This window comes from Phyllostomus hastatus, unplaced genomic scaffold (assembly GCF_019186645.2).
Source record: "Phyllostomus hastatus isolate PE091 unplaced genomic scaffold, TTU_PhHast_1.1 phas_scaffold_182, whole genome shotgun sequence".
NCBI lineage: Eukaryota > Metazoa > Chordata > Mammalia > Chiroptera > Phyllostomidae > Phyllostomus > Phyllostomus hastatus.
This window is the reverse complement of record NW_025334013.1, coordinates 15,345,002-15,484,985: the sequence shown is the minus strand read 5'-3', so window position 1 is coordinate 15,484,985 and position 139,984 is coordinate 15,345,002. Positions and strand designations below refer to the sequence as shown.

The 139,984-nt window shown below is 57.9% G+C and overlaps 1 protein-coding gene across 1 annotated transcript; it reads left to right on the top strand.

Moving 5' to 3' along the window:
• Nucleotides 1-78,084: 78,084 nt before the first annotated feature.
• On the top strand, nt 78,085-139,733 carry RUNX3 (RUNX family transcription factor 3). Its single transcript, XM_045859891.1, has 6 exons — nt 78,085-78,531; nt 112,143-112,420; nt 114,267-114,423; nt 121,950-122,054; nt 132,018-132,176; nt 136,791-139,733. Exons 1-6 carry the CDS (start codon nt 78,474-78,476, stop codon nt 137,333-137,335), a joined length of 1,302 nt encoding a protein of 433 aa, XP_045715847.1. The 5' UTR covers nt 78,085-78,473; the 3' UTR covers nt 137,336-139,733.
• Nucleotides 139,734-139,984: the final 251 nt, after the last annotated feature.

Genomic DNA, 139,984 nt, shown 5'->3' with positions numbered 1-139,984 from the left:
CTTGGGCAAGATGCTTCCCCACTCTGAATCTGTTCCCTCATCTTTAAAATGGAACTAATGTCCTCAGGTTTTGAGGGTTTAGTAAATTAAAACTGGGCCAGAGAAGGGGGAGCAGGGGACGGCCTCCCCGAGAAGGACGCAGCCTGGTCTCCCTGCCCAGCCTCTGTTCACCCCCCTCTTTGCCCCCCCACCCCACCCTGCTAGCCTGGAGGTTGGGGCTGCGGCTCTGACACGCCTCTGACTTCTCTGCCTTGGCCTCAAACCTCATCCTACCTCACCAGGGGACTGTGGTTGCTTCGGGGCCTTCATGTCCAGAGAATGCTGCTCTGCAGAGACAAAAGGCCGTGGGCACTCCCCGAAGTACAGCGCAAGGTTTCAAGTGGGTTCTTGCCCTCAGTCAGAGGCATTTCCTATGCACACGTGCTGGGGCGTCCTCACTTGGAATCACACACCTGCCTCCTGGGAAGGCCACTTGGATTCTGGTCTCCAAGTTCCCTGCAGCCAGGGTCATCGCCCCTGCTTCACTCCCACCTTGCCCGATCACCCCAAATCCAGAGCCTGAGCCCTTGCAAAGCCCCTTCGTCCACACCACTTTTTCTCACCAGCTCCTTCCTCTCACTGAGCTGGCCTCGGAGGTTCTAGACTGCAGGTAGGACCCCTCTTGCAGATGAGAAAACCAAGCAGGGCCAGGGCTAGTGTGGGGCAGGTGAGGGGCCCCTGACGTAAAGTTCTGGGAAGCTGCCTTTGTCTGGTGCCCACCTGGCGCTGGCAGGGGCCTGAGAGTGAGCGTCCCTGTGGCCCTGGCTCGGCTGGCCCCGCTCCTGGCCCTGAAACCAAGGCTGCAGGGGCTGCAGGCCCCACCCAGGTCTCTTTGGTGGGCCGGGGGGGGGGGAGTGCAGAAAATGACCCTGGAAGAGGGAAGGTGGGGTCTGTGGGTCTGAGTGGGGCTGGGGCTCGGTGGGATATGGGGCCTGGGAGTGCACAGGGCTCTGCAGCTCTGCCCAGCGGGAAGGCCCTCGACTGCAGCTGCAGCACGAGGCCCACCGTGTGCACGTGCAAATGCGAGTGCATGGATGGGCATGCAATTCTAGTGAGTAACTTCCCAAAGGAGGGGGCTGCCCTAGATGGGGGAACCAGTGTCCTGAGGGGTCCCGATGTCCTAGGAGCCGTGAGAGCAGAAGGCCCCCCAGGCGCAGGCCTCTTTAGCCAAATGGGCAGCACTTAAAAAAACAGTGCAGACCCTGAGATCCAGCCCCCTGATTTCTAGAAATAACAAGAACAGCGGCTGGCATTTCCAGGCCGTCTTAAATGCTTTGTGTGTGTGTTAACTCACCACATGCTGAAAAGGGCCCTCTGAGGTACGTGCACTGTCATCATCCCCGTTTTCCAGATGAGGAAACCGAGCCGCAGACACTGACCTGTCCAAGGCCATTTAGCCGCTAAGTGGCAGAGCCGGCTCCTGTGACTGCGGTCTTCACCGCCAGGACTTCCGCCTCTGCCTTCGGAAACAGCCTGAGGGTAGCGAGATGGGTAGCGAGATGGGTAGTGAGCTGTGCTGGGGAATTCACGGGGGCTTTGCTGGTAAGAGCAGCACAACCAGAAGTGAGGCTCGTCGCCACCCAGCTACAGGAGCGGGCACTCCCTGGAACAACCCAGCAGTCCCCACCCCCCCACGCCCACAGCGAGACGACGAGGTCAGGCAATGCTATGGGGTGCTTTGCCTTGAGGGCACACAGGGTCGGGTGGAAGCAAGGCCTGCCTGAGTGTGGTTGCTAGGGTGACGATATGGGTGTGGTCATTTACAGTTTTAATTTGAATGTTCCACCTACAATGTCATATGGTGTGCTTCAGTGTGATACTGTTATGTGACAGAATTACATGCTTGTGATTTTGTAATATAAGATTTTGTCATAAAAAGGGGGTGTTTTGTGCTGGACCTTGTATATTAATTAACTGAGAGACGTGATTTTCCACTGTGTGCCTGGGACCATTTTTATACAAGAAAAAACAAAACTACTCATGTGTCCTTAAGTTTTGAAAGGACTGGAAGGTTCCAGACCGAATGGCTGCCTGTGACTAGGTGGCTTCTCAGAGGAAGGGGGGATGGGGTGGAGGACCAGCTTGGCTAGGAGTAGGAAACGGCCACGACCAACACGTGTTATTTTCGTAATTACACAGGAAACTCACTTTTGAAAGGAAAAGCTATTCAAGAACCTTCAAAAGGTGTCTTCAGGGCCCCTGCCTGTTTGGCTCCCAGAACCCCCCGGGGAGGCACCTGCCCCAGCAGCTTGGCCGACTCAGGGCTCTCCCCACCCAGAGGGAGAGGCCTAAGTGTCACAGGGAAAAACCTGTTTTGTTTTGTTTTCTCGGCCGCTCCACCCACCAGCAGCTGAGGGGCTGGGGTTGTGGTGCCCCATCTTCCGTAGTTGGTGGGGCAGTGGACCAGTGGCCAGGACTTCACTTGGGGGGCCCTCTGCTCCCCTCCTCCTGCCCAAGCAGACCACTGTGTGAGTTTTGGACTATTGCTTTTCTCTGGCCTCAGTTTTTCACCTGCAGAATGGGAATAACACCCTTCCCAAGCTTCGGCTGAGGATGAAAGGCACTCAAGAACTGTCAAGAAAAGTAAGATTTGTGGGATAACTGTAGTGTTTCTTCACTATTAACCTTTTGGACCAAAGGGATTTGAATTCTGTTCCACCACTGACCCGCTATGGACATGGGGGTGAATATCTCTGGCCTTAATTTCTTCATCAGTAAAATCGAAATAAAAGAAAATCACTCACAGAGTTGCCACAGGAATTCAGTGAGCTAATTCGGGAAGCATTCAACAGGGTCTCTGGCACCTGGGCTCCCTAAATGGATGCCACGGTGAGGAGAAGGCGCAGGGACATGCCCGGGTGCTGGGGCTCGGAGGCCTGAGTGGGGGCAGTGGGCGAGCGAGGGGAGCAAAAGCTCAGGAGAAGGGGTGCTCGGGAAGTGGGGCCTTCTTTCTGCCGTGACTTCGAGAAGGGGAACCGGGGCTGGGGTTTGGCAGGGGGAGTGTGGCCACCATGGTGAGTCCCGCAGGCCGGCCTCGGGGCTGCTCTCCCACCACACGCTGGCCAGCGCGCTGGGGAATGGAGAAGTAAGAGCCATCTTCCGGGGAGGGCCAGACAGGCAAGCCGAGGGTGGAAAAAACCCTTTGGTCAGGGGAGCCCAGGGGTGGGAAGCGCTGGCCCCAGGCCTGGTCACCTGTATCCCTACAGCCCCGGGCCCCAGGCTCTCCTGGCTTGGGTCTATCGGGTCAACCGAAGCCAGGTTAACCTTCCCGAGGCCCAGCCCGACCAGCCGCTCGGCTGCCCTGGCCTTTTGATGGCTCGCTCATGTCCGCAGAGGGAAGCCTCACACAGCTCCTCACCCTGACCTTCCCGGCCTGCCTCAGTCTGACCTCAGGCTTCACGGTGTGGTCTGAGGGGCGCCATAGGGCTCGGCCTCACCCCAGGGTTCTCCCGGGCTGCTGGTGGGGCCGCCCTCCCCTCCCCAGCCTTGCCCCAGGTCCTCCCCACGGACTCTCCCCTGGGCTGGGTCTCCTGTGGCTCCTGTGACAAGATCAGCACACTCCCTGGTGTGAGAGCAGTTGACACGGCACGGCCACTTGGGACACGGGACCCCGCAGCCGTGGCCCTGGAGGGGTGCTGCTCAGAGGTCCTCCGGGAGGTCCCGCTGTGGGGAGCATGGCGCCCGAGGGCCCAGTGGCCACCTTTCAGGACCCAGCACCATGTTCGCACCCAGGCCGACTTCCCCCAGGCCCCTCCCACCCAAACCCTGAGCAGGACGCAGGTGTGGGGCCTGACTCCTGGTCTGGCGGCCCTTCCTGCCTACCCTGCTTGCTCCCTGTCCCTCTCATCCTTCCCACGCAGTCCCCTCCCGTCTGATTCTACCACGGTGGCTGCCTAGCAGAGGGCCATTTTACAGACGGGTAAGCTGAGGCTTAGAAGTGGGAAGTGACCTACCCGAAGTCTCACACCAATTACGGCCAGAGCCGGTTCCAGCACCGAGACTCCCCTTCCCTCCAGCACTTCCACTGCCTCAGCCCCTGGATCCAGCACCCCGAGGTCGAATGCCGGGGCGGCCTTCCCCGCTGGAAGCGGCTGACTCTGGTGGCGTTTGGCCCAGAAGAGCGTCGTACCTGGATGCACAGCGGCGGTGGGGGACTTGGGCCCCGCTGCCCTTCCAGGGTCCTGCCAGGAGCCGGGCAGGGTGCTCTCCAGGGAGCGTGGGGGCAGGATCTGCAGCCTGGCTTTTAAAGCAACACAACATCATTAAATCTGTGATGGAGCCCAGGCCCTAATGGCTCAGCCACGACTCTCTGTCGCCATTCCCCACTTCTGGGGAGGGTGGGTCAGAGGCTGGGGGACGACGGCTGGGGGTGGAAGCACTCTGGGGACCCTGATCTTGGACTTGGCAAAGAGGCTTCTTGTGAGGGACCCTATCTGACCAGCTCTGACTTTCGCTATTGAGGCATGAAGTTTTGACAGGGTGAGGCCCTTGTAGAGCCCCCTCTGTCATCTACCGGGGGCCACTGAGGCCCAGAGGGGTGACGGGACTTGCTCAACACCCGAAGCTGAACCAGTGCTGGAACTTTCCTGCCTGCCTTTTCCTTTGCAGAAATGCCTCCCCCAGCCCCGCCTCCCACGCCCTCTCAGCATCTGATTTTCTCCCAGACCCCCCCGCCCCCCCGCACCTGGGCACACCGTGTTCAGCGCCCCGAAGGAAGCAAGCTTGTTGCTTCTCCCGGGAAGAACACGACCTAGGAGACTCGCTCCTGCTGGTGCGGCTCTGCCTGTCTCAATTCCTCATTTCAGCGGGGTTTCTCTTTATCGCCAAAGCACACACCCGATCACATAGAACAATATCATTTTCGCCTCTGCTCTCTGGACAGACTGCAAGCCGGTCACTGACCTCTGCCTTCGAGGCCCGCACACTTCTTTGTCCCCGCTCCCTGCAGCCACTGTGCCCTGATCTGCGTGCTCCAAGCCCCAGCCCTCCCGGCTCAGTCCCGCCAGTGCGGGCCCCTTCCCACTGCAGGGCTCTAGCTGGTCCCTTGGCTGCCGCCCTCCGGTCCCTGCGCCTTACCAGTGGATTTCCACTCCTCCTGCCACCACCCCCCACCCCTCAGTTCCAGGGCCTTGCCCTTGGGAAAGTCTTCCCAAACCTGGATGGGGTGAGGTCCTGGCAGATGCACTCCTGCCGCTGAATCCTGCCTATTTTATTGTAATGATATGCGTGTTTCATATGCCTCCCTCTCCCCTGGTCTAGAGCAGGCTCCCAGGGTGGGGACCTAGCCCATGATGAGGAAGGAAGGAATGAAAGAAGGGAGGGAGGAAGGAAGGAGAAAAGAAAGAAAAGGAAAGGAAAGGAGAAAGGAAAGGTCAAAGTGGAGAGTCAGGAAATAAGAACATAGAAATAGCTCTGACCGGTGTGGCTCAGCTGGCTGAGCGTTGTCTCACAAAGCGAAAGGTCACCGGTTCGATTCCCCATCAGAACACATGCCTGGGTTGTAGGCTCAGTCCCAGGTTGTGGAGTGTGAGAGAGGCAACTGACTGATGTTTCTCCTACACATCGTTTCTCTCCCTCGCTCTCTCCTTTCCCCTCTCTCTAAAAACAAACAAATTAAATCTTAAAAATTAAATAAATAAAAACAGACAGTCAAGCTCACAGAGAAGAATAACCCCATAAGGGCAAGATAATTGCTCAAGCTGAGTTCCAAATTTGACTTTGAGCTTCCCAGCAGCCAAGGCAAAAAAGGAAGATATGGTCAGTTACATCAGTGTTGGTGTCAAAGGAGGAAGCCCACCAGTTCCTCAGGGGAAATCCAGCTCTCTGTGGGAAGGGGTGCTCAGTGATGGGGTGCCTGGCATCCTCAGTGTCCCTCCGTGTGTGCACTAATGAATTTCCCAAGGCAGCTTCTCATGCCACTTGCAGGCAAAAGCCGAGGGGGGCACATTGAGAAGCAGCCAGGAGACGGAGTTTCTGCTGAGAGCTAGCTGATGGGCCAAGGCTCTCAGAAGATTCTAGGCTGTGCTCTAAGCAGATGCCTTGCCAATCGTGCTCTGGCCTGGGACAGAGGCCGTCCTGGCGGCGGGCGGAGAGTGTGGAGGTGGAGGGTGGGTCTGGAGAAAGCCTCACAGGCACCCCTATTCCAGCTCCGTCGTTTTCCACCTGTTGCCTCACCTCGCTGATACCACGGTTCCTTTCTTCTTTGTAAACCGGGGACTGTCATAGTGCAGGGTTGGATAGGGCGGTGCACACCAAGGGGCTGACACAGCGGTGTCCACAGTACTTGGCGTCGTTGTCACCAGGAGTGTCAGAGCCAAAACCAGAAGGTTTCCATACAAGAGCCCGACTTAGTGATGGGGGTGTACGCGTGTGGAATAAACAGCCTGGGAGTTCGTTTCCTATGGCGGGATCGGAGGCATCTCGTCTCTTCCGCATCTCCTGTGCACCTGGCCCTGCACTTGGTTTCCTGGGAAGGGAGTAAACTGAGGCACAGGGGCACAGCCCGGGCCTGTGTGTGTTGGGGGAGACAGGATACACCCACCTAGGAAGAGAAATATCCCGGGTCCTTGGGCCGAGTGCCCAGGCTCAGTGATCACGGGAGGGCCATGAGCTGTTCTGGGGAGACAGGGACTGGGCAGGGGGCCAGGAAGGGGCCCCAGTGGCAGACTAGCGCAGAGGGAAGGAGCTGGGTCCCAGGAGGAGGGGAGGAGGGCATTCCAGGTGCAGGGTGTGTTCAAGGGACAGCCGAGTGACAATCATTGCTGTGTGGGACCCCGTAGGGGCTGAGTTCTGTCACACATGCCTGTGGTCTCAACACGTGGAGTCCCCACGGCAGTCCTATGGAGCCAGCATTCCGATTTCCACTTTACGTGTGAGGAAACTGAGGCATGGGGGGGCTAGGAAACACGCCCAAGGTGACAGGCTAGTGTCTTTGTCTACTCAGGCTGACTGGCTCAACCAACAACAGAAATCTGTTTCTTGAAATTCTGGAGGCCACAGTCCACAATCCAAGTGCTGGCCAGTTGGACTTCGTTCTCAGGTCCCTTCTCCCGGCTTGAAGGCAGCTCCGTCTCGTGCGCACCCTTCTCTGTGCACGCACACACACACACACACACACAGACACACACACACACAGACACACACACACACACACACACACACACACACACACACACAGAAGGGGTGCTCTCGTTTCTTCTCATAAGGGCACTAATCTCACTGACTCAGGACCCCAGCCTTATGGCCTCATTTAACCTTAGAGGCCCCGTCTCCAAACAGAGCCATGCCGGGCATTAGGGCTTCAACGCATGAATGGGGGAGGCGGGCACAAACGTTTGGTCCATAAGAGCTAGGAAGGGGCCCAGTTGAGATTTGAACCCAGACCATCAGTCCACAGTCCTGGCCCTGAAGTGCCCCTGTCAGAGGGGGAGGGGAACGGCTGGGGTTCAGGGGCTACAGGTGAGGCCCAGTCAGAGACAAGGAGAATGCAGGGCAGGCAGTGGCAGCAGCGGCCACGCAGAGGTAGGAGTGGAGGAGGGAATTTTGCAGGGAAGGTCAGGGATCAATGGAGTGTGGGGCAAGCTGGTCTGAGCAGGGTGAGGGACTCATTAGCAGGAGGCCCAGCTGGCTGGCTGCTCCAGACCGTGAACTTGGCAAAGGGCAGCCGCCCAGGGGCAGAGGGTGGCCTGTCCATGCAGAAGGGGATCCCCAGGGGGCCCTAGCCAGATCAATGAGGGTAGCCGGGTCGATGAGAGCTCAGCAGGCCCTGGGGGCGAGACCTTGACCCCCGCAGACAGGACACAACGGCAGTGCTCCCACAGTGTGAGGCCGCATGCGGAGCACTTCCCTGCCGCCAGCGCTTACTGAGGCACTTGGTCCAGCCCGCTGCCTTAGGCATCGCTCACCACCACCCTGCAAAGCTGTTCTTGCTATCCCCATTTTACAGGTGAAGAAACTGAGGCTCGGAGAAGACGAAGGAACTTGCCCCTTGGGCAGTGATGCAAAATCCAGACAGCCTGACTGCAAATCCCAGACTCACGCTAATGTGTTTTTCCAGAATTGTCCCTTCTGGGTTTGGTCCTGGGTGCTTCCTCACTAGCTTGGTGGGCAGACTGGCAGGTGGTCTATTGCCTGAGCGAGCAGCAGGTGGAGGTGGGTGAGCAGGGGCAGGAGAGCAGAACAGAGTTCCCCAGAGCAGCTGAGCACACAGGCTGAGCCTCAGCGAGGAGGCCGGGGCAGAGGAGCCAGGGCCACTGTCGTGCGGGCATCTGCACCAGCTGCCATCGCCCATCCCAGTGACAGAGCCAGCAGGGTCAGTAAGGGACAATGACACAATGATGTATTATTCAGCGTTACCTCTGCCCCCATGGCTTTGCCCCTTCAGGGCACTGAAACCTGGAGCCCCACGTTGGAGGGGACAGGCACCAGGACAGGTAGGTTGCTGTGTGCCAGGGCAGTGCCAGGCACAAAGGATCCAGTAGCGAGTCCAGCTCGGGCAGTCCCCACTTGCATGGGCTCACGGCCGGTCAGGGAAGTTCGACACTCATCACTTAATCACACACCACAAAACTGGCCCCAGGCCCTCGGACTCCGGACCTCACAGAAGGTCACACGGGCGTATATGGAGGGCTGTTTGTCCCAGCAATGGCAGACGCCTGGAACTGACTGAAATGTCCACCGAAAGGGGAATGGTGAGTGTGTTACAGTACAGCCACGGGATGGGGTAATATTCAGAGGCTGAACAGATTCCAGTAACATCAGGAGGCGCTGATCTGGAGAAATCACCAAGACGGCTGCTAAACAGAAAAGGTAATTACAGAGCAACTCAGAGAGCACGGTTCTGCTTTACAGAAAACGCATGTGCATGTTTGAGTGAGCGAGCACCTTCTGCACAGCGTTGCCTCCGTCGCCTGTGGGAGCGAACACGAAAGGTACGCGCCACATTCAGGGGCTTGACCTCCTCATTGGTGTGCTGAAGAAAAAAGCTGTGTCAGGTGGATGATTTCGCTTTTCTCTTCTGTTTCGTTTTGTTTAGAGTGTAAAATCCGCAAGAGCTAAAAACTATGGTGATGGCTCTATAGACAACGACGTGGAAAGACACGCCGCTAGAAGAAGAAAGGCGTGTCAGAGAAGCGTGTGCGGCACGGTCCTCCGAGCATAACGTAGACCCTGCGTGTGCAGATGTAAGCAATGTCTGCGTAGGCCCTTTAAATGCACAGAGAGGCTCTGTAGACGCCAAGCAGTTAGCAGGGCTGCCCTCTGAGGAGGGGCTAGCAACTATAGGGAGGGGATGGAAGGGGCTGTGACTCTTAATTCCCAGGGCTTGGGGTGCCTTCAGGACGTAGAGACCCCAAGAAAGGGTGGCCAAATGGGCAGTGAGCGAGGAGTGGATGGTCATGGTGGTGATGGGGGAGGGGGGCTGGGAGCTGCCTGTTTATATTTGAACTTCACATCTTGCGTCCTTCTGCCTCCCCTCCAGAGGCCTCCAGGATTTAGGGGCAGGGAAGGGGGGTAGGGTGGAGGAATTATGTGTATGTGGTGGGTTTGTGGGGGGGACGCAGTGTGAGGCTTCTGCAGGGGGCTGTCCCTGCCTGTCCCTGAGGTTGCTGGGTAACCACGGGACCCCCTCCCCCAGGGAGTCTACCTACCCCCCATTTCCTCCTCTCCCAGCCTTTTCTGGTGATGAGGGTCTGGTGCCAGGGCAAGCAGGGCCCTGGGGCACTGGCTCCTGCCCCAGGACTGACCACAGCGGCCGCACGCAGCCCGAGGCCTCCAGGAGGCTGACCTTTCCAGAGCCCTGCTAAGGCATTAGCGTTCACACAGGGGCTGGGCCTGGCCCCGAGCCGACCCGGTCACTCCAGCGTCCCCGGGGCCTCCTGACTGCCCCTAAACCCACTGAATAAATGAATAATAGAAGCAAGATGAGTAATAGCTCCGCTGGTGGCCTGGGGAATTGGAAGCAAACAGAACCCTGAGAGGCTCTTTGGGCTGACAGCCCCGCTCTGCAGGGCAGGATGGATGCTGGGATGTGAGGGAGCAGGGGGCACCCACAAGCCCGGCTCCAGGAGGGGGAGTCCTGGTCCGAGCAGGGCAAGGGAGGTCCGGGAGGGCTGGCGGGGCGGGTGGAGCGATGAGAGTGCACACTCCACTGTCCTGCCGCACGGCCAGCCAGGGCTGCCACTGAGCTAGGACAGTGTCCCCGCAGGGAGGACGGGCGGTGTCCAGGACTAATAAGGGGACCTGGCACGGCTGCTGGGCTATGCCTGGGAGGGTTGATAGTTCTACAGCAAGTGGGTTCTAATCCCAGCCCCTCTACTTTCTACTCAGCTGACCCTGGGTAAGTTACTTAATCCTTCTGAGCCTCAGTTTCCATCAGCTATACAATGGGGATAATCACAGGACCTACCTTACAGGCTTGCTTGGGATTAAATGAGGTGATGTACTTACGTGCTTAGTGCAACGCCTGACGTGTATTAAGGGTTGAACACACAGCAGCACGTCCCCATCCCCCAGCCCCTCTCTCACGTTAGTGTTACGGGCTCAGGCTCTCAGACATGCACGGCCACACTGGGGCACACCGGGCACAGGCGGGGCCGACAGGGATTCGTGCCAGGAAGGGGCCGGCTGGGATCTCTGACAGTGTCCTCTGAAGAGCCGGTGCCCAGGAAATGCTGTCTTCCCAGGATGCCCACGCTGCTGTGAGTTTGGGCTTGGACTCCACCAGTCTCACCTCTGACGGATCCGCAGAAAGCAGCTGGATGTGGGGTGAGGACCAGCTCTGCTCTGGGCTGAGGCTGTGGGTTCGAGGCTCCTGCTCCAGGCCTGCGGTTGGGGGTGGGGGTGGGAGTGGGGCTCAGAGGCCACCTTCCGGAAGAATCTTCGGGGCTGCGGCCTGGCTGAGACGCCGCTGCTGCTCTCAGGGTCCCCTGGCCCGGCCAAGGGGGTGGGAGCCAACCTTCTCCAGAGAAGGCCCTAGGTTGCCTCTTTGGGGACAATCTTGAAAAACAGAAAGTAGAAGAAAAAAAAGCCTCCACACTGACTTTCAGTGAACAAAGGGGCCTGTTAGTGGAGGGGAAGAGTCTTTGCTGAGGCTGAGGTCTGAGAAGAAAAGAACTTCCTCCGGAGCCTGGGACCTGGACCCCCCAGGGAGCCTTTGGGCCATGCCGCTCGCTTTCCCGAGCTTTAGCGTCTCCACTTGTGAAATGAGCCTCGTGAAGAAACTGACCTCCCCAAAGAGAAAGCTCTTAGGAATACATAAGCCTCAGTTTCCTCATCTGTAAAATGGGCTGTTGTGAGACAGCGCATGAATGCATGTAGCACAGGGCCCAGCCTTCGGGACCAGACCAGTCTGAGCCCTGATCCTTTTTCCTTATAACAGGGCTGAGGCAGAGGTGGCGGGGGCTGCTCCCAACCCCATCCCCCCGTTTTACAGAAGGAAATGAGGTTCAGAGATCACCCAGCAAGACAGTGGCACAGCTGAGATGGGTGGACGAACCACCGCCATCTGCCTCCCTCCAGCCGGGCCCTACCCCCACCCTCACCCTCACCTTCCTGGGACTGCTGTCATCAGAGTAAGGCTTACATTGCACCGAGCAGTGGCCTGGGACACCTGGGAACCCGCTCATACTCTCCCGACCACTGTCACCCCCACTGGCTCTCAGCTCCACTGGACCTGCGGTCTGGACCAGCCCAAGTCCCATGGCTGGTGGCTGAGACCCCAAAGCCCCAGTCAGCTGTATTGATGGAGGGCCTCGTGGTGGGACCCCTGCACGGGCAGGGCTCTGACATGGGGGAGGGGCCAGCCCTCCAGGAAAGGACTTAGTCTCTGCGCAGCCCCACAGCCCCGCGAAGGGCGGGCAGGGGCGGGGCCTTTGGAAGAATGAGGGGAGGCAACAGGGCCCACACTCTGCACTTACTTAATCCTCACAGTTCTTGGAGTAGGTGCTGCCACGTTCCGTCTTTACAGGTGAGGAAACTGAGGCACGGACTGAGTCCCCTGCCCAAAGTTACCCTGAGAGACAAGGGCAGAGTCAGCATTTGAACCCAGGCCGGCAGGCTCCAGAGCCAGAGCTTTTGTGCCACTTTAAGGGGAAACAAGGGCCCGTTAAAAGCCTGTTCTTGGCGGGCAGAGGTGGTTCCTTGACGGAGAGAATCAGGCGTCACTGGAGGCCGATGTGAATTAGTGCCCACCAAGAGGCCTGTTGCTGCAGCCGGGGGCCTGAGCTGAGCCCCTCGGATCCCACACTGGGCATAATGGGGTGGTCAGACAGCTGGGCTTTGGGCTGGACTATGCTAGGGTCAAAGTGGGAAGAACATGACCAGCGCACGCTTGTGGAGCCAGCGCTGCGTGATGGCACTGTCTGCATTGGCCAGAGCGGCGAATTGAGAGGACTAGAGTCACTGCTCTCAAAATGGAACAGGCAGAGCAAGGAGAGGGGGGCTGGCTAAGGCCACACGGCCGCTTGATGAGAGATCCAGACACAAATTCTGATCACTTCCTGTTCTAAAATTGTGGACAGATGATGCCTTTCCAGTGGTTCCAGGGCCAAAACTCCAACAGACCTGTTCAGGGGGAGGGGGGTTGCTGACTAGCAGCCAGAGACCTGCTGGCTGATGGACCCCGCCTACCCTAGGCCTGATGGACTTGACCCTCCTCTCCATCGTTTCCCCATTCCTCCCTCCTCCCCCTCCCTCGCTCCTTCCCTACCTCCCCTCTCCCCTCTTCCCCTTTCTCCTTCCTTCCTTCCTTCCTCCCTCCCTCCCTTCCTTCCTTCCTTCTCTCTCTCCCTTCCTCTCTCTCTCTCTGACCACCACCACAATCAAGTACGGGGCATTTCCATCACCCCAAAGTTGCCTCACACCCTTTGTAGTCGGTCAGTCCCTTACCCCCCACCCCACCCCGCCCCGCCTGCTCTCTGACCATTGGCCATCATTGATCTGCTTCCTGTCACTATACCTTCGTTTTTTCTAGAATTTCGTATATGCTGAATCATACACTATGGACTCCTTTGTGCCGGGCTTTTTCATGTAGCATAATGTGTTGTTTAGGTCTACACTTTGAGTTTAATTTTATATATGGTGCGAGGTAAGGTTCACAGTTTTCGTCGTTCTGTTGTTGCTTTGCATAGGGAGTGAAAACCACAGAGGGTTTTCCCTCGGCCTGGAAACATAGTGGAGTTTGCCCCCTTGGATCCTGAAGATGGTGTGGACTGGCGGCTCCTTTTTTTCTTCCATTCTCTGCCTTTTTGAATGTAGCTTTTATAACCGGCATCTTATGCCCGCCCACCTTCGCATTTTGGAAATAGGGAGCTTGTTTTCTAGCTCTCTGGATCCTCAGAGGGAGAGGAATTTTGCCCCGGGATGGAGCGCATCCCAAGTCCTACCCACACCTGGGAGTTTGCAGGTGTGGTTAAGTTAAGGATCTCGTGCTGGGGAGACTCTCCCGGAGGAGCCTTCAAGAGGGACACAGGAGGAGTGGAAATGAGAGGACGCGGTGGTGCAGTGACAGCTGGAGAAATGGGAGCGATGCTCTGAGCAGGTGGGGGGAGGGGGCACACGCCAGGCAGCACAGGCGGCTGCAGAATCTCAAAAAGGCGAGGGAGTAGGTTCTCCCTCCGAGCTTCTAGAAAGGAGTGCGGCCCTGCCCCCGTCTCGCCTTTAGCCCGGTGACCCTGATTCCAGGCTTCTGACCTTCAGAACTGTAAGAGGAAAAAACGTGTGCTGGTTAAAACCACTGCATTCATGGTTGTTATATCAGCAACAGGTACCTAATACGCCAACACCATTTGCAAGAATAAAGGACCTGTCTTTTTAGATTCCATGACTTACTGTAAAGCTGTAGTGATGGAATGAACGTAATTCAACTGATAACGCATCTCCTGATACACGAGATGCAGCACAGGCAGAAATCAGCATTGACAGAGTGACCTGTTAGAAAAGGTAAAATGAGATCCTTACCTCACGCCAAGCATAAACATAAATTTCAGGTGCCTTAACGCCTTCACTGCAAAAGAACCAAATTTGAAATTTTTAGAAGACAGTGACTATTCATGACATTGGGGTAGACATTTTTATAACAACACACAAAAGCTCAAATCAGAAAATAAAAGAGTAGTTAAGACTTACATGTCCGTGTGGAGCATACACTATGCATCAAGCAGCATCCGCTCCACACTGCCACAGAGCCGGCCCTCTGACCGCATCGTGCTCTGGACTCAAGTCTCTGCTGGACCCCGGGTACCTCCTGAGCACAATGGTACCCAGTCCACGACCTGTCGTTCAGGGCCCTGCAATGCAGCAAAAGTTCCCACCATTTCCCCAAATGCACTGCCTGCCACACCCCCTGACTGCTTTTTGCTGGATCTAAACACACGACATCCTCATTCATATCTCTGAGCCTTTGTGCATGCTCTTCCTTCTGCCTGGAGTGCATTTTCTTTTATTTTTCATCATTTGGACAACTCCTATACATCCTTCAATACCCAGCTCAAGCCTCATGCCACAGTGCAGTGTCCTCGGCTTGCTGAGGAGGAGACTGTTGCTTGTGTGACAACACTGTCACCAGCACTTCCCTCTCCTCCCATTATTAAGGAGGTCCCTAAGCAGGGGCGGGCGTGCTGCAGATCACCATAGTTGAGAATGTTGGTTCTGGAGACGGTCCTGGGGAGGAATCCCAGATCTGCCTTTTACTTGCTGTGTGATCCTGGGCAATAGTCTTCAAGCTTCTGAGTCTTGGTTTCTGTGGAATGAGGCAGTAAGACCTACCTCTCAGGGCTGTTGAGACTACATGAGATGACATACGTGATGTACTTGTGCCTTCATCTGCACTGACCCAAAAGTGGACCCTAAAGCTAGAATGTGAATTGTGGGTAGTCCATTCGCGCTGTGACCCCCGGGAGCTCCTGCAGCTCTGGCCGTGGCTAAGGCCTGGCCTGGCCCGTCTGGTTATTGACCCTGCTGATGGACAGAGTCCTGATCTGAATACAGATTGACCTCTGTCCTTGTCACAGACTAACCCCTGAATCAAACCATGCACAAGCTCCTGACATGGCCACAGACTGACTTCTGATCCCAGCCACAGAATGACCCCAGCTGTAGACTGACCCCTGATCTGACCACAAACCTCAGACCCAGGCTGACCCCTGACCCCAACCACAGGCTGACCTCTGGTTCCTGGACAGTGGCTGGTCAGGTTCAGCTTAGTCACTGATGTCCCCTTAGCCTGTCTCCCTGCCAGTGTGTTAAGGCACAGCCCCCTCTCAGTAGGGAAGCTCCTCCCCTCTCCTGGGAGACACTGGGGGAGGCAGCGAGGAGCCCTATTAGCTGGGTCTTTCTGATCACTAGTCCCGCTGTGGCTGACCACAGCCACCAGCTCGGGCCCTGCACCCTTCGGGCTGCGATTCAGCACCTCTCCTCGGTTGATCAGCCCTTCTGGAGGCTGCATCCTGCCCTGGTTCTCAGGGCCCCTGCTCCCTGAGGGTGCCAGATGTGATGTATCCCTTTCAACCAGAGAGCTTCTAACGAGCCCTCGTATGGGAGGCAGAAGACCAGGGTCTGTGTCCCAGCTCTGCACTGACTCACCATGTGACTTTGGGCATGACCTTGCCAGGCCTCAGTGTCTCTACCTGCGCTGCCGCTTCTCTGCTAGACTTGGAGAGTGCTCCCTAGCCTGGGGGAATCTACGTAATAGGAAGAGGAGCGGTTTATAACTCAAGATTGACGAGAAGAACTGATGAGCCAATTGCCTCTGAGCCTTTGCACTCTCTGTTCCCTCTGCCTGGAACACTCTTCCCTCAGACCCGCACATGGCTCGCTTCTTCCTGTCTCCCAGCTCTCCGCTCAGATGCCATCTCAGGAGGACCTTGTCTGGCCATGCAGAGTAACGTTCCACTCCCTTCACCACACGCTCTCCACCCTCCTTTCTTCCTTTACTTGTCTCCAGGAGTTATTGCCACCTGGCACGTGATATATTTGCATTATTTATTTAGCTCATTATCTACCTCCCTTGCCCAGCGTACACATTTAGTGAGGGAAGGATTTTTTTTTTCTGTTTTGTTCACCGTAGTGACCTCTGCACCTAAAACATAGGAACAAAAGAGATGCTTGCCAAACATTTAAGCGAATGAACAAATGAATGACCCATGAAAAGTGTTCAAACCACCACACCCAGCACTGAAGACTTAATTGATGGCATTTGCTGTTGCAGTGACGGTCATCCCCATCAACGGGCTGAGAGCCCCGCCTCCTCATAGGAGCCTTCTAAGTCAGTCCAGTCCGAGCTGACCGCAGTCCCTCAGAGCCATAGTGGTCATCGCATGGGGCGGGCAGTTGAACAAGGCCTAGAGAGGGAATCTGCCAGTTTGGGGTTCAACTCCCAGGCCCTCTGCTTCCCAGCTGTCGCTTGGAGCACAGTCATGTCCCGCCTCTGAACCTCAGCTTCCTACCGGTCAGTGGGGAGAACACGAATACCTCCCTGTAGGATGACAGGGGGCACCCACAGTGCTGAGCACGCTGCTGGGGGCACAGGGAGGCCCTTCCGTTGGCTGGGATCCTCCAATGCCAGCACACAAGCTCTCTGTTTTGTTTCAGGGGCTACCCTGCCCCATCCTTTGCACTGCACATCCCTGGAAGGACTGGAACCTGATCCTCTCCGCCCCCAGTCTTCCCAACAGCCCCAGGCCAGGCCTAGCCTAGTAGGGTGGAGGCACAACTGAAGTCGTGCCTGCGAGCCTGGGTGTCTGCCGGCTACAGCCACCAGGGGGCAACCCGGCTATGTGCACAAAGGGCTGCCCCTGGTTGGTAACAGCATCTTTTATTCCAGACAGACAAGGGAGCCTGGTCCATATTCCAGCCTGTCAGCTACTTCTACCATCCTGCTGGCGGAGAGAGCCCGGGAGACCGGGATCCCGAGCCTGGCTCCGCCACTCACTTGCGTGAGACCTTGGGCAGGAATCTCCCCGTCTCTGAACCTCAGCTTCCTCAGCTCTTGAATTAAGAACACCGGCCAGGGTGTCCTATCACATGGCGAGACCCAGGGTTTGTCTCAATGTATTTTAAATCAATAACTGTGTTCGTGCCTGCCACAAAGCGTTTCCTCCATTCCCTCCGAAGTCCTTCTTCCTGGCTGTTAGAGGAAAGTATGACCTTATTACGCGTGCTGTCCTCTGTTGGCTGGAAGAGGAACTACAGTTTCAGCGAGGGCCCTCACACACAGCTCAGGAGAGGGAGAAGCAGGAGACAGGAAAGGGTTTGGAAGCCAGAGTGACCAACTGATTCCCTTGCCCAGCACTGATTGGGCTCCACCGCCGCCCAGGCCTGCGGCCAGGCCCTGGGAACGCAGCAGTGAAAAGGATGCAGCTCATGCCTTCAAAGAGATCACAGTCGTTGGCCGCGCCCGCGCAGCTGCGGTTTGCTCCGGCCCGCCCCACACTTCTCCAACCCGACAGGGTGTGTGGTGGTTAAAGGCATGGACCCTGGTGCGAGGATGCCTGGGTTTGAACCTTGACCTTGACGTTTACTAGGTGTCTGACCTTGGATGAGTTATTTGAATTTTTCTGTGCCTTTGTTTCCCCAACTATAAAACATGGATAGTAATGCTACCCACCTCATAAGGCTGCTGCAAAGATGGAATTTGTTTATAAATCTAAAGGACTTGGAACAGTGCTCAGTCAGTGCTGGAGAGGTGTCCGCTAAATAATAGTAAACACACCTTTGTGGGAAGACAGAAGGAACAACACAGGCATTTCCCAGTCTTGGTGGGATGAGAGTTAGGTTCACCGGCCTCCAAGAGTGCCTTCTCTGAGGGTCAAGTCAGCTGCGTTCACCATGCAGGACGCACTTCAGTTCCGGGTGCCCCCACCCACCTCAGAGCTCAGAGCCGGGTTTTCACCCCACCCGTGGGCTGCATCACCCCGGGGTCCTGGATGAGGCCTGAGCTGGGTGTCCTGACCCTCCCCAACAGACCCTGACTACCGGGGGGTGGTGGAAGCCCAGCCCAGCCTTTAAGGCAGATCCCGTGCGGATCTTTGGCAGCACCGAAGGTGACCGTGGTTCTGCTGGTGGTGCTGTTGGTGGTGGTGGTGCTGGTGGTGCTGGCGGTGGTGGTACCACTAAGGGTGGTACGGCTGGTGCCGCTGGTGGTAGGACTAGTGGTGGTGAGGCTGGTGGTGGTGACGGTGGAAGAGGTGACGGTGGTACTGGTGGTGGGGGTGCTGACGGTGGTGCTGGTGATGGTGGTGGGAACTCTTGGTGGTGGTAGGAGCTTCACCGGCCTCCTCTGTCCTGAACGAGCCCACTCTCCTCGGGCCCAGTCACCCTCAAGGATGGGGGATGGGATAGACACTCCCTCTGAACTTCCCAGGGACTACTTCTGAGCCAGAAGGAGATGGTTATAACACCACTTAGCTGCCTCATCTGCCCTACACGTGCCGTGAGACCTCTTGTCTCCCTGAGCCTCGGTTTCTTCGTCTGTAAGGCGGGCAAGGGGGCAAAGCACTTGGTCCTGCACTTTTACATGTCGCTTTGGAGGTTCGATGAAATCTGCACGCAGCCCTCAGGAACTGTGAGCACACACACACGCACATGTATGACCACAAGTCTATGTGGGACCTGGGGAGGTTCAGCTCTTCCGCACATCCACGGACCCCAGTTCTGCCCCCAAGATGGGCTAACCTCTAACTCCTCTGCCAGCTCTGCCATGAGGGACCCCCTTGTCTGAGGTCCTCTCTCTCCTGAAGCCCAGGCTGGGCCTGAGTGGCTGGTGCCAGGTGGCTCGGGGAGCCCTGGTGTGTGAGGCCTCCCCTGGTCTGGTCCAGCCTCTCCCCCCTCAGGCCCCATCACGAAGGCTGCCTGGGCTCCGGCCTCCTAGGAGGGCCCTCTTGGCCTCCAGGAAAGGTGGAGCTGGTGGGTAGAAGCCACACACTAAGGGGTGGGTAGCAGTGGCGATAAGATCTCTGGCTACTGACGTGGGTGAGGTGAGTTCTTCACACCTGGCCTCTCTGGGAGCATGGCTTCCAGTGACTCAGTGGAATCAGAGAAAGAGATTTGACACCTGTTACCCGAGAAGGTGGGAAAGAGAAGCCCTCCCCCCAGGAGGCTTCCCCGGGGCCCAGACCCCCCTCCCTGTACTGGGAGCCTTGGGTGGCCGTTGGCACAGAGCAGGAAGCCGTGAGATTGGGGTTCCAGTGCAAACCAACTCAGTCAAGACGCTGTTTGTCTCAGCAGTTATGGTCTACAAGGCGTCCCGCGGGCCTCATTTTAGGCGAGCCCCACAACCACCGTGGGTGCTAAGGGTTGGTCTCTTGTTGCAGGAAAAGGCTCAGAAAAAGCTGGTTGACTTGACTAAGGTCCCACAGCAAGGAAGGAGCTGAGTGAGACCTTGAACTTAGTGCTGGCTCCCAATCCACTGTTCTTTCCAGAGCCCGAGACGCCCCTGCTGGGTGAGGCCCCCGTGGCTGCTGACTCGGGCAGCCTTCCCGCTCCAGCCTCCGTCTCTTCGGCGTCAAAGGACATCGGACTCGAGGGGCTCTCGGGGACTTTCCAGCTCTGAACTTTTCGGATGTCACTTTTCATTGTCCCTCTTAGGTAGCAGGTGGGGGCTCATCACCCCACTGGACAGATGGGGAACAGGTCCAGACAGGGAAGCGACTTGCCGAGGTCTCCGTGCACGGAAGTGGCGGAGCCGGTGGGAGAACCTGGGTCTGCAGACCGCCCCTCAGAGTCGGGGGGCCCAGCCCGAGCCGGGTTTCTAAGAATAAATGCTGCTCCCGGAGCAGACCAAAGCACAGGGACTTTCAGGCCCAGCTGTTTCCCAAGTGTGAGCTCAGGCAGGCCCGGCCTGGCGCGGGGGTGGGAAGGGGCCGACCGCTTCCTGCTCGGGCCGGCGCGGTCCCCGCGAGGTGGCCATCAGAGGCCGACCACTTCCCGGTCTGGGCCGCCTTCCCCTTTCTGCACCGCCGGGCGGCTGGGCTGGGCTCTCCTTTCGTGCTGTGGCCTGGACGACGTCTGGCCTCTTTTCATTTCCCCCGCTCACTGCCACCCTCTCCACAGCCACCAACGGTCGGTCGGAAGCGGCTCCGAGCTGCCTTCCCAGTCCCCGGTCCACAGCGGAGCCTCTCCCTGCCCGGAGGCCTCTGTCCCAGAGGCTGGAGGGAGCATCTGCCCCGCAGGCCTCCTGCGAGTTGGGCGCCTGCGGATGCAGAGCACGCTCACGGAGGGCCTGGAACGAGGCATCCATATTCCCAACGAGGCTCAGAGAGGTCGCCTTGACCCGGGGTCACACAGCCAGTGATCGGAACTCAGATGTGTGTGACTCCAAAACTGCATCCTTCGCACATTTAATGTTCCCAGGGCCCCCGGAGGAAGTCCGAGCCAGAGGAGGCTCGGACGGACGTGAGAGGCTTTGGAAGGGTCCCGCCAGACCCCGAGCTCTCCAAGGGCCGCGGTGGCGTCTGCACCCCCTCTCTATTGGGTCCCAGCCCCCGGCTCCTGGCCGCTCCCGCCCAGCCTCACAGACATGGAGAAGCCCAGGGCTTGCTGACGCAGACCCGGGGGGAACATGGCCCTCGTCCCTCGAGAGAGAGACCATCCTCCTTATATGGGCATGGGGCTTGAAAATTTAATGTAATTTAATTATTTTTTTGCAGTACTACAGTTGTATTTTCGGTAAGTAGATTGTGTGCCCCATCCATATGGACATGCTGGCACTTTAAGTTGATACTGAAAATATACATTTTGCCCCAAATTTATCTGAATTCCAAGGAAGAGTAATTTTTTTCAAACACTGGCCTATGAAAAATTAGGTTTTCTTAATGTGCAATCCTTTTACAAATCATTGCATATAAATTATTTTTTTCCTTGCATTTTTTAAATTGTTGTTCTAGTGCTTGAACATTTTACAGGCACCTCAAATCCCACGCAGGAGATCACAACGTCCCCCAGTCCTCTGGCAGGGAAGAAGCCGGAGGCCCACAGGATCTCTGCACATGAAGGAGGCAGCAGAATGTGGAGCCAGACAGGCGCAGGTTCAAATCCTAGCTCTGCCAAGCCTACCATGGCCTTGGGAGAATGACTTCATTGCCTCAATTTCCTCGCCTGTGAAATGGGGATAAACCAGCAGGACCTGCCTTAACTGGCCTCCATCAACCGAGCTTTTGGGTTTACATCTCCCTTCTTTTCAAAGGCAGACCAGAATGTGCCACCGCATCCTGAATGTTCCAGGCTGGCCGGCTACCACTGGGGCTGTTAAGTCACTCCTGCTGGCTCGGTGAGGTCTGTCCCCAAACCTGCAGAGCCCATGATAATTCCTGAACCAACGGGACCCGAAGGAGAGCAGGACAGACAGTTGCCGTGTCCCTGCAAACTAAGAAAGGGCTTTGGAAAGATCCAATACAAGAAAAAAAATGCTGTTGAACTTGACGTGAGCAAGACACTGTAGAAGACAACGGATGGGGAAACCATGGTTAGAATTCACCCAAAATTTATATTGAATTCGGTGTAGGTTACAACTTGCATAAATTGTTAAAAACTGAGAAGGATTCTCTCCACAGACCACTTCCCACGCATCTGCAGAGTCTCACTCCGCCCTAAAGCAACCCAGATGGGAGCCATAAACATAGCTGCGCAGGTTTGCTCCATGCAAGACATACAAGGTAAATCTTTGGCCAGAGGCCTGGGCCCCAGAGAGCCTTGGCTCTGCATCAAAAGATCATCTAATAAATGTACATGCGCAAGGATTACGTTCAATAAGTGCTTATTTTATGTATCATGAGATGTCCTGCTTTAAATATTTCTTCTATTAACAAACCACCTGTCTTGCTCTCATTGGATGAGAGATTTCGTCTATTAATAGTACTTACCTCACAGGGCAGATGTAAGGACTGAAGAGGTACCGTATGCAAAGCGTTTGGTGTGCTGTCTGGTACACAGCAAATATTAGCTATTTTAATTATCTTCAAGCCCAGCTGCCCCACCCCCACCCCGAGGATGAGAATACTGAGGGGTAGAGGGCGGGTAACTCGCATGGCGTCTCCAAGTGAGTGGGTTGCAGATGGAGGCCTGGGAAAGGGATCCCTGAATCCAAGCCTGATGCCTGCATCCTGCAGGGCCTCTCCCTGGTCCTGAATGTTAGAAGGACCGTGCTTCCTAGAGGAGCAGGGGCATGCAGGCGGCAGGCAGGAGGGTCCCTGGCAGCAGGGGGCCCGCAGCATCCCTCACGATCACACTCCCCCCCCAGGCCTCCCACCACCCACCCCGCTCAGGGGAGATACCGATGTCTCTCTTTAGTTAAATGTAAGGAGTTCAGTCTCAGTGGCCCCTCTGTATTCACAGGGTCCATGTATTTTTATGCCCCAGAGTTTCATTCCCGTCATTGATTATTTGTTTCCACGTTCGGCTCCTGCAGCAGCCTCGGAGTCCCCAGAGAGCAGACACCAGGCCTGACTCACCTCTTGCCCCAAGCCCAGCCCTGGGACTGGCACAGAGTATGAGCATCACGCATGTTTGTCGGACAGATGAGCACACTGAGCGAACGTGGATAACGGGGTGCCCTGGACTCCCCACCGTCTCCACACTAGACTTCCTGGCTGGGGCTGCCATGGAGACAGGTCTGCGAGCCTCGGCCTGGCCCGGTGCCCAGGCCTCTCTTGCTCCTTTCCCCTGCTCCCTCCCTCCGTCCCTCCAGCCCCTAGCCTCCTCTTTCTAGGGAGCCCGGGAGGTGGTGTCAGTGGGGCAGAACAGACTCTGGGAAAGCCGGCTGGCCCTGCGGTGAAGCCCCGCCGTCCTGGGATGGATGGGGTGTGGTGTGGAGTTTTGTCTCTGAGTCACCTCCGTGGTGTGGTGGGCTGACTCAGAAGGAGAGAGAGAAGGAGAACTTTGTCGATCCTCCGGGTTTCCATGGGTCCTGAGCCTGGTCAGGGAGGGGCTGGGCGTGGTGGGAGGAGGGGAGAGGCCACCACAAGGAAGGTGTTAAGACCACACGTAGGGGACATTGAGTCAGATCTCAGATATCCCGGGGCACTGAAGCCCCATGCTTCCTTCGCAGGGACAAAGAAGCTGGAGAGGCAGCTGGGTGTGGTGGAGGGAGGAGTCCCACCCCGTCCTTACATCCTCCCCTCCCTGAACCTCAAACTCCTCACCTGAGAGTCCAAACGGGGGAGTTAGTCCCAATTGTCCTCTGGCCCACACCTAGCTGGAGTGCCAGGGCTTTGCCCAAAAGCCACTGGGGCCTGGAGCTGCCATTGTTTGCACACCTACTGTGTGCCAGGGACTGGCAAGATGGTCTTGCTGCATTGTCCAATTCAGTGATTCCCTGTGATAGCCTTCCAGAGCCTCCTTCTGCAGACGAGGAAGCTGAGGCTGGGGGAGATGATAACTCGCCTCCGGTTGTACTCTGAGTTAAAGGGGTAGCTGGGCCCCCTGGCTCAGCCTGGCCCCAGAGTCCTCATCCTTGAGCACTAGCCCACAAAACTCCTGTGTCTCCCCTCCCCACTTGTGTACCAAGAAGCTCGAAGTGATGTCTTCTGACTCTGAACGAGAACTTGGGAGGCCAGTCAGGGCCTCCGGTCCTTGCCCCTCTTGGGTCTAGACCCCACTGGAGGGCCTGTCCTGTACTGCAGCCACCCCAGACCACCCCTCCCCCAAACCCCCTGAGTTTCAAGCCAGCTGGACAGCTCTGCAGTGGGCATCTGTTTTTCCTTTTATTGTTTTTCTTTTCTTCCAGCTTCTTGTAGTAAATTTAGAGAACATAGATACACACAGAAAAGAAAAAAAAATCGTTCCTTATCCTTGTTCATGGATATGAATGTCTGGGTGCATTCGGTTCCGTTGTCTGTTTTATGCACCCCCCACCCCAGTTTTATTTTTATGAAACAGGATTGTTTGTGGACACACGTGTGTTTCCTGAGCCCCCACTGGGGGTCTGGGCCGTGCTTGGTCCTCCTGGCCCACGGGCCCCTCTGCTTGGCTCTCCACCCGGTCCCGCGGGGCCGGGCAGCGCTCCAGAGGCAGTGCCCATGTGGGAGAAGGTGGGCTTCAGGGCTTGAGGTTTGCAGCTGAGCCCCGGCTGTGTGGCCATAGCTGACATCACGTGACATCTCTGAGCCTTGACTTCCCCATCTGTAGAGTGAGAGTCACGGCACCTGTCAGGGGACGGTGTGGGGACCTGCACCGGCAAACCCACGGGAAGGGGTGCAGGGTGCCCCACGGAGATGCTGTCGCGCTCCCGAGGGTGGTGGGGCCTGGAGCCCGGGCGGCTCCGCCCCTGGTGTGCTCAGGCTGCTCAGCTGGATCCGGGTCGTGGAAGACGCCCACTGATAGTTTGGTGATTAGAATCTTGCCTGTTCGGCTTGAGGTCAGGGCCTGGAAAACCTTTCCCCGCCCTGTGGTGTTTCCAGAAAACACCGAATCTGGCCTCCGTTGTAGTCATCTTCCTTCCCGCGGGTTGCCAGTGTGGGTGTGATTCTCAACCGAAAAACCAAAGCCGACTTCACAGCTGAAGACCACCAGTCAGTCTCCCTCTGGGTGACAACCCCTCTGCGTCCCACCCCAGCTCCCCCTTCCTCGGAGCTGGTGAGGGGAGGTTAGCAGCGCTGGAGAGAGGAGGGGGCAAGCAGAGGACAGGCATGGAGCATGCGCACAGGGGTGCCACGCCAGGATTCCGGGGGGGCTCACGGCTACTGGCAGGTGCTCAGTAAATTCTTGCCACACAAACACATGAATGCAAGAGCAGAATCTGGGGGAAAGACGTCTTCAGCTTTTCTGTCCAAATTTCAAACCCCAGAGCTCACCAAAGCCAAGGGCCGCCTGAAGGACCCAGCGGATAAGTGAGGTACCAACCCCCCTGGCTGATAGCTGCTGCGAAGAGAAGCACGTTGTCCTTGCCACCACCCACTTCCCTCCCTTTGGCCCCCTGCCATTCCTCCCGTTGCAGAGCCACCCGCTGGGAGAGCCCTGGGGATGGGGGAGGCCGAGTGTCTGCTGTCACAGGTGAGAGCGCCGAGGCCTAGAAGAGGGCTGCCCCGGGCCAGGTATCTCCACTCCGCACGTCCTACTGCTCTTTGCAGCTGCCGATCCCCACCCGCCTCTGCCAGGAGCCCCCGAGCCATGGCGTGGGTCTCACCATGTGAACAGGCCCGCAGCTGGGCCTCAGGGCCAGGCTCCCCAGCGTTCAAGTTCTCAGACTCCTCTGAGCCCCGGTGTTCTCACCTGTGCAGGGGGAGAGCAAGAGTCCCTGCTCCTGGCTGGGTGAGGGCTGGACGCGGGAGAGGGCAGGGGAAGAAGCCCCGTGGGACTGGGGGGGACGACACCAATGCCCCAGATGGCCCTGCTTCTCCTCACTCCCCCAGGGAGCCAGGCCACCCTCCTGCCACCCTCTTAGCGTCCTGCCTGTGGTTTCCCTCCTCTCGGTGCTCCTCAAGCCCCCAGCGGCTGCCTCCTGAAAGGCCTGTGGGGCCACCGGAAGAGTGATGGTCAGCGGTGGGCATCCTCGGGGGTGCCTAGAGCATTTGATGTCAAGAGAGAACCCTTGCTCCTGGGGTCAGTTGCAGCGCCCTCACTCGTGTGGCCGCCCTGGTCCTCTGCACACTTCCCACGTAAGGGGCTGCCAGCGCGGCCTCTTCTGTGGTCACCTGTCCTTTACCCCTCTGCTCTCTGCTGGCACTGCTGCACCCCTGATCACCACGTTGCCCCATTGGTGTGCCTGCTGCAGCTGCTGTGGCCCTGGCCCTCTGCTGGCGCAGCTGCCCCCATGGTCAGGGAGCTGTCCCCAACCCCACTGTCTCAGCTGCCGGACCCAGGTCCGAGGCCACAACTTTCTGCATTGGTGGCCGTGCTGGAGGCCCCACCAGCCACCACCAGACTGCCACTCCTTCAGCTGGCCAGCCCAGCCTCCCTTCCAGGCCCATCACTCAGGGGACTGTGGCTCCCCCAGACCCCAGAGACCCAAGACTAGGCACTCACCTCTTCCCTGGAGCCTCTCTCATCCCAGCCCCGCCCTGTGGCCAGCACCGTCCACCCTCACCCTTGTGATCTCCGGACCCCCCGGATGCAGCTGAGCGCTCCTTCCTCACGGGACCTCAGCCACTGCCAGGGTGGTGGAGAGCGGTGGGGACACAGGACACACCCCTCCCTCTCATTCCATGATGCTCCACAGCCATAAGCAAATAGCCCAGGACTCCCACGTCCATGGAGGGGTGGCTACCTGCTGTCCTGTGAAAATGGGTCCTCTACATGGCCCCTCTGAGACCCTCCTGTCACCCCCAAATCCTTACAGGTCTGAGCAGCAGGCCTAAGGCCCTGCTCTTCCCAGAGGTCACCCAAGGGCTCTGGGATTAGGAGACAGAAGGTCTTGGAAAACTTGCGTGGTGACCACTGTGCCTTCTCCCAGCCTCTAGATGCCTTGGTGACACTTATCCAGTCCAAAACCTTGAGGACCCACTGTGTGCCAGGTACTATGCTTGCCCTGGGGATTCAGCAGGAGAGGGCCAGACACATCCCTGAGGACACTGAGCAGGGACTGCGGCAGAAAACTGACCAATCTCCATCCAGCTGCAGTCAGGGTGAGCATGTGGACAGCTGCCTGGTGTCCGTCCTGAGGCAGCTCACAGAGCCAGTCCCGGAAGGTTCTGGGGAGGGGACCTGCACGCTGAGGTCCCAGCTTAAGGAGGACGTGGTCAGGCGGGTGGGGGAGGAGTCAGTGCCGCGGGTTGAGGGGACAGCATGTACAAAAACTCAGAGTGGACGTGTATGTTCTTCACAGCTCTTGTGATCCAAACTCTATCAGCCACCACCTGCGGAGCCCTGGGGACGGGCCGGCGCGGCAGCTGACGGCTCACACTCTGGTGCCACATCCCCTGGGTTTGAATCGCGATTTGCACTAAACTGTGAGATCACGTGTGTTACTTCACTCCCTGTGCCTCAGTTTCGTCATCTGTAAAATAGGAATAGTACTAGTAAGCATTTCCTAGAGTGTTAGGAGGGTTAAATGGGGTCATTCAAACAAAGTGACTAGCACAAAAGAAGCACTCAACAAGCATTAGCAACTCATTAATTATAAGCCCCATCCATTGAGCACCTACTGTGTGTCAGACACCATGCTTCCGGCTCTGCAGTTAATCCTCACACCGATCTGCAAGCTTGGGTTCACTGTCCCACTTCACAGATGAGAAGACTGAGGGCAGAGGACCAAGTCACTAAGGTTGAGTTTTGGGGGGAATCTGGGGTGACTTCTTGGAGGAGGTGGTGGCTGTGATGAGTTTTTAAGGATGGGCACCCTCCCAGCCTGGCAACCCTTGACCCCAGCAGAACAGTTCTGCCCTTGGGCTCCCTGAGTCTGGTGATGGGCCGTGGGGGCCGCTCCAGGCACTTCCAAGGCCTTCCAGGAGTCTCAGTGAGGGAAGGTCCCATCGGGCTAGTTTCTCAGACCACAGAGCCTCGAGCGAGCGTCAAACAACAAAAAGGCTTTTCTCACTCTGGATGAGTCACCAGACTGAGAGAACAGACGCCCGGTCCCTGTGCTGAAAAAGACAAAACCACACATCTGAAGAAGTTTCCCACGCCACCACTTGCTTTAAATAGCAGCAGAGAAGTGGAGGAGGGAGGGGGATGGGAGGCAGGGCTCTCCCCACTAGGCCCTGGCTGGGGTCTCCACCCCACCCCCTGCTGGACCAGGACCTGAAACCCCCTTGAGGTTGGCTGTTGATGGGAACTCAGGCCTCACGGACACCAGGGGAACCCAGCAGAGGTCCGGAGTCCATGGTGGGCCAGGGAACGGTGGACAGATTGACGGACAGCTGGGGAGATATCCAGCCAGGCAGCTGGGCGTGTTGGGGTGCAAGCCCAGGAAGGGGGAAGTTGACCTCACTTTGCACCCTGGTGCAGCCTCCAGGCCCCCAGCCCTGCTTCCTTGCAGGTCACCTGACTCCCCCTCCGAGCTCAGGCTGCCCCCACTGCTGCCGGGGTTCGTGACTGAGCCCTGGGCGGCGTTTCCGGAGGCAGGCCCGGAGCTGGGGCTGCTGACGCACTTGCCGCCCCCCAGCAAGCCTGGGTGAGAAGAGCAAGCCCCCCATCCCCCTTTCCCGTAAATGAGCTCACCCACCCAGGCCTTGAAGGGATTCTAAGAAGTGGAGGCCTGAGCACCTGCTCCTCGCCCACCATCTCAGCGGTGGGGGCGGGGGGATATGGGAGGGGCTGGGGAGGGGCCAGGGGTCCTCACTGCTCCCCAGCTCAGCTCTCAGGCCCAGGCTAGAGTTTCAAGGCTGGCAAGGGTTCCTCCCCTTGGGTGTGGGAGAACACCCTCTGTGTCCAGGCTGTGACTAGTTCAGGAGGCCCTGATGGCCTGGGCCCACTTTTCAGAGGGTAAACTGGGGAATCCCAGAGATGCCTGGGAGATCTGTCTGGTTCCCTCCCAGTCTGGGAGTAAGATCACCTTCCCGGTGTTAAAGCAGCCCTTGGGGACCAACAGCAGGGAGGTGTCAGCCCTTAGGGACTATCTGAGCCAAGGTCCAGAGAAGGCAATGACTTGCCCAAGGTCAGCATTGATCCAGGTGTACCTCTCCGTGAGCCTACAAACCTGGCCAGCCCACCAACATCACTACCTACTGGCTCCTTAAGGGGGACCCAGGATTAAATCAGACAGCATTCCCCCAGAGTCGGAAACGTAGCTAGCAGTGACCAGAGCCCTAGGTCAGGGGTCCTCAGGGCCGGCTTCTCATCCAGAGCACTGGCTTTGAAAACACACAGATTCCAGGACTCCAGCCCTGAGACGACAATACAGCGGTTGGGAAGGGGCCCAGGAATCTGCATTTTAGATGATTCCTCAAGCTGATCAGATGGCCTAGAAGCTCTAGAACCAGCTGTGAGGGCTTGAATGTGATTTCCAAGGGCTTCTAATAGGAGGCTCAGTCCCCACCCAGCCTTCCCCTCGTGCACCAACCTCCACGCACATGCCCAGCCCAGCATCACCAAGGGATGGGCTGAAGGGAGGGTACCCTGCTCATCCCTGCTGCGGTGCAGGTGGGAGCCAGCGTCTGCAGCCCAGACGCTCACTCGCTCTTTCCCTGGCACTGAAGGAGCTTGGTTCTCTCAGGCCCGGGAGTGCTCGGTGGCCTCTCTCCAGGTGACTTGGGAAGCCATGTGGGGCACATAGGCTGGGCTGCCGATGGTTGAGGCAGAGCCTGGAGTGAATGGGGCTGGCTGGCACCGGGAGTGGGCTGACGTCTATTACTCATTCTGCCCCTGTGCCCAGCCCTGTGTGTCCAGCCTGGACCAGGGGCCGGGAGGATTCCTTGACTGGCTGATTGATTGTGGGGACAGGGGAGGCTGGGGCGGCTGGAACCCTGGGCTGAGCAGGAAGTGCTCCCCTCTCCGTCTCTGGCTCTGGGGCTGGAGGCACTGGTCCTGCCCACAATACCCGGCCCTGCAGCCTCGGCCCAGTAAGAGCGCCTCTCCTCTTGGGGACTCTGCGTCCTCTTCTGTGCGGTAGGCAGAGCAGTCTCTTCCAGCAGGTGCGGATGGAGTGGGAAGAGCGTGCCTGGGACAGAGTCACAGCTGGGCTGACAGCTGTGGCCAGGCCCCTCCACAGGCCCAGGCTGCACCCCATGCCCCCGGCTGGGGCACAACCCCAGAGCCTCTCCAGCCAGTGGGGAGGTCACTGCAAGAAACAGCCCTGTCCCAACCCCCCTGAGTGAGTCTGTGCGTGCCAGCTGTGGGGCCTCGGGCCGGCCCAGCCACCTCCCCGGACCCCCATGTCCTCATCTGTTGGGCAGATACCCCCAACTCCAAAAGGTCCTTGTGAGGATCACACGACCGAATCATGTGACTATGTGAAGAGCAATCACTATGTCAACAAACATTATTGATTTTTCTTTCTCACTAGAACATGACTTCCAGGAGTGGGGCCTGTTCTGTGTCCGGGGCCTGACCCCGAGCCTGACCCCTGCAGGTGTCCAGTCTGTGTTTGTGGAGGGGGCGCAGGGGTAGTGGTCCCTCCTTGGCCCATGTGGGGCATGACTGTGTGCACATGTGTGCACGTGTGTGTGTGTGTGTGTGTGTGTTTCCATGCACACACACTCCTTTCTGAGAGTCTGAGCCCGTGTGGAAGTGTTTCATGTTCAGGCTGTCTGGGCCTGTGTTTTGCATATGGGTCTAGTGTATGCGCATTTGCATGTACGTCTCAGTCCATGTGCCCGGACACCTCTGTGTATGAGTGTGCTCACCCACAGGTGTCCAGGCCTTCTGCAGACATACACCTGAGGGAGTCGTTCTTCGTGTATGGGAGGGTGAGGTTGCCCCCTGCTCTCCTGACCTCTCCCTAACCCAGGGCCCACCTGGAAGGCCCAGACTATGCAAAAACAGAGGCCAGGCCTGGGGGAAGCCCCTGGAGGAGGGCCTCTGGGGACTGGCCAGGCGTCGTCCCCACCCCAGCACCCCTACTCCCTACCGAAGAGCAGCCTGCTCCTTCCAAAGTCCTGTGACCCCCCGCTCCAGGGCCCTCACCACCAGATGCCATGCACTCAGTTTCCCTGCCTCCCTGCCCCTGCCCCGCCCCCCCCCCCTCCCGCCTCTTCTCTTAGTGCCGTGCCTGGCATCTCCCTCCTTCCTCTTTGAGACGCGCCTTCACTTCCGCACCTTCCTGAGCTGCTTCTGTGAGTTGCAGTGTGAAGCTAGGTGCTTCACCTCTTTCACGCTAGTCATCCATCTGCATCATTCTCACCACAGCCCCGAGACAGAGGTCTGGCAAGAGCCCCATTCTACCCATGAGGAAACGGAAGCTCAGAGAAGTTAAGGAACTTGTCCAGGGTCACACAGCAAGTGAGCGAGACTCAGACACGAACCAGACTCCAAATCCAGATGTCTTACCCACTAGACCACACTGCTGTCACGCTTCAAGTCACCTAAATGGCCAAGCCTTGCTGGGCTCACCTTGAGAACCCACCCACTCCCGACGGGCCTCAGGGGCCTGGGCCCCACCCCGTAGGCCCGTGGCCCATGACACAGAGACCACAGGCTGAGGAAAGGGGCTCTTGCCCGCCCCTGGTGGAGGAGCTGGGCTCCCGCTCTGCTCTTGCTCTGAGACACACTTAGATCTAGAGCCTTCTGAGCCCACCCCAGTCGGGCCGACCTGAAGCCCCCAAGTTTCCCCACTGCCCGCAGTCCCCACGGAGAGATCAGCGTCCCCTTCAGCAGGGTCTCTGTGGTTTCCCCAGAACACGCTCCCACTCGCCCGTGGTGTGTGCGCTGGGGGAGCCATGTGGCTTCGATTTAAGCTTCACCCTGGAAAAACAATGGTTTGGATTAAGGGAAGAAACAGTTGGTGAAAAGGCATGAAAAGAAAGGAGGGGAGAAGGGGGGCTCTCGCAGCAGAAACGGGCCCCAAACTTTCAAACCCACATTCCGGAGGTTTCTCAAGGCCTGCCGTCGAGCCGTAACCTCCAACCCTGGCACGCTCCAGTCCTCTCCAGTAGCTGGGTGGGAGCCGAAGGGGGGCGTCCCCCTGGTCCCACTCCCTCCTCTTAGAGAAGAGGAAACTGAGGCTCAGGGAGGGGCCACGACCTGCCCAGGCTTATGATGGATTCCGGTGGCTTCCATGGAGTGCAGAGGAAGAGGGTAGGTGGTGAAACACGGGGCTCTGCTGCTTCTACTCTGCTGGCCAGGAGCTTGGCCTCTCTAGGCCTCAGTTTCCCCACTGAGAAGAGGAAAACAGGGGTGTCACAGCATCTTGAGTCAGCGTTGGAGCTGGGTACAACCCAGGAGCTCTGCAAGGGAGCTACGTTTGTCTCTGAGTTATTCACCCTTCCCTCAGGCCAGGCTCTGCTCCCAAATCCTCCTGCCTATTGCCTGCGTAAGTCCTCTCAACACTCGAAACCCCCATTTCACAGATGAGCAGCTGAGGCCCTGAGAGCTCAGGACCCGGCTGAGGTCTCCCAGCTAGGATGTGGTGACTGGGTCTTGAGGCCAGGCCTGTGAGGCCCCGAGGGCTGTTTGTAACCACTGGGGTGTGAGACTGAGGCCGAGAGAGAAGAGTGGAGGGGATTCGGACTAAGGAAGTGAGAGCCAGGAAAAGTCTGGAAACACGCCCATGAGAGCATGTTGTGTCTCCCGAACCACCCACTATCAGCCGGGGAGGCCCTCAAAGATCATCTGTTCATCCAGGTAGGGCACAGGGGAAACTGAGGCCGGTGGGACGTGTCCAGCATCATACAGGGCGTGGTGCAGGGCCCGGCCACAGTTTCACCTCCCATGATGCCCCTGGCCCAGCAGGCCAGCCTCAAGGAGCAAGCGGCCCCGGGCCGGGGCTCTTCCAGGATCCACCTGTATGTCTCTGACATGGCGGCTTGGGGTCAGGACGCTGTGGCTGTGGTTATGGGTCCATCTGAGACCAGGGTCAGGGCCTGCTGTGTGGCTGGTGCTGTGTGTCAGGAATCAGGGCTTGGTCTGTGGCTGGGGTTCAAGGCCGAAGAGGAATAAGAGAATAAATTGACTGGAGACGATTAAATGGGCTGGAAACCCCCAAGACCATGGCGCTAAGGCTGTGAAGGGCTGGACTGACTGAGGTGCAAAGCTGGGCCTCTGAGGTCTCTGGAGGCAGGAGATGGGGGCTCCCCCGTCCTCACCCTCCCCTGCCTGATTCCAGGTGTATGCACCTGGCTATCCCCTCACCCTCTAGGGCAGCCCCACCCCTTTCCTGGGAGAAGCAGCTGGCGGTCAGGCCCCTCCTCTCCTGACTTGCCTCCTATGGGACCGGAAGGACCATCTGCCCCAAACTCCAGGGTCCACCTGTGCTCAGAGCCGAGTCCCACCCCGTTTGGGGGAGGGGCACAAAGAGAAGGGCAGCTCTGCAGGCTGGGGAGGGGGCGCTGAGCAATGAACCGTCACAGGCGGCATTCCAGTCCCGGACCCTCGTCTGATCCCTAAGCCCACCCTGTCCCCTGAGCTATTCCTTTTATTGATCGCACCACCACGCCAGGCCACAGGAGGCTGAGGCACACACCCTGCTTTACGGGAGAGAACGCAGAGGTTCAGACAGGAGTCTTCGGTTGCTCAGGGGGTCACTAGCTGGCAGGGAGGAGGCCGGGTTCTCCACGCACAGCCCCGTGTCGCCCCTCTACCTGCCCCGGGACCGAGGGGAGCACACACAGGCTGGCCCCCGAGACAGGGCGAGGTGAGCACGCCCAGCCAAGGAAAAGCCAGACCCGCCTTCTTAGAATCACGGGAGAAGCTGTCCTGGCAACAGGGCGCAAACCCGGGCCACTGTCGCCGTACGATCTGCCGATGATCTACCGGCCCTCCAGACTGCGTGCCGGGGGTCCCGCCCGAAGGTAATGGTGAGAATAACAATCACAGTAACAATGGCGAGCCTTCCTTGAGCGCTGAGTATGTAGCAGGTACTGTTCAAAGTCATTTCCATGATTTCGCTCATTTTATCCTTCCAACTACCCTACGAGGTGCAGGCACTATTATTCATTCCACTAAAAAAAAACCCCAAACTCTAGTTTTTAGAACAGTTGTAGATTTACAGAAAAATTAAGGAGATGCTACGAAGGATTCCCGTATGCCCCCCCACAAACCCCGTCTCCCTGTTCCCGACATCTCACGTGAGTGCGGGGTGTTTGTCGCAGCCGGCATGCTGGTGTCGCTCGCTGACACCCGCCCTTTGTTTGGACTTCCTCAGTTCCGACCCGAGGCCCTTTTCCTGTTCCGAGATCCCACCCAGGACCCTGCGTTGCGTTTGGCTGCCATGGCCCCTTAGGCTCCTCCTGGCTCTGAGAGATCCTCAGACTTCCCTCTCTTTTCATGACCTTGACACTTTCGGGGTGTGCTGGTCATGTGTTTTGTAGAATGTCCCTCCGTTGGAATTTCTGTGTTTCTCGTCATGAGACTGGCGTTCAGGGATCTGAGGAGGAAGACCGCAGAGGAATAGCGCCATTTGCATCATGCCGTCTAAAGGGCACGTGCCACCCGCATGACCTCTCACGGTAGACGTTAACCTTGAGCACGAGCTGAGTTAGTGTTCTTCGGGTTTCTCCACTGTAAACTCACTTTTCCCGCCCTCAGACCTCTCCCCTTCCACACTGTTCTCCCTGGAAGGAAGTCGTTCATTCACTTTACAGGTGCAAAAGGTGAGGCACAGAGATGCTAAGTCACTTGCTCTAGGCCACACAGCAAAGGCCAGAGCCAGGGTTTAAACCTGGATGCTTCGGCTCCGGAGCCCATGCTCCTACCCGACTGCCATATACTCCCGGGAGCAGAGTGAGGCACTTGTGAAAGGCATCGCTGGCACCGTTTCAGCAAAGCGGGGCAGTGTGGGGGGAAGAGCGAAGACTCAGGGGCGCGTGGGCTTTTGTGTCAGGCTTGACTCTGCCACTGAGACACTTCGAGTGGGTCACAACACCTCCAGGGGCCTGACGTAGTGGACGGTCCACAGGCCGGAGCTTTCGAAGGTCCAGACGGACGGTAGACCTGCAGCCCCCGGCTCCGCGTCAGGGGGACGCCCCACGGCCTGGGGAGGACAAGCCAGCCCGGGCCCCCGGCTCATGTCCCGAGGGAAGGCGCCCCCCTAGCCCATCCTGCCCAGAGGACGGGCAGCACGGCCTGCCTCCACTTTGGCAAAAGATCGGGGTGGGTTCCGGGTGTTGCTCCCAAGCTCGTCTGCTCCAAACACAGGACCACCGCACCTTCTGGAAACTGAAACAACCACCAGAACGACTGGGCAGGAAGGGACCCCAGAAATCACCCTCCCCCGTTTTCCAGAGAAGGAAACTGAGGCTTCGGGACAGAAAGGGATTGGGCCAGGCGTGAGGTGCAAGCCCATGCCCGACCCCACGCGTCCCTGCAGGAAGCCCCCTGCCACACGTCTCGTCTCCCCTGACCCTGACCCGGCCCCGAGACCGCAAGCCCCATCTTGTCCAGGCGTGTCCACTCAGGGTGGGGGTTAAGGCTGCATCCACTCCACTGGCAGGCGAAAGAGGCGAGATTTGAGCCTGAACGCTGGGTACCAAGCCGTGTACCCCCAAGTGCACCCAGCCTCACTTGCAGTAGCCCAGGCCAGGGGGCCCCAGGGTGGGGCGGCCTCATGCCCAGCCCCCCTCACCCCAGTGTCTCTGCAGAAGTGTGGCCCCGCCTCGTTCCACAAGGAACTCTGGTCTCTACTCTGTGGCTCGTCTCACGAGAGGTAAGAGGAAGACAAACCCGCAGACACAGGCAAAGCAACCCCACACCTGCCACCGTTTCCCCTGGTGGATTTTCCCTCTGCTTCTGAGCGCAGAGGAGCCAGCCAGTCTGGGGAAGGGGTCAGGCTGGGGGCTGGGCGGCCGTGGCCCAGGGTTGGGGGGCGGCTAGTGGCCAGGGGTGGGAGCGGGCAGCACACTGACCAAGCAAATTCCCTTAGTTCGTTGTGTTTCAGTCTTGAGAAGTGTCAGAGTCCTGCTGGGTTAAGGGTCCCCAAGACCCAGTTCTAGTGCCACTGACTTACTGTGTGACCTTGGACAAGGGACTTAGCATCTCTGAGCCTTTGTCACCCCACCTATAAAATGAGGGCTTCGGTCTATCAGAGATTCTCAACACTGGCTGCACTTTTATATTAATACATACACTTATTTAAGGTTCTGGGGTTGGCACCACTTAAACCCACCCCAAGTGCCCTGACTGGTGTGGCTCAGTTGGTTGGGCGTCATCTCGCAAAGCAAAAGATCGGCAGTTCAAGTCCCGGTCAGGACACGTGCCTGCCTGGGTTGCAGGTTTGGTCCCAGTCGGGGCACATACAAGAGGCAACTGATCAATATTTCTCTCCCTTTCTCTTTCACTCAGTTCCCCTTGCTCTAAAAATAAATAAATAAAGTTTGAACCTGCCCCTGGTGGTTCAGCTGAGCGGCCAGGGTTGAGGGACCCCGGCCAGACCTTGCGTGAGGGGCCCTAGGGCTCTGACATTTCCCCAGAAGGTAGGGATTGGTGTCTAGCTCTGCCTCGTACGGCCGTGCATGCTCAGGCAGGCCCTTCACTGCTCTGTGCCTCAGTCTCTCCATCGGTGGCTACCCACAGGCCCGAGGCTGCCGGGAGGGTCGCGTAACCCGGCTGCGTCAAGTTCTGCTCATGCAGATGGAAGACTGGACGAGCTGGTGTGGCGAAGCGGCGACGACAGCTCTGGGGCGGGGGCCTCAGCGGGTCGCGTGGCTCTGGGCACACGCGTAGTGCACAGTGGGCTTCCCGGGGCTGCCGCTTTCCCGCCGACCCGCCGGAGGCCTGCGGCCCTGTGCTTGCGTGGCCTGGAGAGCCAGTGCTGTCCCCTAGTGTGGTGGGGACGCAGGGGCACCGAGCTCCCTACCGAGGGGTGGGCAAGCAGAGGCTGGAAGGCCACGTGGTGGACACGGGCAAGCTGGTCTGTGCATGTTCAAAGAAGGTCAGACAGAGATGGGGGCCCAAACATTTAAGAATGTCTGCTTCTCCAGCTCCAAGATCTGGAGAGCCTAGGCTCTCTCTGGGCAGGTCCAGGGCCTCTCCCTCTCGGCAGCCACAGCCTCTGGCCCCCATCCCCTCCTCACCGCCCCTGGTGTCCCTGTGGGCCTGGGGTGTTACAGCCGAGGCAGGAGGTGCCTGGTGTGTGTGTGGGGGGGGGGGGGGCTGGAGGCAGGGCTGGGGCCTGGTCCGAGGTGTGAAGGAGGCTGCTGGCCACAGCGGGGGCTGGGCTGGTCGCACCTCAGAGCCAGCAGACCTGGGTTCCTGCTTGAACGCACCGACTGCCAGCAGTACGACTTTGGACGAGTCACATTACTGCCTTCCCTAAGCCTCAGCTTCCTCACCAAAAATGCCTAGCCCTTGGAGCTGTGGCGCGGAGAAAGTGAGATCACATTGGCAGCTGACATCTCCTAGAATCTAGGTCCTCGGTGCTGACAAGAGGGGTTCAGGGCCAGCATCGTGCGTCATCTCAGTTCCCCGTCTCAACGCCACAAGGCCAGAGAGCTCCGCCGTGCACACCACCCCCGTTCACAGAAGAGGAAGCGAGGCCGGTTTCGTTCACTGTCTGCCTGCTGCACCCTTGTCCCCGAGGCTCAGCGTGGAAAAGCCACTGTCCAAGGTGCGACAGCAGCCAGCGCCAGAGCCCCCATCTGCGTTCAAGACCATCAGACTGCCAGGCTCTGAACCGCTGCAGCCCAGGTTGACCGAAATGGTCAGAAAGGCCCAGCAGGGCTCCTGGCTCACCACAGGTGCCGCACAGGCGGTGTCTGCTGCAGTGTTTCAAGGTAACGCGTGCAAGAATCCAGAAAGCCTGGGCTCAGGCCCTGGGCTGGCAGTAAAGAGGAGGAGGCGGGCGTTGCTGGCTGCTCTGGGCTGAGGCGTATTGCAGGCGAGCGGGAAGTGTACACCCTCGTGCCCGGAGAACGTCTCAGCCCGGCGTGGGTGACAACGATGCCTGCGGCATGGCCTGAGCACCTACTGCGTGCCAAACTCTGCTCCAGGCACTCCCCACCCACTAACTCACAACCATGCCGTGATCTCCACTTTACAAATAAAGAAGCTGAGGCACAGAGAGGTGTAGTAAGTTGCCCAAGGTCACACAGCTAGGAAGGATCAGAGTCAAGGTTCAAAGCCAGACTCCACACTTGAGCAGCTGTGCCTTAAGACCTCGGTGTAGACACCTGTGCAAAACCAAGAGGTCTCTGGGTCAAGCACCCAGACTCTCCTGCCTGCTGCCAGGAATCAATTCCCAGCGCTGTTACTTAATAGCTGCGTGACCTCAAGCAACTTACTGGACCTCTCTCTGTGTTTCGGTTTCCCCATCAATGAAATAGGAATGGAAATCAAGTACCCACCTTATGGGGCTCTTATGACACTTGATATACAAAGTAGCCTGGCACAGGGTAAGCCCCATGTAACTGTTACCTGTGATCATGTTGATTACCCTGCACGTGTATAGTGTACACGAAGGAAGTCGCTGGCAGTCGTTACTTCGGGGAGGGAGATGGCAGGAGGGTTGCCACTTCGCACTCACCAGACTACAGTAGCGTTTCACATTTTTCTGAATGAGCATTTACCTCTACTGTGATATACATATTTTTTAAAATAAAAAAAAACCCTCTGGCTGAGCTGAGGTGTGAGTAGGCGTCAAGAGGTCTCTTGTGGCTCATAAGTTGCTCTCTTTAGAGAAAAAAGGGAGCATTTGATTGTACTTTGTATAACCTGAGTCACGGCTCGTGGGCGTGCGAGAGGCCGAGGCATTTCCATCCAGTTTAACAAGAAACATTTCACCCCCACCACCAGCAGCGCGGAGCGGCAGGAGGAGCGCTGGGCTGCGAGCCCGGCGACCTAGGGGTTAGTTAGCCTTCCCTCCTGCCGTCACCTGCGCCGAGACCTTCACTTAGTTGCTCAGGAAATTCTTCCTGATGCCCCCTCGGTGCCAGGCCCTTGGCCCCTGGGCGCTGAGTGTCCACTGCTCACTAGGCCCAGCGTGAGTCTTGGGGGACAAAACATAGGATAAGGCAGGGGTAACCCCCATCCTTCCGTGACCTGCAGTCCAGGAGGGAAGCCAGCTCTATCAGATCCTTCCGCAAACAAATGTCAAATTGCCATTTAATGAGTGTTGGAGGAGGGGCGGCTACAGGGGCTCTGAGAGCCTCTGTGGGGCCAGGAATGGTCGAGGACAGGAGGAGGTGCGGGGGCACTGCGGGGGGAGCAGACAGCATAAGCAAAGGCCAGTTGGTTCAAGGGATCATTGCGAGCTCAGGGGGGTGGAAGCCTGGACGTGCGTGCAGGGGGCGTCTGGTGTGAGACGAGAAAGGCAGGGGCAGGGCTGGGCCACACGGGGGGCTGTGGTAGGGGTGTGGCCTTCATCCCAACAGCCACAGAGCCAGAGAAGGAAACCAGGGTGAAGGTTTCACCTAGTGAGGTCCCTTCGAAGCCCCAGGGGGGGAGGTCAGGTGGAGGGCTGGAGTGGACTGCTGCCCGTCTCCAGTTCCCCTGCATGCCTGGGCCTGGACACAGAGCATCCGTGCGTGGCTCTCCCCCCACGCCCACTCCCCATCAACTTGCAGAAGTAAACTTCAGATCACAGTCTTGTTTAAAACTTAATGACTTCTTTTTCTGATTACGAAGTGTGTACTCCACAGTGCAGACCAATGGGAAACAACCAAATGTAAAGGGCTGCCCTTGGAATTAGAGGTTTCATGCACTTTCTGAGGTTCTCCTCGAATGGAAAACCAGGTCTAGGGGATACAGTTATGAGGAGAAGAAAGAGCTCCTAAGCCTGTTCTGTGAGCTGTCTTAAGATTCCTGGGTTCCTTGATAGGTATTGAGTTCCCCATTCCTGGGGGTATGTAAGCTGTCCAAGTACAGTTTTTAAAAAAAATGCATGACTCTCACTCTGATATAGATTGGACGTATATCAGAACTTTGTCTAACGCATGAATGAGACAACCAGTAAGACAGTAATGCTGATTCAAAGGAGAGCTCTGGGAAGAGTTACAGAATTTTGGAGAAGGAATGTTAGAATAAAATGGCTCAGTTAGATACAAAACTGGTCAATGTCCTAAAGGGTCAAAAAATCCATAACCTTTTGGGGTTTCTACTAGACAGAAATCTGTATGTTAACATATAACTTCTAAAGTCAGGCCTTTGACTAGCACACATGCAATCAAAGGCACTTTCCTCGAGATAAAGAAACACTTTGGCGAGTCTGATCAACAGTCCAGTGTGACATTGAAAAGACACACTGCCCTGTCTTCGCCTATGTCCACGTCTTGTTTAATTTTTCTTAACAAAGCCGGGCAATTGGCTAGCAGATTATCTTTTTAGCGAGGAGCCGCTGGAGAGTTCTGGTGGCAGAGAAGTTGGCTAGTAGATTATCTTTTGCTGTCTAAAGAGCACCCCCAAAACTTGGTGACTTAAAACAACAACCATGTATCACGTGGCAGTCTCTGTGGGTCGGGAATCGGGAAGCACTGATCTGCATGGTTCTGGGGCAGGGTCTGCCCTGAGGTTGCAGTCATGTGTCGGCTCGGGCCGCACGCACTGTCCTGGAGGCTCGGCCAGGGAGGGCTGGAGGCTCTGGTCCCGAAGTGCCCCCCTTGCCCCCACGGAGGGCGGGCTGCTGGAGGCTGGGAGCAGGCCCTGCCCTGTGGGCCTCTCCGTGGGTTGCTTGAGTGTCACAACGTGGTGGCCGGCTTCTCAGTGATCCCAGAGAGTAAGGCAGAGGTAGCAATGTCCTCTGTGACCTAGGCTCAGAAGTTATACTCTGTCATTTCCACAGTGGGCTACTGCAGGTGTGTCCGCTGGCCCCATGTGGGTGGGGACTTCACAAGGGGGTGACTACCAGAAGGCCAGGTCACTGGGGCCATCTTGGAGACAGCTCTGCAGTTGGGCGCCTCTGAGGTCCTCTGAGCCAGGAGCTGTGGGTGGTGCAGGTAGCAAGCAAAAGTTGTCTTCAGCTGCCCCGCTGCTCAGGGTGCTTCCCATTCAGCTGCCACACCGCAAAGGGCATAGGGCAGGCAACTCTGTTTCAAAGTCTCTCATTGTAGCACTTGGTTATGTCCACAGAGCAAAAGCCCAGAATCTCAAGCCAGAACCAAGCCTCCCTCTGGGAGAGCTAGGCGGGTCAGTCAGTCACACCTTGGTATGAATTAGTTCACCCGTGTTCACCTTCTGGCAGTAGAAAAAGAATGGGGTTTGGGATGAGAGCTGGTGGGAAGCAAGGTCAAAGTGGTAAGGAGGGAAGGCCAAGCAGGGCACTTAGTGGGAGTCCCTGGCAGGGAGCAGCTGGGAAAAGCCTTTTTGGGGAGGAGCAGAGGGGACTGCTTGGAGGGAGCATTAAAAAAGGGACACTTCAGGCAACATATGGATGGGGTCCCTGAAGGGAGACAGTGAGGGGAGGGCTTCAGAGGTTCCCCATTGCTCAGGATCATTGGGGGATTACCAGGTGCCCGGGGTGGGGGGGTGGGCATCAGGAGAGGGCAGAGGGCGTGAAAGTGGAAAGGTGAGGCAAAGAGCAGCCCCGGCCCTGGCGGCGGGCTCCGGCTGACAGTGTGTGTGATGGCGGGGTGGGTCCCAGGCCCACCAGCGACCAGCAGAGCTAACACCGCAGCAGGACCTCCCCAGGCCCCTCAATTCGTGCCCTGGAGGAAGTGGAGAAAGAAGGAGGAGCCCCCGCTTTGCCTGAGGAGTTGGCAACAACCCCAGGCGGAAAATGACCGGCCAAGAGGCCACACGCCAGGAGGCCTCCAGCCCAACAATGGAGGGCCACCGAAAGTTTCTGGGAGAGGCAGCTGGGACGAAGGACCTGGGGTCTGGGGTCCAACCTTGGCTGCGTCCTCCGCTGCGTCACACTGAGAGCCCGGACAGACTCCTCCCCCTCTCTGGTGCTCAGCGGCCACCTGTGGGAACTGTCAGGGAACCGTCACCAGAGAGCCAGCTCAGGAGCTTCTTCCGAAGGTTGGGCCTCTGCCTTGGCCAGGCCTGGGGGACATCCAGACCCTCTCCTCCCTCCTCGCCTCTCCTCCCAGGCCAGGCCTCACTCGAGGAGGAAGTGGGCAACCCGGAGGGAGGGCTATGACCCCCATGGGCCCCATGCCCAGCTGATGCCCAGGATCTGATCTGGGGTGGGCAACTTGGGGGGGAGTCAACGGGCAAATCCAGCTGGAATTTGAGGTCTGTAAAACTGTCCTAGAGGGCATTTATTTGAGGAGGAAGGTGGGGGAGTCTGCCAGTTTGGGGGGTAATTATTTTGCAAAACTTTACGAAGTTTCGGAAAATCTTGTTTCCCCCTTCATTGAAACCATTGTTTTTCAAGGGAAATTGAATTAGAAGGTGGTGGCGGCTGGAGGGGGCCCGAGAGGGAAGAGTAAGCCACATGTTTTTCTAACTAACTGGGCGTCTGTCCTGTGCCAACAATTCCAGGAGCTCCTCACACTGTGTCTAGGACCACCAGGGCTGCAGCCAGACCCGGAGGAATCCCCCAGCAGCCCTCAGGACAGTGGCGGGGCTGGAGGTGCCCCCTAAATCGGCCCACCTCCCTCTGGCCTGGGAAGTTGTGGTGTTTAGCTGAGAAGTGGGGTTGAGCCCTTGGTGCTGGCATGCAACGCTGGGAGAGGCTTTTGCAGAAGGTGAGTGGCCTTTAGTCAGCCTCTGCTCCCCGCAGCCAATAACAGTGCCCTGAGCGGTGAGCTGATCAGGAGGCGAGGTGGCACAAAAGCTCCTCTGTAGGAGGAAAACTGCTGCTGCCCTCACTGTCATTCGCATCACCACCATCACCTTTTTGAGAGCAGGCCTATCCTCACCATCATTCCGGCCGATCCCGTGTGATGGCAGATAGAGGCCGGCAGGGGCGCTGTGGAGCTGCGACTGTGGCGCTCCAGGGGAGAAAGTGGGGGGATCGACTAGTGCTGCCTCTTACGGATGCCGACGTGGAAGTAACGATACAGGTACCAGGTAGGTATTTGCCATCTCCAATCTAGTCCAGTTCCCTCCATCTACTGATGAGGAAGCTGGGCCTGGAAGAAGTGAAGGGGCATTGCGTTTTCAAAAAAAAAAAGATTCCGCCCACTTCACATGCCGTGGATGTGTCTTCACTCAAAAACTTTCAGTGGCTCCTGCCTTAAGAATAAAGTCAAACACACACACACACACACACACCCCTGATCATTCAGGACCCACTCCGACCTGGTTCCCAGCACACTTCCCCCCCAGGACCCAGGACTGCGTTCCAGCAGGGCAGGACCAGACACCGCCCCCGCCCCCCGCCCCCTGCCGGGCCTTCGCCCGGGCTGCACCCGCACCTGGGACACCCTTCCCACACCGCACCCGACCAGCTGTCTCTCCCACCCCTCCCGCTCAGCCCCTCAGCCTTCCCTCTCTACTTTCTCCCCCAGCCCCAGTCAAACTTTCTACTTTAACAACCAAGCGTTCTCTCCCTGATGAGCAGCGAGCTCTTCCCCCAACCCCTTCCCCCTTCCAAGCCCAGTCCAAGCACACCGGTCCACAGCAACTGCTCACCGAGTAGATGCAATGGACGTCTAAGCTCACAGAGGAAGGCCACGGCCTCCTCGCACCAGCCCCTGGACCTCTGGCTGCCCGTCCAGCGCTATTCCCCGAGCCCCAGGTGTCCCTCTGAACGTCTGACTCGTTCACATGGGCTCTCTCACGACTCCCAAGGCCAGCGAAGCCTTGCTTTCTCCCTCCCCGCGTCCTCCCATCCCTCACAGAGGCATCAGGAGGACCCCATTTCAAGGTTGGTCTGGTCTCAACCACTGCCTCGTAGTGTGGCCCCAGGTAGAGACAGCCTGTCTGGGTAGGAAATCAGAGGACCCCTCCGGCTCTGATAGATGAGGCTCATTCATGCCTCTGGGGAGAGAGGGAGGCCCGACGCCCCTCCTGGGGGTGGAGAAGGGGCCCCACGGTGCCCTGCCCGGAGGGCCTGACCTTTTGGCCCAGCGCTCGAGCCCCTCCTTTTGGGCCACACTTGGCTTTGGCCTCCAGGGAGGCTGTTTCCCATAAACCCAACCATCACGAAGGCCTTCCTGGGCTAAAGCGATCCATAAGCTGGAAACCAGAAAACAACTTCAGCTTCTTTACACATTTGACAAATTGAAGTACCTTTGCTGGGGGGTGGGGGGGGCGGGTGTGCGGAAGGTTAGGGTAGGGGGATGCCAGTTTTGGTTATAGACATTTACCTTGTTAAATATATATATATATATGTATACATTTCTATATATGTGTGTATACATACATACATATATATGCACACACACATATACACGTGTGTGTATATGAACTTATTTACACTATATTAAAAAATCATTCTTGCAAAGAAAGTCAGGCTCCAGGAGAGAGAGAGAGAAACAGAAAAAGACAGAGAGAGGGAGGGAGGGAGAAGGAGGGATGGAGAAGAACTGGACTCTGGTGACTCGGGCATTTCCGTAAACATCACAGCCACATGCAGACCACTGGACTGCACATCGAGCCCTGCAACAGCTCCCGCTCCTCCCCCTCACCTGCCCCAAGCTCCAGGAAGAAGACGCCAGCCTCCAAGCCTTTGCTCCTGGTGGGAGCAAAGCTTCCCGCCGTCTGCAGTGCCCCATTGCCAACTCGGCCCCGCTCTTCCTTGGGAGGGCAGGACAGGGCTGTGGATACGGGTGTAGGCTCGGGGCTCAGAAAGGCCTGGATTCCGGTCCCTCTGCTACCACCCTCCTACAAATTACTTCACCTCTCTGAGCTCCGAGTCCCCATCTGAAAACAGAGATCATAGTAACATCATCTCCTGGTTGCGAGGAGATTTAAACATGCTGAAATACTTAGAATGGTGCCTTAAAGTTATGCACATAATTTAAAGACGTTAACTACTAAAAGTAATGATAAGGTCCACACGGTCTCCACTGACGGCACACCTTTGCTGACAACTCAGCCCACGAGGCTCCCACCGCAGCAGGAGTGACCCTCCGTACTACACGGAACGCGAGTGTCGGGGCAGGAACAGATCTCTCATTCAGTGAATACGGTGCCCAGCACAGTGCCCCGCAGGGTTTATGAATGAATGAGTGAGTGAATGAATGAGTACTCAGCACAGCTGCCCTGCAAGCCAGCTCACGGCCAGAAACGTTGATGGAGCACCGCAGTGCACCCCACGCTGGGATTTGTTAGCTTCATCTCTGTGCCCTGTCTCGAATCAGGCTTCGAGCCTCCCTGACCCACCTCCGTGATGCCCCTGTTAGGAATGCCTCCATTGCCCACAAGACAGGGCCTGCAGTGCATGCTCGGCAAGTGTACCGTGGGCGGAGAGGAGGATGGAGAGGCTGCAGCAGCTCATCAAAGCCCCAGCCTCTGAACAGGCCTCCGCCACAGCTGATCTCAGACAATCTTGAACTTTTTGATTTTGAACCACATGAATGTGTCACTAATTGTTCCAGTTGCTATTGCTCCATAACAAATTACCCTGAAACGTAAGAGCTTAAACCAACCATGCTATTTTGCTCTTGAAGCTGTGGTTAGGAGTTCAGGAAGGGCACGGCAGGGCTCTTCTCGCGTGGGGTCTCTCGGGCGGTTGCAGTCGGACGCCGGCCGGGACTGCCTTCATCTGAAGGCCTGACTGGGCTGGACGTCCCTGCCGGCCTGTTCACGCAGCTGGGAGCTGACGCCGCTGTCAGCTGAAAGCTCAGCTGGCTGGCGACTGGAGCGCCAGTGGCCTCTGCAGCGTGGTGGCCTCAGGGTAGGCAGACAGCTTTCATGAAAGTTGGCTCTTCCAACACTGTGGTCCCGAGAGAACCAGGCAGAAACTGCGTGGCCTTTTATGACCTAAATGAAAGTCACATCGTGTCACTTTCATCATACTTCATGAGCGGTTGCGGACGCGGACCCACCCAGATGCAGGGAGGGGAGCTGTGCAGCCCTCCGGAGGACACGAGTGTCAAAGAATTGGGGCCACTTTAAAATCTGCCACACTAGTTTCCAATGGAGTGAATGTAATTGTTTAACACTGTAAGAAAACCTTCTAATTTCACGATAAATAGTCATGTCCACACCAATGTCAAGGAATTACAAAATAAATATAAGGAAACAAAAGCTTTCCTATTGCTGTGTGACACATGTATCAGTGGATCAACACAGATTCATTGTCCCACAGTTCCCCTGGGTCAGGGGTCCGAGCACGGGCTAGCTGGACCCTCTGCTCAGGGAGGGTCTCACCAGGCTGGAACCCAGGTCCTGACACAGCAGATGGGGCTCCGGTTCCATTTCTGAACTCAGTGGTGGCAGAAATCGGTTTGCCGTGACTGTGTGATGGTGTCTGTGCTTTTTTGCTGGCTGCCACCCAGGGACTGCCCTCAGCTCCTAGAGGCCGCCCACAGCTCCTCGCCACGGGCCACTCATACTGTGGCTGTGGGCTGTCCTCCAGGCCAGCAGGAGCGCACCTCCTGACACTTCAGCCTCTTTTAAAGGCTCCTCTGATTAGGTCAGGTCCACCCAGGAAAAACTCCCTGGGATGAACCAGTCACATCACAGATTCTGCCCACACTCAAGGGAGCAGGATCACACAGGCGTGCACGTCGAGGGAGGGAATCTTGGGGGCCACCTTAGAATGCTGTCGACCACAAACGTTGTGAAACTCCAGCTAGATACTGTGGTCTGACCCCAAGGCTTTCTGTCTAGATGGGAGGCCAGCGTGCACGAGAGAGAAGTTAAAGACCTTCCAGCAACTTCTGCCCTGCCTGCAATCGAAGCAGGAGCAGGAATGGCAAAGGGCCCTCCTTTCTCACTCGGAGAGTCAGGGCCCCCGCCCAAATCACCTCGCAGAGCAGCTTGTGGGGGGCACAGGCAGGCGACTGTTGGGCCTTGCCAGTGATAACGTTCTGTGACTTTGACTGCCGATTTCGGCTCTGTCCTTTTTGGTTCTGTGGGCTTAGGCTACTCACGTTGAGCCTCAGATTTGAGAATGGGCCTTGCAGCCTGTGAAGGGCTGTGCTAACATGTGGAATCATGATTCTTAGCCCTACCTCCTGAGGTAGGCCAGGCTGGACTTCCTAACTTCTTTCCGTGCTCAGGGCTGCTGGGGAGAAGGGAGCTCAGCCCCCAGTCACCTCTTGGGACATTGAGTAGCTTTTGAGTTCCTGTAGCTGGGGGTGGCTCAGAGAGGCGGGGCTGTGTCTTCTCAGGGGTCTGCCAAGAGACGGGCTCAGGGATCCCCTACAGGGACACCCCTCCTAATTGTCCTCCAAGGATGGCATTCCAGAAGGTTCCCTGCCCAGCATTTTTCATAATTATTAAATATGTCTTGGGGGAAAAGCCTAGTGAATCAAACCTGTGATTCTATAGGCAAGATTTCTTAGGATAAGACTGTATTTAAGTAAAAAGAATGAATACTTTTAAAAAATATTTATTAAGGAAAATCTATGCAAGGAGTATTATGTAGGATATGAATTTAGAGAAAGAAAAGTCTTGAAGTTGTTACTGGAATGACTGAAATTTGGAAAAAAGCATCTCTGGGTGGACAGTTCACCACAGAGGCGCCCGCCGCCCAAAACTGTGGGGTGTGGCTCTGTTTCTTCCTGAGTCATCAAGCCAAAAGGCAGGGAGTTTGAGACGGGTCCCTGCCCCCAGACAAGTTCAAGACCCGCTTCCCCAACAATGGGCAGAGGCAGAGACAGAGAAAGCATCTCTTTGTAGATCTAGCTGACCGGCAGTACCTTGCAGGACAGAGTCTCCGCTGTGTTCCATGAAGCTGACCAGTGTGTTGTCTGCGGCCACCTCAGCTGGGGCCAGAGGGTGGCCGGGCCTGAGCCAGTTTCCTGTGGGTGCCTGCTTCTCTGAGGAAGACCTGAGGGGCCCTGGAGGCTCCTGAGTCTGATTTCCGGTGGCCGGCGAGGGGGCACGGAGGGAGAGCTTGTGGCAAGCGTGGAGGGGATCCAGGGTGGGGCGGCTGGAAGACGTGTCACACCAGCCCCGGGCCGGAAGCACGGGCAACCAGCAGGTCTTCACCTCAGGGACAGAAAAACCAGCACTGGCAACAAAGTAAATAAATCCACCTTTCCCTGCCCGAGCCGGTGCAGAGAGGCTCGCCTTGTCTCCGGCGGGCTTGGCGGAGCGCCGGGGAGGGGCAGCTGGGGAGAACCAGGGCAGATGCCGTGGAGTTCTGGGGCCTCTTCATGGTGCCCGAGGACAAGCCCACAGCCCCTGCACCGCGCCAGGGACCACACACGCCCTCAGGCTGGGTGTCTGTTGTTGAGGGGGGCCTGGATTGAGGGGACTGCAGGGCAGGGTGAGAAGCGGGGTGGAAACGGAAAAGGAGAGGAATTCATGGCCCCTGAGGTGTCTCCTGAGAGTTGTAACCGTGGAGGGGCTGTCCCCACGGAGTGCGGAGCACGTGCTGGCCCTCTGCGGCCTTATCTCGTCGGACCCTCTCGACTGTCTGGATGGGAGGCATTACTAGAACCCCCAGTTGACAGGCTGGACACCGAGGCCCAGAGAAGTTAAAAAACTTGTCCAGAGCTACACAACAGGGAAGCGGCCAGGCCCTGCCAACGTCTAGCTCTCACCTCTGCCCTCAAGAGCCAAAGTACATGTTTCTATAAAGAAAACACGTCCTACCTGTGAATGCAGCTTACCAAGATGCGCTCACACCCATCTGGTGTGCTGCACACCTCTTGCCACATTACTGACCTCAATTCTGACATCTCTTAAGGCTGCTGGAACCCAGGCCTGGTCGGGCCTCTGCTGTGTGCCCAGCGCATGCCAGGCAGGACCTCGGGGGTGTGTGTGGGGGGGAGGCAGGTAGAAAAGAGTGTGTCTTCAGGACTTGCAGAGCGTGGGACCTGGCAACTGGTGAAATCTGTCCAGCGAACCTTTTCTTTTGTCTCGTCTGTGCCAGGCCCTGAGCCGGGCATGGGGCGCAGACACCCACCTGATACAGACCCTGCACCTGGGAGTTCTCAGTCTCGTTGGGGCACAGGCAGATAATTCCGGGACAGTGTGTTAAACCACTTGGGAAGAAGAAAGACCCTTAACCCTCAGAACCCCTGACAGCTAACAGGACACCCGACGGGCTGGTGCTCTGCCGGGGGCGGGGACAGACAGTGGAGTGGCCGGAAGCCCCAGCAGGGAGACATCTCTGTAGATGGACCATTCAGAGACAGCCTCCTGCAGGAGCTCAGTCTGGGAGCTTTGGGAGCATGGGCCGGGCAGGGAGGAGGGAAAAGCAGTGTCCACCAGGGAGAGTCGGAGCAAAGACCCTCAGGAGGGAGGAGTCTGGTAAGCAACACATCTTGCTAGTGACGCCCACTCTGTTCCAGAGTGCCGGCCTGGGCCTGGCGCTGTGCTAGGCCCTCGACACACAGAACCTGCGAGGAGGGAACGATGGTCCCCTTTTCCAGAGGGGGAAGCTAGTGTGGCCAACCGTCTGGTTGCCCTCATGGCCCAGGAAACCCCTTAGTCCCAGGACAGGTGGCCAGCATAGAGCAGAGCTGCTCGGCCTCAGCACAGCTGCCCTTTGGAAGCAGCTCATTCTGGGTCAGGGGACTGTCCTGTGCGCTGCAGGGTGTGTGTAAACATTCCCGGCCTCTACGCCAGTTGTGACAACTGAAAATGTCTCCAGACATTTCCAAACATTCCCCTGAGGGGCAAAGTCACCCCGGTTTGAGAACCGTCGCCCTGGAGGAAACTGAGGCCGAGGCTGAGACGCTGACCCGACGCCACAGGGAGGTGAACAGCGCGAGCCTGGGGCTGTGTGGGTCACCAACGCGCGGACTTCCCACGGAGCCGTGCGGCTGCTCCTGGCCCGGGAGGCAAGATATTTGGACTGCAGCCCTCACTCTGCCTCCCACGTGCTGTGCGTCCCAGGCAAGGCACTCCCCAGCTCTGGGCCTGATTTCATCTCTGAAGTGTGGGCTTGGAGAGTGACAACCTGTGAGGCCCCTTGGGTTCAGATGCTCTGCCTTCCCAGGGACCAGCTGGCATGGGTGGGAAGGTGAGAGGTGGTGCAAGGCCAGAGGCAGGGAAGTGGTTGGGGGGACGGCGAGCGGGGGGAGGGGAGGACTGGGTGGTGAGTGCCAGGGCCCGTTGGCTGGGTTTGGCCACCATCACACCTCTGCCCACAGAGCGTATCTTGTCTGGGCTCAGGAGGGCTCTGAGCCGCTCACAGTGGGTGCCTTCAAAGGAGAGCAGAGGGGCTGAGCAGAGGCAGGGAGGAAACAAGGGCTGGCAGGGTCGCACAGCCCTTCAGGAAGCCTAAGCCTGTCTCTGCAGCCATCGCCATCACGGCTTCCTTTGACTTCTGCCTGCCAGGTCTTTGCACTTAGTGAGTGTTCAACAAATCGTTTTTTGAATGAATGAATGAATGAATGAATGAATAACAAGTGTATGGCCAGCCTAGCTCCCACCACGGCTATGCAGAAACCAATGTCTCAGGGACCCCTGAGCTCTCTCAGGCTTGTCGTTTAACCATCACCCACCTCGGCTCCTGCCTCCTTAAGGCCTCCCCACTCTGACCCACCCCTGCCAGGCCTGGCGCAACCACTGTGCAGGGCTGCAGGGAGGGAATACTCCCCCGCTATGGGTCAATCTCTCTCTCTCTCTCCCTAACAGAGAGCACCTGGTGTCTGAGCTGGGGGATGCCTGGCAAGGAGAGGTTTGGAGCCCCCATGCTCCCCACCTCTCCCGCCCCCCACATTGTGGTTTGCTAACAGAGGAAGCAGCAGCTGGGCCCGAACATGAGGCCTAGAGACGTGCTTGCTGGGGCCGTGTGGAAAGTTACAGCCGCCACCACTGAGGTCTTTGAACACCAAACTGTTTGTGTTCCCCACAGCTATTTGTGGCCACAACGCCCCCCACCCCCAACCCGCCCCGCTCAGCGCTGGAGCCCGAACAGAACTCAGAGCACTGCGGCTATTCCCCCGCCGGCTGGGAACCTGGGCCAGCCCAGCCAGCCCATAACCCAGCCACCAAGCCAGCCTGTCCTAAGCCAGACAAGCCAACCAACCCAAACTACCTAAGCTAGCCCAGTTCTAGAAACCCAAGTGACCTATCCCATCCCACTAGCTCTACCCAACTAACCCTGACCATACCAACCCAAACCAATCACCCAACCAGCTAACCCAACCCAAATGATGAACTCAACCCATCTAACCAGGCCTAATTCAACCAACCCGACCACCTCAGGTAGCCCTGCTCCACAAACCTAATCCAGCCTCCTTGACTAGTTAGCCCAGCTCAACTGTCCCATCTCAACTCAGCCAACCCAGCTTGCTAATGATTGGATGTCTGTGTGCCCCTCTTAAACTCCTGGGTTAAAGCCTATATCCCAAACATGGTGGCATTTGGAGGTGGGGCCTTCGGGAGATAATTGGGTCGTGAAGGGGGAACCTCACAGTGGGGTCAGTTTCCCCACAAGGGGGTGAAGGGGCAGAGCTCTCTCTCTCCATCTGTTGAGGACACGGTAAGGAGATGGTCGTCTGTAACCAGGAAGAGGGCCTCTTCTCACCAAGAACCTGACCTTGCTGGCACCCTGATCTTAGACTTCTAGCCCCCCTGGACTGCAAGAAATAAATGTTTGTTGTTTAAGCCACTCAGTCTATGACATTTTGCTATCAGCAGCCCAAACTAACTAAGCCTCAATTCAGCAGCCTAACCCAGCTAACCCAGCCAAATCCAACTAACCAGCCAAATCCAACCAAACCAGCCCAAATCTACCCAACTGAACTAACCTAAACAAAGCCAACCCAATAGCACAGCTCAACTAGCCCAAACCAACCCAATTTACCCAGCCTGAGCCAACCCAGTTCTCCCAGTCCAAGTAACTCGGCACAGTGCAGCTAAACAGGCCATTTCCCCTAACCAGTCCAAACCAACCGAGCCAACCCCACTCTCCTAACTAGCCCAATCCCATTAACTCAGTTTGACTAATTCAGTTGAACCCAGATAATCCAATGTAACCCTGACTAGGTGACCATCCCAATGAACTCAACTTAAACCTGCCTGGTTTAGGACAAATCCTCCCAAACCAGCTCACCCCTGTTTCATTCAGCCCAGTTCCTTTCTCCTGAAAGGGCGCCCTGGCCCAGTAGCCCTCAACCTGTTATTATTAAGCAGCTACTTTTCTCCAATATTAAACAAGCCCGAGGGGAGTGAGGAAGAAGAGGGTCTGAGTCTGGGAGCAGACAGCAGCCTCATGCCATGGAGAGACCCCCCTACTGCAGGGGGCCGCCTTGGACCTGACCCAGGCCCACAAGGCAGGAGAGGCTATAGCCCGGGCTGGGCAGCTCTGAGCGGGCATAACAGGGACCGTGGCTGACATGATCCACATGCAGGTCTTGAAGAGGAGACAGGGTTCTTTGACAGAAAGAAGAGGGAAGAAAGGCGTTATAGGCAGATGGGGGGGCCAGCTCAAAGGCCCAGAGGTGGGAAAGCCTGGGTCGTACTTGCCAAGAAGGAGCCGTGTGTTAAGGCTGGGGAGCTGGAGGTGTGCTGGGGAGCGCCGGGGAGCACTGGGGTAGGAATGGACCAGTGGGCTGGGCGAGAGCACGGAGGGCCTTGGGTGTTGCCTGGAGGGCTAGGTCTCTAACTCTCGGGGAGCAGGGTAGGATCTAAGCAGACACGTGCTTTTAAAGGTTCATCTTAAAGCACAGAGTGGGACAGGCAAGGGAAGGGCTAGTGCTGGTCGGGAGGCCTCAAGGATGCAGCGGGCAGGCTGCAAGAGGAGATGTCAACCGGGAGCAGCCGCAGAGAGGGGAGAAAGCGGGGGGACTCGAGACAACACGGGAGAGCGGAGAGAGATCACCTGGGAGAACATCAGCCCGGAAGGACCCGTAATGCTGTCCCAGCTCACCGGGGCCCAGACACCAGGGTGTGTCCAGGGCACGGGACCCAGCCCAGCCCTCCAGCCCAGTGTTCTTCACCCAGCAAATACTGCAGCCCAGCTCTGAACACCACTGTAGGGACCCTGTCTGCAGGCCCAGCTCCCGAAGCCCCCTTCCCGAGGGGCAGCGCCATGCTCACAAGGACCCAGGGCTTAGCCCCTGGCCCCACGGGGGCTACAGCTTCCTCAGGAGACATGGGCAGGCCTCAGGGATGGAGGATGGGGGGGTGGATATCATAAGGCATTTAGAAGGGAACTTGCCAGGAGGGGATAAGCGTGTGTAGAAAGAGGATAGTAATTGACACTGTGGGATGCAAGGGCCAGGATGTGAAACGGTGCAGTTATGTCCCTCACAAAGGACATGCCCGCCCCATGAACCCATGAACATGGGAAGTACAACATGCCCAGACAGGAGGAAATATTGTCACCACCATCACTGAGGGCGGAGCTGGACTAGCCTCCTCCTTCAGTCTGACCTCCTTCTTTGACCCCTGGGGAAATTGAGGCCGAGGGAAGAAGGGACACATGCCAAAGATCACAGCAGGTCAATGTCAGAGCTGGGGCTACACCCAGGTTGATGACCCCAGCCCAGGGCTGTCAGACTCATATCACCAGGCTTACTCACCAGGTTCAAGGGCTGAAGGAGAATAGCAATGAGTTGAAGCAGAAAGTTATCAAAGCATTTCAGTGGGCCCTGAACTGGGAAGGTGACCCCTGGCCCAGGCCTCTGGGACTTCCCAGCATGCTCTGCAGTCCTGCCATGCCAGCTGACCCCCCATACAAACTGTTTCTGAAACTCAAGGGTAACTTTCCTGGCTGCAAGCCCTCCATCCTCATCTGCTAAGCTGAGTTCCATCGATTTCAGCTTTGGTGGAAAACAACTGCTTTCCCCACGCTGATGGTACCGATCAATAGCAACAGCCTTGCCCATCACCAGGCCAGACAGGCTTGCGTGGCTGGTGGGCAGTGGATCTATACCAACCCTGGACCTTTGGATGCTGCCTGCCCCAGCTGTCTGCCTCTCCCCATTAAGGAAGGGAGGCCAGGATACATATAGCCCACTAGTTCTAAGAGCGAGCCTTCAGAGGAGGGACCAGGCTTTGGGGAGGGAAGGAATGGACAGCATGGGGCAGGGGTGGCTGGTGGAGGGGTGCTAAGAGCTCAGGAGGTGGAAAGAATGTGGAGCATCCTCACTGAGAACCCACCTTATTGATAAAGAAAAACTGAGGCTCAGAGAGGAGCCAAGGCCTACAGCAGCCACACGGGAGTGAGGCCAGAGCTGGGGTTTCCAGATTTGAGACACATTCCTCCTGCCTCCTTAAAGCCAGAGCTAACCAGGAAACCAGGGAGAGGGGCCGAGAGCTACCACCCTTGCTCTGTGAGGGCAATGATGCAGTCCCCAGGTGGTGGTAGAGGTGGTATCATTAGTAGTAGAGGGCATGGACCACAAATCAGACTCCTGGGTTCAAATCGCAGATCTACCATTCTCTGCTGTGTGAACTCTTGGTGCTCAGTTATCCTACCAGTAGAATGGGAATAATAGCATATCTCTTGGATGTTAAGTGTTTAGAGCAGCACTGGGCAATAAATGTTAGCGGCAATTATTCCCCAGTACTTGACATGCAGGTAACTGTGGGGAAATAAATGAGAGGACCTCTTCTGAATCACAGAGGGAGTCAGTGGCGCAAATGAGGCTTTTTGACTCCTGTTTCCACCTGTAAAATGGGGAGAATAATGCTGAGAAGCACAAACAAAATCCTACACAAACTTGCTTGGAGCAATGCCAGGCACAACAGGGTCAGCCTCCTTGGGTTCCTGCACCTGGACAGAGGTTTGGGCTCTCATTGGCCCAGCATGGGTCACATGCCCAGCCACAAACCAATCAGGGAAGCCCTGGGTGGCCAGGTCTGCGTCAGCTGCCCCCCTGGACGTGGGGGTGTGGCCAGGTTCTGCTGAGCCCCAGGAACCGGACCACCCCGGTCAGGATGTGGCACAGAGAGACAACACCCCAGTGTTCACAGCACGGGGAATCTGAGCCACCAGGAAGAGCAAGAATAATCATCGCCATTGTTTTCCAGCACTGGCTGCTCAGACACGCCCTGTCAGGTGGGGACGGTTACTCCCCCCGAGTCGGCAGACCAGGCAGCACAGACAGGTTCAGAGACTCCCGATGATGTCTGGTGAAGGGAAAATTTCTGGGGACTGTCCCCATCACAGGCCTCCTTAAATATAACCGGAAAATGTCAGCGTTCTGTGATGCTGAATGGCTGTTGGGGATGTGTAAATTAATAATAACAGCTGACGTTAAGGACTTACTGTGCCACAGGCATTGTTTTTCAAGCACTTTGCATGTGTTGACTCACTGAATTCATGCAACCCCAGTGTGGTAGGTCCAGTTATCAGCTCCACTTTAGCGTGAGGAAACTGAGGCATGGACAGGTTGAGGAACTCGCCCAAGGCCGTGGACTTCAGTGAGCCTCTGCACAGAACACCTCCCTTCCGTTTCCTCCCCGCTGGACAGATTACCGGCGTCACCTCAGCACCACCTACTTGCCAGGCACTCTGCTGGGTGTGTTACCTCCACTTGGTCTCACTAGCAAAACCCTCAAGTTGACATCATCCCCACGGGACAGGTGAGGAAACTGAGGCTCAGAGAGGCTTGCCCTGGGCCACAGTGGGAAGAGGCGGAGCAGGGCCTGGACTGGCAGGGCTCCCTCTCGCCCTGGGGTGAGGGCTGCACTAAATGTGGCGGAACTGCGGTGCGGGGTAGAATGCTCTGTGTCCACTGTAGCTCTGTCCCAGCACAGGTCCGGGACCACGCCCTGGGACGTGCGTGCAGGAGCGGCCGGGCACCCCACGGGCTGCACTGTCAGAGGCCTGATTCCAGGTGACCTTGGCCTGGGCTCCTTCAGGACCACAGCCTGACCCTTGTTTTGCTCAGAAACCCCACACATCATTTCACACAGGAAATTCAACCTGGCCTTCTCACGTCCTGTTCTCAAGAAGAGGGGAAAAAAACCTGTAAAGTCAGTCACGGTGTTGTTTTTTCAAACAGGCTTTGAAACGTTTCCTGAGAGGGAGGGAGAGCTCAAGACGAGGAGAGGCAGAGAAACCTTCAGACAGAAACGGGAGGGAAAACATACCAGAGGGACACGGAATCGGAAAGAGAGACCACGCAGAGAGGCTTCTGGGAGGGAGACCCAGTGTGGGAAAGTATCAGGAGTAGACGTCAGAGCAGACAGCAGAGTGAGCGAGGCCAAGAGAGGCACGGGGCCTTCCACGCCCCCGTCTCAGCCCCACCAGCCTGTTCTCCCACCTCCCTTGGGGGCCAGACACACCCCGCCAGGTGGGGACTGTCACCTGGGAGTCAGACAGACCTTCGGTGGTGTGCTGGAGAGGGCTCCTGCTGGCTGCTGTGAGCTTGCAGGAGGCAGCTGAGAAATATTTGGGAGTTTTGCAGGCCTGTTGTTGGTAGCTTGAAATTGGCCTTGGGAGGAGTATTTACACCATAGGAATTGGCAAACACTGCACATCAGAGCTTTTCTGTTGTTGTTGTTGGTTTGTTTGAGAACCAGTTTACTACCAGCATACCACTGCCTAGGGTCCACCTCCAGCCATGTTTCTTAACAGGGGACCTTGGACTTGTCACTCCACCTCTCTGAGCCTCAGTTTCTCTACCTGCGCAGGTAGAAGACTGATGCCCGTCTCACATGGGCTACTGGGTAAATAGAGTCTAAAGGAAGCACCAGCACACAGCAGGTGCCCAGCGTATATCCCCTCTTCTTCCCCCGGAGAACTCAGAAGGCTGTCCTGTGCTATCTTCACTTCCCCGTATGTCTAAGGCTTCCCCTGCTATGGAAAGATGCACTTAAGCCCTGCCCTCATTCGGTAGGAAAATACTGGTCTTCCTGGTGAGGGCGGACACTGGTACGTCTATAAGGCCTTTAGTCATGTCACTTCAGTGGTGATTAAGCCCTCTGCGTGCGTACCATGCCCCAGAGGGCATGGGGACAGGATGGGGAGGCAAGAGGTAATTCCGATGTATTTCCTGGAGTCCCGGGAAGGAGAGGTTAAGGCAGCACATCCATAAATGATGCTAAGAAGTAAATGACGTATGACTTCGAAACGTGGAAACCAGGGGGCTCCCAGGAAGGTCACGTTGGAACTGGGTTGCCCTTCCCTCCCTCCCTCCCTCCCTCCCTTCCCACTCCCTTCCATCATTCAATTATAATTTATTCATCCATCATTCATTATTCAGCCAATACTTCCTGCTCAGATGAGGTGATGAGGATGCAGAAAAACAACATGTTCCCCTACCCTCTAGGAACTCACAGGCTAGTGGGGGAGACAGGCCCACACCAGCCAGGTCGGGTGTGGGGTGGCCCCCCCATGCCAGTGAGAGGGATTGCAGCATGTGGAGATGGCCAGGAGGACATCGAAGGGCAAGGAAATGGTGAGCGCAAAGGTCTGGAGGCTGGACTGGGCAGAGCACGGGCAGAAGTAATGAGCCCAAGTGGCTGGAGGGTGGTCAGGAAAACTGGAGAAGTCGGCCCTTGAGTGCCGAGGCCGGAAGCAGGGAGGAGGCGGTCACTGGAGAATCCACTCCCTTACCCCAGAACAGCCTTGTCCCCCACAGCAGCCCCCCTCTGCAGAGCCAGGCTGCTGCCGCCCCTCTGCCAGGGACACATGTGGTTCGGGCACCTCAGCATCCATCCTCCCTTCCTTTGACAGCAATCTCTGTCTGGGTTTTCTTGTGAGGGACCACCCCTCCTCCTTGCTCCCTCCACGCGCTGCTCCATCACCTGAGCGTGAGTCTGATCAGGCCGCTCCTCTGCTCAGACTCCTGCAGTGGCTCCCACCACCCTGGAAAGAGAAGACAAAATCCTCTTCGTGGGCTTCAGGCCCTGCACGGTCGGGCCTGCGTCACTCTCCGACGCCTCCCCTTCACCCTCCCCCTCTCCCGCTCCGGTCCCCTGCTCTCTTCACTGTCCCTGGAACACAGCGAGCCAGCTCCCACCCCAGGACCTCTGCACGTGCTGTCCCTCTGCCTGGAAAGCCCTTCCCCCTGATGCCATGATCCCATGGCACAACTCACATGCTCATGTCACTCAGGTGTCTGCTCAGATGTCCCCTCATCGGAGAGGCCTTTCCTGACTCCCGTGTGACCCACAGTCTTCTCACCCTGTGTGTCATTTCCTCTTCGACGCTCTGTGCCATCTGACACGTCGCATTTTCGTTTGGGCTTTGGGGCTCATTAGTTCTCTCTGACTGGCCGACTTGTGTTGTCTGTGAAGGCAGGGATGCTGTCCACCTGACAGGCCGTGGGGCTTTGGCTGTGTCTCCAGTGTCTGGAGCAGTGCCTGTTGGCATCAGATCGGGGTCAGCTGTAGCGTGGTGCGGGGGACACTGCTGGGGTGGCCGTGCAGAACCCGGAATCAAACAATCCTGGTTTCAAATCCCAGCTCAGCCACTTACCAGCATGTGACCTTGGGCGCGTCTCTTACCTTCTCCGAGCCTTGGTTTCCTCATCAGTTAAATGGGGTAGGATAGCATCCACCCTGCAGAGTTGTGTAAAGAATAAAGAACTGAGATGATACAGGTAAAGCCCTTAGTATGATGCTTGACACAGTGGACATGCGATAGGTGTTTGCCATGATTGTCACTGGCAGCCATGTGGGGTAGGGGTCCAGCCTTGTCCCTCTGCGTGGGTTCAGATCATATCTCTGCACACCCTGGCTGTGTGACCTAGGGTAAGTTGGATGACCCCTCTGAGCCCCTCCTCTGCCAAAGAAGAAAGTCACACCTGCCTCACAGGGCTCTGGGGGGGGGGGGAGTAAGGAGATGGTGGGTGTGGAGTGTGTGGCTTGTGCTCAGCACATGGTAGTTGCTGGTGTTCAACTGTGATATGCAACCTGACAGGGAGGGACCAAGCTAACAGAGGCCCAAAGTGCCCGCATTGTTGCACCTGGCTGGAGCCACGAGCTGGAGATCCTTCTTTCATTCAACAAACATTCATTGAGTGTTAATGTGGGCTGGGCACTGTTCTGCTGCTGGGGACACAAGAGAGAATAAGACAGGCAAAGATCCCAGCCAATGTGGAGCTTTCGTCTGAGCATAACAAGACAGAGTGTCAGAGGGGTACATGTGCAAGTGCTGGACTTGGGCCCCACGTGCAGCAGGAAGAGGCTGGCCTGCACTGTGGAATGTGAGGCAGGGCGCTGGAACTGGGAGGCACATTGACTGGGTGACATGGTTGCTAAAATTGACACTGAGATTTTTGGTTGCATCCCTGAAGGTAGGGCTCCCAGAGGAAGGAGGTGAGAGTCACATTCTCCCCTGCCAGGCTCACACATACCCCAGGCCCTGGCAACAGGGGAGGTTTTGTTTGTGAGTGCACCTTTGTGTCTGTGCCCGCTGCCCAACGCTCTCACTTCTGAAAACAGCACCCTTATTCTTTGGGGAACGCCCCTCCCCCTGAGGACCAGTCCGAGACTTTGCCTAGAACTATGAAAAGGGGGAGCTCTTTCTCCTGAGATGGCTAAACAGGTAAAATGCAAAACTTTGGTTTCTGAAGTCCACTAAGGAGACAGGCCTGTCTGAAAATGAGACCGAGAGAGAATAGCATTTTGGAGAGCTACAGAAGGAAAATAAGTCTGAGTTCAGATAATGGCATTTGAGCTTCTGGGCCCAGCCATACCTGAAGCTGTATCTCCCTGGAATGTTTAATTTGGTGAGACAATAGTGGATCCAGCTTGAGAGTTATTTCCATAATATGGAGCTGCAAGAGCCCTGACCAATACCATTCGGTCCTGGGCACCCCACTTGGAGAAGCTTTTATCTACTGGACCATGACCAGAAGAAAGTTTCCAAGAACAGCAGGGACTTTTCGAAACCACATCATTTTGAGGGCCAGCTGAAGGCAGGGTAGCCCAGTAGCAAAAAGAACATGGACTTTGGAGTAAAAATAAAGTCCTCTTGCTAAGCCCCATGTTAGTCAGGTGACCCTAAGCAAACTCCTTCACATCTCTGGGGCTCAGTTTCCCCCTCCATCAAATGGACACAACAATACTGCCCAGCTCAAAGAGGTGGACATGAGATAACATGAGTACTGTGCCCAGCTCAGCGTCTGGAGAGCAGCTGGTAGAATTGCTGACTCGGAGGCCTGGAGGATCGCGGTGTGCGTGATGGATTAGTGCAGTGCTCATCTGGGTCAGGAAGGGAGAACGGGGCAGGACAGGGAGCACGCAGGGGCAGACGTGGGATTGATGAGCCAAGGTACAGAGCCACACTTCAGCTGGACCTGAGGGAGAACTTTCAGTTAGAGCCAGCAAAAAATGCGTGAGCTGCCTTCCTGGGTCATGAGCCCCCTGTCACTGGAGGTATAAAAGCACTTGAGAACGCTATGAAAGGAATTCAAGCACTGGGCAGAAGCAGGAGCCCAAGGACTCCTGAGCTCCAGGAGGGGTGGGGAGCAGTCATGAACCAGTCCCCCCGAGATTTCAGTTTCAGCCAAACTGCTCTGCCAAGGCTCCACCCTGGCCCTGTTCGAAGGAATCCTCGGGCTCCTTCACACTCGCTGCCTTTTCCTCAGATCCGCAGTTCTGATTTCAGGCCGATCCAGTTCCCTGGATCTGCCTCAAGGCAGGAAGCAAGCAAGCATGGAGGAATCACGGTCAGACCGCAGAGGAGAGGGCCACCCGGCCTGCAGGCCCGTCGGAGTCTCCGCGGGTGGCTCCGGAACGGTCACGTGCCCTGAGCCAAGCCAATGAGCGTCAAGCCCAGAAGTTCCGCTGAATTCTTATTTTTTAAAACCCTCCTTTTCTACGGTTTGCTACGCTTAGACAATGTGAGAACGGCTGGCCGCTTTCTTTGCCCGCGCTGAGGAGATCCAGTGCGTGGATGGAGCCAACGCGCAGGAAAGTGGAAGAAGCAGAGAGAGAGAGACTGATTTTGAGGAATCGGCGGACTCTGTTGTGAAGCTGGCAAGTCCCGAGTCTGCAGGACGGGTCAGCGGGCTGGACACCGGGGAAGAGTTGATGTCGCAGGTCAAGCCCAAAGGTAGCCTGCTGGTAGAATTTTCTCTTCCTCCGGGGAAGTCGTTTGTTTTTTTTTTCCTCTTAATGCCTTCCACTGATTGAGTGAGGCCCACACACATTGTGGAGGGCAATCTGCTTTAAGACTACTGACTTAAATGTTAATCCCATCTAAAAGCTGCCTCCCCAGCCCCACCTAGACCAGTATTTGGCCAAATACCTGGGTACTGTCACCTAGCCGAGTCGACACAGGATGTTAACCATCGAGGTTGAGTTTCCATCACTTGAAATAATCAGGAGTCCTGCCTGCAGGCAGGGGGATGAACCAGGGGGCCTTTCTGTCCTTCTCTGGCTCCAGGGCTCCACCTGGAACAAAGACAAAGGAGCATCTTGGAAAGAGCACTGGATCCGAAAGTCAGACCAGAGCACACATTTCTTTTGTTACAAGAAAAAATAATAAAGGACAAGAATAGGTTGAAATCTAAGTCAGCATGGAAACAGCAGACCATTCATTTCTGCTTCCTCTAAGACCCCACTTGGCAGGAGACCCACGGGGCGTTCCAGCGGAAGGAAAAGCGTGGAGTAGAAATGCCCGGATTCTGAACTCAGGAAGGTCTCAGGGCAATCCCAACTCTGGTCCTTGTTGGCTGGGTGGCTGCGGGGGGCGGGGGGCGGGGGGTGTGGTGGTTGGTGTTCCTTCACCTCTCTGAGCCTCAGTTTCCTGACGTGGAAAATGGAGACAGTAGTACAGACTGTCACGTCATCATGCAGATTTAACGAGGCTGACTATGTGCAATGTAAGCCCTGCCTGTGGTTAGGTGCTTGATACATGTGAGCTATCTCTGAACAGGGTAGGACATTCAATGAAAACATTCACTGACACCTGTGCCGCACACCACCCTGTGCCAGGAACCGAGGGACAGACAGAAGCAGAAACTGACCTCTCGACTGCAGAAAGAACAGAAAAATGAGGTTGGCAGATGGAGACCTCGGGGGGAAGGGCACTGAAGCTGCCTGGGCAGGATTCAGATGAGGGCAGGAGGAAGGGCGGGACTTCGGGGAGAAGAAATCCCTGCGAACAACGAAGGATCTGGAGGTTGAAAAGTGCAGAGCGTATTCCATCCTGGCCAGTGCGAGTGAAGTGCGTGATGAGAAGCAGCGAGAGGACGACCCCGAGGGCCGAGGGCTCCAGGCGAGGAGCGTGGAGGTGAGGCTGTGCACGCTAGGGAGCCGAGAGAGGCTGAAGCCCAGGAGAGAACTAGGCGTTTCGCATCCTCTGGGGCTGCGACGGGGCTGAGGACTGCAGCCCAGCCCAGGCTCCATGAGAGAGTGGCATGTTCCCCTGCCCTGCCCTGGCTTCCCTGAGGCCCAGCCGAGGAGTGAGAACCACGGAGGGAAGCAGATGGCGGCCGGCCTGTCTGACACCTCGACCACATAGAAGACAAGATGCTTATCTGATGTGCCTTAATGCACAGAGCTGACAGAGCAGACGAGGGAAGTGTCTTGATTTCTCTCTTGTTTCTGGCTGCTCTGCCTTGGAAACACCATGGTAGCCTCAGCTGGGGCTGGGGTGGAGGGCGTACTAGGCCGCCATTACTGGGCCACCGGGAGTGGCAGGCCCCAGAATTACATCCGGGCCAGGCCCCTAACGCCGTTGTAGTAGCTGGCTCTGCGATGCTGGGAAGATCTTTCTCCCTCCTCTGCACCCCACTGCCTAAAACCGAATCGTGTCGGCTGCCTCCCCCTCAGCCTAATGCCTGCTTTGTTCATTTGCAAGGATGGGGAGGGGAGCGGGGGGCGGCTGGGAAGGTAGCTCGGGGTCCATCAGGCCTCAAAAGGAAGGCATTTCTCTTCTTTTCTGGGAACGGATTCTGGTGGAGAAGGATGGAAACGCACAGGGGTTCTGGAGGAGAGGAAGCAGGAAGAGTCAGGCAGAGTAAGGGACAGATTAGGGCCCTGGGACTCCTGAAAGCAATCTCTGCCAACGTTTGGCCCAGGGTCTCCCTGCCAGTCGCTGGAGCTTCCCGTGCCTCCAGCCCCTCTCCCCTCCTTGCTACAGAGCAAGGTTCACCAGCTGCCTGAAGATTTGAGTTCTGCAGGGAATGGTTTTTCACCTCCTACCTGCCTCAAACCTGGCTCTTCCCAGGGGACACTGCCTCCATGCAGTCCTCCAGGAGAGGCTACCTCTCTGTCTACTCTCCACTGTCAAGGCTGTTTCCAGATGCCGCCCCAGACGTTTCCCCCTCTTCTCCTATTGAACCCTCTGATGCTCTGGGCCAAACCCTCCCTGTGACCCCTCACCGGTGTCCTGGTCACACCCGCTCAACCCTTCCAGCCCTTCGCTCCTGGAGGGCCATGTGTCTCTCAGCCCCAAGTCTGAAAGAATGAATAAACTGGTGAATGACTGAGTGGATAAATGAGTGTGGTCTGGCTCCTGCTGCCCCTCTCCCCACTCACCTGAAATGGCACCTGATGAATCACCGAAGCATCCTGGTCACCAAAATCCAATGGTCACATTTCAGAATGTCTCTGCAGCATTCACCACCATTGATGACACCTTCCTTCCAAACCTTCCCTTGGACCCACCCCTACATTCCCAGTCAGTCCCCTTTCTGAGCTCACCTCCCTCTCCCTCACCCTTTGGGTTGGTGCACCCCAGCTTCCTGCCCTTGGTCCGATCGCTTCACCCCAGCATTCCCACAGCCTTGCGTGTGCAGGCGATGCCCACATCTCTGCCTTCTCTCTTGGGCTCCAGAGCTGTACATCCACCTACTGGACACCTCCTCTGGGAGGCCTTCTCACACATGGCAGGGCTACCCTGGACCCCTCACACCTCCGGGCTCCACAGTCTCCAGAGCTTGTGCACTGCAGGTAAGAGTGCCAGCTGGAGGACAGTGCCTATCCATGTGGGAGAAGGTTCGGGAGAACTCAGACATGGGGACGACATGTTCCCAGAGGCTCAGCCATGCCCCACCGCCCTCACAGGCTCTACCCCTGTGCTCTGCGCCCCCATCTGTCCAGTCTCCAGGCAGCAAACCCAGAGTCATTCCTGGCTCATTCAATGCCGCTTCTCAAAGGCCTCTTGAACCCATCTCTTCCTCTTCCTCTTCCTCACAGGCACTGTCCGGTGTCAGGCCTTGACACCCACTCCTGGATACCCCTGACCTCGGCCAGAGGGCGCAGGCGGGGATCTGAACCTTTACCTGGGCCCCAGGCTCCTTTGGGAATTTTATAAAAGCTGGAGACTCCCTCCTGGGAAACTGCATCTTTTGGATAATTTTACTTGTGGTTTTCTGGGGTCCCCGGACCTCCTGAAGCTGGTGTACAAGGACTGTCCAGAAGGAATCCAGCCATGTAATGTGAAAAATAGAGACGTTTACTGAAGAAGGTACAAGAAACACTGCACACAGGACAATGACACCTCAGTTTCCTTCATAGTAGGCACCTTGGGACCTCACACAGTTTCTCCAATCAGCCGCCCCATCATATTTTCCTGAATCCTATTGATGGTCTGAAATCTCTTCCCTTTCAAAGGTGATTTTAGTTTTGGGAAAAGCCAGAAGTCACAGGGCACCAAATCTGGGCTGTAGCGGGGGCTGAGTCACCTGGGTGATGTGATGTTTCACCAAAAAACTCTGCACGAGATGTGATGCATGAGTGGGCACATTGTTGTGATGAAGCTGCAGTCACTAGTTGCCCATAGCTGTGGCCTTCTGAATCATCTGAATAGTTTCCATAGAGGAATATTCAAGTTTAATGCAAAGTTTGGTGCAATTCATTGCTCTATTGCTCAGTCATTTTGAATGTGATGGCCTCACAGTGCACATGCTCAGTCAGTAGCATCTACCGCCCCCATGGACTGGTACAGTGAGGTCACCACTGTTCATGCGCACACATTCCAGTGCACTCTCCTTGTCATGCAAATCGTTCTCGTTATATTGACAATGGTTGGGCTTTTTCCAGACAAACCTCCTATTTCTGGTAAGAACACATATTAAAGCACAGTATCTATCCATATGGGAGAAGGTTCATAAAAATTTAGGCATGGTGGTGACATTTGGGGAGAGAAAGAAGGAGAGAGAAAAAGGCAGACACTGACTCAAGAGAAAGATATATGCCCAAATATTGACAGTATTTAATTCTGCATAGTAATAGGACTGGGGTAATTTGAAATTTTTTCTGTAGTCTTTTCAACTGTTCAACATTGGACCTGTGTTACTTTTGTAACCATGGAGGAAGGTGATCCTAACCACAGGGAAAGGAGGACGGGTTTAGTCCCGGGCCGGCGCAGCGAGTCCAGGTGCGGAGGGAGGGCCAGGGGTCAGGCCGGTGGAGCAGCCCCCGCTCCCACTCCCACCCCATCCCCAGCAAGGATGAGGGATAAGGCACGTAAAGGGGGAGTGTAGGGCTCAGGGAGAATAGAGCTCGCCCCGCACCTGGCAGCACTCCCCTCCTGCCCCAGGCCTCAGGGAGGCAGCTTCAGCCCCTCCGACCTGCTTCCTTGAAAGGGGGGAATCAAACTCTGCAGGAGGAGCAGGGGTGGGGGTGGGAGCCAGGGATGGGGGGCGGGCAACTTCCCCTCAATGCCTGAAGAAACCTGGAGGGCACCTTCCATGCCAGGGACAGGACCATTTTCTGAGGGTCCGTGGCAGCCAGGCCTTGTGAGGGGCCACAAGCCTAGGCACCCCAGCTCTCAGTGTCCCTTCAACTCACTCTCCAAAGAGAACTGAAAACATGCAGATCTGATCACGTCGTATCTCCACTCCAAGACTTATCAAGTCTATCCCTCTTGCTGCCTTCAACACCCTCCAGCCCCCACCGAGGGCCGGCCCCCACTTACCTGCTCAGTCGCTCCTCTCCCTGCGGCCCACAGTCGCCTCCTCCCAGCTCTCTGGCCAGGCCAGCCTCTTGCCCTCCTCCAGTCCTTGGCCCATGCTGTTCCCTCCGCCAGGTCCACTCCCCCGAGACCTCGCCCCCTCCCCCACTTGGGTTGCCACCACTCCTGACTCATGGATGAAAATCACTGCGTCTGCGAAGAATTTCATGACTAAAATAACTATTTGCAAAGTTGTTATTGAATATCTGTTTCCCCATCAGACGCCAAGTCCCACTAGGACATGGGTCATATCCATTGTGTTAACTGCTGTATCCTTAGCACCCGCATGGGGTGTGACCCGTCATAAGAGCACACACGTAACTGTTGAGTCAATAACATGAATGTCAAGTCCAACTACCCACACTCCCTTTTCTTCAGTGTTTCTGATAAGCAAGGGCATTCATTTGGTCCCTTATTTGCTCATCCAATCCTATATTCATTCAACTAACATTCACGGATGCTTGTTCTGGCAGCTGGGGACACAGACACACAGACACACAGACACACTTCCTATTGTGGAAACTCACAGACCAGTGGAGGGGGCTGGGCATAGGGACAAAAGTGGCCAGAACCGTGGAGAGGGCAAGGGGCCTGGAGGAGGCAGGGTTTCGTGGAGTGACTGCCCCCGGACAGAGAGCTGTGCAGGGGCAGGCAGGAGGGTGGAAGTCACGGAGACGTGAAGCTGACTGGAGTGCTGGAGACACCACACGCAGTCTGGGAGGCTGAGCTGGGAGGGATGGGCTGAGAGGAAGACCAGGGCTTCCCTGCAGGGAACGAGGTGGGGGCGGGGGGCAAATGCTTAGGCAGGGCACTGACCCCTCCTCCTGTCAGCTGGGATCAGTAACTCCTCCCACCAGATAAGAGGAAGCATGAGGATTATTTTGAAGGTAAATTAAATAGTAAATGCAGAGTAGAGAGTGACCCAAGATCCAGCTTGGTGACGAAGTGGACAGCAGTGCCATTCATGGAAGGAGAATGGGGAGCTGAGGAAGTCTCTTTGGGAGCTGTGACATTTGTGTTGTCTGTGGGACCTCTGAGTGACTATATCCATAGGTATCGGTTATTGTCCACCCCTACCCCCTCAGATCTGCTCTGCACCTTTCTCTCCCTGCTCTGTACACCTGCTGGCTGACGCCTGTGGCGGGCCTCGCCTGGTCTCTGCCTGCCATCTGGGCTCAGCCAGGGGGAGGCACAGCAGGAGGTGCTCCCTCCCCAGTGGGCCAGCCATTGGCTGGTCTGTGCCTGCTTCTCTTCCCCGAGTCAGCCCCTCGCTGAGAGCTGCTGAGTCCCTGCACCATGTGGTGATGGTTTCCCATTGCTGCGGGATCTGGGTGCATCAGCATCCCTTGCGGCTCCCTTAACCCTGCCCACACATCCATAAAGAGCCAGTACACTAAATGCTCCCCAGTTGGACCTTTGAGGGGACTGCCTGTTTCCTGCAGGATCCTGACTGGTGCCCCCTTTTAGAGGCATCAGTTTCTGGGTTCTTTATTCTGTTTCATTGACTTCATTGTATAGTCTTATGCGGGTCCCTCTCTGACTTCAAGACCATAACACACCCTGGATCCCGATATTGGGTGGGGTAACCCCAGCCCTACCCCCACCCTTTCTTGCTTCTCTTTTGCAGAATTGCCTTGGCTTATCATGGCCAGTTATTCTTCTACATAAAGTTTAGAAACAGTTTGTCAAGTTCTATAAAAAAAAAGTCCGGTTGGGGTTTTAATTGGAATTGTTAATGTATTTTATAAATTGATTTGGGAAGAATTCACCTTTTTAAAAATGGAATCTTCTCAAACACAACCAAGGCATATTCTGGAGTTCTTATTTCAGGGCAAGTCTTCCCCATAATCTAGAAAGCAGAAAGGGGCAGATTGAAGGCATGCATTCACCTCTGCTCCCTATCTGTGGTGTAAAGATTTGTTGCTGGTGGATGGCTGCTGGCGGTGTGTTTTTAGGGCATAAGTCTACAAGGTCAGCAAGGACGAGAGGACAGCAACAGAGACAGAGTGCAGGAACCTGGAAAGTGTCTGTATGAGAAGCCACTGACTTGGCCGGCCCGAGAGACACGAACCCCACAGACACAGCCATGGGGAAGGCCAGGAAGCAACTCAGCTCCTTACACAGCAAACCCGCCCAAGACCCAGCGATGGGCAGTACGAGATATTTTCAGAAATGGGGGTGAAGAAGAGACTGAGAATGAGAGGGATATTAGAAAGTCTATAGGAAGCACTTGAAGCCCCAGATGCTCTCCCCGCAGAAGAATACTTAAAGGTTTTTTATTTTTTGAGAGAGGGTCTCTGGACAGCATGTGGCCAGCCACATAAAAGGTAAAGGACACTGCACTGTGAATAAAGGATCAAGCCAACGTAACACGCAGGCAATTTCAACCCTCTTGCCCCAGAACACCGGCAGCCAGTCCAACACCTTCCAAGCAGATCAGAAGAGTCTACACAGGGAATCGGAGCAGGCTGAAAGGAAAGGTTCTGACTAAGTAAATGACCAGCCAGACCTCCTCTCTGAGGGCCAGAGCTGGGTGGTCCCGCACAATCGCATAGCTCCCCGAGGTCAGCACCCTGCTGTTACATGGGGCCGACTGCCAAGGAGCACCAGCCATATGAAGAAAGCCTCCGCCAGGAAAGATGACAAAATAAAAGGGAAAAAAGTACATTAAAGAAAACACACTAGGCAGGGAGATGAAATCTTTTTTAAAAATTCTATCATTTGTATCCTCAGAGAGGTACGAGGAGGAAGGTACTGCATCTATATAATAAGAGTAGGGAGTTAGCAATATAATAACTAGAAAACCAACAAGTACAAATTCAAATTATTATAACAAACATAAGAAACTCAATAGAGACACTAAAAGAAATAGACAAAGGCATTTCCTCCCAAGAGACTATAAAAACACAGTACGAAGACATAGACAGCAAAAAGAATAAGAATTTTAGAATTTATTAGAATCTTAAATTATGCAGAGTTTTAGAAGTCTCAGCAGAAAGAGAGGATGGTGAAAGAGGAAGAGAGAACACGATAGCAGAAGAAACCCATGACCCCCGCCCAGGACTGACCACTGTGGCTGTGCAGCTTGCAGGGCCGGCCGAACGTCCAGGGCCATGGACGAGAATGGACGCACGCAAAGGCCTCTCACTGTGGAACTTCGGAACATGTGAGACACACACATAAAAACATCATCAAAGCTTTTAGAGAAAGAGAGAGAAAATAAGCTATTTTCAGTGATTAAGAACAGAATGTCTTCACACCTATCAGCAGCAACACAAGAAGCAAGAAGACAATGGAAAAATACCTTGGAGGAGGAAAAATAATTTCAACCATGACTTCTATACCCAGCCGAACTACCCATGAACTATAACTAAAGATATCATCAAATGTAATAAGCTCCCAAATAAATCTACCTCCTATACATCCTTTCTTAGGAAGCTTCTGGAAGATGTGCTCCATCAAAACAAGGAAGTTGAACTGAGAAGGAACCCAGGGAACAAGGGCTCCAGTGTAAGAGGGGGGCAAAGAGAACCCCAGGAAGACAGTGAAGGGGGGTCACCCCAGGTGGACAGCTGAGCAGTAGGTGGGAGAGAAGCCAGTCCAGGCTGAAGCTGGTAAGGGAACTGCAGGAAGGGTGACTCCGAAAAGAAATTAACAGAATATCTGATGTGACTGAATTTCCTAACAGGGCATTCGGACAACTGCTGGATAGTTTGGGGGTGAATGAGTGGTAAGTACACAGGAAATTATGGAAGTGAAAAGCTAAACGAATGACAGCTCCAGGGAAAACAAAAAGCTGTGTGATCAAGGGAATGGATCAGAGTCGACTCTATGGCTCAGCTGTGAGAAGCGTTTCTCCAACAGTGAAATGATACATGCTAGCAGTTCATCTGACCCGAAGCACCACAACCCTGGAGGACAGAAGGGAGCGTGGTGGAGAGAGGGCTGGCTGACAGGACCCAGATCCTCCTCCCTGGTGGGCGGTCAAGGGGAACGCCCCGGAGTGAAAAATGGTGGTGAGCCTGGTAAGCCCGTCATTTGGAGAAATAGAGTAAATACTAGAAGAAACGGTTAAAAAGAGTCGGAAGTGATTTTCTCAGAGGAGTGGCTAAGGAGGGCCTTATAAAAAACTGACTATTTAAACTATGAGACTTGAACTATAACTTTGGTGGGAAGAAAGCTAACGTGAAAACACAGACGAAGCAGGCTTCTCCGGTGGAAGCAGTGGAGAGGACAGTGTCCCTCCCTCCATGCTGCCCATCCCTGGGCACCTCCCTGCTCAGGGGCACCCCAGGGCACTGCCTCCCAGGGGCCCCAACAACACCATTTAAAAACTCACGGCCAACGTGCTGAAGCATGAATGGGGTGGCCCGGCACAAGCCGCGAGGAGCTGGTTTTGTGCCCCACTTACTGGGCCGACACATGGCTTCCCTGGCAGCATGGCCGCTGAGAGGGAGAACCAAGCTTTCATCAGAACCAAGCTTTCACCAGAGAGATGATTCTGATGAAATGCTTGTGAAGTGATGGACCCTCACCTGTCAGAGCCAAGAGATACCTTAGAAGCCACACAAGCACCCTGCCCGAATAGAATAGCAAGTTCCCCGAAAGGGCGAGTTGGCCTGAGGGTGTTCTCTGGCCCGGTGAACTTTGCCCGAGGGCAGGGACTAGAATTTTGGTAGAGTCATCATTCCTAGAACAACCCACAACCGATGACAGGTGGGGTTGGTGGGTACAGACCCTACCGCCTTGTCCCAGGGCAGCATTTCTTGTGGGGCCCCACGCAGTGCCTCAGAGGGGCCACAGGGGGCGGAGCTCTGGCTGCCCACAGCGGTAAGCTGCTTGCTCCTGCACCTTGTATGGGCTGCCTTACCTTTCCTATGCCACTTCCTCCCCTCCCTGACCCCGGCTGCCTGGGATTGCCTCCCAAATAAACTGCCTATCCCTTATTCCTTAGACTCAGGTCTGTCTTTGCGGAAACCCAAACTAAGACAATAATCTCACTCCCTCCTTTCAGATGAGGGAAAATGACCCCGAGAGGGGAAAAGGATTTGTCTGATTTCACACAGCAAGTTACTTGCAGAGCCTGGCATCTTGGAAAGAGCATCAGACCACAAGTCATGTGATATGGAGCTTGGCCTCAGCTGTGTGGCCTGGGGCAAGTTCCTGCCCCTCTCTGAGCCTGGTTGTCCCAAGTGTCAGCCTTGGCCTGAGCCTTCTCACGGGCCAGGGCTTTCTCCTTACCCCTGGGCAGCTCCTGTTCCTGCAGTGCGGCTTCTTCTGTGCAGATCGTAAAGCGTCCTAGTTTAAAGTCAACAGAAGCGCACACACCCCGCGAAGAGGAAGCCATGGCCCCGTGTGGTAGCTAATTCTCTCATTTTCTTGAGGGCTGCTGAGATTCCTGGGATGCTAGGTCGGTGGCGTACAAAACGCCCCACCATTTCCCAACCACATAATGACACCCCCCTCCTTTTGCCCGGCTCAGCAAATTTGCTGGCCGGCACACCCCTGCAAACAGGGTCATTATGATGGAAAGACAGAAAGGGAGGGAGATGGAGAGGAGGGGAAACATTAAATCATGTTTCAAAACGTTCAACCCAATTCGTGCTTCTCCCGGGGCCCAGCCCCCTCCAGGAAAGCAGCAGGGGCCGGAGGTGATGGGGAGGCTTCAGGAACTCCGGCAGAGGGGGTTCAGTCCCGGCCCCACCACTCCCCAGCTCTGCAACGTCAGGGGCGTCCTTTCTCCTCTTGGAACCTCGGTGTCCCCCTGCGTCAAAGGGGCGGTGGGAGAATGCACACACACACATGTGCGCACACGTGCACCCTCTGTTGGGAGAATTGGCTGAGGTCACAGGTGCCGTGCCCTGGACACCCAGAGGTCAGTAGGGGTGAGTGTTCAGGCCCAAGACCCTGGACCAGACAGACCTGGCAGGGACCCTGGCCCCGCCCTTTGGGACCTGGGTTATTTTGAGCAACTCTGAGCCTGTTTCCTTAGCTGTGAAATGAGATGAAATCAAGATAAAAAGGAGTGCCTGGGCTCCAACCCTGCGCCACCCTGTCTGAGCTGACCTGGGCAAGTTGGTTAACTTCTGAGTCTCAGACTCCTTATCTGTTAAAAGATCAGATTGTTGCGAGAATGAAGTGAGTTAATTTATGTGAGGTCCTTGGAAGAGTGCCTGGCACATGGTGAGTGCCAGTTCACGGTTCTCGCTATGATTATTATTACTCGGTTTATGGGGGAAATGCACCGAGAGGAAATGGGGGCGGAGGGAACCGAGGCACTGGCCTGGGCCCAAACTTGAGGGCTCCCTGAATGCTCAGGCAGGACCCCAGGGCCCAAGTCTGGCCCTCAGAGGCCCCTCCTGCCCTGCGGGCCCCGTGGGTGGCTGCCCTCCAGCCCCACCCCAAGAGAAGTGCCGGCCTCCACTGGGTTTGTGGTCTCACAAAGCTGGTCCCTCAGCAGGTCTGAGCCCCTAGCAGAGCTCTTTGATGCTAAAAATAGACTATTCCACCAAAAGACCCAGAGAAAGATCCATTTTATGAGCCAAAAGGAGCTGTAGCTTGGGGTTTTCTTTCTTCCCCCGGGGGGCCTGGGACTTTGAGGGAGGGAGCACGTGGTGGGGGAGGCTTCCCAGGGCTCCGAGGGCCACGAGAGGCCTCTGGGCTGGCGGCATCTCAGGGAGGACGCACTGGGGCCAGGTGGTCTCTCCAGTGCCCTGCAGCCTGGGACCCGGGGTCTGGCTGCCTGTGCGGGGGCCAGCCTCCGGAAGCCAGGAGAGTCGGGGCCTTGGTGGGACTGGGTGGGAGGGCAGCTGGGCAGGGGCACCGAGGACCCTGGGGAAGTTGTGAGCCAGCCGCCTGCCCTCTCAGTGCCCTTACACTGCTGCCCCAGGCTCCGGGCTGCCAGCGCCCGAACGGCGGCAGATGAGCTTGCGTGCCTTGCCCAGGGTTCCCTCCCCACCTGCACATCCTGGAAGAAAAGAAGTGGGTTTTTTTTTTTGAAGATTTTATTTATTTATTTTTAGAGAGAGAGGAAGGCAGAGAGAAAGAGAGGGAAAGAAACGTTGATGTGTGAGAGACATCAATTGGTTGCCTCTCGTATGCGCCCTCACTGGGCACGGAACCCACAACCCAACCATGTGCCCTGACCAGGAGTTGAACCGGTGACCTTCTGCTTTGCAAGACAAAGCCCAACCAACTGAGCCACACCGGTCAGGGCAAGAGAAGCTTTTAACCGTCCCCACCCGACAGGTAAGTGCAACGAGGTTCCGATAGGTTCGGTTGACGTCCCACAGCCAGGAAGTGCCGAAACTGGGATCTGAACCCGGCTCCCGCAACTCCAAGGCCCCAGCTCCCCAACCTCGATGGAGAGAGAAGGGAAATCCAGAGGCGCCCTGGGGTGGCTGGGGGTGGCCGCAGCACACCTGCAGTTGAATCTCCTTGCTCACCACGGGACTGTGCGCGAGGCCCTCTGCGTGCCTCCGTTTCCCTGGCTGTAAAACAGGGAGAGCCGTCTCTGCTGTCTGCCCGCTTTGCTCTGTGGGTAGTGGCAGTGGCGTGGAGGGGCGCGCGGGTGGTCGTGTTAAGCAGCGGGAGTCAGCAGAGAGAGAGGCAGCATGTCCATCGGGGGGAGCTGGGTGGCCCCCAGCCTGCGCTCTTCTCCCAAGGGGGCTGCCGCCCCGCAGAGGCCCCTCTGTCTTCTCAGCAGAAGGCTTGTGGCTAAACCCGTACCTGGATGTGTGTGTCCAAACCCGGATGTGACTGATGGGGGATTTCAGGTGGGAGGAAAGGCCACGAGTGGAGCTGTAGGGGTCCCTGGTGAGGCTAAAACTGTCATCAGACAGTCCTCAAGGCCACTAGGATAGGTGATGGGCTGACAGTGAGGCCGACGAGGGAGGGTCCTGGAGAAGGGGGGAGGCAGGAAGGTGGAGTGGAGGGGGGAGGGGTTGGTTCTGCAGGGGGTACCAGGAGCAGCTTTCAAAACAAGGAACAGGAAAGAGAGGGGTGGGGGATGTGAGGAGGGCAGAGGAGCCCACAAAGCAGGCAGAGGGCAGACTGGGTTTGAATCCTGCCTCCCACACCTGCAGACGGGGTGCCCTTGGGCCAGAATTCGCCTCTCTGACTGCCCTGGAAACTGGCAGGAAGGCCACTCACTGAGCATGGCTGGCTGTCCCGAGCCCACCACTGGAGACACTATGCATAAAGCTGCCAGTGTGTGTGTCCCACGTGGTAGGTCCTTAGCTGATGACCCTGGGCTGGGCCTCAGGATCCTGGTCCCTGGGGGAGCTGTGTGGCTGCAGGCCTCATCCCCCACCCTGAGCTCCAGCAGGGCAGAAGGCAGGCCTGGCTTCGGGGGTGGGGAGACGGAAGGGGGCACCTTATGTTGGTGTCTCTGTGCTGGGCCCTGAGGCGGAGCCCCCTGCCAGCCTGCAGCAGGTGGCCGCATCGCTCCCGCACCTTTCTTGGGCCCAGCACTGTGGTGTTCTGGGGGAAAGCCAGAATCTGGGCTCCAGGACCAGGGCTCACCTCAGATCTGCTCCCCACTTGATCCAAGCTGGCTGTGCGGACTCCTGCAGCTAGAACTTGGGGTCGGTCCTGGGGCTGGTGTTTTCCTCACCTGAAAGGTGGGGAGAGCTACACCTGTCCCACCGGTCACTGGGAGGGCCCAGTGGGTTTGCAGGTGTGCCACCTCTGCACACACCTGCGTCCACAGATGGGCCCTGCAGCCAGTGCTCATGCCAGGTGACTGAATTCCCCGGTCACAGTAACCCGAGGCCATGGTGGGAAGATCAGCCCTGAACACAGGTTAAGAAAATGGATTTCGTTGCTATTCACAGTGGGTGTGTTCTTCACTGACCCCTAATGCAACCGGCTCGGGGGGCTCCCCGGCCCCTCTGGTGTAACACGCCAGTCGACGCCCTTGGGGAGCAGGTCCCTCGCTGGGGTCCACCCCTTCTGCTCCACCAGCTCCCTGAGCTGTCCACTGGCCAAAAATCACTTGGGTGTGTTCCCAAACCTGTTGATGCCCATTTGGTTTTCATGGTTACAGAGCTTCTTTGGATATTGCCCTCAGACCCAGTCTACCCCTCCCCACTTTGGCTCTGTAGCCCAGGGCTCTGATTCCACTAAGTCAGCGGGTTCCGGCTCCGCTTGACCAACGGGAGGCACTGGGAGGGCCTGAAAGATGGGGAGAAGGGAGGGGCCCCTTTACTCTCTGTCTCGGGGGCATCTTCACAGTGGCTGAGTCTCCTCTGTGGCTCCAGCAAATGCATGCTAAACTGTTCTACTATGATCCTTCTCCCACTAGGGGCCCCTGGCAACAACACCTCTCCCTGTCGTCCTCGTGACAAGGGGTGGCAGTGACTTCCTGCTGTGGCTAATGTTGAGGCTCCTCGCCATCTTTGGGGGGAAGAGCTCTTCCACCGCCTGTGTTGCCTATAACCCCCCACTTACCTTCCCTCAGTTTCCGACACTGGAGTGGCTTCTCTGTTCCTGATTGGCCCCTCACCGATGGTGATGCTATGCTAACCGTGATACGACGCAAAAACCGGAGTGTCTGTTTCTGTGGAAACTAGGTTGAATACCTTGGAAAGATTCGGTAAAGGCAAGTTACTAAACAATAAATTGAATTAAGTATGGGTGGGGCACTGTGAAGGATCGGGGGAAATAGCAAAACCCAGATGCCGCTGGATGCCGACTGCTCCTTAAGCGTCTGTACATTCACGTTCCACTTGAAAGGAGCCAAACCTGGAAATCGCAGGAGATGCCATCTGGGTCGGCTTAAGCCAGAAGAACAAGAGGAAGGCCGTTGCAGGCACATTTATAAGTTTAAATTTAAAATGAAAAGTTTAAGGAACATAACTACTATTTTTTTTTTATGATTCCCCTTTTCAACCACGTTTTTGGTTTAACCGGATCTAATGGGTTCAGATATTTCTATGGTATCAGATCATTTTGTCCAACGGAGAACAAGAGGAAGCCCGGCTGCCCACTGCCTGCTACGAAGGTGCACCGTCAGAAGGCGAAGGGAAGGGAGAACCTGGGAACTGGGCCCCCGCAGTGGGCCAGGCACACTCCACATTTGCTCGTTTGATTCTCTCTGCACGTTTGGAAGGCGGGTTCTGCAACTGGCCCCACCTTACAGCTCTGTCAGAAGCAGGCTCAGAAGAATAAAGCCTCTGGCCCATGATCTCTTAGCTCATAAGCACCAAAGTCAGGCTTCTGGAATGTTCTTTCTGCTTCCCCAGACAGGCGCCAGGGGTTCACTCAAAGTCTGGCACATGCTTTGGAGGGGGCATGTGGCTGTTATAAGCCTCTCAAGGGAAGGATGAAAGCTGGTACCCAGGATGCGTTTGCTGCCTGCCCCCAGGAATGCACTAAACCACCGCTGGGCAGACGCACCCCTGGGCCCCCAGCCCCTTGGGCCCCTCCCGCTCCTGGGCCTGGACTCAGTTTCCCAGGCAGGGAGAGTCCCTCGGGGGAACCAAGTTATAGGTGTTGCTGGGGGCCTATTCTTACGTGTGGAAAAAAACCCAGCAAAGTGCGCACATTAGAAACTGGAGGTGGTGTTGGTGAAGTGGAAAGAACTCCTGGGCTGGGAAGCAGGGCCTGGGTTCCACTGACTCACCGTGAGCTGGGCGGAGTCTCTGCCCCCTGGGGGGGCCTCGGCTTCTGCTCCTATTCGAGGGGTCTTCCCAGTTGTGTCCGTCTCTGACCTCGTCCACAACATGGCAGACTCCACACTCTCCGAATGTAACCAGGAGGCAGGGGCCCCTTGGTGGGTTCCATCTGGGCTGCTGAGCCCACGGCCTGGCCCGGGCCTGGCCAGACGACGAGTTTACACCGGGGACAGTCTGTCCGCCTACGTGCTGTGATGGTTCCTTACCTGCGCTTACTCATAACGGAGCCCAGACTAACGTCACTGAGACTCAGGCAAGGAAACCAATGTTTACTGTATCCTCGCCCAGTCGCCTGTCTCTCTGCAAAATGTGTTATCCCCATTTTACAGGGAAGGAAACTGAGGCCCAGAGAAAGGAAGTGACTGGCCTCATTGTCTTGCAAGTGGAAGTCAGCAGAGCTGGGACTGGAGTCTAGAAATGTGACTCCAGAGCCCTGTGGTTTTCATCATAAACCTGCTTCCTCCCCGGGCAAAGTAGAGCCCCGCCACCACCCGCTCGCCACTCGGGGACAGACGACTGAGCCCTGTCCTTCACGGAGCCACACATGGGGCCCAGACAGTGAGTGTCCGAGGGTGTCAGGCTCCCAGGTGACTCAGTGGAGCTGTGGCCAGAGACGAGTCTCTGTGGGACTCGGAACAGGCCCCTCCTCCTCCCGATGCCCCCTGCTCCGTGTTGGCCTACAGAGACCACCATGAGCCTGAGGCTGGTGCTGGGGCCTGGCTCCCAGTGACAGCCCCCAGTCAGGGCCACCTCAGGGACAGGGCCCGGGCTGCGGAGGGTTTTCTGACGTCTCAGGACAGCGTCAGAGGGCACTGAAGGCGCTGTGGTCACGGCTGAGTTCGGGGCTGGCGACTCAGAGCCCGGCGTGCTAACCCCTCTCAGAGTCCTGAGGCCTTGCACAAACTGACCTCAGCGTCCTGGGCCTCGGTGGTCTGGCCTGTGAAATGGGACGGTAGAGCTTGCAAGGGAAAGAGGAAAAGCCACCACCTTCCTGCCTCCACGCCTGACCTAGCTTCTGGGAACAGAAGTGTAGGGTTGAATCATCACCCTCCGTGTCTTTTTTACATCTGAGTCCCTCTGAGCCTCAAACCCTCTGGGACAGGCGGGGTTCGAGAAGGAGCCGACAAAAGGCTCACTGAGGGCGCGGCACGAGCAAAGGTCACGAGGCAGGAAAGCCCAGGCACGCCAGACTGGATCAGGAGACCCAGAGGGGATGCACAGGTGAGCAAAATGAGTAGAAGGCCTTCAACGACAAGCTCGGGCCTCAGGAGCCCAGCTCTGCGGAGGGCCCCGCGGCGCCCGCGCTGCCGGCTGTCACAGCGACGCCTTTCTCGGCGGGCAGGCCGCAGCGAGGCATGAGTGCTGGAGACGGCGCTTCATGTGTTTCCTATTTGTACTTAATCCCAGCTCCCATAAAACCCCCCCGAAGTGCCACCCAGCCACACATGTGGACGCCCCTCTCTGGCAGCAGTGGTGGTGGACAACGGTGGCGTTGGCTACAGCCCAGGAGCGGGGAGTGGGGAGCGGGGAGCGTGGAGGGAAGCCCTCCAACCGCTGGTGGGCCCGTGCCCCTGTGCCCGGTGAGGGCCCTTCGGGGCTCCCAGCCCGCCCAGGCCAACGCTGGCCTTAATTAAAAAGGACTCTCCCACAGGATCCAAACCGCGGCCCCGGCCGCCCCCTCTCCAACTGCTTTCAGTTCTGTTTCTGGGCAGTGTGCTGAGGCCAGCCCCACAAATAAAAGCCATCACTTTTCTCTCTCTCTCTTTCCCTTTCTTCCTTTCCTTTCCTTTCCTTCTTTTTTTTTCTTTTCCAAAAAAGCGAGAAAGACAGCCACAAGATCAGCTAAGAGGCCGTGACATCACGGCCCAGGTGACCACAGCCCAGCCAATGGGCCAAGGCCGCGAGCTGGCTTCTTGCATCCTGTGAGCTGAGGTTGGGCTGACACTGTGAAGGCCTCGTCCCTCAACCACAGAACCACAAGGCCAGGCCCTCAGCTGCCTTCAGGGCCCTGCGCGGGAGCTGGTTGGCTCCCGGTCCTCCCCACCCCCGGGGCCACCCTCGCACCCACTGAAGCCTGGGCGGTGTCGGGGGTGAGCCTCATTCATTCATTCCCCGTGGCGCTGGTGCTGGCCTGGCTTGGCTCTCGCTGCCCTGCGAGCTCTTCCGCCCTGGCTGCCGAAGGCCCCTTCCCGCCATCTAATGATACACTCTGCATGCGCTTCTGTTGAGAATTTGTGGCTAGACATTCCTGTGGGACCGAGAATCCAAATTCTTGGGTACAAACAGAAACTTACTTTCCTTGGGGAGGATTTTTTTTCTCTCTCGCTCACACACACTCTCGCGTTCTTTCCTTTTTCTTTTTTGTAGCAGTAGGGGGGGAAGAGGCAAAACAAAACAAAAACAAACAAAAAGCAACACACCACCACCCCTCTATTTGCAAAAGTAGCTAGGGAAAAATCCGGCAGCAGCCAACCGAGTCAATCCCAACCCACCCCCCCGCCCGAAGGGTCGAGTTCTCGCCTTCCTCAGCGCGGGGCATGGCATCAAACAGCATCTTCGATTCCTTCCCGACCTACACGCCGACCTTCATCCGCGGTGAGTACCTAACGATTGCCCTGGGCTCTGGGCTGGTCGTTCCGGGTGGGCAGCTGTGGCCAGGCCCCAGACCACGTCCCTCCGCTGACCATGCCGGCTGCCTGCAAGGGCACAGCCAGTCCACCTAAATCCGCTGGCCCCTGCAAGCCGGAGGTGGGAAGAGGGATGGTGGCCTCCGTGGTCTCCCGGAGCAGAGTGTACTTTTTTTGTCCTCAGCTGGCGGGGACGGTTAGTGGTAGGGGCGATGGGTGCTACAAGACTTCAAAGGGCAGATCTCGGAGGGTCCCGGGGTAGAGAGGAATGGGGGGGTGTCCCTGTGACCTGAGGCTTCCTGCCTCACTAACAGGGCTCCTGGGTCCTGCGGCCCCAGCCCCGGGCCCTCCCAGAGAGCTCGGACCCTCCCCTGGGGCTCAGGCAGACCCGGACTCAAGGAGACACTTAGTTCTCCCAGAGCCAGGCCAGCTTCTGAGGGCTGTGCAGCGGGCAGGAGCAAGGCTGCCCCTTTCTGAGACCCCCCTGGGAACCCTGTCCCGTGTACTCCACGTGATCCCTGGGGCGAGGGGTGCAGCAGGAGGAGCAGGAGGCTACTGGCTTTCATTGAGCACTTGTGAGCTTGCATGGCGGTGAAACTGGATCGGTGCGGGGGAACAGGCCTCGGGAAGGTTTGCAAACGTGGTTACGGAGAACGAGAAAGTGTTTCTGGGTGTCTCCGGCCTCCATGCGCGGCCTAAAGGGACCCAGAGGTCTGGGTTGAACTGAGTCCCTCAACAAGGATAGCGGTCCACGACTTCCAACTTAGAACCTCTGACTGAGACTGGAACTCAGGAGGAGACTTTCCCTGGCTCTTTAGGTCGTGAGGCTGATGTGCTATGACCTCAGACAATCCCCGGCTGCCTTCCTATCCCCTTCTCCAGCAGGAGCCCAGATGGGCCTGCGGCACCTGAGACTGGGGGTCCAGAGGCCTTGAGCTTGAGCCCTAACTCAGGTGCCGCCTTGCTGAGCGCCTTTAGTCAAGTCACTTAACCTCTCTGTGCCCTGAACAGAGGCCCCTCTGGCTGTGACATGTTGATGGTCTGAGACTGAGAATGGACTGTGTCTGAGGGCAGTGCCTCTGGGCTGAACACGGAAGCCAGCTCTTTTCCCAAACAGAGGGGCTGAGTAGGCTCTGGAACTCCAGGGTTGGGGGGCTGGTGCTGTACCGTTCAGCTGAGATTACCCAGTCTGCCTGCCCTGCTGCCTGTCTGCCCCTCTGCCTGTCCCTGGGCTGGCTAATGGTCTTTGGGCGGCTGCCTGTGGTCAGGGACCGAGGCACACTCGGGTGCTTCTCGTCCAAAGGGCTTGCCTGACGGCAGGATTACTTCTCCGGAGAAACACTGAGGCAGGCTGTGCCACTGCAGACGGGGCCTGAATGGGGGGACAGGGGGACCTGCCATCCCCCCGGCAAGAGGGCCACTCCCACCAAACCTGGCTGTGGCTGGCGGCAGCAGCAGCCCCAATGCAGGAGCCGAGAGCCACGGGCTCTTCCCTTTAAGCGGTTCCCATTATAACGCCGTTCCCTTTGTAGTCCTTGCAGCTAATTAAAGGCTGTTCTGTGGCAAGAAAATAAGAGTTTATAAAAACCATTTGCTGGGTCTTTGTAATCTGTATTTCTCTCTCCATGAGCAAAATGAAGAAATGTGGAGTTTAGAACAAAGGGATGTTGGGAGACGGGACTCAAGGGCTGACCCACGTAGCATGGGCTGCTGTGCATGCAGCCCGGGAGCCGGCAGACGGCAGCGCAGAGGGAGAGGAAGGGGAGGCCGGTGGGCGGGGGCCCGGTGTGCGCCCAGAGACAGGAGGCCTCTGGTGAGCAGGGACACTGACGCGGCCTGTAGGCTTGGGGCCTGGGGTCTGAGGCTCTCCCTGCAACCCCGTGGAGGAGTTCTGGCCACCCTGTCGGTGCCCTCTGTCCTGCCCAGGTCTGCTCCCCACACTCCACTTACAGCTCACTTCGGGGGACCTGTCTCCCCTGGTTCGGCTCCGGGGGCTCACCAGGTTGTAGCTGCCCATTCTGTCCCTGCAGAGACCCAAGCCCTGGGTCCTGCAGAGCTTGGCTTCACGCTGCCCCACGCAGGGTCCTTAACCTATTCTGGCCCATGGACCTTTCTAGAATCCCAGGAGGTCCTCGGACTCCTCGAAATCGCATTTCTAAATGCATAAAACAACATGCGTAGGATTAGAGAGGAAACCAAATCTTTGGAAATGTAGTTAGCAAACTATAAAAAAGCCAGGTTGTGAGACCGCGACTGTGTGACTGCTGAGCACCATGGTGAGTGAAAAGGTCTCACAGCAGCCCCAGCAACTGCCGGCACACAGCGGTGATGGGTGATGAGCATAAACAGTATTTCAGGATCATCCGTGGCAGCCCTAATGAGACTGGAGAATACCTGTGATTCCCACTGTGGCCGAGTCACAGAGGAAACAGATGCTAAATTTCAGTTAGAGATCAGTGGAAGGAAAGAAGTCCGTGTGCTCCCTGCCCAAGTTCACGGACGCCCCTGAATTCTGTGTGAGCAGAAACCCCAGTCCCTCAGCAGGTGGTGATGGAGCCCACGGGTACGGAGCGTCACCACCCCAGAGAGCTCCTGAACACCTGGACTCCCAATTCCCACCCGTGACTGTGGAATCGGAATCTCTTGAGCTGGTGCCTGGGCACGTGTTGCTTTGAGTGTCTGCCCAAGGTGATTCTGTGCAGGTCTGGATACCACTAACCAGGAGCCCGGTACTCGGCTTGGCTCTGCCACCCATGTGCTGTGTGACCCCCTCTGAGTCACTTGCCATCTCTGGGCTGCCATTCTTTCACAGGTAAAAGGGGACAAGTGAGTTGGATTTGATGCTCCTGGATGTGACCCAGCCCCCAGTGTGGCCTTCACTATTCCCACGCCCCCACCCGCCCAGGGTGGTCACCAGCACCGAGCTCCTGCTACCTGTGTCCCCACAGGCGAAAGCGAGGTGACTACTCTTTCGTCTGCACTGGCGAAGGCAGGGTGAGGCTGAGGCATCCCCTGCATCTACAGCCAACTAGGGACAAGGGTCCTCTTGGGCTCAGGGGCCTCTTGGGAGCAGTAAGGCAGAGCCTGGATCCGCTGCAGACTCTGACTTTTTGTGAGTGACATCCAACAACTCCTCCCCCCACCCCTGCCCTGCGCGCCTCATCTGGGTTCCTCTGACTTAGGAGAGTCGGGAACATCAGGTTGAGCCAAGGACCAGAATGCCTCTCAGTTCACTGTGGAGAAGAGGCCTGGGAAGAGGGAGGGAGGCGTGTGGTTCCACCCTGCAGGTGAGGAGGAGGAGGAGGAGACAAGGACAGGGCAGAATTCCAGACACTGGGATGGCAGGCCTGAGGGGGCCGTGGGGCCTCCTGGGGAGCTGCTGGGTCCTCGGCACCTCGTCCTCCTCCCGTCTCCGAGTCTGGGACTCTCCGGGCAGGACAAGGGGCACCTATTCCTCTCTCTGGCAAGTAGGGAAGCTGAGAGCTAATGGCTGTGACTCGGCCACACCGCATGACCATGGGCAAGTCCCCTCCTCCCTCTGGGCCTTGGTTTCCCCAGCTGTCAAACGTAGGCAGTGGCCTTAGGATGCCGGAGGGCCTGTCCACAGCTCTGGCGAGGGCCAGCACCTTCATCCGGAAGCCCCCTGAGGCTCTCCTCTGCGTCCCCTGGGGTGACCCCTCCCAGCAGGTCCCCCTCACGGCTTGCCTGAACTCGTCCCCACAGGCAAAAGTGCCCTCCCCAGGAAGGGGAACCCGAGAAAACAGCCCTCAACCAACACACGCAGGATTTAGACCCTGGAGAGGCAAAGGTTTTCACTTATTCATTAATTCTGGAAAAGCTTAGTGAGGACTAGAGTGTCGAGGTTCATGCTTGGGCTCCAGAATCCAACTCCCCAGGATCGAGCCTTGACTCCGCCTTTCACTAGCTGTGTGGCCTGGGGCAAGTCACTTCGCCTCTCTGTGACTCTGTTTCTCCATCTGTGAAAGGGGGGTGATGACTACCCCGGCCTCACGGGGCCGTGGAAAGAGTGAAGCGAGCAGGCTGCTGGCACAGATACGTGTTTCCATGACCACAGGCCTGGCCTCATGCTGGGGGCTCGGGTACCAGGGTGACTGGCCGGGTGGGGCGCTCTGCCCTGGAGGAGCACATGGGCTGGTGTGGAAAGAGATGGGTGAACCAAATACCGCCCCGGGGTGTGATGCGCGTTATGGGCGGGAGAACCGGGGCCGGAGATCAAAGAGGCGCACGGACCCACCTCCGGGCAGAGCGAATAGTTCCCTGGAGTCGTGACACTCCGCTGAGTCTCATAGGGTGAGGAGGTGACAATGGGGGAAAGGTTGTCCCAGGCCGAGGGAGTGGCCTGGCGAAGGTGTGGAGGCCCTCGAGGATGAGAGGTTGCGGGCGCCCCGCTACGAGGGCTGGAGGGCGCCTCGCAGGGCTGGGGTGCAGGGCGGTGACTGGGACGGGTCGGCTGCCCGGCCCGGGTTCCCTTAACAGCAGCTGGGTGGGTAGCTGGCCGGCAGCTCCTCCCCCGAAGATGCCCGGGACAAACGGAAAACGGCCTACGGCTTGAGGCAGGCCTGCCCTGTGGCAGGGGGCGGAGGACAAAGTGCCTCCGGGCAGGTCTCGCTGGGCCGGGCTGACTCAGAGGTCACTGGACAGGAAGGAAGCTGCCCAGACGAGGGAGGTCAGTCACTGTGTGCTTTCCTAAACTCTGGGCAGGGGCCAACAGCAGGGGACTCTCCTGGCTCTAGCGCTGCAAGTCTCGAGTCCCAGGCACCCCAGGACGGCCGGTCACCCTGAGTGGTGTACCTGTGGCGGCCACTTCTCTGCACCCCCTCCCCCACCAACCCCGGGGGATGAATGGACTGACCGCCAGCCGTCCCGCGACCACTATGGCACTTGCCTGGCGCCACCCCTGCCGGGCCCTTTGATGGCGGCTCCCGAGGCCACCCCTCACACGCCCGTCTCCCCAGACCACCCTGCCTGTCCAAAGTGCCCCCCAGGCTGGAAGGGCATTCCTGGGAGCCCCCCACCAGCCACAGGGTCTGGGCGGGCATGGGCCGGCCCCACACAGTGGGGCTGTGTGTCTGGGCCTCACCGCACCCACTACGGCCAGCGGCCCCACTGGTCACATAGAGGGCCCATTGACAGCGCGGCCTTGAGGTGGCCGCATCAAAGCTGAGGCTTGCTCCGTTACCTGAGGGGGTGGGGAGCTTGCAGGGCGGGCGGGGGCCAGGAGACGGATGACCCTGAGCAACTAACAGCCTGAAAGCTTGACCTTCCAGAGGGCTCTGAGAGGCAGGGAGATGGTGCCGTGTCCTGACTCCCGCCAGTCCAGACCTCTCCATCGATGGGGTGGCTGAGGGGGCCGGGCCCAAGGTTCAGGGAGTGGCTGAAACACCAGCTCTTGCTCCGGTCTCCTGGGGAGGCCCCGTCTGCAGACCCGTCCTCACGAGCACCACCCGGAGTGGCTGGCGAGTCTCGTCCAACCTTCGAGACTGAAGGGAGGCTCTGCCAGGGGTCTCCCCAGGACCACCTGCGGCCACCAGGGAGCCCGGGCCCCCTCTGAGCTTCAGTCCCAGGGCCAGCCTGGGACTCAGGCAGTCTCCCCCACCTTAGTGCCGAGTGCCTGTCTTCCTAGCACAAAGGGAGGGAAGGCGGGCGTTAGCCCTGGGGGGGGGTCCGGAACCCCGGCCTCCATCACCAGCCTTAAAACCGCGGCTGCTGGAGGAGGCACCTGCACAGGGCGGCGGGGCTTAGGAACTGTGGGACCGGGGCTGGGAGTGAGGCTCGGGGGCACCCGGGCAGTCACAAGAGTCAGGAACGGTGAGCAAGTTCAGGAGAGGCGCTGAGTTCCAGACAGGGCTGTGGCCTTGTATGAGGTCGAAATCAGCAGCAGGAAAACTGACTTTCCTCGGCTCCCTGACGCCAGCCCTCTGCTGTGCACGTGGTTGAGGGCTCAGACCAGATTTAAGCTGTTTGTACCTGGGTCGCCCAACATGTTAATTCACCCCTTTGAGTCTGTTCCTGCCTCTGTAAGATGAGGCTAGGGGCACTGACCTCAAAGGGCGCTTGCACGGAGTGGACACGGCCTGCCCTGAGGCCCCAAGCATGGCACCTCATACGCAGTGAGCGCGCACGGGGCACGGTTAGCGCCTCCAGGCCACTCAGTGTGTCTCCGGTTCGATTACTCGCCACCTGGCAGATGTCCCCTCGTCTCAGCCCCTGCTCCCTCTCCGACACTGTCAGGGCCCTTTTCAGTGGCTTTCGGAAATGGGGGCGAGGAAGGGGGGGCTCTTTGGGAAGGAGGCCACATGAACTGCCATGCTGAGACCCAGGCCCCATCCCTTTCTCGTTGTGTGGCTTTAGACAGAGTGCTTCCCTTCCCGGAGCTCAGTCTCCTCATCTGTTAAATGGGGAGAACAAACAGTACCCACCTCAAGCCTTGTTGGGTGGATTTAATGCGATAGTGTACATCGTGTGCTTACTACAGGGCCTGACCCAGAGGCCAGCCCTCCGTAAATTCTACATTTACTCTTCAATAATTACTATTTCACGTTCTCCCTCCTTGGGGCAAAAGAGGCCCTCTGACTGCAAGCAGAATGGGGAAGGCGAGAAACCTGCCCCCCTCCTCCCAAGGCCCAGCCCCTCTGGGAGCCTCCCAGGTCCTCCCCTCCTCCCCTGCAGGCCTTGGAGAGGCCACCCTGTCCTCATGCACCCCTCGCCTCCCACTTGTCAGGAGGGCAGCCCCGCGGAGCAGGGGCTGCTTCTTGCTAAGTGGATGGAGGAAAGGAGGAATGAATGGACAAACGAATGAATGGACCAACAAGCCAGCGACTAACCAGCCCCAGAAGTTTCTCGCTTCTCCCCTCACTTCCCCCTTCGCCGTCTGGCTCGTTCTTTGAAACGCTTGCTGGTGAGAGCCAGCGCTCTCACGTCCCAGCGTCCAATCGGTGCAGCAGCGTGAAGGTTTAGGTTCCTCTTTGGGGTTTTCTTGTGCGTCTGGGAAAAGTGTTTTTGGCAAAAGGTTCAGACGTATGTGTGGGCGGAAAGAGCAGACGCCATAACTTATGATTTGCAGAGGTGACCAAAGCCAGCCCCCCCTCAAAACATCCTTCGCTGCGACACGGTGACTAAAATACCACCGTGAGCACGCAGTCCCTTTGGACTGAAGCACGGCACGTCGGGGCTTTTTAAACACGCAGGGCCTTCCTCGTCATGCGCACTTCACTGTCTCTGAGTTCGCCTGGTCTGCTCTCGTTTGTCCACATGGGGCAGGCGGCCAGGATGAAGGGAAGGAGAAGTCGGGGCGCTCGAATGTACGAGAGGGTGAGATGGAAAGGGTGCCAAGAGGGTCGTGCCCCTGCCCCCAACTCAACTTGCCTGGGTGCCCACTGGCTGAGGACCGACACTCCGGGGCACCAGGGAGTGTCCTTTCCCTGAGGGTGTTCCGTCAGCCCCCTCAGGGAACCTGAGCTCTGCCCCTGCTCCACGGAGAAAGCAGGGGCAGGAGGCTAGACCTTCTCCCTCCCCGTGGAGGGGGCGGGAGCAGGAGTTTGGACCTGCCTTCCCACCCCAGGGGGAAGTGGGACAGGAGGCTAGAGCTGCTGACCCCCCCGGAGCTCTGCGGCCTCACAGCTTAGGAAGACGTGTCAAGTCCAGAATGGCTGGAGTACGGAGCCCCACGTTAGGGTGGTGAGGGGCCCGGGGAGAGCCTGGTCCTCCTCTACAAGCAGCCACATCCCTTCCCGGGGGAGGAACAACGCCGCCTTAGAAAAAAGACCGGAAGGAAAACACTGCAATGTCGTAGTTAGTGCTGCACGGTGCATTAATGCCTGATTTCTAATTCTCCTGGTAATTGTGTGTTTTCCAAGCCTGTACACGCCAACCATATACGACTTGTAGATTCAGGGGGGAAACTTTTATTTTTCAAAGAAAGGAAGAGGATGAGGCAGCCCCACCCTCCCAGGATCAGGTGAGCTGAGCCCGCTGTCCGGCTGGACTGCAGCCGGGAGTGGGCCCCTTCCGGTCCAGCCAAGGCCCTCTGGCCACCCCTCCTCTCTCTTCCTCTTCCCAAGTCGCCGTGTCCGCCATCTCACTCCCCGGCCCCACCCTATCGGGCTGTGGAGCGAGGGTCGGCCTGGGGCTGGGCAGAGCTATGCATACAGCAGGTGCTCAGGGAATGCACGTGGCTTGCCCTGTCGTCGAAACATAGAGACGGTCTCCCCAGAAAGCGTGGGTCTCCCTGGATTCTCACATTCCCGGTGCTCAAGGTTTGGGGTATGATACAGGCCAGCTGGCGCTGCTGATCATTCAACAGACATTTATGGAGCACCGACTGCATGCCACGCACTGCTCTACCTACTGGGGAGTCAGGAGCAAACAAAACGGACGAAGAGCCGCCCTCCTGGAGCTGAGGTTCTGGGCCGTGTGGGGGAGTGCACCTCAGGAAAGCGCCCCCGGGAGAGAGGCCGGCAGCCCTGCGGCTCGTGCCCTTCCTGTCGATGCAGAATCTCAGCTTTCTGGGACTCCTGCAGATGGTCCCGTGGCTCCCTGAAATCCTCATCACAGCTCTGCGTGCTGGGTGTCACCACCTCCACTGCAGAAAGGAAATGACAAATGGACTCAGAGTGATGGGGTGACCTGCTGAAACCATCATTTAAGGGGAGAAAAGGCAATGAGGAAGGGAGCAGGGAACCACATTTGTTGATGCCTTACCAGGCACTGCGGTGGTTCCTTGGCGAGCATGTCTCATTTCACTAAATCTCTACAATAATCTACATAGTGGGTGTTATTGTGAACATCCTCATCTTATAGTTGGGGAAACTGAGGCTCAGCAAAGGGAAGTAACTCATGCAGCTAATAACAGGCAAAGCCCAGGCTCATGCAAGGGTCTGTCTGACATCCAAGCCAGCCCAACAAAACTCTCCGTTCTACTTGGCAGGCATCTAATCTTCCTTAAGGTCCAGACTCACCACCTCCATGGAGCTCTCCCTGATTCCTCCAGGCAAGGTGACTCATATCCTCCTGGATGCCACCGAAGCACCTTCAGATCCTTCTTAAATAATTCCAGAAGTCTTCCCCAAAAGGGCGGAAACTGACATGGCTCTAGAATAGCTTCAGCAGAGAAGGAAGAAGCACTGGTGGTCCAGACAGACTGGTGAACGGCACGGCGGGGGTACGGAAGAGGTTTGGGGAGGCGGTGGGCCAGGCCTGAAGGTCGGGCATGGCCTTCGGGGAGTGGGGACCCAGGCAGGCTCCGAGCTGGGCAGTGGTGTGGAGCAGAGACTCCCACGGTGCACTCTGCCGCTCTCTGAAACAGGCCAGCGTAGACGTGCACCTCGAGCGCATGTCCGTGTGTGGACGGAGACCACAGGGGCCCTCCTACACCCACTTGAAAGCCCTGTTTTTACCACTCTCTAGATACGCATCTGGAGCACGTTGTCCTCGGGCACGTACAGTGCCCCGTGGATGACCATGTCCATGGTCTGACCAGGACCAGGGCAGAGGGGCAGAGCAGTCAAAACGAGACCCGTCCCGGGGAGAATCCCAGGACAGTGCCTGTGACACAGTTGGCAGGGCCCGGCACAAAAGACAAATGCAGGGCCCCTTGTTAAAAACCACTCAGGATTTCAGGACATTAAACATCACATCAAGCGCGGGGCCCTTCTAAGCGAGGACCCCTGGGCGGTGCACGGCCTGGGTGCCCAGGAAGCGGCCCTGCCTGCCTGGGCTGGAAGCCAGACTCTGCCTGCTCTTCCTCCTTAGCCCTTTATGTCTTTGACTCATGCAGGTTCTGTTCTTCACGGGTCCACAATTTTAAACATAATAACGATAACTTAAGCCTTGGGCACGATCTGACCTTGAAGACTTCAGAAAAGCTAGAACCTTAGGGAGAACACGAACCCGCAATATCCCCCCCATACCTGCAGTTGAGTCGGAGCTCACCTGGAGGACCTGGGAAATGTAGGGCTGAAGTCTGGTACCTCGGCGCCAGGGGACACCGCTGTCATTCAGGATATTTCCCCGAGGGTCTGGCTTTTTGCCTGTGGACACTCCCTGGGCTCCGTGGGGGAGACCATACACCTACTTACGGCTCACCCAGGAACCTCAGAGAGAATGTCGGTGATCACCGCACGCCTGTGTTGTGTCGGGTTGGGTCTAGCAAGAGCGGAGAGCAGCCTGCCCCACAGAACTGTCTGCGATGATGGAAACGTGGTACGTCCACACCACCCAACACTGTAGCCACTCGCTGCGTGCGAATACCCAGTGCTTGCATGTGCCGGCGCAGGGCCGAGGTGTGGGCACCTGAGGGACTGAATTTTCCATCAGTTCATTTTAATTATTTTAACGGAAACAGCCACCCAGGCTAATGGCTACATTGTTGAACCGCGCGGATCCGGAAGGGCACTTGTCCAACGGTTAACCCAGGCTATCTCTTGGGATGAGATTATGGAGTTTCTCGTTTTCCAACTCAAAAGGTTTGAAAAGTCTTATATACAACAAGAATGGATGCTTTTAGTCATCAGAAAAAAAGCTCCTAGAGATTTTAAGTTTTTAACACAGTCAATGTTATGGGCGGGGGGGAGGGATGCTTCAGATTTTTAAAAGCATATCACCGGGGAAGATTGATTCTGGCACAATGGGATCTATTTTTATTTTCCCTGTTAATGTCCAGAAGAAAGAATGTGGGGTTTCGAATCAGAAGCTGTGGGTCTGTCTCCGGATCTGCCACTTACCAGCTGTGAGGCCACTTAACCTCCGTGGACCTCAGTTTCCTCATCTGGAAGATGGGGGTATTGATGCCGCTGACCTCCCGGGCGGTGGTGGGGACTGGATCAGACAGCGAAGGCGAGAACCTGGGGCAACCGCGGAGCGAAGGAAACACTGGTTACGGGAGATGACTTCTGCGGAGGGAAACCGCTTATCTCTCCGGGGGCGGGGGCCGGGGGGGGGGGGTGTGTACTCGCAGCACTCACTCTGGTCTGCATTTCCTAGAAACAAGGAAACGAGGGGCATCTCTCCCAGCGTGGGTTTGGCAGGCGCCATCAGGTGCTGAGAGGAAACTCGGGGGGCTCGGTGGCCAGACAAGGACGGGAATGGCTGTATCCAACACCGTTCGACAGAGTGTGCTGCAGCAGGACTTTCCAGAGCCTTTGCTACGCTAATGCACGCAGGCCTCTCCTCCCCGGAGCTGTGCTCGCTCTCCGGCTCCCTGGGGCTGGAGGGGCGGCCACTTCGGGAAAAGCTGTGCCATCCACCGCGGCCGTGGGGGCAGAGAATGATCTTTTCAAGGACCTAAGAGATTGTGTGAGACTTGAAAGGAAAGTTTTTTAGGTCCTAAATACAAAAAGTACAAAATTGGAATTAGTAAATGCATCATTGTGTAGAACCGTGATTTTCAAACCTTTTTCACTTCATGGCACAAGTAAACTAATTTACATGTAGTACATGTCAACTAATCGCTACAATTCTGTGGCACACCAAAAATTATTTGTTTTTCGCCGACCTGACCAAAAACAATAGGTACAATTTTTGTTCCACTCACATGGGACGACTGTTATCGTGTTGGCCGTTGTCATTTTTAATTTGACAATTGAAGGGAAAAGAAGCCAGTGACCCTGACTAAATAGCCAGGTAGTGCATGTTTTAACAATTCTTGCGGCGAACTGTTTGGACACAGCTGCCTAGAAGACATAAATAATGACAACTGAACTCTGAAATGGTTATCGTATTAACGGCAAACGCTCACGCAGCGCTCACTAACCCCAGGCGCTAAGGGCTCGCTGGTCTTTGGTCATTTCGTCTTCACAGCCTCGAAGGCCAGCGGCCATTATGAAGCCCATTTCACAGATGAGGAAACTGAAGTCCAGAGAAGTTAAACCCCCGTCCGCGGTCACCCAGCTGGGGTTCAAACCCAAGTAGCCTGTATCCGGCGCCTGTGTGCCTCGCCGCGGCACAGGACCTGATTGAGTTAGAGTTAACCGAGTTTTCTCTGGATCAAGGAACACCCCTTGGCTCCCGCTGGCCCCCTTCCTTGGGAGGAGGTGGCGCTTCCATGAGCCTGGCTGATCAGAATCAGGTTTCTCATCGGAAAAGTGGACCAGCGATCACTGAGGGACAGGGGAGGGGAGATTAGTACAACGCCGTGCATGGCCCACTCAGCAGGCACTTGGTGTGTGGGGGTCCTCTCCTTCGCCAGAGCACAGCTGGGGAGACTGAGGCACAGAGAGGAGGGCACTGTCAGAGCTGAGCTTGGCGGGCACCCCAAGGAGCCCAGCAAAGACCCTGTGGCTGGCCCAGGTCCACAGCAAAGGGCTTCTTTCTCACGGGCAGGGGCCCGTGGTATCCTCCTCACAACAGCACTTGGGTGGGGGCCTTTGCCCGTGGGTCTCTCTCCCCGGGCCCCCCAGGTCTCCCAGGGGCCCCTCCCTCCAGTGCAAGCTCCGTGTGCTCTGGCATTGTGCCCCAGGCCTACTGCCCTGGGCGTCCTGCTGAGGCCCCTTGGAATTCCCTTCCCAGGTCCCCCGTGTGTGATGAGGGACATGCACCCAGACATCCCTCTGCCCCTGCTCGTGGGCCCTCGGGCCTGCCTACCCGGAGTCACCTCTGAAATCAGCCGTGTGCCGGCATCGCGTTGGGGACTGTATATACATCACTGCTAATTCCCACAACCCCATGGTCAGTATTTTGTCCCCGTTTGCAGAAAAGGCAAGGGAAGCCCAGAGAAGGGAAGCCACTCGCCAAAGTTCACGTGGCTTCTAAGTGGTGCAGCTGGGGCTCGAACCCAGGCTCTGCTCACCACTGCCACAGGGTCCCCCAGCTCCCGAATACATGTGCTTGACTGCATACCACACACCCTCCCTGCACCCCTGCAGGCTGGGAGTTGGGCGGCTGACCCTCCCGTCTGAGCTGGGTGCCCCTCTCAGGCTGCAACCCAGGGGGTGCCCCGGGGCTTCCAGCTCGGAAGGGGACCCCACACATGGGTTTAATGCTCTGCGGCTGCTATCTTGAAATTCTTAATAATTTTATCATTTGATTGGCGTTTTGTAAGTGAAGTGCGATGCAACAGTGCCCTCACCCCCACCTCGGGCAGGGCCTGGGCAGGAGTATGGGTGTGGGGAAGACAGGGGCGTGTGACCCATACACCAAGTTTGGGGCGGGACCCCAGGTGTCTGTGAGGGTCTGCACTCGCCCCGCAAGCGTCCCCAGGCCCAGGGAAGTGTGACATTAAATAGCAAATACGGCACACCACGACAGGTCTAGAAACTGTGGAAGAAAGCAACATGCTTTTTTCCTTCTTTTTGAACAGAGGCCCTGTATTTTCATTTCGCATGGGGTGCCACAAAGCAGGCAGCTGGCCTTGACCGAGGATGGGGGAGAACACTCAGGGCCCCCCAAGTATGGTGCAGATGGGGAGGGAGCCCAGCCAGACCCGCCGTGCTGCTTTTTCCCAAGTGAGTGGAAGGAGTCGCAGTTCCTTGGGTGTCCCCCGGCGTCTGGGGCCTTGTCAGGAAGAGGAGACCCGGTTGAGGACCTGGGCACGTGGAAGCCCCCCAGTGGCTGCCCTGAGCTCAGCAGTGCTGCCTGGGGCTGCTGGGAGGCGCGTGCCAGCTCACACTCCCAGGGCAGTCCCGGGCGGAGGCTGGTTTGGCCAAGTTCAAGAGGGGGTCTGAGCTTCCAAGTCCACCCCAGCCAGGCCAGGCCCCAGGCCACCCCTGGCCGCAGCCAAGCCCCTGCCCTGGGGAGTCCAGGCCCAGAGTAATGGGCCTGAGGTGTGGGCTGACAGGCTGCCTGCCCACATGTACAATGGACCTGGTGAGGTGCATCACCTGACCGTGGCTTTCAGATACATCGTGGCCAATGGAAAGCTCACAGAGGCTCCTGATGAGTGGGGGAGGTAGGATCATAGCTCCCTCAGCCACTGGACTTGGGATCGAGCTGTGGTCAAGGTTGGCCTTGGTTTGTGGCCATTTAGGGGCTGAAGCTTGCCTTGTCTGTCGTGTTCACGGTCGAGTACCCAGGGCTGACCTAGATCTGACTCACAGGCGGTGCTTGGTAGGTACTATAGGAGGAATGGATGTGAGAACAGAGTTTGCCCAGGGATTGAGACCTGGACCCTGAGAGGAGCTGTAGGTGCAAATCAGCCAGATCTGGGTTCGAATCTTGACTCTGCCACTTACTCCCCTCAAGAGATATTCCACCTCCCTTTCATGCAGTTTCCTCATCAGTACAATGGGGAGAATAACAGTATAGAGAATTAGGTAGGACAATATTTAAAGCGCTTCACTCTGCCAGCAGTCCATATGAAATGTTTAATATGATTGTATAAGACCCCAAAGACCCCTATCCCCTCAAAGATGCTCACTCTGGCTCCGTGATTTTAGGCTTCAGCATTTCTTAAGTGATTTTCTGTAGTTCCAAGTGATTTTCATTGTGCTTATATTACTTGTATCGTGTGTGTGTGTGTGTGTGTGTGTGACTCAATAAATGTCATTTATTAACTGTATTGTTTTAAATGGACAACAAATGAAAGGAGGCTTCCCTGGCTGGTGTGGCTCAGTGGATTGAGCGCCAGCCTGTGGACCGAAGGGTCGCTGGTTCGATTCCCAGTCAGGGCACATGCCTGGGTTTTGGGCCAGGTCCCCAGTTGGGGGCGTGCAAGAGGCAACTGATGGATGTTTCTCTCACACATCAATGTTTCCCTCCCTCTCCTTCTCCCTCCTCTCTCTCTATAAATAAATAAAAAAACATAGTTTTTTAAAAAAGGAAGCAAGTCAGAGTCAGTTCCCCTCAAGCATTCACAGAGGTCATGGCTTCCTAGAGGCCCTCACAGCATTTGTGCCTGTGCCCTCCCGACATGCACCCCCTCCCCTGCATGCACCTTCCCACGTGCGCCCCTCCCCCGCCACCCCACCTTCAGGTTAGACCAGCACCGGCAGCAGAGAAGTCCTGGGCAGAGACCGTGGGTGTGGAGGGGCTTCTGCCACAAGCCGTCCCGCCTCTACCTCGCACCCACCAAGCCCCCATGCTCCACCCACCGCCACCCCACATGTGCACACACATACTCACACACATACTCACACAGGATCACACAGCTCCGAGGCCTCGCCCACCGTGGCAGACAGCCAACTTTTCAGGAACCTCTGCCTGTGGGGACCAAGGGACACCTGGTGGTGTGGTCTGAGGGAGGCCGCAGGGGGAAGCTGCTTTTTCCTATCCATCATCCCCACTTCTCTGCTTAGGAAGCCCCTCTCCTTCCTGGGGGTCCCCAGACACGTTCTACTGGCCGCTGTCCATGGGGCTGGTCCTCCTGGAGGAAACCCAGGAGTGATGGGACAGAATGGAGGCCCTGGCCCCGAGCAGGTCTCCTATCTGGGAGAGACCTCACTGATGCCCGAAGGGGCCGCATCGCCTGGTAGGTGGCGAGACTGGGGCTGGGAGGGGCAGGGTCCCCTCAGGAAGGCGGAGGCAGACCTAGAGGTGGCAGCGAGGACGGCAGGCCTGGTCAGACCTCTCTGGGCTTCGGTTTCCTCCCCCATCACCCTTGGGCCAGTCAGGAGCCTTCCAGCTCCAACAGTCGGGTGTGCTGGCAGCTCTGGAAGGCTCTGGGGAGCTCCAGTGCAGGCCGCACAGCTCCCTGGCTGGGAGGGGAGAGAGGATGCAAATAGGAGGGGTCCCCAGGGGCCCGGGTTAACCCCTTAAACTCATTTCTGGCCTCGCCTTCCTGTGGGGTCAGTTAAAAAATAGCCTCCCATCTGTAGGGGCTCAGGGGGCCAGCTCCATCTGCGGATGTCAGGTCCTCGCAGCGCAGCCTGGGACCCAGACCGGCCTGCTCCAACCCCCCGAAGACCAGGCGTGGCTGCCTGTGACGAAGCGGCCCGCCTGATGGGGTCCTTTCTCCTTTTGACTCAGCACTCAGCACCCCCACCGCTCCTCTTTCTTTTTTAAAGACTGCACTTATTTATCTTTAGAGAAAGGGAGGGAGAAAGAGAGAAAGAGAAACGTCAATGTGTGGTTGCTTCTCATGCACCCTCTACTGGGGACCTGGCCTACAACCCAGGCATGTGCCCTGACCGGGAATCAAACCAGCGACACTTTGGCCCACCCGAGTGGCCACTGACTGAGCCCCGGCCTCCCACGTGACAGAGGGAGAAGGTGAGGCGCAGTGACCTCCCAGGACACGCGTGGAGTCAGGACAGGGGTGGAATCTGGCCACCCAGCATTTAGGCCAAAGCTCAGTCTTTGCTTCCCGGCGACGCTGGGACGGTGTCCACCCACCTCAGGTGGCAGGCAGCAGGTGTAGCGGAGCAAGGTCTTTGCGCCCCTCAGTTACAAGGCCCACAGCTCAGGGGTCTACGCAGGCAGAGTCCATGGTCTGCAGCCCAGGGGGTCGGCAGCCCTCGGAGGGCTGAGAGTGACTGCAAGGCGCACCGAGATGCACAGGGCCTGGTCCGAGGGGAGCTCAGCCCATGAGTCACTAACAAGTGTGGGGTCTATGCTGGGCTGCGGTCACGTGCGCCCTCTGTCCGTGGCCATCTCTGAGGCGGTTTTGGTTGGAACCGAGTGTCTGACAGGGAAACCAGGAGCCTTAGGCCATAATGTGAACAATGGCTGAGTAGATGGGTGTTTGCAGCAGAAATGCAACCGGTGGTGTCTTGGATATGAATGGGGCTTTTCTCCAGAGGAGGGCAAACAAGCTTACGGGTTTCCTGCCAAGCCCAGAGGCCAAGGCCGCAGGTGGGAGTGGGCTGAAGAGCCCAGCAGTGTCCACACTGGGTGCCCCCGGAACTCGTCCTGAGGGAGGGAGGAATCAGGGATGTGACTAAGACGTCCACACCGGGGTACTCCTGGCGGTGTTTTCATAACTGAAATCCAGAAAGGGCCAACCTCAGGGGGACCTCAGGGGGAAACCCTAAAGGGCCAACCTCAGGGGGACACCACAGTGGTCCAGCTGGTGCGGCGGGGGTGGGGGGTTCCACACCCCCATCCCCACCATGCCCAACCAGCACAGGTGCACCCCCTGCCCTCAGGAAGAAAGTTAATGACGTGGGGAAATGCACATTAGACGTTAGTGAGTTTCAAAAGCAGGTTCAAAGCATGCACTATATGTCCCCAACATTGTAAAAGAAGGAAGGAAGGGAGGGAGGAGGGAAGGGAGAGAAGAAATTAAATCTATACATACAGTGAGAATACCAGGAGGCTAAACACCAAAATGTTAACAATTGTTCTGGGTGGCAGGAGTATGGGTAGTTTTAATTTTCTTCTTCCTAATTTTATTATTTTCTAATTTTTCTTTAATGAATATGTATTATTCTTTTTTAAAGATTTTACTTATTTATCTTTAGAGAAAGGGAGGGAGAGAAACATCAATGTGTGGTTGCCTCTTGCGCACCCCCTACTGGGGACCTGGCCTACAACCCAGGCATGTGCCCTGACTGGGAATCGAACCAGCGACCCTTTGGCTTGTAGGGTGGCGCTCAAGCCACTGAGCCACACCAGCCAGAGCTAAATGTGTATTATTCTTATAATTATAAAAAAAAGTGTTTTTTTTCAAGAGATGGGAAATGGGGAGTTAGAGATTGTTCTTCCCCTTTCACAGACTCTAAAACTGAAGCCCAGTGTGGGAAAGATGTCCATTCATTCACTTGCTCATCCTTAAATGCTTCTGGAAGCCCCACCCCCTGGCCCACCCAGAGCCAGGCTCAATTCTAAGTTCTGTGACCAAAGAGCTGGAAGCGACCCGTCTCTGGCCACAGGGACGTCACAGTCTGGGGGAGTGAAGGACACAGCAGCAAGTCCTCAAAGTGCACTCCAACAAGGGACCACGGGGGGCCAAGTCCTCCTGGGAGTGTCAGAGACGGTCTCATGACGAAGGGAAATTAGGGCAGGGCTTCGGTGTACGAGCAAGAGTTCTGCAGCCAGAGAGTAGGGGACAGCATCCCTTGCAAAGGTGTCATGGGCTATGAGAAAGAAAGCACCGGATGTGTTCGGGGAAATGCGTTAGGAGATAAAGCTAGAATGTTCTGTGAACCGGGTTCTTTAGATGCCTTGAATGGCTTGGCTGTGTCCATTAATGCTTGTGTGACTCTGAGCAAGTCACTCAACCTCCTGGGCCTCAGTTTCCCCATCTGGGAAATGGGTGAATGACCTCATTGGGCTCCTGCAAGAACTGAGTGCATGAAAAGTTGTAATGCACCCAGAACAGTGCCTGGTAGGCAAGAAGGGCTATGAAGCTGTTTGCTGTTATTATCTGCTCTTATTTACACTTATAGCTTCAGGCACTCTGGAAGCCAAAATGATTTTTAAGCTAGAAATGATGTTCATTCATTCTTTCACTCATTTCACTCATCCCACAGATATTCAGTGAGATCCCAGAGTGAGCCTGAGCACTTTTTTAGGCGCCAGGGAGAGAGCTGCTGGACACAATACAGGGCATGCAAACTGCCTGAATTTCACACAAACCATGAATAATTCCAACATTTGGGACAGTATTATAATTTAAAAACATGTTTTCTGGTTATCTGAAGTTCAATTTAACTGGGTGTTTTGTATTTTTATTTAATAAATGTGGCAACTCTCACTGGGAATGCAACACCAAATGAACACACGGAAAACCCTGCCCTCCCTCCAGGGAGGAGGGAGAACGATCCAGAGGCGAGGGAGTACCTTACCAGGCGGTGATGAGTGCACTGAAGAAGGATAAACCAGGGACGGGGCGTGCATCCGTTTCCTATCGCTACTGCAAGAGATCGCCACGCTCAATACAACACAATGTATTCGTCTTACAGTTCGGGGGTTGGAAGTCCTCCATGAGCCTCTCTGGGCTAAGAGCAGGGTGTTGATAGGACTGTGTTCCGGGAGGTCCTGGGAGAACCCGTGTCCTCTCCTTGTCCAGCCTCTAAAGGCCACCCACTCTCCTTGGCCGGTGGCCTCTTCCTCTGCCCTCGCAGCCAGCAACGCCGAGTGGAGTCCTGCTGTCTCTCTGCCTCTCCCACCCGTTCGTTTCCCACATCGTGTCTCCCTTGGACTGTCCTGTGCGCCTGCTCTCCCACGTGTAAGGACCCCCGTGATACACTGGGCCCACCGGGCCATCCAGAATAACCTCCCCATCTCAAAGTCCTTAACCTTCACCTGCAAGGTCCCGTTTGCCGAGTACGGCGGCACACTCACAGGTTCCCGGGGTCAGGGTGTGGACGTCCCTGGGGGTGTTACTCCCCCCCACCGCCTCCCCCCCCTCCCCCTGACCACAGCGGCTCAGGGAAGGCGTCTCACAGCGGGTGCAGGGATCCGCACGAGGCGGGGGTGGAGCGGTGCAGGCGGAGGTGCAGGACGGGGTGTCCAGCCAGGGCAGGACTGGTGTGTCAGGGGCCAGGGAGGAGGCCGGTGTGGCAACAGTGGAATGGGGGACGGAGAGAACGGAAGGAGATGGGGACAGAGAGACCCCCGTAGGGCTGACTGGAGGGAAGAATTGGCAATGCCCTTCCCCACTCCTGGCTCCCCGCTGCCCCCAGCCCCTGGCCCCAGGCCCCTCCGGTCCTGCTCAGCTGACGCCCACTCCAAGAGTGCTCACTTCAAGAGCCAAATGCCTCACATCGTGAGAGGTGGGGAACAGGGTTTCCCCGCACCAGGAGGGACTCAGATCAGACGTGTAGAAGGACTTCTGGCGGGCTAGCAGGAAGCTGTTGATTACGGACCAGAAAGACTGGTAACACGCAGCAGACTAGGTCTTCCCTGGGGGGCGGGGGGGGCCAGTGCCCTCGGGGACCTCGCATTCAGGGACCGGACAGGCTCCCGACATGACCTGGAGGAGTGGCGGGTCCTGGTGTGGGGCTGTCCTTGGCTCCTGGTCCTCCTGTGACCGCAAGAAGCCATGTCCTCTCCCCAGACCTGTTTCTCCAGCACGAGGGAGTTAGACTCGAGGCCCCTCGAGGTCCTCTCAGCACTGACCACGGTGCTCCCCACCCTCCACACTCTCTGATCTAGGCATCGGGTATTCTAGACAAAACCTCGTCTCTGGGTGACCTCAGGCAGGTTGCTCCACCCCGCTGAGCCTCAGTTTCCTCATCTGTAAGTGGGGATGACAGTAGAACCCCAGTCCTAGGGTGGAGTGAGGATGAAGGGCGTGGAGCCCCAGGGTGCTTCAGGCTGGGCCCGGCACCCAGCGAGCGCTCCAACGCGGGCTCTGACGACAAAGACCCGACCGTCCTCGGAGCCGGGCCCGCAGTCCCCAGTCTCCAGGAGCCTGACGTTTGCTGGCTGTGAGATTCCAAGTCCCCAGTCCCCCCACTGCCAGCATGCCCCCGACGCCCTGGCCTCCCCCACGTGCTGGGTGGCAGGCCTGCCCCAGAACCACATGAAAAGCCATTCCCCCAGGGTGTCCCCACACCTGGGAAAACCGGCAGCCTGCCCGGTGCTGGCCCCGCCCGGTGGCTGGAACACCGGGCAAGATCAATGAGGCCCGGCTGGGCTCCCAGTGCCACCACCTTGTTCCAATCAGCGCCGGGCGCCTTCCGCTCCAGACCCCCACCCAGCCCCTCCCGGGCCCTGCCCAGCAGCCCACGCGCCCAGCCCCGTGACCCCTGAGGAGAGGTGCCCACAGCTGACTCCACACTGGCTGCAGCCTGTCTGGACTCGGGTGGTTTAAGAACATGCTGGACTATGGGGTGGCCCTGAGCAGCACCCGGCCAGAGATGAGGGTCAGGTCTGGTCCTGGCATCCAGGCACCAAGTAATGATACATGAGCCCCTCCGGTCTCTAGCCTCAGTTTCCTCATCGGTCAGTGGGCTACTTAAATTCACCCCACCTGGGGCTGCTGCTGAGAAGCAAAGGATACAAGGGAGACCACGGTTTTAGACACTGTGTGGCCGTGCAGGTGCAGAAGTGTGGGAGAAAGCCCGTGGAGAAGCCGGTCCCCACCCCCTGCAGGGCCCTCCTGCCAGGCCCCTCTCCCTTCCTGCACCCGTGTCCTTCTCAGCCTCCAGGTCTCGGCTCCAAGGTTGCCTCCTCCGAGAGGCTGTCACTGACCACCCTGTCTAAAGTGCCGGTGACCGCCCCCTCGCCACACCCCCCACCCAGTCTCTCTCTACCTCTTCCCCCACCTGTTTTGCTCACCGTCGGAAGATGCGATCAAATTTCCACAGAGCTCCGGGGCTCTCTTGTCCTTCGCTGTAAGCCAGCACCTGAAAGAACCCCTGGCACATAGTAGGTGCTCAATGAATGGCTGTCGACTGAACACATCTGGGGCCTCCTCCTCCATCTGTCTCATTTCTCCTTTTCCTCTCCATCCCAGCTCCTCCCCCACCAAGTGCAAGGCTCCCCAGGGGCAGGGCTCCCCAGCGTGCCCGAGCCGGGGCTGGGCCTGGGTGCATGAAGGACCTTGAGACTCTTAAGCCCACCCCTGATTTGACTGAGGGCCAGGAGTGGGGCAGTCAGAGGGCCCAGCCCCTACCCGGGGTCTGAGCACATTCTGTGACCCCCTTCCAGAAGCCGACTCGGGGGCAGCCAGAGACCCGTACATTCTTGCTAGGGACAAAGTCATTCTCGCAGCAAGTGACAAAGTGCCCCGTGTCTGAGCCTGTGGCCTAGACACGCCAGGCAGGGGTTTGTGAGCCTGCTCTGGCGTCTGCTCAGCTCTGCCCACATCCTCAGCACCTCCCCAAGGGCCGCAGGCCTCATCAGCACGCAGGGGACACAGCTCATTGCACAGGCTGGCGTCACTCGTCACTCTGGGGCCAGATCTGCCGAGCTGCACCCCCCACCCCCAGCCACCCACCCTTGCTGGCCTTTGGTCCCTGGGGGTCATCTGGGGGCCCTGGGCCATAACTGTGTCTTGTCTCCATGGTGTCTGTGCTCCCCATGGTCCAGGCCGAGCAGCACAGGCTGCCTGGGTTCAAGGCTCGGCTCTGGCATTCACCTGCTGTGTGAACTGGGGCAAGTTACTAACCTCTCTGTGCCTCAGTTTTCCCAGTGTTATAATGGGGGTGATAATGTAATGGTGACTGGGAGGATTCAATAAAATACCACGTGTAAAGTGTAGACAGCATCAGTTATGTAAAGCCAGGGGCCTGGCCCTGCTACAGACAGCAGGGCACAAGGTCGGCATCCGTAGACCTTGGTTCAAGTCCCAGCTCCACCCTTCCTATCTGGGTTCAGGGGACTTACTCCACGAACCTCAGTTCCTCGCCTATAAAGCAGCCCAGTGACGTGTACCTGGAAGGCTCTGGTAAGACTGAGGAGGCTCAGGAGGGAGGAGCGGGCTCAGCACGGGCTGGGTGTCCAGAAATGCTCCATGTGGGGCGGCCTTAACAAGGACAGCCAGAGGGGCCACCAGGTGATCCGGCGGCGAGTGATCTGGCGGACGGGCAGCCTGGTCAGAACAGGGACCCGGCCAAGAATAAACACCCCGCAGCTCGGATGCGCCCGGGCGGCCCTGTGACTGTATGCAAATACAAGTGTTTCTGTCCATTCTTGTTTCAGAGGTTTGGGGAAGGGAGCTTTTTCTGCGTGTGTGTGTATGTGTGTGTGTGTGTGTGTGTTTTAATCTTTTGCTTTTCTTTTTAAATATTTTACTGTAAAATATAGTAACAGAGAGTGTATGAGTATAAACATTGTTTAGAGAAAAAGAATAAAGCAGATATTCATATACCCCCCCCCAGCTTTAAAGATCCCCACTGGGAGGAACTGGGGGCTCCCCTGTGTCCCTGCCCCAGTCACATCCCTCCTTCGCCCTCCCTCCCCTGCCATGGCGGGCGGTGGGGGGAGCGTGCGGGAGGACCCCTCTCCTGGTCTTTGCATTAATCATTCTCCTGCATGACTGCATGCTTTCTGCTTTCATTTTCCACTTATAAGAACAAAAATTGGGGGATGAACTGAAAGCCAGAAATAGGGGATGTGAACTACTAAGCTGCTGAAGAAGTCTACGTAGGGGGAAGAGGGTGAAAGATGGTTGATTCTCCCCATTTTACAGATGGAAACACTGAGGCTTAGGGAGGCTCAAGGTCACACAGCCAGAAGGTGAAGACACTGGGGTGGGAACTCAGAGCTGGGATGCACTGAACTGCAGACTGTCGTGGAGCCTTGGTGTCGTTGTCTTGTTTGATCAGTAAGCGTTTACTGTGAGCCGACCCTGGGCTGGACCCCAGCATCTGGTCCAGCCCCTGGCCCCTTCCAACACTTTGAACTCCCTCTACGATGTCCCGGCCTCACCCTGAGTATCTCCCGTGACCAGGAGCTCCCTGCCCCCGGAGGGATGCGTCTCCTCTCTCCAGCTGGCTGTCAGAGTGTTCTTTCCTTGCATGTCGCCCACACCCGCTGGCCCTAGCTCCGTCCCCAGCACCCACAGGGTCCCCTGCTACCCAGGAGCCCTGCACAGATCTGAAAGTGGAGCTCTTCGCCCCCAGGCCTGCTCTCCTCCAGGACAGAGTCCCCAGGTGTTTCAGCAGTTCACCATGTGACATGGTTTCGATACTGCTCCCCACACTGAGGTCCCTGGGGGTGTCACCTCGGCCCCAATAGAGAGGTTCGGCCTGCCTTGTCCTCCAGGGGTGGCTGAGCGGTGACAGCTATTGTTTCGGAGCTCCCACCGCGTGCCAGCGGCCCCTTCTCACCCGCTCCGAGCAGCAGGAATTACCCCCATTTTACAGGTGTGGTGGCTCAGGCACGGGGAGGCGGGGGTCCTGCCCGGGGCCTCTCTGCCTGACCCTGACCCCGGAGCTTGGGGCCCCCAGGCTGATGCTCTGCCCCCCAGCCCTGGCTGCCTCGGGGAACCCCAGGGGCAGCCCTCCTACTACAGCCTCTGTTCTCTGGACCAGCGGGGCAGGCTTGAGGGTTAAGGGTCAGACGCTGGGGAAGCACCCGCAACCCCGAGGCTGGCAAACTACCTAGAAAGTCAGTGCCCCTGAATTAAGGAGCAGCGGAAACGTCCGTGGCCAGGGCTCCACGCCTGCCAGGGATGACCTGGATCACAGATCCGATTCCACACCTGCCTCAAAGTTTGTGTGTGGGTCCGTCTGTGCCGACACAACCTTGTGTGCATGTGTGTGTGTGCACAGCCTTACACGGAGGCCTATCTGCGCCTCCACGTCTGGCATGTCTCCGTGCAAGTGTCTGTGCGCACGCACACATGTGACTGCACACGTGGCCACATCACAACGGCGCTGGCCTCCGTGAGGGGCCGTGTGAGTCGCCATTGAGTGTGTGCGAGTGTGCCCATGAGCGTGATGTGCTGTGCGTGCCTGTGTCCACGAGAAGGGGTGTGTGCGTGTGTACCCCGCGTGCCAGGGGTCCAGCGGAGTCTTTTCCATCCTGGCTTCCCAGCATTCTCTCCCTCAGCTGCCCCTCGGGTCTGGGAGTCTGATTCTTCCTCCCCACTTTCCACCCAAAGTACAACCCATGGAAGAGGGGCCTTTATCATGGAAACGGTGACGCAGGAAACTGAGACTTGGAGAGGCCTAAATGTGAACGGGGAAAATAAAGATGCGGCCATTCCCGGGCACATGTTTTCTAACGTGAGTCTCCAGTCCCCCCCAGGGGCCCTTGGCTGCGGGTCCCGGGCATGGGCACTGAGGGCACCAGACAGGCCGAGGCGGGCTGGGCCTCGGGGGAGGGAGGCGAGACCCCCCAACGGCTTGTGCAGAGGGCAGCTGGGCCTGCAGACAGTCCCCCGGAGTCGGGTCCCATTGCCACAGAGCATCCTGTGTGACCTTGAGCCAGTCCCTTGCTCAAGAAAGGTCCTGCGAGACCTTTCTGGGGCCTCAGTTTTCCCAGGCCTGTCAGGGATTAGCATGGGATCCTAGAAGATGGACGATGCCCCTGGAGATCAAGTGTGGTCTGATGCACTCATCTCCCTGATGACAGGTGTCCAGGGCTCGGAGAGGAAAGGGGTTTTCCCAGGGCCACCCAGCCAGAAACAGGGCCAGCTCCCTGGGAGCCGGCAGCCAGGCCGTGAGCCTCAGGCCCAGCCCAGGCTACTGGTCCCAACTGTCCTCAGGGCCCACTCAGCCCCAACGCTCTGGGACCCCTGGGGGACTGGGACTCGTTCGAGTCGATCGAAGTACAAGGCCCAACTGTGTCCCCAGCCCATGAGGGCGGCAGGGGAGAACCAGGCCAAGGAAGAGTGGAGGAGGTCACAAAGACAGGCTTGCAGACGCTCAGGAAAGAGCCGCGGGGGCAGGGCTCGTGCTGCGTCCCACGGAGACAGTGAGACCGTGAGCCATGTGGAGGGTGCTAGTAAGTTTGCAAGTGGAACAAAGAACTAGAACACCGGGACACCCCCCACCCCCCGGCCCTGCAGATCCAAGCCCCGGCCCAGGGGGTTCACGGCTGCACAGCCTGACACTGAGTACTCGATGATTCCTCACTGGCTGTGTCTGACCATCAGCACCTTGGCCTCTGCGGCCTCAGTTATCCCTTCTGTTACTTGGGAACAAAGAAGCCTGACCGCATGCATCTCCGCGCCCCGGGACATTGCAGAATGTGGGGCGGGTCAGACCCTTGCTCTGGAGTCAGAGGTCCCTGGCCTTCTTGCCACCCGGAAGCCTCTCTGAGCCTCAGTTTCCACAGCTACTCAATGCACAAGGTTATTTTGAAGTTCATGTCAGGTAATGTAAGCAAAACAGGTGCTTAAATACAGTACTCCCCAGGCCTGGGCACGCAGTAGGGCCCGGGAGACATGTGGCAATTGGCTGATGGGGTAACCTGTGGGCAAGACCAGTTACATAATCTGGAGGCCCGGTGCAAAGTGAAACGGCGGGCCCCTCGTTCAAAAAGAACTCAGAAATGTAAGGCAGCAACGGCAGAGCCTGGGCCCACGTGCAGGACCCACCAAGAGCGGGACCCTTCACTGTGACCGTGTGGGTCCCAGGTCCTACCCGTGGGGCACGGGGGCGGCTCAAAGCCAGGTCACGGGAAGGGGCTGAGGCCCTTCCACAGTGGCCTCCATCACTGCGCTGGGGGCCACCCCCTCCCCCAGGGCTGCAGCTGGGATCGTGACTGCGGGGTCCTGCCACTCTCGGTGGCCATCAGAGGCAGCATAAAAGGCCGACTGTTCTCCACCTCCTTATGCCCCGGTTTTATCTCCTGCCATGCACACAGCACATAGTTGATTTCTTTCCGCAAAGGGCTGCGCTTTTTTTCTCTTCCAAGGGCGACGCTGGAAAGCCATGTGGCTTTTATTGCTGGGAGGAATGTCTGAGGCGTTCCTCCACCACCACATGAAATGGAGCCGTAATCTTCATCTGCGTAAGGCCAAAGCCCCTGCTCTCCTCTGAGCCATCGGCCTCTGAGATTAATTAAGGCTTCACAAGGACTGACAGTCATTAGGACCTTTTCGGGGAGGTGGAAAATCCCTAATGGGACCGGCAGGGCCGGGGAGCCACTGAGTGGGTGGTGGGGCGAGGAGGGCCTGCCGTGGAGGGGAAGGCCTCTGGGACCAGAGTCGGTGGGAGGAGCCACGAGGGGCTTCCAGACTCCGCCCCTGGCCTGGGCTGTGACCTGGAGTGGGCACGGGTTCTGCCGTTTGTTAAATGGGAGATTTAGATAGGATATCTCAGAGCCCTGTGGAGGCTGACATTAGAATATCCTGAATCCTGCCCACAAGGCTCCTGCCAGGATCCTAATTCTGTTCCATGACTGCAACTTCCAGCATCTGATTCTCGTCCATGAGAGCAGAGCGTGGTGGCCAGGAATGTGGGCTCTGAGGCCAGGCTGCCTGGTTGGAGTCCCAGCTCCGCACTTGCCCAGCTGTGTGTCCTTGGGCAAACTGCTTGACCTCTCTGTCTTCAGTATTTTTACTTGTAAAATGGGGGTGATAACTGCACCTCTCCCAGGAAATTACTATGAGGCACGAACAAGCATGAAGTGTGGGATGAGGCCCGGCGTCCCGAACGAGCTGACCTGCTGTCAGGAAAGTCTGACCGTGGTCCGGGTTCGCCTCCCATGGCTCCAATCCTACTTCAAAAGTTGGCTTCTGACTGGCTCCTATTCTTGCTACGTGATTAGGGTTTGGAGGCATGTTGAGCCTGGACATCCTCCTGTCCGTCCTCCACTACTGGGGAGGTGAGAGATGACAGCCACTCAGAGGGCCCGTTCTCTCTCCCTGGCTGCCAGAGCCGGACGGAGCCCGTCCCGGGGCTGGGAAAGGGCACACCCATCCCAGGGCCGCTTGGGCCCCGGGCTGCCCAGGGAGCTGCCCGGTCCCCCATGTATCTCCCATTTATCACCCCTGCCTCACCCACAGAAGAACGGTCCGACCTGACGGCTCTGCCCGCAGGTCGCTCTGCTCCTGCCGCGGCTGTGGACCGAGAGGCCACGGCTCCGAGACCGGCCAGCCGGGCAGGGAGGGAGCTCGGATGGAGTCGTGTTGAAAGAAGGGCCCTGAGGTTCTGAGGTCCAGAGCCAAGAAGCTCTTCAAGATCTGAGCCTCGATTTCCCCGTCTGCACAACGCAGAGGGTAAAATCTATATCACGAGGGTGAGCGATAATTGGGGCAAAACTCCCAGCACAGGACCAGAGCCCAGCAAATCAGGACAGTTACTAGTGACAGACCAGAGGGCTCTCCCAGAACTGTTTCTGTAGTTCATGGATGGCCAGCGTGAGAGGCAGGGCGATGACCGGAGGGCCGGCTCGGTGGGGACGCACTTCCCTGCCTCCCCTCCCTGCGCCGCTCCCACCGAGGCTGCCTCTCCCCCTCCTCCCCTCCTCCCTCTCTCACTCCCTAGCTGGGCACCCTCCTGATGGACCTACAGTGGGGTGGGGGTGGAGCTGTGGGTTCCTCCACTGAAGATGCTAGGGGCCATGCTGCCTGAGGAGGTGGCGAGTGGTCTGGGGGGCTCCACCTGTGGTCACGGGGACACTCAGCTGGGACCCCTCAGGGAGCCTGCCTGTGCCCAGAGGGACCACGGAAGTGCAGTTCTGTGTTCAGGTGGGAACTCTGGCATTCCCCCCTCCAGCGCTGGGCACTCAGGGGCCACTTCCAGCCATGAGGTGCACCCTGGGGACCATAGTGCAGGTCCTGGCTCAGGCTCCACCTGGGCCCAGGCGGGCAGAGGTCAGAATCCCCATCGGGGGCAGCCTCATGCTGCCCCCCCCACCCCGGCTTTGCCCAAGTTTCAGTCTCACTCTCGCTTCTTCCTTGGTCACCCAGGTGACATCTCTCCCGCTTCCAGGGCCCCAGTGTTTCCATCTGTAAATCAGGGACTGCAGCTGAGTCCACCTCCTCCCCGGTGGTTCTGGTGGTTCCGAGGCTGAAGGAAGCACAGGGTGGGAGGGCCTCAGCGGCGACCCCTGCAGCGCCCTTCCTGTCCCCCAGCCTGGGTTAGAGGGGTGGCCGCTGAACTGATTCTATTGCCTCTAGTTCCTCCACCATCAGAACAGCAAACATCTGGGTACCGAGCTCCTCCCGTTACTGTATTCAACCCAGAAGGAGGACGAGCATAACCAGGTGGGGCCGCAGCTCCCCGAATCCTGAGTCAGGCGGGGCCTTTAACCTGGCCGGGTTCTCCCTAGCCCAGAACACCCTGGGCAACAACGTTCCCGTTCATTTAAATGTGTGTAACACCTACCACATACAATTGCTCTGAGGATGGGGTGATGCGCTTTAAAGCCCGAACACAGGGCCTGGGCTCTGTAACACCTCAGCAACTGTGGCTGTCACTGTCCTTCCCGCTATACTGGCCAGGGGACCAAGGCTCGGGGAGACGCAAAAGTTACGCAGCCAGCAGCCAGCGCATGGCTGAGCCAGGAGCTGTACCCGAACCACAGTGCTCTCCCCCACGCCCCTCCTCCCTGTGGAGTCAGGCCCCTTGCAAAACAAAACTAGGTAATTTGAGAAGCGCACTTGTCTGCCCGCACATTCTGGAGCCTTCCAGAGGCTGCCCAGGAGGGATGATGGCTCAGAGCTGGATCTCTGGGGTGACGGCCCCAAACCCTGAAGCAACAACCCATCCAACATAAGCTTTGCAGGTTTTTCATGACCCTGTCTAACCTTATATATAGTTAGAATGTAACATATGTAATACAATGTATAATTATACATGTGTAAATATGTGTGTCTAAAACCAGGATGCAGGCAAGTGCTGGTTTAATTAGCGGTTTTGTTCTTTTTCTTCCTTCCATGTGGAACAATCGGTGGTATTTCAGATCCGTGACACTCAGTGTCCCTCTCCTCCTAGACAGGGTTTTCAATGGTTTGGATTTGTAAACCGGAGCGATTGGAACACCCTCCATTCACAGGAGAGGGAACTCAGGCTCAGGAAGGGACAGGAGTGTCCCACCTTGAGCTCCAGGGCACTAGGCTGGAGGGTGACATGGTGATACGTGTCCCTCTGGAGCTGGGGTGTGGAGACTAGAGTGGGAGAAACCATTAGCTTCTAGAAGACAGTCCTCTGTACTAGCTGCTGGGCTGCGGCTCCTGTGAGACCCGGGATAAAGGGAACAGATGCCTCCTAGGAAGGGCAGGAGGGGGAGGTGGCTGACAGTGTCCGCTGAGGCCAGTTCCTACTCAGGAGAGTGCCTGTGGGGGAGGGGGGAGGGATGGGGGCCAGCGGGTTTCTAGAGTGAGGGTGTGGATGCCTAAGGAAGGCGGAGATCCCCAGGGAGCCCTGTGATGGACGCCGACACCCCTCCTGCGAGCTGCCTCTGTCTGGAGCCCGGACACAGACAGGCTTTACCTCCCCTGGCAGCAGCCCCTCAAAAACCAAGGGGACAGGATGGCATGAGAACTGGGTATTTCACAATGGGAAGCATGAGGCCCCGACAGGGGAGGGGACCTGCCAAAGGCCCTTGACAAGGAGTGATCGGGCCTTATTTTTACAGGATAACAGTGATTGCTCACACGGGTGGAGCGCCCGCTACGTGCCAGGTCTGTGCTAAGCCCTTCACACACGATTCTCTGAAGAGCCCACTGTGATGACCCCTACTTTACAGATAACACAGATGAGGCTCCAAGAAGTTTTCAGCAATTTTCCCTAGACCGGAGTAGGTGGTGGAAGAAGAAAAACACAGGCAGTGGCGTGGCAGGCCCAGGCTCCCTTCACAACCAGGGGACTTCTACGAAGGCTTTCCAAAGCACAGATGCCCATTTCCTGGCACTTACGGGGGTTCCTCATCCTCCCCAAGCACCAGGACTCTCCAACAATCAGATCTTCCCTTGAAAGCTCTCTGGCCAGCACCTCACTACCAGGGAAGCACGCAGAGGGCACTCCTAGGCACGCCACCCTCTAGGGGCAGGAGGAGGGACCTTCCTGACAGAGGGTCATTCTCACCCTATAGATCCTCTCCCTGGGGCAAAGTACCCTGGTAGAAGGAGCAGCCACCAGAATCAGGGCTCTGCAGGCCCCAGGCTAGGCCCCTGTGTACCCAGCTCTTGGCCCAGGTAGGCCCAGACTTCCTGGCTTCCTCATCCTGCTGCAGACCACTTGGGGCGCTCTTAGGTGGGAGCCATTGGAGAGAACGCAGGGTGTTTGTCCCTCAGTCTCCTGGAAGAGAGAGAGGAGATGGCTGTCCATTTAAGATGGGGGAGGGAGAGGGTACCCCTGTGTTACAGACAGAGGGGTGGGAACTATGCAGTTGTCTTCCAAATGGGAGAGAGAGAGACAGCCTTTGGTCTCTCCATCCAGGATGGAGAAGTAGGTCGAAATAAGGAATGTGCTGGTCTGTTCTGTGCGTCCTCCTCAACCCCGACCCAAGAAGGGGGCAGAAAATGATTGCGTTTCTGTCGGGAGGAATGTCCTGTGGGTCGAGGGGTGCAGGGACCCCCGGATATCTGAGATGCGAATGAAAAAAGCGCCAGGGTCAAAGCGTTTTGTCCACGGAGGGGAGGGAGGTCAGCCTTCGGTATAACACAGAGCCTTTGGTTTGTTCGAGACGTGGCCGCACAGATGTTGAGGAGTCGGACAGGACGTCTGTCCAGAAAGGGCAGCTCTTAGGAGATGACCCCCGGCTCCTGAACACGGGGACAGCAGCTGGCGCCCATGTGTACGCAGGGCCTGCAGGGGCAACTCCGCCGCTGGCAGGGTGCAGGCGCCAACTAGCGGTGGCTCCCGGAACTGCTCAGGCTCCGTCGGCCCCAGGTGACCTCGGGCTGGAGACCCAAGCGCCAGCAGCCCAAGTCCTCTAGTTCCGACGCCACTTTCTGCGAGTGCCCTCCCGAGGGCTGGTGCCAAGCCCGGTGCCGTGCCAGGCGCACATGAGCCCCGTTCTCAGGAAACCCGTTTGTGAACCCGCTGTCGGATGAGAGGGAGAAATCAGGCGGAGGGGCAAGTAATGGCACGGATGTAAACCGAAACCATTAAACGAATCGAATATACAACCCCCCCCCCACGCCGGGGGTCCTGGCCCCACAGCCGCTCCAGGGTAGCACGCGGGGCCCGCCCTCCCAGGCCCCGGGCCCTACCTGGCTACGACGCGGTGGGCCTTTCGTTGGGAAGCTCCCAGGGGTCGGACACCTTAAGGTCCGGGTCCCTCGCCTTCTCCTGGTTCCGCGGCTAGGGCCAGCGCTCCCGAGAGCGCGGGCCTTGGTGTAGGTAGACTCCACACAAAGTCCGGCAAGGGGCCCTCGCAGTCCCCGCTTTCGAAATGGGCCGAGCAGCTGATGGGCGGCTCCGAGAGGGGTAGGGACCAGGTCTCCCTGGGCGCGAGGTTGGGCCAGGTCCCATCTGCTCTGCAGCACACGCCGGGCTTGATTTCGTTTGCCCACGACGAAATGGCGCGCGCTGGGCCGAGGTCAGACCCAGGGCGCGATCCTGCAGTCCTCATCGGATCCTATGCGCCTTTGCTCTCGAGCCGTGGAATTCGTCGTTTCGCACCTGTAAAGGGACGGGAACAACTAATACGCAACCCGGTCTCCAGAGTGGCGGGATCACTCCGCAAGAGTTCGTTCCCCAGACGCCAGGGGACGCGTCCGGGGCGCTAATCCAGAGTGGATGGGGTTTGGTCTTTTCCTACTCCCCTCTTCTCCATAGCCGTTCCCTAGGCCCGCCTGCCTGGCCTAGGGTGCAGGAGAGGAAGGGGTTGTTTGACGTGAAGCCCCAGGAGTGGTTGGTCGCGCTGCCGGGACTGGGAGCGAGGATCCGGGGCCAGCGAGCAGACCCTGCCTCGGCAGAGCCGTCTGCATTCCTGCGGCGCAGCCCGAGCGCACCGCCGGGGAAGACGTGGGCTTGGACCTTCGGGAGCCGGTTTGCACCCACGTGGAGGAAGAAAATTTCCTCCTTTGGAAGCCGGGGCCCTTAGCTTTGCGGCCAGTCCCCTTCTCCGCACAGTTTTCTTCTCGCTACGAACCGGCGTCCTCTTCCACAATACGGGACCGTGGTTACAAGCACGGGGCCGGGGGGTGGAGCAGGGATCGGGGAAAAGCACTCGCGTTTTTCGGGCTCCACCGTGTTTTACAAGAAGCCACAGGCCTCCACAACGAAGAACGACGCCGCGAGGCCCGCGCGATTCTGACCGTTGTTTTGAGGGGAGGGTCAAGAGAAACGGGGTTAGTTGCCCCCAAGACGGATGCGGGCCCGTGGGGGACACCCTTCTTTTTGTCCCCGGCTTGGCACCCGGGCCTCCGAGGCCGGGACCGAAGCCGCACCAGGCTGGGAGCTGCAGAGGCTGCTGGCGCGCTCGTCCTCTCTTGTGCGGCGGAGGCTCTTGGGTCAAACTAATTTCCGGGCGGGGCAGTGAGAAGCCTCTCTGGGCAGCTCCCCGCGCGCTGTCACCCGCCTCGGGACGCCTGAGGCTCCCCGGTGAGGGTGCAGGCAGTGCAGGCCGAAAGCAGCTGGAGATGGGGAGGCCCGACCGCAGGCGGCGGGGAAGGGGGAGAGAAAGGGAGGCGCGGCCCCGGAGCCGGCGGCAAACGAGCCTTCTGTAGGACTCGGACGTTTCAAACACATTTTTAGCCCCGGCCCCGGCTCCGCGGAACCCTTGCGGAGCCCTGGGCTGCCGCGCGGGGGTACCCAGCCCCGGGTGTCCTCCGCGCGGCGAAGCCTTCCGCCCCTCCGGGTGGGGCGGCCTTCGGCGGTCCCCGGTCCCCCCCGCCGCCCCCCCGCGAGCGCTGCCGAGGTGCCCGCGATGGGGGCTCCGATTGGCTGCGCAGCGCGTCGCTCGGGCGGCCCCGCCCCGCGGGCCCCGGGGTACTAACCCCGCGCGCGGGCGGCCGCTGCGCCGCCGCTTGATTCTCGAGGATTTGTTTTGGGGCTGCGGCCGCGCAGTTGGTGGGGCTGCCGCGAGCGGGCTGCGGGGGCGGAAGACGGCGGCGGCACAGTCCGCGCGGGCCGCGCCACGGCCGGAGCCACCGGGACGGCCGCGAGGGGTGGCCGCACTCGGGCCGCGCGCCCAGAATGCGGCGGGACTAGCCGGCGGGCAGCGCGCGGCCGTCGGGGCTGCGAGGCCGCGCCGCGGGAGGACCCCGGCGGGGCGTCCCCGGGCGCCGCCCCCTGCGAGCTGAGGTCCCGGCTCGGCCGCTTCTGCTTCCCCGCTTCTCGCGGCAGCGGCGGCCGAGGAGGCGCCCGCGCCGGCTGCCCCCGAGGGAGCCGCGCCGCCGCCGCCGCCCGTCCGGCGCCCTGACGGCCGCTGTTATGCGTATTCCTGTAGACCCGAGCACCAGCCGCCGCTTCACACCTCCCTCCACGGCCTTCCCCTGCGGCGGCGGCGGCGGCGGCGGCGGCGGCAAGATGGGCGAGAACAGCGGGACGCTGAGCGCACCGGCGGCCGTGGGGCCCGGAGGGCGCACCCGGCCCGAGGCGCGCTCGATGGTGGACGTGCTGGCGGACCACGCGGGCGAGCTGGTGCGCACGGACAGCCCCAACTTCCTCTGCTCTGTGCTGCCCTCGCACTGGCGCTGCAACAAGACGCTGCCTGTCGCCTTTAAGGTGAGTCCGGGGCCCGGGGAGGGAGAGCGCCGGCCCCGGGGCTCCGGGCGTCTCAGCTGCCGGAGCCCGGGCTGGGCAACGGAGGGGAGGGGAGGTGCCTGCGACCCCGCAGCGAGACCCAGGCCACTGGGCCGAGGGCTCTCTCGGTCTGGCTGGGGGTTCCGCCCGGAGACTTCTTCGGCGTCCCCTCTTGAATACACCCCGCACGGGTGATTGTAGGCGGCTTGCCCCCTTCTCCACCTTCGGGAAGCCCTGCGGAGAAACCTTGATATGGAAACGGGCGAGTCGGGCTTCCCTCCAACCCGGATCCCACGGACACAGCCGCGGGCAGGGGCGAAGAGGAGCCGGGGACCAGGGCGAGGACCGCGGAGGGGGGTGCGGAGGGAGGATAGGGCCTGCCCTCCACTGCCGGCACCCCTCCTCCCGCACCGCTTCGGAAACACTTCCTGCTCACACCCTCGAACTCGGGCTTCAGAAACCTTGCATCGGGCGACTGTGGGCCCCGATCAGAGACTGTCCCTAAACGGCTGCGGCTGGGATCCCAAATGTCAGGCGAGGACTGGGGGCGCTCTCACCCCCTGCCAGCCCCCAGTCATTCAGAAGATCTTTTTCTCTCTGCCAAGGAGTAGGCGACTGTTTCATTTTCATTTTTTTAAGGGGGCAGCGAGATGAAACGAAAACGCCTTGGTTTTCCCCTAAACCTCTCGCAGCTGCCGTGAGAAAGAGCAGGGCCGGAAGGGCTAGCGGCTGGGGGTGGCGGTGCCCGAGGTGGCTGGAAACGGCGGCTTCTGGCCGCTGAGTCCATCCTTGCTCCCATTAAGACGACTCCGAATTGGAAAAAAGGATGAGTGGCTCTTTGAGGTCTCCCGGGTGACATCTTAAAATACCAGTGGGGAAAACCTCCTTGGGGAGGAGGGGGTGCTGGGGAGGCCCGTGTGACTTTAATCCTCCGATCGGAGGTTTTACTGTCACTTGGAGCTTAAAAGGAATCTTTGAAATTAAAAGAAGACAGGATGTTGACAGGAAATCTGGCCTTTTTAATCAGACCCCAAACATTTTCTCCTTGAAATTTTTACCATCTGGATCCCTAGTCCCTACACGCGGTGGCCACGTTTAAATGGCTGTGACTGCGTGTGCAGTCTGATTCCTCTGCAGAAGGCATCCGCCTCTCCGTGCTCCTTGGGGCGAGGGTTGGGGGACACTCTCCCGGGGGGGCCTCTCCTCCCGCGTCCCGCAGTCCCCAGCAGGTGCGTCCTCCTGCTCTCAAAAGCTCCTCTCCCACTTTAAAAGGGTTTTCTGCACAAACCCTCTCCAAATGCCGGTTTGTTTTGCATTTTGCATTCTGCCTGCATAACGAATTCAGGCTATGCAGAAGCCGATAAACTGGGCCTGGGCCACATTTCATGGCCCAATTTCATACCCCAAACGGCTTTTGCATTGAGTCCCATTTTTATTGTTGTTGATATTATTTTTACTTTGCTAGAGGCAATATTGATTCCCTTTTTTTTTTTTTTTTTTTGCTCAAGCAAAGGGAAGAAGGAAACTGCACTCAACATCATGACTGAGCTCGTCCCCAGTTCTCGCTTAGATTTAATTGAATTAAAAGGATAATTCCGCAGGGCATGGCTTGACCAAGTTGTCGAGGATTTGGGTATGAGAGGCAGAGATGTTTTTGTTTTTGTCGTGTTTGGAGGAAGGTCTCTATTGTTTTTAAGCCTTTTCTCCACCCTGCACTTGAGAAATCCGCAGTGCGCCTGGGACCTAGGGGAGCTGCCCGACCCAGCCCTCCCCCCTTCCTTTGCCTCCCCCTGCCTTTCTGACCTGCCCCTCTGCCCCGTGCCCTCAGGTGGTGGCGCTGGGGGAGGTGCCAGATGGAACGGTCGTGACCGTGATGGCAGGCAATGATGAGAACTACTCCGCCGAACTGCGCAACGCCTCGGCCGTCATGAAGAACCAAGTGGCCAGGTTCAACGACCTTCGCTTCGTGGGCCGCAGTGGGCGAGGTGAGTGGAAGGGAGACCGCGCCCGCCCTGCACTGGCGGCTGCAAAGGTTGGGGGGAAGGAAGCTGAGAAGGGGGCCCTGGGGTCCACATGGGGACCCCAGAAACAGGTCCAGTTCTGTCTAAAACAACATTCTTCACAGACCCCTTTGAGGATGTGAAGAATGTTAGGGTCTCTTTCCAAAACAACAACAACAAAAAAAACCCCACAATTTTCTCCTAGTTTCTGGGGTTTACTAATTCCTGAACCTGCTGTGCCGCCCCTCTCCTGATTCAGTGCCCCGCTCTCACAAGAGATGCTGGGAGAAGATTAGCAGGCTCCGAAAGGGGCCTCGCACGTTGTTCGGCAGGTGGTTTGGAGAACACATCCTCGGTCTGCGGGGCCCAAGAGCCCCAGCTCCTCTCCCCATGGGGGCAGACTCTCCCCACAGGCAGAGGCTGCCTCTCCACAGCTGTGGTCTCCCAAAGCCACAGTTTCCCCAGCCCTTCCGAGCCTTAGCGTGGTTTAGAAAAGAAACAACCAGCACAGGATGCCGAATGCTGGAAAGTGCGGCTCGAAGGCTGCCACCTCTCACCCCACGGTCAAGGCCAATGTGCCTGCCTGTACGATCCCCCTCGGGCAGCACGAAGGAAATCCCCCTCGGGCAGCACGAAGGAAGGTAGGACCAGACTCGCTGTGGCTGCCGCCAGGGGCTGTGGAGGAGGAGGGGCTGCTAGGACCTGAAACCCATCACCTCACCACTTCAGGCTGAGAAGCCCTAGAAACCCTGCCCTGCAGAAATGGGTCACTGGGGGCTCGCTGGCCCTTTAAGACCATCCTGCTGAAAACAGGGGAGTGCCCTTCCCAAGCACCTGGCCTGCGGGGCCAGCTCTGTTAAGAAAGTAAGCCAGGTTCCCTCTGCCCCTAGTCTCAACAGAGGCCGAGGCAGAATTGTGCTTTTCAACACCAACAAACAGGACCTTATCGAGGTTTTAGTTCCAACCACGCCGCCAGCCCTGCTCAGAAGTGGGCATCTGGGCACCATTTTCCCCCCTTCAGCCATTCAATGTATACATACAAATGTCAAACATATTTTGACTTTTCAGCATTAATTAAAACCAGGGCATTATTTGCATGTAATAACTGTTTACTTGTTACTTTTTATGAAACTGAAATAGTTTACATTCTTTCAGACATTTCCTGTTCCTGTTGGCTCCCTTCCCCACGCACAGATTTCTTTCAAACGTTGCCCGTAACTGGTTGCAGGTTGATGGATGGAAAATGTTTGCTTTTATGAATTAAGCTTTCATTGCTGCTCCTAATTAGTCTCCGAGCTCCTTTTGTCATCCCCAATATCTCAAGCCTCTTGCAACTTAATCCCAGCCCCAGCCCTGAATGGAGAGTCCCTAGCTGCCACTGGTTGGCGGTGGCTTGCTCGAGTGCCGCTCGACTGCGGGGTGGTGGCCCCGTCTGCCAGCCCAGGAGTGGTGGCAGTGAGGCGGGCCCTCCGTAGCGCCAGCCCCTTGGGAGGCAGGCAGAGGGAAAGATCTGTCCCCAGAGGCCTGCACGGCACCAGGAATGTGGCGCCGTATCCGCCTCTTCTAGGGGGTGCGACATAGAAGGGACGATGGTTCTCTGACCTCCCTGAGACCTTACCTGGCCATCCTGCTGCCGAACGTGATTTCCTTGCGGCATTTGTGCCCACAGACCTGCACCCACCCCGTAGGGCCTGCCTGGAGGGCGGTGGGCGGCCAGAGCGCTGTTGGACGGCACACTCGTGGAGCGGGCACGGCTCACCGAGGCCGGAGTGTGGCTCCGGAGAGTAGATGCAGGAGGCCGAGTTCCCCTCGCCAGCCTCAGTGGTCCTGGGCGGCAGCAAGAGGCCTCAGTGGGGGTTCTGATGCCCACAGAACTTGACGCAGCTTTCAGGCCTCAGCGGCTCTAAAACCGGCTGACCTGGATTTCAGTGCCCAGCTCCACCAGTGACTTGCTGGATGTCGCTGAGCAAATGGCTTAATCTCCCTGTGCCTCAGTTTCCTCATCTGTAAAATGGGGATTATAATGATGGTGACCTCGTGGGATTTTGTGAGGATTAAGGAACTTGGTACAGGTGTCTCAGTTGGCATATACCGAGAGCTGGATGCGTGTTAGAGATTTTGTTACTTCAGATGCCTGGGACTAGAGGAGATCTTTGAAGTCCTTTTGAGTGGTGACTGTCACTGATTCTCTGATTCTGGTGCGGTTTGGGCGGGGGTGGGGGAAACCCAGAAGGTGTGAGTTGGTGAGTGGGAGAAGTGGAGGCGGGCAGCGGTGAGGAGGAGGGCGGAGGGGTCCTGTGGCAAGCAGCGGCGCATGGGGTGCGCCCGGCCTGCCCATTGGGAAATTCCCGCCGAGAGAACAAGTCAGTGATTGACACGGGCTGGGCCGCTCCGGGAGCAGGGACAGGTTGGCACTGGGAGCCGGCGCTTTTCCCTGGCTCTCTGACTTCCGCCAGGACTGAGAAGCCGGGTGGGAACATCTGCGTGCTCCCCTGGTCTTTGTTCCTTGGTTCAGTCCCAGCTCCAGGATGGTGGTGCCTTTCTCTGAAAGACAGACACATACCACCGCCCAGAGCTCAGGGTTAGCCCCAGGGTGCAAAACAAGAAAAGGAAGGGAAGGAAACCGAGTCACTGGTGTCTCCTGCAGTGATTAAGGCCAAGGTCCCCCCCGCCTACACACTGCTCCCTTCCTAAATTGAAATGCACCTTTTACTATCCCACAGTGAAATGCGTAGATAACCTAGCCTGTCCGCTTATGTGCAGTTTCAAAGTCGGTATAATTCTTAGGTCTAATGGAAGAGGGGGGGAAGTAATTTATAATAAAATACCTATTTGAATATGCAAATGTTGGGTGAGACCACACTGTTTGGTGGGCAGAAGCCGGGTGACAGCCGCAGCGAGCCCAGCCGGCGAGGTGTCCGCGCCTCGGAGTGGGACCGCGGCACTGCTGCCGGCGACGCGGTTTTCTGGAGTTGGGAACAATTCCTGGCAAAGGTCTTAACAAACATTTTTTAAAACCTGTCTTTCCTCCTGGAAAATTCAATAGACATGAAAAGTATGCAAAAAAAAAAAAAAGAAATGTGCCTTGCTTTATGCAAAATTTAGTTAGGTTCTTAGCTCAGAGAGTCTTTATGAGCAAATTTTTCACACACAGGCAGAATGAATACCTCACTGCCCTGTGCGGTGCTGGACACTGGCATTGCCCCCACACCCCTCTCTTGAGGACCACGAACTACAAATCCCCAGAGTCCCCTCCAGGAGGCGGTCATGGGCCTAGGCAAAAGTGGGAAGGGCAGGGGCTCCCGAACTGTCGATAAGTGGTTTAAAAAAAAAAGTAGTAGGTGGAGAGAGATTTGGGGTGACGCGTGGCTTGCAGGCTTAGGGGGACCACTGGTGGGGAGGGGATAGACGGCTTCTTAGCCAGTGTTAAGAAAACCCAGAGGTTCCCTGAGACGTGTCCCCTCCCGCTATCCAGGAGCCCCATGGTTGGGACATCCCACATGGGAACCCTGGCTGAGAGGGACAGGGACTTGCCCAGGGTCGCACTGCCAGACCCAGCTGTGCTTGCTGCGTGATCCAGGGCCCCGGGTCCTTCGGGACCGTCTGGGGCCACTCAGAGCCCCGAGGCGCAGCTCTTTCCAGACTAGCACTTCTCGTCCCCCAAGCAGGGCCAGCCCTCGGAGTGCCTGGGTCTGCAGTTCCTAGACTCCCGGCTGCTTGCACATTTTCCCGGGGGCCCTGCGCAAAGCTGTCCACCTCCTTTGTCTTCGTGGCTTCCTCCTCCAAGAGGAGGAGAGAGATGGTGGACGGGTTTGCTGCCAGGCCACTGAGAGGGGCAAGGGGCACTCAGGAAGACAGCTTTTCCTCACCCCTGGTTCATGGGGTCCCTGCCTCCAGTGGCACCTGCCACCTGCTCCGCCCTCCCACTCTGCTCCCGGTCCCAGCCTCTCTCTCCCTCTCCTCCCCCTCCCTCCCGTCTGGGAGTACCCAGGAGGGGTAGTGCCAGGCCTGGAAACTGGGAGGCAGCTGTGGAGGAGAGCTGGTGACCCCAGGAGTGTCCTGTGCTGTGCCACTGGGTCACGCAGCGGGTCCTTAGCGTCTGTGTGGAGGGACTGGCCCCGGCACACTCTCCCCTTTCTGGGTGAGCCCTGCCTGGGTGCCGGTTAACCTGGACAACTCCTTGTGCCATGTCTCAGTTTTCTCGCCTATAAAATGGGAGCGGTAATCTCTGTTACTAATTCATTTAGTGAACATTTACTGAGCACATACTGTGTACCGGAGACCCTCCAGAGGCTGGGGAAACAGCAGGAAACAACACAGAAAGGCCGGCCCCCAAGGAGCTTACGGTCTAATAGAGAGAAACCAAACAAAATAAATAAGCTGATGAATTATTAGACATAATAAGCGCTTAGGGGAAATTCAAGCAAGGAGAGTGGGAGTGGGGGGTCTATGATGCTTCTGATTGAGGCTCTTAATCTTTTTTCACCCCACGGACCCCTCTGACAGTCTCAGAATAATGCGTTTTAGGGAACAAAACAAAACACAAAGGATTACAATGAAAACCAATTATGTGAAAACATAGTTAGCGAGATGTCTTTTAAATTGTGATAAATGTGCTGCTTTGTTAGCACATTAAACCGTGAGGTCCAGCAGCGGGGCTGATGACGACCATGACTTTGAAGCTGTGACGGGCAGAAGAGGTATTTGGAGAAATCTGCGATGCCCGTAATGCGAGCTGTAACTCCGTGTGACGTCTGCTGTGACAAGGTCGCGGGGACTTCTGCAATGCTCTGTGGCTTGTTGCCTATGTCCATACTCCAGAGAGATGCTAAATCTCATTTGGAGGTTAGGGACAGTACAATTGCCACTTTGTTTCGTTTGTCCTATCCCAGTTCAGGGTCATACTCAGCTCTAAGAGGAGGCCAGCGATACCAAGTTAAAAACCCCCCACTTTCGATAAAGTGACTGGGGGACCTCGCCTTTCAGTGGAGACCTGAGGGGGCTGAGGTGACAAACAGGAGCACTTGGAGTGGTCAGGGCCCATCCGGCCTGGCTGCCCTCCGGCTGCCCTCCGCTCTGCTGCCGTCCACCTGAACTCCCCGTGGCTCAGTGCCCTGCGGCACCGAGGAGGTGCGGGACAGAGCGGCCCTGCGGCCCCCAGAGTGTGCCCGACTGGTGGAGGGCAGGGGTGTCCGGGAGGGAAAGGACCTCAGAGTGAGGGAAAGCAGGAGGAGGGGCCCCTGGAGGGGGTGGGCAGGGAGCCCGAGCCCACCTGCCCAGGGTTCCCTCAGCCCATCTGCACGGCCTGTGTCCAGAAGCCATGGGAAGTGTCCCTGTGGTCTGAGAGAGCGGGGCCACGTCTGTCCCTCGGGCCCAGGACTCCAGGGGCAGGCGTGAATTCTGGCACCCGCGCCCTCGCCTCCAGCCGGCTGGCTCAGGAAAACCTTCCGGAGAGGCCCCGTCCTTTCCGTGCCGGTCCCACCTGAGCTGGAGGACCGTCCTCCCCGGCCCTGGCATCTCGGAGCCCTGGGCTCCTCGGTGTGGCCCCGGCAGCCCGGCTGGTTTGCTTTGGTTCTGGAGTCCCCTGTTCCAGGGGCTGGGGCTTTCGCCTGACCCCTGGACCCACAAGCACCCAGAAAGAACCACACAGAGAGGACTGTGCCATCAGCCCCACCCCGAGTGGTGGTCTCCCACCTGTGAAGTGGGGACAGCAGAGCGGCCCAGTTGGGCAGCCCCCCACTCCGGTGCCCACCCCGAGCCAGCCCTGGGGGACACAGGTGCTCTGAGCCAATGGCCTCTGCCCTCAGGGAGTCAGTCCCCAAGCCTGTAACTGGGGTCCAGGGACAGGCAGCTCAGACCGGAGCCCGAGCTGGACTTGGGGGTCAGCAGAGCTCCCCCACACCTTCCGATTACATTTGTCGGAGGCTCTCGTGAGAACAGAGAGCGGTCGGTGGGAGCGGGTGCTCTCGCCCCAGGGAAGGCGCTGGGGAACCTGGGCTTGCCCTCGGAGGGGAGATCCTGCCCTTCGAGCCAGCAGAGTCAAAGAATTCACTGCAGAAGGGGAGAGGACACAGCCTGTCAGAGGTAAACCTTCCTCTGCCCGTTACACGGGGAACCTGCGCAAACATGAAAATGAGAGGAGGAATCAGGAGCTGGGGCAGGACTGAGCACGCAGAGCAGAGGCAGACAGCGGACCGTGAGGACCAGCGCACTGGGACGCCGGCGGCCACGAGCAGGAGGTGGACGGTGTCGGCCAGGCTCACGTCGTCGAGTGCTGTCTGAAGGGCGCCAAACCCTCAGTAGGGCAGGATCAGAGAGCTCGCAGCCATGATCTGGGTTGCATTAGGGCTGACGATAAACATACAAACAGTTTCCTTCTCACTGGGAACAGAAGAAAGGCAAGTTCAGTCAGGAGAGTTTGAATAAAAGACCTTCCACCTCGGCGGCCCTGCGGCCTTGCGCCAGACCCTCCCTCCCAGCGTCACCTTGCCAGAGAGACCAGCGCCCCTCAGGGCGTCCCCACCCTCTGACGCGGTGAGGTCACTCGCCGCCTCTTAGAATCTGTGCTCAGGAAATATGCAGAGGTGTGGACAAAGATTTTTATAAACAGAAGGTCGTTTCATTTTATTTCGAATGGCAAAAAATACATTATTATTATTTTAAAAGTTTTTTCCCCTCTCAGGAATTTTGAATGGAGGCTTTGGAGCCAAGTGTCTATTTAAAAATAGAACAGAGTTCTGGAAATAACAGTTGTGTCTACAAATGAAACGTCTGCAGCTCCCAATCAGCCCCTCGCCAGCCCCGGCCGCACACGCCAATGAGAAACTAGCAGCCACCTCACTGCCCGAGAGGAAGGAGATGGATAAATAGAAGACGAGGCTCCTGTGGGCCGAAATATTTTGCAGCCATTAAAAGTGAAGTTTATGAAGAACTTTTAACGACACGGGAAAGTGCTTATGATGTGATGTGAAGTGAAAAAAAGCAGGGCACAAAAATGTGTATATTAGAATCACTGCAACTCTTTGCATACACACACCCCTAAGAAGGATCAGAGGGGAGAACGCCCAGATAGCAACAAGGTTTATCTCTGGCTCGTGGAACTATGGGTGTTTTCTTCTTCTTTATATCTTTTATGTTCTCAAATTTTTCTGTAAAGATCACCAATTACTTTGAGGAAAAAATATATACCCATCCTTGCTCCTCATCCCCGAATTGCAAGGTCTCTGGATAGAAGAACAGCAGAAAAGGGACAAGAAACAGGGAGGAAAGAAGCCAGAGCAGCGGGGGAGGTGGGGGTAATGAAGTTGGTGCTTGCCCTGCTGGAGCCTTGAATGCCAACCCCAGCAGCTGGAACTTGACCCAGAACCCCATCTTCTCCCCAGGTTCCAAGGACAGAGACCTACCCCTTCTAGAAGGTTAGGGGCTTCTTGGGGAGGCAGAGAAGATGGGAGACCAGTGTGTTTTGAATGGCTCCAGGCACCAACCTCCTGCTTTTCCCTCACTCCCTGCAGGGAAGAGTTTCACACTGACCATCACCGTGTTCACCAACCCCACCCAAGTGGCCACCTACCACCGAGCCATCAAGGTGACTGTGGACGGACCCCGGGAGCCCAGACGTAAGTGCCAGAGCCGCTGAGTCCCCCGGGTTGGGGAAAGAGGGCCCAGAGGGGAAAGGGCAGCCACCGAGGTCAGACAGGTGGCACCGGGTCCTGGAAGCACCCCTGTGGAAGGTTGCAGTCCGCAGCCCTGCACCTCCACTCACTGTGTGTCTGCGGGCAAAGCCCCAGACCCTCTCTGCTTGGCCGAAACTTGCAGAGGCCAGTGAGGAGGCCGGGGCAGGGAGCGAGCAGGATCAGCTGAGCCCCTCTCTGCGGGAGACTGCCTTTGGGGGCCTGCTGGGGGGTATGGGTCTTGCATCATTAAGGGAAGGAAGCGTCCGGAAAAGGCTGAAGAGAGAGAGGGAGAGAAGGAGTGTATTTTGGGGCTGGAGGTTGGACCAGGTGTGCCTGCCCTATTCCACCCCAGCTGCCTCTGCCAGTGGCTGCGGGAGGCCAGACCCCTCCTCGGAAGGTCTTTCTTTGAATCCTGGTATGATGGGACTTCCTCGGGTCTCACAGAGCCCGGGCACTTGCACCCCAGGACCCACACTCTCACTAGCAGGAATGCAGATTTGATTCTGCAGGTGTTCACTGAGCACCTACTAAGTGTAGGGAGCCCTGGTTTTGCATTTTAGCATCAGAGAGAGCTGGTGTTTAATTGCTTCTGCCTGCCGGAGGAGTTCGCCGAGTCAGGTTGGGGGGTGCCAGAGGCCGGTGCTCCCTGGATGAACGAGTGAGTGAGTGAGTGAGTGAGACGAAGAACCAGAGGGCCATCTCCGCACTGCCTGCGTCCTGAGCTCTGAGCGGAGCTCTGGTCCGGACTGACCCTCGCTCGCGCATGTTCGCCTGGTGTATCAAGAGCTGCCCTGTCCTTCTCTTTCTTTGTAACTGTGGCCCCTTGCAGTTCAGAAAACCTCTCACATTTATCATCTGTCTCATGTGGGATCCTCGTGACAGCCAGAGCCAAGGAGTCGCCCAATTCCAGTGAGGAGAGAATCCAGGCCTGGGGACATTGAGATCCTGGCTGGGGCCTCACACTGTCTTAGCTGGGCGGGGGGAGGGGGCGGCGTCCAGGGTCCCAGAGGCAGCCTTTGATCCTGATTCCGGATGGAGCCTGCCTGGGGCAGGACAAGCTTGTGGTCTCTGCCAGTGCCCAGGAGGCTCAGAACAGGAGAACGACTCTGCCAGGACAGGGTCAGTGAGACCACCCAGGCCTGACCCTTCTTGGGAATCGGGCAGGCCTGGCTGCCCATCTGTCCAGTTCCTGGGCCCGCTGCAATATCTGGCTACTGGGAGAGGCTCAGGGCTGGGCCCGGTGGCTCTGGAAGTGCTCCGTCCGGGCCTCTCAGGGCTGCCTCCCTCAGCCTGCCCTGAGCTCCTGCACGTGCTTGTCAGGCCCTAGGGCAGTCAGCTCCCATTCTGGTCAGATTCCTGCCAGGATTGGAAATGGGTGTGTCCATGCCTTGGCCTTGGGCTTCAAAGCCCTGGACAAGTCACGTCTCCTTTTTGGCCTCAGTTTTGTCATCCATGAACTGGGTCAGGGATGCCCGCAGTCTCAAGGTGCTGATGGCTGGGAAGCCGTTGTGAGCCGTAGGCCACTGTGCAGAGCAGGTTCCGAGCCAGCTTGCCTGCCTTGGGCAAGCTGCTGATCTCTCAGGACCTCAGCTGCCTCCTCCACGAAGGGGGAGACCACCCACCCTGCAGGCCTGGCAGCCAGTGCCCACAGGTGGGTAGTCTCTGGCTGCAGCAGAGGGAGGCTCCTTGTGAGTCACTGGATGGTGGTGTTCTGTTACCCCTGGTACCTGGCCATCCCCCTGGGCTCCCACTACCACCACCACCATTCAGGTGGCTGCTGAGAACCTGAGGACATGGCAATAGAGGTGTAAGTTTCTGTTGAAGGAGGTGATATTCTACTCTGAGTCTCCAGGGGCAGAATCAAGATGCACGGGAGCCACAGTTAGGCTCAGTATGATGATACAGCACATAGGGGCCGCTCCACAAAGCAGTGAGCACCAACCCCCCCCCCGCCCCGTGCGGAGAGGCGTGTGAGCCGGGGGAGGGGAGGATTGGAGCCTGGCAGGAAAGTTCCCAGGGGCCAGGCTGTGCCCAGAGCCCTCCATGTCCAGCCCGTCCAGCCCAGAGTTGCCCACTGGGCCCCCACGGAGGCCCCTGGATGAGGGGGGAGACTTGGCTCCCACTTAACCCCGCTGCCTGCTCTTCTTGCTCGAGGTCTCTCAGACCTGAGGCAACCCCTTCTTGCAGCGAGCTAGAGGGGGAGGGGTGGCACCGGAAGAGGCAGCAAGAGGAAGGGAAAGCTGGGCCTGGAGATAAGCCCGAATCAGAGGCCAGGCTTGCTGCGTGACCTGAGGCAGATGGCATCCCTCTCTGGGCCTCGGCACCCACCAGCTCAGTGTTTTTAAAGTGACTCATTCAAACGAAAGCTTAGCGGAAGCTCGTTTTTGGAAAAGAGCAGCAGCGGAAGGCGGGTGGCTCTCCAGGTCTCGGGTCCTGAGGACCTGCCTGCCCCACCCCCAACCCACCCTGCCCTCAGGGCTGGTCTCCCTAGCACCCTGGGTTCCAGTACCAGCCTGGCCTTTGGCCTGTGACCTTAGACACACCCACCCCCTTTCAGGGCCTCAGTTTCCCTACCTGTAAGAGATAAGAGGTCAGCCTAACCGCTGCTGGTCGTCGGGCCCTCTCGGAGTGCCAGGCCCCATTCAGAGTCTCTGTCAACTGATCCTTAGCAGCCCCAGGAGGAGACAGGCCAGGAGGCGAAGCCCGAGTCCAAAGGCGAAGGCGAGCTCCGGTGCCCCCAGGGCTCCTGCCTGGGGCTCAGGAAAATGAGCCACTTGGAAGGGCCTTCTCACCTCTGTGTGCTCATCTGTAAAATGGGGATGATATTAGCATCTTCTCCGGGGAGTTCTTGTGAGCATTAAACCAACATACAGCTGCCCAGCCTGCAGGAAGTGTCCAAGAACCCTCATGGATTATCATAGGATTTTCTTTCTGGCTCTTTTTCCTGGTTTGTAACCTCCAGCCCCGTGTGAGGGCAGAGCCTTTTGTGGGGTGGGGTGGGGTGGGAGTGGGGGCTGGTCCAGGGAGCCCAGCAGTGGAGCCTGCAGATCCCCGAGGCCGCTGTGGGTTCTGTGGCTGGGTTGTTCCCCTCCGGTGCCCTGCAGAGCATGCCCGACCCGCAGCCAGGTGGCCAGCCGGGTTTGAAGGCTGGCTTGGTGGCTTCCTGCCTGTGTGGCCTCGGTTTCTGAGGTTCTCGAGGCTGGCGTCCCTCACAGTCACTGGGGGCTAGTGACAAGGCAGGTGGCTGAGCGGGATCCAGGTGCTGGGCAGGGGGCAGCACAGGGCCTGGCGACTCTGTCGTGGACCTCAGCGTGGGGTCTGTTCACCCCACGTCTCCCAGGCCTAGCAGGTGATGATACCTGAAAGGGTAGGACCCAGGCTCTTAATCCGGCCTGAGGCAGAGGCGGGGCAGCCCTGCCCTCTGGCCTGAGGCCCTTCCCAAGAATGTACAAGGAGTGATTTCAACAAATATTTTCCTAGGCACCTACCATGTGTTAGGCACTGTTCTAGAAGCCGGGGGCACGTCAGTGAATCCGACCGATGGGCTCTCGCCTTCCCGGGTCTCACACACAGGGGTGGAGAGAGAGGCTAAACAGCTCTGTGGTCACCATGGCAACAAGGCTCCTCTTGACCTGTGCCTTTGCTCCTCTCTCTTCCTGTCAACCACCTCCTCCTCACCCACCCCACCCCGGGCTCCTGGCTGGTCTGAGATCTGCCTCAGGGCCTTTGCACTGCCCTCCCCTCCCCTGGAACACTCCTCCCCAGACGCCCCCAGACGACGGCGCCCTCCATCCCTCCCCGGAGTCTTTCCTCAGACCGACCCTGTGGTGAGCCCTTTCCTGACCACCTGTTTCAACTCGCAGGCCCACAGGAGTGCCCCCACTTCCTCTTACACTTCCCAGCTTTAATTTTACCTGAAGCACTTAGTACCGTCTGAGAGGCTCTCCGGTTCACTCAGTTATTCTATTCCTTTCTCCTCTTCCCCACTGTTGGATACACTCTGCGGGGCGGAGGCTCTTCCCTCTGCCTTGCCAGGCACTGGCACGGACCCCAGGACACGGTCTTGAGCACTTAGTAGGTGCTTGGTAACTATTGTGGAATAAACAAAATGAACAAATGATTAGCTAGTCCGTTTCAGGTCATGTGAAGTGCTATGAGAAAAAGCAAAGCTGGGGGTAAGGGGCCACAGTGTAGGGGAAGGGACATGGCAAGGGTGGGAGACAGGGCAGACCTCCTGAAGAGGTGACATCTGAGCAGGGCCCTGAGGGCAGGGAGCAAACAGCCCTTGTGGCTGCTGGAGGAAAAGCAACCCTCCACCGGCAGTGGGGCCTTGAGGGTTCTGCAGTCACCACAGCTTTGTCCCCAGCTCCAGGTGTGGGCAGAGGGGTGCTCCAGGGGAGGAGAGCCACCCACTCCTGGCCCCCCACGATCCCCAGGGGCGTGCACCCAGCAGGAGGGAAGGGGTTAACCTCAGACCTCCCTGGTTCCCCTAATCAAGCCCAGGCCGCTGGAAGCCCCAGTTGCAGCCCTGGGAAGGAGCTGCTTGCCTCCCTGCCCGCTGGCCCCCCGCCAGCCCCCGACCGGCTTTCATCTGCTCACAGGGGGCCGATTCACGGCAGACCACCCCGGGCCCAGCACCCGCCCGCGATTCCACGCGGTTGTTAAGAGTCGGGTGTAAATCTCCTGACAGGCCGCAGAGCGGGCCTAGGGCCCGGGTGCCCCACCCCACGGCTGGGCAGACAGTGGCTGCTGTGTCTGGGTTGTGGCCGCACCAGAGCCGCGCCGGGCAGCCGGGGAGGCAGCTGAGTGGCTTCATATGGGCGAGGGGCCCCGTAATTGGGGCCCACATTGTTCCCCAGACAACTCTGTTCCTGTGGCCCTGCCTAGCTCCTCCGCACCCTCCTCTCTGACCCTGCTGCCGCCTGGCCCCTCCACCCAGCTGAGGCCGGACACTGAGCTGCCTTCCTGCCAGTCAGACCTCCTCGCCGGGCGGCCCGGCTCCTCTCTCACGGAGGTCTGAGGAAGTCAGGACCTTAGCAGCCAGGCTCCATGCAGAGTGCCAGCCCCTCTCTGTTTGACCGTGACCACATACCCCCCCTTCCTATCTGTAAAAAAGGGGTGACCGTAACAGCCTCTCACAGGGTTGTGGCCCGTGCATACAATGTGCATGAGCCACCTGGCGCAGGGCTTGGTGACGCTGGAGGGGCCGCCAGGGGTCTGAGCCCAGCTGCTGGGGGCTGACGGGCAGGCTAAGCCAGGTCCCATGGGCCAGGGTTCTCCCCATCCTCCCCGTAAAATGCTGTATTTTTGTTAAATGTTTTGTTTAGTTTTAGAGAGAGGGGAAGGGAGGGAGAAAGAGGGATAGAAACATCAATGTGTGGTTGCCTCTCACACGCCCCATCACTGGGGACCTGGAACGCAACCCAGGCCTGTGCCCTGACTGGGAATCGAACCAGCGACCCTGTGCTCTGCAGGCTGGCACTTAATCCACTGAGCCCCAACAGCCAGGGCCAAAATACTGTATTTTTAAACACTTGGGGTCTGTCCTCAGCTCTCCTCACTCTCAGGGGTGGCGGGGGTGGGGGGTGGGGGGGGTTGACAGTATGCTAAGCATCCTACAGGCCTGGGAGGGGCCCGGAAGAGGAGAGGGGCCGGGTGGGTCAGAGCGCTGCGCTGCAGAGCGGGGCAGGGCCCTGACCAGGTCCCCTCGGACCCTGCCATCCTATCCCCAGGCCCGCCCTCCGGGGCCTGCAGGGACCCTGGGCCTGGGCTGGGCCCCAATACCCATTGTCTGGAGCCCCAGGTTTTCAAAACCCAGGCTGCTGCCCTGTGGGACGGGCTCCAGGCAGAGAAAGGCGCCAGGCGCTTTCTGTGTGACCTCAGTTGTGTCACTGGCCGTCTCCACGCCGTAGCTTACTCACCTGTGAAGCAGGGCCAGAGGACGGCCTTGCACGCGGGACAGTGCAGGGTGAAACGTGGCCGTGGGTGTCCCCCGCCGAGACCCCGGCGCGGCGCGGAGGAAGCACCCGGGAAGTGGGGCTGCTGTTCCGAGCCGCTCCCGCTGCTGCTGCCGCTCTCAGGCTGCAGAGGGGCTGCGGGCTCAACGCCAGGAGAAGGGGGCCTCCTTGCGGGGAGGCTCCGGGCCGAGCCCCCAGAGGGCAGGAAAGCGTTCCTGGCCCGGCTGCGCCTGGGCTGTGGCTCCAGAGTGTGGGAGCCAGAGAATGCTAGAGAAACCCCGGGAACAGCTGCAGGCGGTGGTGGCTGAGCCCCGGAGCAAGCAACCCCCCACCTTCTTCCCTTGGGGCCCCTCTCCGGCCGGCTGCCGATCCTTGCGGTCTTAAGTCAGGGACTTCCAGAGCTAGAGGGGCTTCAGGGAGCAGCCTGTGCAGAGGGGAAACTGAGGCATGGCAGGAGATGCCCACCCCGCTCCCACCGTGGACGGCCAGATGAAGGAGGTCCCTTCTGCAGGCCCATCTTCTTTGCTCGGGTACAGGAAGTGCCCTCCTGCCCCAGGGGGAGGGCACAGGCCCCAGGGCACCCAGACTTTCTGGCACCCCTGCCACGCACGTGGAGCTGCCTCGGCTTCCCTGTGCCCCTGCCTGGCAGCACGGGAGCAGCTCCCCACGTGCTGTTAAAACCCCTCCTCCCGAAACGCTGCCTCCGTGAAGGTGGAGCACCACCTGGCGGGAGCCTGTGCTCTGGGGACCCGACTGACGTCCTGGACGACGCGCTTCGCGTGGGCCCCACCCCGAAGCCTCGGTGGTCCCGTCTGTTGTCCCTAGTTCTGGGGCTCTGCTGCCCTGGCTCTGTGTCCCAGCCACGACGCACCGTCCTGGCCCCCATGCCCTGGTCTCTGCGGTGAGGACGACCCGCCTGCCCCCCTTGGAATGAATGAGGTGGGGTAGCAGGTCCAGTCAGCATGGCAGTGACCCGTGTGGGTGGGGAGCGTGCACACGCCTTGTTCGGCCAGCACCACACCCGTGAGGGCACCGCCATGGGGGTGCTGCGGCCTGGGGTGCAGGGAGGGGAGTGTGACTGTAGGGAGGCCACCAGCCTGCAGGCAGCAGGGGCCCATCCTGGAACCCCAGCCTGCTGTGAACTCCGCCCTCGTCCTGCCAGGCCACAAGAGCACCTGTGAACGCTCGGGTACAGAGTGTGACTCAGAAACGGGACTTTGTTTGCCAGGGACGATCCTCACGGGGCCTGAGGTTTCGCACCAGCTCTCGTGCGGCCCCACCGGCCCCCTCCAGGTTTGGGGTTGACTGAGGCGCCCCGATCCCCTGAGCCTCCACTGCTGTCAGGTCAGCCTGCGGTCTCTGGGTCCATCCGCCGCCCTCCTGCCTGTAGAGATCGCTCTGAATCCGTCAGCCCCCAGTTTGTCTCCCTGCTCTGCCATCTTCGGCGGCCTCCGCAGCAAGGGCGGCATTTCCTCCAGGGCTGAGGCCGAGCCTTCCGGCCCCCACCTGGAGAGCACCTCCCTCCTGAGGGGCAGCCACTGGCCAGTGCTTGGTGGCTGCTATTGCACAACTCCCCAGATAATGAAGTTTTGAACTTGGAGATTACAACCCACCAGCCCCTGGGCGGGGCACATCCTACCGAGTGATCAGTTTGGCTTTGTTGTTGTTTGGTATTTGAGTTAATTGCCAACATACAAAATATGGGAGATTTCGTGTAACAGCAGGTTTATGGTCTCTCCTGGTCAGCTGGAAGCTCTAGCAACACTGGGCCCGCCCCCGTCAGAGCACCAGTCAGCTGGTCCAGACGCTACCTACCCCTCTAGCAAGGAGCGGTGTCTCTGGTCTGCCCGTCTCCACCCATCCCACGTGCCTCGTTTACTTGACTTGCCCAGTCCTCACAGGCATCTGCATTTTCCGTCGCACTCTGGCCAAACTCACATGCTCTTTGTTGCCACGGGTCCTGGGAGGCAGCCTTGGGGGGCCTGGCTGAGGCCTCGGGGTCTCACCCCAGCTGCCAGGTGTTCCCTGGGCTCCAGGCCTGGAGCCCCTCACAGGAGAGAGTGGGTTCCCGGTTCCTGGTGACTTGCTGAGCCCACTGCGGCTCCCAGGACTGCCTGCTCCATTTCTAAGGGCTGTGGGATGCCCGTCTGAGCTTGTGGCAGGGGCGTGGAGAGAGCATGAGGGCCCGGGGGCCCCAGAATCCATTGCATCCCATTGTGAAAACCAGAAATCAGGCCCATTCCTTCCTGCCCCTCATTCCCGGAGGTGGTCAGCACTTTCCAAGGCCCCAGGAAGGCCGGTGAGGAGTTCTGTTTTCCCTCCCACCTACTTCTCTCTTCTCTCCCTGTCAGTCTAGAAAATTCCGCACGGAGAGGGCTCACGCCAGCCTTGCCCTCTCCCTTGGCCCCTCCCTACACCTCTTTTCCAAGAGACCCCAGAACCAGGAAACCCTTCGCTCTCGCTGGCTCTGTGACCTCGGGCACGCGTCTTCACCTCTCGAGAGTTTCTCTTGCCTATGGAAAGAAGAAAAGGCCCCGGGCCTGCCTGGCCGCCTCCCTCGGGGTCGGGTGGAGCAGAACGGGCTGGCTTCAAGGTGGGCTGGGCAGCGTCTGCCCTGGAGAAATCCCCAGGAACACGGAGGTGTGAACAAGGGTGTCCCTGAGGGTCTTGCCTGTGAGGGGCTAATGTGGGACACTTGGGAACAACCGAAGTGCTCCTTGGAGAAGAACGGCCGAGGAGACTCAGTTTCCAGTGGACGTGGCCAGCAGGAGTGAGGGGTGGCCCCTGGCAGAGCGGGGCGGTCCTCCGCAGGCTCCTTGCGGGAACCGTTGTTTGCACGGGGCTGGCTCGCCCTCCCCATTTTATAGATGAGAAAACTGAGGCAGCGCTCCAGGGTGTGCTGCTGGAAGAGCAAGTGACAGAATGATACAGGCGGGCCGACACCAATCCAGAAAGTTCCATGAGAAGCTTGCTCTGTGTTTTGCATGCATGTGAAACCAAAAAAAAAAGGCTGGAAGGAAAGACTGCGTGTGGGGACTTCCAGAAGGGGCTTTGGGCGGCTCAAAGGGGCCTTGGGCGGCTCAAAGGGGCCATTGCCTTACCTGTAATGCCTTTATTTTTGCAGATGTTCATGTGTTGCTTGTGAAATGTGAAATGATTCATTAGGAACTGCGGTGTGTGCGTGCGTGTGTACGTATGTGTGTGGTATCCCTGTGAGCCTACTACCTTTCACGAAGCTGCACGAAGCCAGGGCATGGCCGCCCTCGTGCCGCCAGCGCCTCTAGGCCCGGGAGGCAGGCTGGGGTCCTTCCCGTGTGGGCCGTGGCAGAGGGGCAATGGGAAGTGCTGGCGGTTTCTCCAGGTGCAGTGTCCCAAGGCAGGGGCACTGGTCCCCTGTCCCCAGCTCCCAGTCAGAGACGGAGTCCAGCCCCTCAGTGAGGTGCCCTGGGCCTTTTCTCGGCTTCCTGGTGACTTTCCCCTCCTGTCCTTGGCCCAGAGAGGAGAAGGCTTGTGGGTACCAGGGGACTCATTGTTGGAGGGGGCAGGCGGCAGGCCCATTGCAGGGCTGCCTCCCAGGGGTGAGGGGTGGGGCCTGGGGTGCTGGGAGGCCGAGGGTTGCTGCCCTCCTGGATCCTGGCCCTCATTCCCCACCGGAGCCTGCTGGAGTCGCCCCCTCCTGCCCAACAGTGTGCTGTGGAGGCTCGGGTGTGAGAAAGAGTGTCCCTGCTCAAGAAGGCGGGGGTGGGACCTCGATGGCGGCCCAGGGCAGCATGTGTGACTACAGTCTGTTCAGAAAGTCTCTGGAGAACCTGAGGACAGAGGTTGGTGTAAGGTTCTCCCTGCAAGGCCTAAGGGAGACCTCAGGGAGAACTTCCCTGCGGAGCGAGGCAGTTCTGCCCCACTGAGGCGCTCAGAAACCAGCTGCTGATGGGCTCCCTGTGCTCTGCAGGGCACCGGCAGAAGCTGGAGGACCAGACCAAGGCATTCTCTGACCGCTTCGGGGACCTGGAACGGGTGCGCATGCGGGTGACACCGAGCATGCCCAGCCCCCGCGGCTCACTCAGCACCACAAGCCACTTCAACAGCCAGGCCCAGACTCCCATCCAAGGTACAGCAGGGCAGGGGCCACGGGTGGCGGGAGGGCGGCGCGGACCCAGCTGTGGTTGGTCCTTGTGCTCCAGGCCGACAGCTCACCCAGAGGTTGTTGGCTGCATTGGCCTCGTGTTACAAGGGAGGCAGCCTCGCCCACCTGCTCCTACGGTGTTTCCGGAGGGGTGCTCGGTGCCGGGCCTGGGCGAGGCCCGCCATCCACTCACAGCAAACATTTACCGACACCCACCCTGTGCCGAGCTGACGCCTGGCCCCAGGACCTGCGGGAACCAGCACGATCCCTGTCCTGCAGGCGCTCCCTCTCCCCTGGGGAGGGCCATTCGTCTCATAGTGCCCCCGTTACCTTGGGGCATGAGTTGTCCGTGGGGCTGGTGGCAGACATGTCCCCGCTGAAGACACGCCCCACCCCCCAAGCCTCAGCCTTCTCATCTGAAAGTGGGGTGGTGGCGAATGGTGGTGGCGAATGCCCCTCCCCAGGGCTGGGGTGACAGGCGGATGCTGGTACTGCACTCAGAAAAACTTGGTAAACTGTTAAGTGACACTGCAGCCCTGGGCAGACACACAGTGTCTCCTGGGAAAGGTCCCACTCGCCCAGAGACTCCTCCCAAACAGAAGGGAGGAGGAGCGCCTCTGGGGCCTCTGGGCTGGGGCCCAGGAAGGGGTCTCTGTCCCCATCGCCTAGATGGGTACAGCAGGTGCAGTCGAAGCTAGATCTCAGGCAGGCCTTCCAGAGCAGACGGACACCTGGCACTCAGCAAGTGCTCAGTACGTGGCTGGCTGATGAATACTTGCTGTTCCCCAGGCCCTGTCAGCCAGTGGGTGGGACACAGAAGGCTGTGCACAGCTGGCCCTTGGGCCGGGCTGGGGCAGAGCGCACTCATCAGCCGTCCTGAGCCGGGGCAGGAGGGCTGGCTGATGCCACGCTCTGGCTGTCATTCTTTCTCGGTGCCCCAGGGCCTGGTTAGAACCCACTTGGCAAATCCGTGATGGTGGCAGACTTGATATAGGCCCTTAATGTAAAGAGAAGGTCCCTCTCATTCTGGCCTGAGGAGCTGGGCCTTGGCGGTGCAGGGGTGGGGTGGGGGGGCAGCTCCAGATGCTCTGAGCAGGTGGGCAGCCCTTGAGCTGGAGGTTGGGGGAGGCTGAGGCTGCGATCTGACCTTAAGAGACAGTGGGAGGTACTCTGTCCTCTGGGCTTATGCCTACCCCTGCCCCAAAGCCGTCTCTGGGCTCCGGAGTCCCACAGGCTTGCATTTGTCAAGGTACAGCAGCCTGACACTGCAGGCCTCACCCTGCCATGGGCAGAGCTGGGGCCCAGGGGGTATTGGGCCCCAGCCAGAGAGTCCCGGAATCCAGCAGGTGGCAGTTCTCAGGGAGGGAGAGCCCACCTCTGCCCTCCCCCAGTTGTGTGGACATGGCTGGGGATTCAACCCTAAGGGAGCCCGAGACAGGCCGCCCACCCTCTGTCCAGTCCCAGAGGACAGGGTCTAGCCGGGCAGCAGGCAAAGCCCCTGCCTCCTCTCTGGGGCTGGGAGGAGAGGTAGGGGAGTCCCGGGGTGGAGGGGAGGGTGTGGCTGACCCAGTCCTTCCCCTTCTGCTGCACCCTGGGAGGACCCCCAGCCCCTCCCTGACCACCCGCAGCACTGGGCCTCAGGCTGCCGAGCTGGCCTCCCAGTCCCAGGCTGGTCCCCTTTGGAGTGAGAGGAAGGGTCAAGAGTGACATGCAGGACCAGGGAAGGAGGATGAACTCTGTAGTCAGACGTACTGGGCTTGGAATTCTGCTTCTGCCAGGCGCTGGCTGTGTGTTCCTAGGCTAGTCACTTCACGTCTCTGGGCCTTAGTTTTCTCATCTGCAAGGTGGGAAGAAGGAGATAACTGCCACAGAGAGGCATCAGCAAGGCTGGGTTTGGCGCCCTGTCACGGTCCCTCCCTCTCTGGTGGAACTAGCCTCTGCCTTCAGACTCCATCCTGGGGATCCCTTCAGGACACCCACCGCCACTTCTCTTGGTGCCTGTTAATAGCTTTGACCCCCGGCTTTGGTCACTGGTAAGCAGTGGCAAGGCTCCGTCCCCTCTATACCCCAGCCCCTAGCCCCCCCAGCTGCGGCTGCCCACAATGGGGGCTTCTAACAGCTCAAAGGCCTCATTCAGCCACCATGCAGCAGCTGGGGCAATTTGGAGAAGAAAATAAACATTTCCTTCCAGTGTTGGGATTGGCGGCTCGACAGCCGGCCTGCTCCAGTTTCCTGGGGCTACTGGGCTGGGAGGGGCTGGGGGCAGGAGCCTCAGGGGTGCTGAGGGCACAGGCTTCCCCACCACCCCGGGAGGGAGGCACGAGGGGGCAGTGGCACTGTGGGCAGGCCCACTCAGAACCTGTGGCCCATGGGAACTCCAGTGGCCTCACGCACCTTGCCTGGCCCGCGTTTCCTGGTGCGGCCCAGCTCTCTCATCCTGGACTCCCCTTTGGGGTTCCATTGCTTTGAGAACGGGGTTCCTGTCGGGTGGGCAACACGCACTTCCTGGGCTCGGAGTGGAGGAGTCAGCCCCATGCTGGCTGTGTTTGGGGTGCTAGGCACTGCCACAAGGCCGTCTCCCCTGCTGCTCTGAGGGGCAGCCAGCCACCCCCGGCCCCTGAGGCTTCAAGGCAGCGCTGAGCAGCCAAGGAACCTGGTAGGGAGGACACCAGACATTCCAGGAGGACCCTTGCTCCCCACAGCCCCCCACCTTGAGCCCAGGAGAATCGTTGCATTCTGATCCACAGCCAGGACTGGCGCCCACTGCCGAGGAAGCACCCCCCAGCTGGGTCGGGAAGACCTCAAAGCCTGGAAAAGTCGAGAGTCTCACCTGAGGTCACATAGCACCTGGGGCAGGTCTGGGGAGGCAAGAGGACCAAGGGCAGCCGCAGCTCTCCGTTCTCAGACAAGCCTCAGTCACAGAGGGCATTGCCGACCCGGAGTCTCCCAGGGGCGGAGGCTGGTCTCCCTGACCCCTCTTTGGTGGGGTGATACAGTGGGGTTGGGGCAGACAGACTTTCCCCTGGGACCACTGCTGGGGGCTTATCCACGTCCTCATTGCTGCCAGAGTCGCCCCCTGGGCCGGGGCACAAGGAAGGCCCAGAGTCAGGGGATCATCTTGGCAGGGCCCTGGGTGGGCCCGGTTCTCCTGGCAACCCAAAGCAAGAAGTATCACAGCTGCTACAGCCATACTGACCTCACAGACCTCTGCTCTCTGCCCAGTCTAAGCACACTCCAAGAATTAACTAGTGTAATTCCTAGGATCCGTTCCTGTGTCCATATTTCATGAGGGAAGACTGATGCACAGAGAGGTTAAATGACTTGCCCAAGGACACACAGCTAGGAAGTGTCAGACCCAAGATAAGTATCCAGCTGCAGGGACCCCCCCAGTTGGCCTTTGTGCTGTGCTGCCTCAGAGATGGGACAGCTACCTGTCAGGCCCATAGCAGGGCTCTGAACTAGAACCCTAGGATTTGGTGCCAGGTCCAGTGTGCTGTGTGACCCTTAGGCAAGTGCCTTACCCTCTCTGGGCCTCAGTTTTGCTACCAAGGGAGCTAGACTCAATCCCAAAGCTCCTTTGAATGCTGAGGTTTTGGTGGTCAATAAATCCAAAAGTAGAGGACAGGGGCTCTTAGAGTCCTGTGCGGAGCCACACTGGGGGAGCTGGGGCAGGACCTGGGCTGGACACTCAGTGTCACCCTGACAAGGGGAGGGCTCAGGCCACCAAGTCCCTCTGGCTGCTGTCTCACGTTGCTGTTGAGGTAAATGAAGGTGGCCTCTCATCACTGTGTGCAAGGCAGCCCTGGAGACACAGGGCCCGGGAAGGAGAGGTGCGGGCATGCACAGCACCCCGGCAAAGAGCAGACAGCGGAGCCCTCACGAGGAGTTTGAGTCCTTTCTGCAGCATCTGGAAAACGCACCTTTCTCTGGCCTCAGTGTCCCTATCTGCAGGGGCAGGCTCCGAGTCCCTTTCTGCAGGCCGTGGCACACGCCCTTCACACCCACACTTTTGCCAGCCCCCCCACCGGGAGGGAGGGAGGGAGGCAGAAGCTCCAGGCCAGGCCTGCCCCGTCCCTGTCAGCCCCCCGCACCCCCACCAGCCCTGGTGGGGCCCACTTTCACCCCCTTGGTCAGCCTCTGCACTGCTGGGTTGTGGAGAGGAGTCAGTCCATAAGGTAAAGAAGAGGCCCCCGCTCCTCCATCTGCGCAGGGAGGCCCCCACGGCCACCTGTGGCCCAGGTGCCTGCTCCCTCCCGCTGCCCAGGCAGGGCTGTGTCAGAGTCAGGACGGCTCCGCCTCCTTGCAGCTGGGGCAGTAAGAGCAGAGGCAGATGTAGGACCAGGGATCCCCCTACCCCCGGCCTGTGAACCAGAACCCCGCAGTCTTTCTTTTATTTCTTTTAATTAAATTTATTGGGGCAACATTGGTTAACAAGATTCATGGATTTCAAGTGTTTGTATACTCCACGGTGTGCTCAGCACCAAAGCCCAGCCCCCTCCTGTCTCCGTGCACTGGACCCTGTCCACCGAGGTGGTTCTTTAAAAAGGCCACTGGGGTGGCATCCAGCTGTGACTGACCATCCTTCTTGCTACCCCCCAGGCACCTCGGACCTGAACCCTTTCTCCGATCCCCGCCAGTTCGACCGCTCCTTCCCAGCGCTGCAGACCCTCACGGAGAGCCGCTTCCCGGACCCCAGGATGCATTACCCGGGGGCCATGTCGGCCGCCTTCCCCTACAGCGCCACGCCGTCGGGCACGAGCATCAGCAGCCTCAGCGTGGCCAGCATGCCGGCCACCAGCCGCTTCCACCACACCTACCTCCCGCCGCCCTACCCCGGGGCCCCGCAGAACCAGAGCGGGCCCTTCCAGGCCAACCCGTCCCCTTACCACCTCTACTACGGCGCATCCTCTGGCTCCTACCAGTTCTCCATGGTGGCCGGCAGCAGCGGCGGGGGCGACCGCTCGCCCACCCGCATGCTGGCCTCCTGTACCAGCAGTGCCGCCTCCGTGGCCGCCGGCAACCTCATGAACCCCAGCCTGGGCGGCCAGAGCGACGGCGTGGAGGCGGACGGCAGCCACAGCAACTCGCCCACCGCCTTGAGCACGCCGGGCCGCATGGACGAGGCCGTGTGGCGGCCCTACTGACCTCCCGGATCAAAGCGGACTGCTCCCAGTGGAAGCGGGGACCCCAGGAACCTTCCCAGCGAGTGGCCGGCCCAGCTGCGAGGCTCGGGGCAGTCACAGGCCTAGAGCTGGCCATGGCTCGGAGAGCATCCAGTCCAGCCACAGCTTTGTACAGAGCGGTGGGGCGGCCCCGGCCCACGGCTTAGCCATCTCTCCCCACTTTCCTCGGGCAAAGCATCCTCCTTGCCGCCTCCCCCGGTGACCTCGCTGTCACCAGTGAGGCCTGGGGTTGTCACAGGGCCCACATGATTTGTCTTCTTACCACAGGGCCCTGGAAGGACCTCCCCACCCCCACTTTCCTCAGACACCCATGGGCCCAGCCCTTCCTCCTCATTTACACAAACTGAGGCCGAACTGGAAAGTCCACCCCACCCTGAGAGGGGGTTCCCTCGTTGTAGACATGGGGAAAGGACCCACCCAGAGTTCCAAAAGCACCACAGGCAGAGATTGGATGAAGGCACCCCCACCCCGTGCCCCCACGAAGCCCCTGCCCCTACCTAGCTGCCCCCGGGGCCCCAAGCCCCTGCGTAGACTAGGCGTGGCAGCAGCTCCCTACAACCGAACGGCACCAGCAGACGGGCCTCCAGGCACTTTACCAGCCCGAGGCGTTCACCCGCTGTTCTCACGGCGGGGGGTGGGGGGTGGCCAAGGACCCCCTCACCCCATGCTGGTCTCAAAGCTGCCATGTTTGGAGAGAGTACAGGGACCAGGCAGGAACTAGCAGGAAGAGCTGGGGCCTGACGTGAGCATACCTGTCCCACCCAGGCCCAGCCAAGCTGTGCACCTCTGCACCCCCCCTCAGCGCGCCTCCCAGCCTCTCACCTTGGACCACTCTATGGTCCCAAAGCCGTACTGGACAAAAAGTAGTTTTTAAAGCTGGTTTTAGACAAAGAAGCTTCAGGCAAACATTTTCCAACCCACAGCCTTTCATAGGTGGAGCCCCATCGTAATGAACAAGGTCCTTCCCTCGCCCGAGCGTGGCATTGTTGGGACCCGGGTGCCTCCTCGCTGGTCACATTCCTTTGCAGCATCTCCCCCCCGCCCCACATCCCCCAGCACCTGGCCCCGAGGGGGGCCGAGGGGAACGCTGGTGGGATGCTGGAATCTCACGTGTGTGGCTCTCAGACCCGTGTCCAAGAGAACACCCTGCGTGCCCTGGTGCAGGTGGGTGGGATGTGCCGGACGTGCAGAGCAGGGCCAGGTAACGGCAGAACAGTGGACAGAGCTCTGCACCCCTCCCCCCAACCCCACGTGCTCAGAGGCGAGGCGTCGCCCCTTCAGCTTGCACGTGGGGAAACACGCCTTGCCTGAGGGTTCAGGCTGCATGGATTCCCGAGCCTGAGTTCCTCAGTTCTAGGAAGGGTAATGTTAGGAAGGGGCAAAAGTTACGAGGGGTAGACGGCATGTGGTTTTTAGCAGTTATTTCGGCCACATCCTCTGGATGTGGAAATCTCCCCTACAGAATGCTCCTTCGTGGTTGTCTGCCATTGCACTGGGCCTGCCGCTCCGCCCCCAACCTGTACCAGCAGCCAGATGTGCACACCGGGTACCCACTGACCGGCAGGTTAGCAAGTCCACCTGGTGATCGCATTCATAATCCAAGCCCTTCCTGCTGCAGTTTCTCGCCCTGCCCGCACTGGAAAGAGCTGTCTCCATCTCTTCAAAAGAGCTGCCGGGGGTGTCCCGCTGACGCCGTACACCCCGGAGGCTCCCTGCCCCTTCTCAGGAAGCACCTACAAACCCATCGTCCTGTATCGTCTTCATTCATGTCCTCTGTGGTTGTGGACTGGCCCAGGCCTGTGTGGGAGGCACCCTCGGGTTCCCAGCGCCCAGCACTTTGTAGCCCCACCCCAGATTTCTGCCCGTTCCTGACATCCGAGCCTCGATAGGGGCAGGGACAGGAAATAAATGGACCCTCCCCGCAGCCCCAGACTCAAAGTGACCGCAGCCGTGCTGTCTTAAGGCCCATGGTGGGTGCAGATGCCTTGGGCTTGTAGAAATGGGTCCTCATTTATAAGGCTACTTTAAAGTTATACTAGGCAAACACACTGATTGTTAGAAAAGCACAAAAAAAAGCGCGGGGTTTGAGACCACCCTACTGCAAGCCCGTCGGTGGTGGGCGCAGGTCCATTGTGACACATTGTCATGCTGAGTGTTGGTGCCTGCGAGGCTCAGGGCTTCGTGAGCCGCCCGGAGCTGGGAAGCGGGTGGGGGAGGGCGGGGACTGCTTTGCACTATAATTTGCTTGGTGTGTTTGTTTGTAATGCACAACTTGCCTGGACAGTAAATGATCTATACCTTTGTAATATTTAACTGTAAAATGGAATTTTGACTTATTTGTTAATATAACTGAAACACATTGAAGGATTCCAGTCCAATACCAGGCTTCTAGGGCGGTGTGCGTGGGAGGTGCGGGAGGGTGGAGACGCCCCCCCCCCACGCTGTGGCCGCGGAGGAGGGGGCAGGGTCTCCGGGCAGGAGCTGGACTAAGCCCACCGCTGTGGTGACTCTGACCCCATCGGCTCCGTCAGGAATGACCACAGACCCCAACCCAGGCCAGGGCAGCCGGTGAGGCTCCTCCCGCCGCGCCTGGGACGCCGGAGGAATGGC

What these genes read in the sequence shown, in the direction of transcription:
- RUNX3 (XM_045859891.1), top strand. Translation starts at nt 78,474, where the DNA reads ATGGCATCAAACAGCATCTTCGATTCCTTCCCGACCTACACGCCGACC. An exon ending in CGTGGGCCGCAGTGGGCGAG is followed by an intron (nt 114,424 to 121,949) that starts GTGAGTGGAAGG and finishes CACTCCCTGCAG; the next exon opens with GGAAGAGTTTCACACTGACC. An exon ending in GGCCCAGACTCCCATCCAAG is followed by an intron (nt 132,177 to 136,790) that starts GTACAGCAGGGC and finishes GCTACCCCCCAG; the next exon opens with GCACCTCGGACCTGAACCCT.